Genomic DNA, 144,179 nt, shown 5'->3' on the forward strand with positions numbered 1-144,179 from the left:
GGAAACACTGAGAGCGTGTTGCTTTTTCTTTCTACCCGCAATAAAAAAAAATAAAAAAGAGAAAGGGATATAATATTTATCTTAACCCGCTCACTTTTCTTTTATCAAACTCAAGGCCTAACAGCCATCAGTCACTCTGACGGGATAAACACATTACAGCCGGCTCTACAGAAACCTGCAGGCAATAAAAAAGAAATCTGGAGTTAAAGAAGCTTTAAAGAGGATGCAGGTCACTGCTTCTCCTTTTGGGAAACATTCAAGCTGCCCTACACTGTAAAAACACAAAATAAGACCAAGTGTTTTTGTCTAACTGGTGGAAGAATTTTATATTTTATTATCATTTATTTGATAATAAAATATCAAATATTTTATTATCAAAATAATAAATTATTATTATTTTATTGTATAAAATATAATTATTTTATATTATCATCCATTCATTTACCTTTGTATTTACATTTTTATGGTGTGCCTTGAGTGTTTTGAAGTGTTTGCAGAAACTCTGGAAGCTCCTGCTGAGGAGTGAAGAGGAGGACACCATGAACGAGACGTTCCAGCATTCATTATCCAGAAGAAGTGCAAACTCATAGCCTTATGAAATATGCTTTTGAAGATTGTATAAATGAGTTGTGTTCATGTGAGTGTGCAGCTGTGTTTTGCTCCCCCCCTTCAGGCTGCAGACCGTCTGTAACTGGGTTGTTCCTAATTCTAATAAAAGCAGGAAGAGACTCAGCTGAAGCCTCAGAGCTTCAGGCTGAAATCTGTAACTGAGCTTCACCGTTTTCTCCCTGCAGGTAAAACTAAAGTTCTCTTCTTTGTGTATTTGTTCAGGTAATTTAGACCTAACATTAACTTCCAGGGCAATGTGCATTAAATACCATAAAACTAACTCAGTAAGTAATTCATTATTATTGATTGAAGAAGTACTTGATTAACTGCCAATTATTTCATATATAGTAAGATTTTTTTTCCATGTTACAAGTGAAATAATCCAGAACTTTTCCATCAATATTAAAGATTTATTTTTACTTAAAACAAATTCCTGTATCTTACTGAAAAGTTGCTTGTACATTAGTTTAAGTATAATAAGATATTTGCACTGGAATCTAGATAAAATACTTGGTATATCTTTGTATTGTAAACAATTACTGTTTTACAAATTTGCTTTAGATACACTTCAAAAACACATCTTGAGGTAAGACAAAAATAACTTAAAAGTACATTTTTAGCAAAATATAGAAGATTGTTTTCTTTAATATTGAGGAAAAGTGGCAGATTATTTCAAAAAAATGCGCTGCATGATGAAAATGTAAAACAAAATAAAACATTTAAAGAAGCAAAACGACGTTTGAGTTAAAAGTCCTTGATGCCACCCGTTACAGAAGCTGATTGAATTTTTAATCTGGACTTCAGGGTTTCTTCATTTCACTGGCATTGAACTTCATTAGCATTATTCTTTGCTTTTTCCAACAACTTCCTGCAATGCCTCAAATGGAAAGTAGTTCAAAACATGTCTGAAATTATAAATTATGAATATAAAAATCTAAAAGTAAAGGATTTAATCCGGTAAATGGTGGAAACTGCAGATCCAGTTGCTCTTATCTGCGTCTGTCTGTAAAAATTCGACCTGAGTTTCAGATGTGGTGATGAAACAGAGGCCCAACAGGCGTGCAGATGGAAATCCTGTCATGTGCAGAAGTGATTTTTATTTGTAGCTTCCACTGCGGCAGGAATAGCAGTTCAGGGTGAAGTTGATGTGGTGTCAAATAAAAGAAGCATTTGCTGCAGTGAACAGTTTCAGTTGTTCACTGCAGTTTAAAAATAATGCATCAATACACTAATGCTCATGTGCACAAGCTGAATCGATTTGCATCATTAGAGCAGCATTTAATTAAGAGATACGCAACGCTTTGATTAAGCAGCATTATCCAAATCCCAATTATTGGATTATCTGGGTTATTCCACAACTACAGACATTCAGATTTTGTTAGAAAGCTAATAAAAACAGCTGCCAAAGAGGATAAATCATATGAAATTGTGATAAAGCCTGTTGCTCACAAATAAAATATGTTCGTCAAACATTGTGCACACATAAAACATGCTTTACAAATTGGCTTAGAGTACAAAATGATCTCTTCTTGTATATAAAACAGCCTCTCTGACCTCATGTACAAAACAACAGCTACATGGTAGTTTACATGAAATGACGCAGTTTCCCTCCCCGACAGCAGGTGGAGCCATTGAGACATTTGAGATTTATTCAGTCAAAGAAACTCATAATAGTTAGCCAGAACATGTTGGGCTATTGTGTGCTATTTGTCCCATTTTTGGGATTAAAATGAGACAAATCGATTTGGAGGACAAGTCTGACCTGATTTATTTTTTGTTTTTGTTACGACGGCGAACAAAGTTGGAGAGGATTACAGTTTTAAATATGGATGGGATTAAATCTCAGCCTCAGATAATGTTAAAAAATTATGTAGCTCTTTAAGGATCAAATAACTGATTAAAAAGTCAAAGTTTAGACATCTGTGTTTTTTTTCCAGATTCTGTTTAGAGCTGACACGGTTGCTAGGCAACAGGACTGATAGGACGTCAATGGATGTCCTCGGTGAAATTTTCATCAATATCGTGAAATTATTTACTTAAAATGTTGCTAATAAGTTACTCATAAGTTACGTTTCTCTTAACTTAAGTGTACTAAGTTACTTGCACTAGAAACTAGACAAAAATTACTTGGTAAAATTTGGTGTTTTTGCAGTGAAGCAAGTGGTGATTTTTGGGAGTAAGGGACCCCAAAATGGTAGTCTGCTTGGGACCCAAAAAGGCTTGGGTCATCCCTGTCCGCAATGTTTCTGAACAGTTTTTGACATTTTATTTGTTTGCAATGTTTTGCAGGAAATTATATCCATATAATTGTTAGTAAATCTCCTAATATTCTGTCTTGATTGTTTTTTTATGAATAATACATCACAGCTTTTACCACAAAAGGTTTGAGCGAACTGCTGGGCCACAGCTGGAAAGATCTCAGTCAGGGGATTAGCCGCTTCTCTCCTCGTCTAATTGAATTTCACCCCAACAGGAACCTGTGGCAGCCAGCCCAAGGTTAACACAGTGTTGATATTGCCCTCCAACTCACCACAGGCCCTTCGTATGAATTATTCAGGAGTTCAGTCGGAGCTGAAAAGAGACCAGACCAAAGGAGATAACCTCAGCCATTCAGATCATCAAGTCGTTGTAAATAAAACATCTTTTAAAGTCAGCTTTAGGCTTTCGTTGGGTTGGTCGGGGCGCTCTGAGGCTTATGGGCGACATCTTATGAATGATATCAGTTCCAGTCCGGACAGGTTTGTGCTGTCGGGGTTCTGGTTCGCCCGTGTTTAGAGATCATTGTCGTGATCCCATCAGTTTCAGCCTCACACAGACTGAGAGGCAGATGATGAAAATGTCGCTGCTCTATCCAAAATGATGGAGCTCATTGTTTCCTCGTCCTCCACGATGCAGTACAGTCTCACCGTCAGGAGCGCCGATTGGGTTTTATGCTGTAAATAAAACTGAGCGCAGTAAAACTAATAACACAAAACAGCAGCACTTTTCTTCAGAAGTATTCCATGTTTTCTCACAATGCAATGACAAACATCAGTTTGTTTTGTTGGGATTTTATGTGATAAAGTCAAAACAAAATGATGTTTTCAATCTTTTTTACACAAATCAGAAATCTATAGCGTGTGAAGATCATTTCGTTTCAGCCATCTTTACTCTGATAAAAGTTACTTGAACTCTTTTAATTTCCCTCTTGGATCAATAAAGTATTTTTGAACAGCAAATTCAATAAAAAAATAATTAACTTCAATAACTTGTATAATCTAGTCTCATTGTGGATGTTTGTGCTGTGAAGGATCTCCAGTAGCAGTCAGTGTTACGGTTAATCTGAAACGCCTCTGACTAAAGGCTGACTGAAGTTAGCAAATGTACCCAGTAGCTAATAGATGAAAGCATCAGCTGTTAGCAAGCACAGCTAATCCACCTCATTTGTTTTAGCCACTTGTCTTTAAAGGGGCAGTTACTTTGTTACCTTCAGTGGCTTTACAAATACACTGCAAACAGAACCACAAAGAAATTTGATTTTCCACTCCAGAACCTCTGAATAGACCTTGCCAGGGAGGCTTAAGAGTGTGACCCCCCTATAATTGGAGCACACCCTCCGGTCCCCCTTTTTGAACAGGGGGACCACCACCCCAGTCTGCCAATCCAGGGGAACTGCCCCCGATGTCCATGCGATATTACAGAGTCGCGTTAACCAACACAACTCTACACATCCAGAGCCTTAAGGAACTCCAGGCGGATCTCATCCACCCCCGGGGCCCTGCCACCGAGGAGCTTTTTGACCACCTCGGCGACCTCGACCCCAGAGATTGGAGAGCCCAACCCAGAGTCCCCAGGCTCAGCTTCCACAATAGAAGGCATGTCGGTGGGATTGAGGAGGTCTTCAAAGTATTCTGCCCACCGGCCCACAACATCCCGAGTTGAGGTCAGCAGCACACCATCCCCACTGTAGACAGTGTTGGTGCTGAACTGCTTCCCCCTCCTGAGACGCCGGATGGTGGACCAGAATCGCCTAGAAGTCGTACGGAAGTCTTTCTCCATGGCCTCTCCAAACTCCTCCCACGCCCGAGTTTTTGCCTCAGCAACCATCCGAGCCGCATGCCGCCTCGCCCGCCGGTACCCATCAGCTGCTTCCGGAGTCCCACAGGCCAAAAAGGCCCAATAGGACTCCTTCTTCAGCCTGACGGCTTCCCATGAAACTACGACAAAGTCAATTATCGAACTGTGGCCTAGGGAGTCCTGGTGCCAAGTGCACATATGGACTCGCTTATGCTTGAACATGGTGTTTGTTATGGACAATCCATGACGAGCACAGAAGTCCAACAACAGAACGAACTATGTCCAGCCCCTCTCAAAGAGACTGGTTCCAGAACCAGAACCATGCGTCCAGGTGAGACCGACTATTTCTAGCCGGAACCTCTCAGCCTCACACACACTAGCTCCGGTTCCTTCCCCACCAGAGAGGTGACATTCCACGTCCCAAGAGCTTCTGCAACCAAGGATCGGACTGCCAGGGCCCCCTCCCTCGGCCGCCACCCATCACACATTGCACCCGACCCCTTTGGCCCCTCTCTTTCAGGTGGTGGGCCCATGGGAGGGGGGGCCCCATGTTTCCTCTTAGGGCTGAGCCCGGCCGGGCTCCATGGGTAAAATCCCGGCCACCAGACGCTCGCCTCCAGAGTGGGGACCTGGTGACCTGCGTCCAGGCGAGGGAACACCAAGTCCAATGTTTCTGTTCATCATCGGGGTCTTCAGGCTGCACTTTGGTCCCTCACCTGGACCTGTCTGCCTTAGTGACCCCACCAGGGGCATGAAGCCCCAGACAGCAGAGCTCCCAGGATCATTGGGGCCCTCAAACCCCCACACCATAAGGTGGCAGCCCAAGGTGTCATGAAATGCAGGTGAATGGTGGTGAGGGAAAATGCAGTAGGCTCAGGATGAGATGAGAAATTATGGTTTAATAAAGTAAATCCAGAAAATAACTCAGTCCAATATAATCCACATATTCTGGGCCCCACGGCTGAGCAGGAACCAGGACTCGACACCGGTAGCAACCGGTTAAACCAAGGATGAGACTGACAGAGCACACAGACGACAGCTGGACAAAGACCCGACCAGGAACATGAGACACACCTGGGAAACAATCAATGACAACACAGAGACTGAGATACAGGAAACTTGAAATAAATACACAGATCAACACAGAAAAACCTAAATCCTCACACAAGGAGAGGATTTTATGTTTTATGTTTAAAACATAAAAATCTTTATTATGTGTTAATTATCCAAAGCTGCTGCAAGCTAGCACCAGCATCACCCATGAAAGCTACCTGAACTGAAAATGTCATTTCTCTGCTGCCAGACATAGAAGAGGTAATAAAATAACAATAATAATAATAATAATAATAATAATAATAATAATAATAATAATAATAATAATAATAATAATAATAATTGATCCATCCATTTTCTGTTCACACTTTGTCCCTAATGGGGTCGGGAGGAGCTGCTGCCTCTCCAGCTACGTTCCAGGTGAGAGGCGGGGTCATGGGGTCACCCCGGACAGGTCACCAGTCTGTCGCTGGGCAACACAGAGACACACAGGACACACACACACTCACACCTAGGGAGAATTTAGAGAGACCAATTAACCTGACAGTCATGTTTTTGGACTGTGGGAGGAAGCCGGAGAACCCGGAGAGAACCCACCATGCACAGGGAGAACATGCAAACTCCATGCAGAAAGACCCCGGGCCGGGAATCGAACCCAAGACCTTCTTGCTGCAAGAAAACAGTGCTACCAACTGCACCACTGTGCAGCCAATAATAATAATAAATAATAAAAAAAATAAATAAAAAATAATAATAATAATAATAAGAATAATAATAATAATAATGGAGGACACATTGAAAGCTCTGCTCTCAGTAACACTGAGGGGTGAATGCAGATCATAGCATCTGGTAACGATAAAAAAAAGAAATAATTATGTAGATTTTTAGAGCCCCTTGCCAGAAAAAAAAATGTACGTACTGCCCTTCGTAGAAAGCTTAATGGAAGGAAAAAGTGTAGTAGGGAAAGGTGTCAAAGCAAAACAAATAATTGCAGCCTTTAGTGGACTATCGAACAAAATGCATTAGAAAATTTGGGGGAAGTTAAGAAGGTCAGAGGCTGAGGTCTAACCTGGACCCGAACCTGAACCTGAACCCGAACCTGAAACTGAACCCGAACCCGAAACTGAACTCGAACCCGAAACTGAACCTGAACCCGAACCTGAACACACAGATGAATCGTAAATATGGGATGAAAATGTTGCCATTCTGAAACAGAGACATTGGAAGCATCTGGTCGTTGCTCTTTTTGGTTAACTGTAATCTATAATGGACCAAAATTACAACAAATAAAGAAATTTAATAAAAATGTTGTTTAACTTTTTTATTTTTTTTGTATTTGTATTAGCATTTGTTTTATTTAATATCTTTTCATTGTTTATTTTTTGATTTCTTGACATCGGAGACATTTGCCATATTCATTCTGTGCCTCCATGTTGGAAGCGAAGCAGTTTAGTTGTGCTAGCTTGACTTTGAAAATTGTAACAAGTAGTGGTGCTGCAGAACTCGGTGTGTTTCGGTTCAGGTAAAGAGAGAAAAGGTTACCCACAAATCAACTCTCTCATCACTTTACGGTTTCCAACAATGGCAGCAGCCATCAGCAGGAAGAAATCCCTAGAAATATAGATTTTACTGTAGAAATATGGTGAACCAGCATGATGTGAACCTAAGCATATTGCACATCATGTACATGTTGGGGGAGTACGAAGGTTTTTTTCTCTCAGCTTATCCTAAAGATCAGTTTTGCTTTGTGACAAATCTGCACAAAATAAGAAGCAACACAGAAGAATGAAGCATCATAAGAAAATGTTTAATGTTTGTGCTGCTGATTCTTCTTGGTGATTTTCTGTGATTTTCTTCCTCTAATCCAGGGGTATCAAACTCCAGTCCTCGAGGGCCGCAGTCCTGCAGTTTTTAGATGTGCCACAGGTACAAAACACTGTAATGAAATGTCTTAATTACCTCCACCTTGTGTAGATCAGTTCTCCAGAGCCTTAATTATTCTATTCAGGTGGTGCAGCAGAGGCACATCTAAAAGTTGCAGGACTGTGGCCCTCCAGGACTGGAGTTTGACACCCCTGCTAATCACTTCTGCAGAAAAGGATAGAACCGACAAAGGGACCAAAATGGACCTGTAGTGAATAGACTGAAAATGAAAAGAGGATGAGACAAGAAGGAAAATGGCTGTTCCTGAACAATGACAGGAAGTGATGGCAAAGAAAAAGTGTGGAGGAAAGAAAGAAAGAAAGAAAGGAAGAAAAAGAAATGAGGAAGTAAAGGAATGAAGTGAATGCAGAGAGTTTAATGGAAGTTTGTTTAGAGAAAAAACAGACAAACTTCAGTCCAGAGAGGAAAATCTTTTTGGTGGGACAGAAAAAAAACATGTGAGCAGCAAAGTGGATTATTACAGTTTACAATTTAAATATTTTAGTGAGTATTTTATGTTTTATCTGTGACAGACTGGCGACCTGTCCAGGGTGACCCCGCCTCTCGCCCGGAACATTAGCTGGGGATTGGCACCAGCAACCCTCCCAACCCCATTAGGGACAAAGGGTGAATAGAAAATGGATGGATGGATGGATTTTATGTGGCATTCAGCAAGAAGGTTCTGGGTTCAAATCCCATGCTGCAATGCAAAAACACAGAATCTTAACAGAATCTATTTCTAGTGCAAATATTTTAGTGCACTTAAAATACAACAAAATTAACTAGTAAGAATCTTTTCAGCAAGATGTCGGAGTTTGTTTTAGATCGATGATTCCTCAATGCTACAAAAATGTACTAAATCCAGTGAGAGTATTTTATTTACAACCTGGGAAAAATGAAATCATTAAAATAATCTGCCAGTGAATCCAGTATTTTCTCACCAATATTAAGGAATTATTAACTTGATAAAAAGCTCATATTACACGTGAGATCATTTCTTCACAACCTCCACTCTTCTAGAAAATAAAACCCAGATATGCCAATAATTAATTAAACTGAATCTGGTTTGCAGCTATTGGAACCAAAACTCTGCAAAAAAAGAAATGAAAACATTAAATTTAGTTGAATGGCTTGTTTCCAAAATAAACCAATATTGATGCAGCCAAAAAAAACCCTCATCCTAAATACAACACCTTCTTTAAGGTGTTGTATTTACACTTAGAAATGTGAACGTCTTACGTTTTTATTATGTTTTGTTGGTAAAATTACTGAAATAAATGATCAATAATCAATCAAAATGCTGGAACCGATATATTTTATCTATATTAAATAATTATTGACGTAAAACAAGCTCTTATATTTGGTTGAAAATATATTTATGAGTTAGTTTAATCTTATTTCAAGTGTAGAAAGATATTTGCACTGAAAACTAGATCAATATATTTTGCAGTGTAAAAAAAACATGGCTGCCCAGCTGAATGACAAGAGAAACCCTTAATACAAACTTTAAAGACTGTGAGCAGTTGGATTATCCTAGTTTAAAATATTATTAAATCTTTGCAGGCAAAATTGCTTTGACATAAATGACAGTTAAATGTCAGTTTGAGACCCAAAGGAACCGCAGTTTTGCAAAAAGTCCCACTTACTGTCAAAATGCTCCCAATTATAACGAGCAGCGTCTGAGCAGCGCTGCTTTGGTGGCTTTAACGTCGATACCAGCGGCTCGTGTGGGAACCAAGGAACTGGTCCAGGCCAGACGAAACGATTCGTTTCTGCTCATCAGCTCCTCCTGGTTCCATCGGCGTCTGGGTCAGAAACCAAGACGTCGCTTGAACTGATGATTAAGAACAAACAGGAAAATGTGTGTTTTTGAAGAATTCACTTGTTAGTTTTTAAAATTAAAAGAATTTATTTTTCCGCGGTTGTCGGATTGGAACCAAGCTTATAATAGTAGTAGTTTAGTTTTGTCTAATTCAGTTGGATGTAACTATTTGTTAAGAATGACTTTGCTAACTTATAGTAATTATTATTATCTAAATACTTCTTGTTAGTGTGTTATATTGATAATGTAACAATGCTAGTCATCATCAGCTGGCAGCTTTTTGCCCTCCAGAAGGGAGATGGAGGCAGGATCTTTCAGACATGATGTATTTATTTCTTTCAGCTAACAAAACGTTTTTTAGTTTCAGTTTTGATTATTTTGTTAGTTTTAGTTTCTTAATTGGAGCAGCGAGTCGCATCAGTGACACAGACGGGGAACAAAAGTACGTCAGTAGTTTGATTTTCCTTTCTACAAATTGTAACAGACAACAGAAGAGATCAGCAGCAAGAAATAAAATGCTAATGGACTCTACAAAATCAGTGATTTCCTTTCTCAGGTTGATGAGCTTTGACGGGAATGAAAAGCTGCTGATTGACACCAAATCTAATTGAAATCACAGTAAAGTTAAATGGTCTCCCCTTGTTGCCTCATGCAACACGCTTCCCTTGTCAAGCTCAATAAAAGCAAACAGTCACTGAGGAAACTTTGAACACGATGCGGTGAGGAAAGCAAACGTTGCTCAGGTCTCATATGCTGTCCATACTTTTAAATGAATTCCTTTCATTAAACACATCATTACAGCCTGGTTATAGATATGAGAAGGTCTCACAATGTTTAAAGCCACCAATCAGAGGATCCAAAGTGATGGATTATTCAACTAGTTAACTAAAACTAAACTAAACTTTAATGGCATTTTGCCATTTTTTTTCAAAATTCATTTTTGAAAGGGAACCTGATATTCAAATCTAGCATGTTTTTATACTTTCATCTGGATTTCTACTACTGCTAAAAACAGCAGAAACTTTTTATAAACCTCTGGAGTGTTGTGTGCTGCCTCGTTACCTAGCAACCCTGCCAAGCTCACCCTGTTACCTAGCAACCCATAAGGATAGCACTATCCTTATGGATAGTAATTACTATCCATTACTCAGTAATTACTTCAATAATGATTATTTGTCATTTAGATGGAGCACACAGAATGGACGTTATATTAATTTAAATATTACAGATATGACAGCGTATTAGGGCCAACAGAAAAACTGATCAATTCTGCCAAAAACTCAAACATTTTACTGCAATTATTTCTGAGCTTCAAAGATAAAAAAAAATTGCTGGAAATAGTTAGATTTTGAGATTAATCTCAAAGATTTTAGAAAAAAAACGGGGAAACTTCTGAGTTTGAAAAGTCGGCAATTTACTAAAAAAAAAACAAATTCTGAAATTTTGAGATTAATCAGAATTTGTCATGTGGTGTGGTGGTGGAATCGGTGAGGGAAACGCAACAGACCCAGAAGAGATGTAGATGATGAGTTTAATCTTGACAATAATCCAGAAACACAGTCCAAAACACCTGGCAGCACTGCTGAGCACAGGTTTATGCTCATCACAGGTAGCAACAGGAAACATCAATGGACAAACTGACATACGCAGAACTGACGCCAAAATGAGACGAGGACCCGACAAAGACATGGAGACACAGGTGACACTAAATACACATGAGGTAATCAGGGAACAAGACACACCTGGGAACTAATCAAAGGGATAGACAGGACAACACGGAGACTCAGACACACAGGAAACTAGAAATAAACACACAGGAAAACATGGAACCTGACAGAATTGGGAAAAAGGGGGGAAAGTGGGAATTTCCTTGTTTCAAATATTTAAAATATTCAACTTTAAAAATTTTCAGGGTTTCAAAAGTGAAAAATGTAAGAAATTTGAAGTTTTTCTTTCTGTTTTTAAAGAAAATTTATGACTTTTCAAATGTGAACATTTTTGGAGTTTTTAGTAAATTTTGGGTGGAAATGTAATATTTTTATGATTTTCCTCTCTACCATGGCTCTAGTATGCTTTACATGCGTATTGTGTGAAAGGTTCCTGTCACGTTGTACAGAAACCAAACGTGTTTTTGTAGCCAGCAGCAAACATTTGTCTTCATTCTGGATCATTTTGTGTCAAAACTCTCAGAATTTGAATAAACCAGATCGTAACACAAACTGTAGGAGCAAAAAGACAGGAAATCAAATGTTACTGGGTGTCCATATCAGTCCAACTTGTTCTTTCTTTTCAGTATCCATTAAAATCTGTTTTTTCATCGAACTGCAATGGAAAATTTTTTTATCAGCCTTTGTGGAGGGAGTATCATTATTCTTCATCAATGTTTCAGCAGAGAATATCGGCAGCCAGATGCCCTGCAGGGTTTAGCCTGTATGAAAACTGAAATGCTTTATATGTACAGCTTTCTTACAGAATCATAATATTTGATTTACAAGAAAAGAGAGCATGTTCAAAAGGCTTCCTTCCCCACAGTGTTCAATAATAATATACACAGATTTTATATCATGCAACCCGGAGGCCTGAATCGCTGCGATGGAAGCATTTAAACAAACAACATGAATCAGATAAAGAAAAATAAAGTCTTTCTGTGCAGTGAACACAAAGAAACTCCTCAGTGCAGTTGTGTGAAATAATAAATAAAATTAAAATCAAAATCCCTTAAGTTCAAAAGTAAAATTAAATTTTCTAAATAAGTAAGTTTTTGGTAGCATTTCATTCGCTGTCCCAATCATATTACAGGAGACTCAGAAAAAACCTTTTCAGTTTCACACAGAATAAATTATTTTCTTAATTCTAAATCAATTTCTTAAAAAACAAAAACAGAAAATATATTTCTTTACATATTTAAAGCAAATAAACTAATGTGCTGTCAGTGTTTTGACTTGTAGGGCTATCCGCTAATCCGCTATTAGCAGAGCTAATCTTATGTTTAGCACTTAGCCATAGTGTCGTGAAGCGTGATGGTGAGGTGGTGAGGCAGCAAACGGAAACCCAGGGTGTAGTGAAAAGTGAAGTTTAATGATGAATTAGGGCACAAACACAATCCCAACAAAGTCCAAACTCCAGGCAGCACGGCAGAGCGAAAACCTGGGCTCTTCACCGGTAGCAACTGGTTAACAGTGGACGAGACGGACTGGGACTCTACCAAAGCAGCATCAGAAGAGTGTCCTTTTAGGAGCCCGAGGTGTGGCGAAAACAGGAAGTAGTGTTTTTAGTTTTGGAATATATATATTCCACAGGCCATATATATATATATATATATATATATATATTAAGTGATTTGTGTAAAAACAACAATTACAGCAACACGATGAGACAAGACAATTGACTCAGAATAAATTAATTGCAAAATCATTAAGTTCAGAGTTCTTTTCCTTAGCTCGCCATCTTCAGATCCTGATGAGGATCTGATCCAACAGGAAAAAAAAAAACCCGACCTTATTAAGAGAGTGGGTATGCTTAGCCACAATCAGCTGTGCCAGAATCCCGGTGACATCCAGGTAACAACGCCAATAATTCAGGCAATCAAATCAGTGGGCTTAAAGATTTTGATGACTCCGTGAGGAAGACGTATGGAAGTAAATATGTGCCGTCAGAATTTGAATAAAAAATACCTCTGAAATTTGAATGTTGTATATTAGTGCTTACTTTTTCAGTATTAAAATAAATTCAGAATATATTTTTAACCTAAAAAAAAATTCAATGTCATTATTTTTGCAGTAAAAAAAAATTCGGTGTAAATTTTTTTACATGGTTGCAATTTTCAGTTATTAAAAAAATTCACATTCCTATTTCAAAGTGATCAAATTTTCAATATACATATTTTTCACAGTTTAAATTTTCAGTGTTAAAAAATTCAGCATATAAAAAATTCAACTTTCAAAATTCGTTGTGCTCAAATTCGCCGTCTCAAATTCAGCGTCTAAAAATTCGCTGTCTCAAATTCAGCGTCTAAAAATTCGCTGTAAAAATGGCCAAGGTTACTTCAGGTCACAGACATTAGCAATGGATGTCCGAGTCCAACATCCACCTAATCACGTGACACAACCGTCATATTGAAGAAATACCAGCATCACCCAGGCTGGCGACCATGGAGGCGAACGCAAACCCAACGGTGAGTTTAATGCTTTCATATTTCTATAGTATATTTTATTTTGTGCATGAAGTTTGATACATTATCTTAAAGCCTGATTTAAAACACGGTTTGGGCCGTTGTTAATCTTACAAATTGTAGATTTATTTGTGTTTTATATAGTTTCTATAATTTTAATGAGAGAAGAGCACAGTAGGATTGCCATCCCTTTCGTAAAATACGGAATCGCCCCGTAACGAGACGCGATTTGTTCGGTATTTCTGTATGTCCGACAAGTAACGCCTATCACATGCATATAAACATTTAGTGTAACAATAATTACAAAAATAAAACACAAGACATGTTAAGCTCAGCTAATGTGGCGGAGCTAGTAAGGACCCCAGAACGCTTTGGACCATTGATGATGTCACGGTTGCCTAGAAACACTAGGGTGCAAAAGAGGGTTAGCAGTCGTGGTGAGCCGCTCTCAACCTTCTTTTAAAACGTCCTCAACCGATACTCTACCATGTCCTAGCAAAGATACAGGAGAGGGAGGACACACATGCCAGGCTGAACAGTGTCAGTGGGGATGAATGCTAGCAATTGTAAAAAAAAAATTAAGAGGGAAACTGAAGAAATTATACTGTCTCTTTATTCTTTAAAACTTATGGTACTGCAGTTTTAGTTTCTCTAGTGAAATAGAATGACACTTTCCATCTGCTAGATCCTTATTTTAATTTCTGAAAGGTGGGAACCCTACAGCACAGAGCTTTCCTGAGTAAAAGTGATCATTCTCATGAAGTGTAAATTTCTTTTAACTAATCCTTTTTCAACTGCTACTTTGTCTTTTATATATTTTGTGACTACAGGGTAGTCAGGATGCTATTGTTGAATCTGCAAGCCACTTACTTAATTTACTAACTGAAAGACCACGGAGTGGAGGAAGAGGAGACATGATGAAATTCTGGACTGGATGGGAAAATCTGCCAGCAAGTCTGTCTGTGGAGATTGTTCGTGGAAACTACACCACATGCTACAAAACACTAAGAATTCCTTGTCACTACTGGAATTACAACTCTTTCAGTGAGGATTTTGTAGCATGCATTTCCTCTACGCAGTCTGGCTTTGGCTTGCTTTGAGTGATTGACCTGTTAAAAAAAATAAATAAATAAAAAACAATCTACATTTAAGCTGTAGCAGTTCTTTGTTTGTGAATCAGTTTGTTAAAACAAAACAGTTTTGTTGAAATGTAGAATCAATTCAATTTTCTGATTTTTGTCAGATCACAAGTTCGATACATATGTTTAAATGTGATCATATGTATTACTCATTAGAGCGACAACATTGCTGTTACTCTAATTTCTCTAGTTTTGTCAAATTCAAAACTAGAGGAACTAGAATAACACAATGTTCAGAGTAGATATTTCATTTCTCTGAGTCAGTACTGTTTGTACAGGCAGTTTTAAATATGAAACTGAAATTGTTTTTTTATGCAAAATTTTATTGAATGTACTTAGATGAGTTCATATATGCTTTAGGTATTAGAAAATAAACAACATAAGACAAAACTTTTTCTGATTCTTATAATTCAAGTAATGTAAAGCACTACAACAATGTACAAATGTACCTAATGGGTTCCTTTTGAGTAAAGAAGAAAAAAAAAATTACAAATTTTGAACATTTTGTTCTCTGACATGTCTACCATAAAAGCACTAAAATTCACCTCTGTGGTAACATGATCAGCATTTTGCTTTACATTTCATAAATGGTGAATTTTAAACTGGCACGAAGCGTATTGAGCGCTATCACGTTATAACGTCATATGTATCTTATTAAAATGTGATAGTTATCTTGTTAAAACGTGATTGCCTTCTGGTGATTTTGGTTGCTTGGTTACAAACAGCCGTTTGCCGTTATTCAGCTATTGTTATTAAATAAAAATCTGAACATAAAATGTTCAGCAAATACATCTGAGCCTCCGTTATAATCTTTATAACCTCTGTCAAGGCACCGTGGGGTTCAGGAATTGGATGATGTGTACGACCAAGAACCCAGAGCAGGTTAGGAGTCATGTTGCTTCAGTTGGAAGTGGGTGATTGTCCCAGCCACTGCAGAAAGTATCCAGATCATCCTGCAGACATGGCAGGAAGACATAATGGCAACAGAAGAGGAGTGCTTCATTTGAAATGTCCAGGTATCCCTCTTCTTTAAGGTAGTGTAGCACGTCATAATAGATGCACGTTACAGCCATCCACAGATCTCTCCACAGTCGCTCAGTCCTTCAATTATGGAGTAATAAACGATTAAAAACTGCCCTTCAAATCTCGTCATATTGAAGACCACACAAAGCTAATGTTACTATAGACATTCAAAAGCATCACATATTGAAACATTTCATTTGTACAAACCTTTGATTGTGCACACTCTTCACAGATATAAAACTGCTTCTTCCTGCTCCAAACGATCACGGTGTATCAAAAATATGATTCAGCAAAAGTTCCTTGAAAAAGAAAAAAACATTAAAAAATTGCCAGTAAAATAAAAAGTATTTTGACATCAGTAGGTCAGCATTGAGAAGTCACAGTAATCTAAATTAAATTATGATATTTAATCTAAAATAAGTTAACAGATGTACTTACAAGCATATATTTTCTTGAAAATTAGTTAAAATCAACTGAAAAAACAAAGGCGGTTGTTTATAGTGTTGCTAGGTAACAGAACGAGGTTTTAGGCAAAGTAAAAAGAATGTAAATTAATATTGTATATCAACAATTGTCAGATAAGAGAAGCAGTATTTTGGATGATGTTGTAATGAAGTCACCTGAACAATACGGTAGCTGAACAGAATGGGGTTGTGGTTATAATTAATGTCGGAAAGTGTTCACAGCCCCTCTTTGAAGCACACAAGGCAGCCATATTAGCGGTAGCATCTCCTGAAAAATTACGACTTTACTAAGACTGCCTGTCTCAGTCTCACCTAAGACAACATACAAACAACCCAGAATGTCGCCACCCATCAGTTCTCTTTAAAGATTCTAGACTTGACCCAAGTGGTATTTCTTTTTGAAATAAAACTGGGGAAATTGGACGTGGGACAGCGGGGAGGGGCTGGGGGTGCTAGGAGGTAGCAAGATGTAATATGCACTACACGGTGTAAGATTAACAACGGCCCAACCCGTGTTTTAAATCAGGCTTTAAGATAATGTATCAAACTTCATGCACAAAATAAAATATACTATAGAAATATGAAAGCATTAAACTCACCGTTGGGTTTGCGTTCGCCTCCATGGTCGCCAGCCTGGGTGATGCTGGTATTTCTTCAATATGACGGTTGTGTCACGTGATTAGGTGGATGTTGGACTCGGACATCCATTGCTAATGTCTGTGACCTGAAGTAACCTTGGCCATTTTTACAGCGAATTTTTAGACGCTGAATTTGAGACAGCGAATTTTTAGACGCTGAATTTGAGACGGCGAATTTGAGCACAACGAATTTTGAAAAGTTGAATTTTTTATATGCTGAATTTTTTAACACTGAAAATTTAAACTGTGAAAAATATGTATATTGAAAATTTGATCACTTTGAAATAGGAATGTGAATTTTTTTAATAACTGAAAATTGCAACCATGTAAAAAAATTTACACCGAATTTTTTTTTACTGCAAAAATAATGACATTGAATTTTTTTTTAGGTTAAAAATATATTCTGAATTTATTTTAATACTGAAAAAGTAAGCACTAATATACAACATTCAAATTTCAGAGGTATTTTTTATTCAAATTCTGACGGCACATATTTACTTCCATAAAGACGCCAACAACAAGCCACAACCACAGTGGAAACAGGTGAGGATCTTTAAACTACGCGCTGGAGGCGTGGCTTTAAATAAGCTAGCGGAGGTTGGGGCAAACAGGAAGTGGGCCCGCAAAAATAAAAGTCCATTACTAATTGCAGGTTACAATAACCAAAGAATTTCGGCACAAACTGTCAGAAACCGTCTCAGGGAAGCTCAACTGCATGTTCGTCATCCTCATCGGGGTCTTAACCTGACTCCAGATCGTCGCCGTAACAGACTTGCGTGGAAAAATGCTCACATTCGATGGCGTCTGGCACGTTGGAGAGGTGTTCTCTTCACCGATGAATCTCGGTTTACATTGTTCAGGGCGGATGGCAGACAGCGTGTGTGGTGTCGTGTGGGTGAGCGCTTTGCTGATGCCAATGTTGTGGATCAAGTGGCCCATGGTGGTGGTGGGGTTATGGTATGGGCAGGCATCTGTTATGGACGAAGAACACAGGTGCATTTTATTGATGGCATTTTGAATGTACAGAGATACCATGATGAGATCCTGAGGCCCATTGTTGTGCCATACATCCATGAACATCACCTCATGTTTCAGCAAGATAATGCACGGCCCCATGTTGCAAGGATCTGAACACAATTCTTGGAAGCTGAAAATGTCCCAGTTCTTGCATGGCCAGCATACTCACCGGACATGTCACCCATTGAGCATGTTTGGGATGTGCTTGACCGGCGTATAATATCCAGGAACTTTGCACAGCCATTGAAGAGGAGTGGACCAACATTCCACAGGCCACAATTGACAATCTGATAAACTCTATGCGAAGAAGATGTGTTGCACTGCATGAGGCAAATGGAGGTCACACCAGCTACTGACTGGTTCTGAGTCCCCAGGCCCCAAATAAAGCAAAAAAAAGCACATTTCAGTGGCCTTTTATTGTAGGCAGTATAAGGTACACCTGTACACTAATCGTGATGTCAGATCAGCATCTTGGTGTGGCACACCTATGAGGTGGGATGGATTATCTCAGCAAAGCAGAAGTGCTCACTATCAAACATTTAGACAGATTTGTGGACAACATTAAAGAAATGGTAATATTGTTTATCTGGAATTAATTTTAGATCTTTGAGTCCATCTCATGAAAAATGGGAGCAAAAACAAAAGTGTTGCGTTTATATTTTTGTTGAGTGAATATTTTAATTGAGAGCTGTGCTGGGACAAATTAAATTCCCCTATAGGGGATCAATAATGGATTATCTCACCTTATCTTATTTTGAAAACCATTTCCTCTTCTCATGTTCTCTCTCTCCTTTTCCCCCAATAATTTTATTTAAATCAAGAAACAATCAAAACAGAAGAAAACAAATATGAGAACAGAAAGATAGAACATGTAAATTATGTTCAAATTAAAGGGCAGATATAATTTAAGCAGCTAAACTTGAAAACCTGGAATCTTGGAGGTGTGAATATGATATGTACTGTAAATAAAAAAAAAATCAAATCAAATTTTATTTGTATAGCACATTTCAGCATCAAGGCATTTCAAAGTGCTTTACATCAAATCAAACACAGAAACACAATGAAACATAGAATCAACAATAAAAACACAACATCAAGTCAGATTCCGTCAATAAATTTATAATTGATTATGTTTCTAATAAAATCCTAATCAGGTTGGTTTTTAGTCCAGATTTAAAGGAAGTCAGTGTTTCAGCTGTTTTACAGTTTTCTGGAAGTTTGTTCCAGATTTGTGGTGCATAGATGCTGAATGCTGCTTCTCCTCGTTTGGTTCTGGTTCTGGGGATGCAGAGCAGAACCAGAACCAGAACCAGAACCTAAGAGGTTCTGGAAGGTTGATACAACAGCAGCAGATCTTTAATGTATTGTGGTGCTAAACCATTCAGTGATTTATAAACTAACAACAGGATTTTAAAGTCTATTCTTTGAGCTACAGGGAGCCAGTGGAGAGACTTTAAAACTGGTGTTATGTGCTCTGTCTTCCTGGTTTTAGTCAGGACTCCAGCAGCAGCATTCTGGATCAGCTGCAGCTGTTTGATTGATTTATTGGACAGACCTGTGAAGACACCGTTACAATAATCAATACGACTGAAGATAAACGCATGGATGAGTTTCTGTAGATCTGGCTGAGACATTAGTCCTTTAATCCTGGAAATGTTCTTCAGGTGATAGAAGGCCGACTTTGTGACTGTCTTTATGTGGCTCTGAAAGTTCAGGTCAGAGTCCATCACTACTCCCAGGTTTCGGGCTGATCGCTGGTTTTTAGTTGTAATAACTGAAGCTGTGCACTGACTCTAGATCTATAACTCTAGATCTACAACTCTAGATCTATAACTCTAGATCTATAGCTTTAGATCTATAACTCTAGATCTATAGCTTTAGATCTATAACTCTAGATCTAGAGCTCTGGACCTATAGCTCTAGATCTGCAACTCTAGATCTGCAACTCTAGATCTATAACTCTAGATCTATAACTCTAGATCGTTCCTCTTTAGGTCCAAAAATAATAACTTCAGTTTTGTTTTTGTTCAGCTGGAGGAAGCTTTGGCACATCCACACATTTGTCCGTCCTAAGCATCTGTTCAGTGATTGGATGGGGTCAAAGGTCACCTGGTGACATCATAATGTAGAGCTGTGTGTCATCTGCATAGTTATGGTAGCTGATATTATTTCCTGTTATAACCTGAGCCAGTGGGAGCATATAGATATTGAATAAGAGGGTCCTAGGATTGAACCTTGGGGTACCCCACATGTGACCTTTGACCTCTTTGAAGAGAAGTTTCCAATTGAAACAAAGAAATCCCTGTTCTTTATGTACGATTCAAACCAGTTAATCTCTGGACCGGAGAGTCCGACCCAACTCTCCAGTCCATTCAGTAATATGTCCTGGTCAACACTGAGGTCCAACAGAACCAGAACCAGAACCAGCACTGTGGTTCTCCCACAGTCCGTATTTATATGGATGTCATTGAACACTTTGACTAGGCCACTCTCTGTGCTGTGGTAACCATGGAAACCAGACTGGAAGGAGTCAAAGCAGTTGGTTATTGGAAGCTGTTTAACTGTTTAAACAGCTTTTTCAATAACTTTGCTGATGAATGGGAGGTCAGAGGTCAGAGGTCGGCCTGTAATTCTGCAGTAGTGATTTGTCTAGATTGTTATTTTTTATCAGTGGTTTGATTACTGCTGTTTTCAAAGCCTGGGGGAAAACGCCTGATGAGAAACGATGAGTTACTATTTGGATCAGATCAGTAACAACAACAGGCAGAACTTTCTTGTTGTTCTAGAGTTATAGATCTAGAACATCCAGACAGCAAGAACTGGAGCTGAGTTGACTTATAATTTCCTCTAGGGTTTTATAATTAAATAGTTGAAATTGGGTCATTTTTCCTTTATTTGTTTTGTTTGGTTCAGTGTTGGTTCTGACTTTATAGTGGATGTGCAGATTAATCCTCTGATTTTTTGAATTTTCTCTAAAAAGAGAAAATTTAAATACTATTAATAAAGTTTTAGCTTTAGAGGAATTATTTTTATGATCAGTGTTTTAGGATTAGCAAACTTTTTAGCTAGCAGTGCCCAAATCTAAAACTCAACATAAATGGTTCATTTTTCACAAATAAACCTTTTAATGTGAACAAGTTGTGAAAATGATGTAAGACTTAAAATAGATCATGATACAATAAAAACTTCTCATGAATGAAGAACGGATCTCTGATGAAAAAGGCCTTTTCCCATCTTTTCTTCCTGAGGTGTGAAATCTAGAACGCGACATCGACTCACTGTACTTGTTACATACATCATCACAGAATGATTGCACAGTTTTCAGAGACGTGAAAAGACTGGCAATAAAACATGTTAGAGTTATTTTCAGCCAGAGAAAAACACAAAGCTGAAGTTTTGCCAGAGTGAAAGAAAGTGACAAACTGGGAGTCGTCAGATAAAATGTGAAACAGCTTGAGGACAGAATTAGAAATAGAAGAAGGGCCGACATCCTGCACCTTTTAGTCTCTGCCTGGTTTAACACACCTGGATCCAATGATGCATCATTAGAAGAACACCAACATGATGAAAAGGTTGTTGGTACCAGCAGGGAGAGAATAAAACGTTCAGGATGCAATCGGACCTCCAGGACCCACTTGGACCCCCTGATCAGACGCATTGAGTTCGACAGCAGCGCAGATTCCTCAGCATCAGCCAGCAAAGCTATAAATCATCTGGGAGACAAAGAAAATCCTAATCCTAATCCTCCACTGATGGAAGCAGGTTTTCCTAAATACCAGAGGAACTCTAGTAAAAGCTGCAACACTTCAAGTAAAAGGGAAAAGCAGCCAAAAAATTACTGGAGTAAAAAGTTTACTGAAGGACTGATCAAATGGTCTTTCATTTAATATTTAAAAATTACATAATCAAATGTGCCAAAATATAACGCTGAGTGGAAACTTTGGTATTTTAAAGATGAAAATGACAATAATTCATAAAAGTAACTAAAAATGACATTAAAATGTTTCCAAATTTGTTTCTTTGAATAAAAAAACTTCTGAAACTTTAACAGGAACTGCAGGTGAGTCTGTCTGCTGAATTCTTGTTTGTTTTCCATTCAGTGGGGAGAAAAATCAGAAATTTAAAATACTTCTTAATATAATTACTCGAGTAAAAGTAAAAAGTACAGGGTGGTAAAAATACTCCTTTTCAAAAAAAGTTACCAAAGTAACTGAAATAGAGTCAGAGTAGCTGATCACTATACTGATAAATAGAAGAAGATTATTTAAAATATACGTATCATAAAATATGCTGTGAAAGATGATTGATTGTTTTTTAAAAACATTTTAGCATCAAAAAAGTTTTTGAACAGTAGTGATACTAGCTGGGTTTCCATTCATTATATAATTGAGCAATTTGACATTTTGAAAATAATTACACTAAAAGAAATGCACCAAATCTGGAAAATGTTTTTAGATTAAATAGTTTTGGTGTTTTAGGATAAAGTTTTGTTTTTTTTGGTCCAAATTGGTTAATTTTGTAAAACCAATTTGCAAAATTAATTAATTTTCTTATGATGAATTAAGAAAAACAATTAATACATGAATAAGTTTGACGACAAATTATTATAAGCATCACTTCCTGTCGTCTTCTTTGTCGTTTCTGCCAGTAGTAACATCCAGTTGGTGGTCACATGAATATTGTGGTGCAAAAAAAGTGTTTCCATAGAGCAAACTAATTTTTGTAATTCCAATTTGCACAATTCTATGGTTAATAGAAACTTGGCTAAACAAAAAGAACAAGAAGAAAACGACAGGAAGTGGATGAAGGACGATGTTTTTTAAGGATTTAAACAAACTTGTGACCTTAATTGCATTTCTTATTTAAATAAAACGCTGCGATTGTAAATTTATCTATTTGTTTTTTTCACATTAGTGGAATATTGATAAAGTTTTGCAAACATTTCTAATGGAAATACAGTTAGCAGCATAAAACTATTTTCATTGTGGTTTTATGAAAATAACCCAGTTTTGATATGCCAAATATAACATCCTACAGAACCAAAACTAGTTTTATTTCAAAACTTTCATTTCTTTTAGAATTTGCGTTTCATTAAACATATTTATTCTCAAAATGTCAAAATGCTAAATTATATGACAAATGGAAACCAGCTAGTATTTACAGTGTTCTGGAGATGCTTTTGTTATGCTAACATATTTAAAAAATAATAAATAAACAACCAATCATCTTTCACAGCTTATTTTAGAGTAATGAAGTTATTGTTGTAATTTGGATTATTTATTACTAATTCTTTGTTTTCGGTTTCTTCTGTTTTATGGTTAGAAAACTTTTGGATTTGTCTGTTTTTCTACAATTGGGTCCTAAATTATGTGCATCCCGACAGATACAAAGTTTTTTCAGCAGCTTTCTGAATAATACTCCATCATTTAATACTTTTCTTTTGCTGCAAACTATTTGAAATGAATAAATGTGTTCATGCAGAGTTTGAATTTATTTAGCATTCTTTAAAGTCCCCATCAGGTCAGACGTTCACTTAACAGCAGAGTTGATGAAATGCAGCTACATGCAAAGATTGTCTTGCAAATGTTAATTAGACACAAGATCAAAAACCTTCATGAGTCATTTTTTTTTTGCATAATCATGGTGGTTATGGTCCTTCTTACTAAGGGTAATAATCCAAATATTACTGCAAAAATGTACAACATACAATAGTCTCTATGTTGAGGACTGGACTTTGTTTTGAGTGAAGAAAATCTACGATAAACTGTAAATTCATTTCTTATTAAGGTAATAAATCATTTTCAACACATTCCCAGTGATTTGTTGGACACTGATTTCTCAATTATGTGAAATATCTTCAGATTATCACACAGAAACCTGAAACAATCTTCAGTTGCTCTGTGTTGGATAGTTTAGATAAATGAACATCCATAAAACATTAAACGTTGTTCTGTGTGTTCAGAATGATGTTTAATGAAAATAAAAACAAAATCTTTTACTTTTCTGTTCATTTCTAATTCAAAGGTTGTTCATGTCTGAGAAATGAATAAAATGTTTTTATTCAAAAAAAATATTTCTGTATATTAAAGAGCTTTAAATCCCCTTTTACAGAAGAAACTGTTTATCTGAGTTCATTCTCCATGTTCTTAAATATAGCTTTGGATAAGATTTGAGATTTGAATTAATCTGGATTTGATTGTATTCAGAGAGTGAAAAAAACCTTTTCATTTAACTATTTGAGACTTTTATTTATGTTTATTTCAAAATCAGACTACTTTATGTAACATTTTATGTACTGCAGTCTATGCAACTTTGCAAAAACAGAAAATCTTACCAAGTATTTTTGCCTAGTTTCTGGTGCAAACACCATAGTTCACAAAAATGAGACAAAACAAGCTCCTATTTCTTGCTGAAAAGTTACTTATCAATTTGTTTAAAGTAAATAATTCCTTAATATTGACAAAAAAGTATTTTAAACTATAACAAGACAATTTTCCCATTTTATATCTGGAATAATCTGTTAAGGAAATAGTATTTTATTTTAATCAATATTAAGGAAAAACCAAAGCAAACGTTCTGGAGCTCCGCTTGGGTTGCTAGGCAACAGGCTGCTGACTAGGGTTGCTAGGCAACGGCCCAGCGAATGTGACTCAACAGGTTACAAATGAAATAATCTGCCAGTGGAACTAGTAGCTCTGTTAACTGATATGAATAAATTATTGACGGAAAATATTTTCAACACACGTTTATACATAAATAACTGATTTGTTAAGTTTTGCTTATTTCCATTTTTTGTCTCTATCACGTTTTCTGCTTGTCTGGTTTTTGTTCTTTTTGAATTTGTGATACAGAAAGTTGTTCACAATACAATAGCAGACTGTAATATTTGTTAAAAACCCAATAAAGTTTAGAAATAAATAGTCTATTATATAATATGACAATTATATTCTCATTATATCATTTTATATGATAAGATGCTTAATCCTATTGTACTATTACTTGAGGAGGGCAGAAATTGTAGTTAAAATTTAGTGAATTAAAATAAAATGTAGCCAAAACTTTACTCAAGTAAGATAATGAAACCTCATAAAATAACAGAAGTAAAATAATTTGAGTAGGATTTCAATAATATCTAAACCTCAGGAAAACTTTGGGGATAATCCCTCATATTTTAATTATGCAGTGGGATTAAGACCGTCTGATGACTAACCTCGCTGCCTTCCTCTTGGCATCACCATTCCAGGCAGGTTCTCCTAATCTGCACAATTACTGTTTATGGGTTTCACTACAGCTGCATTCCTCCAAGCTGCTCTCACTTTTCACTTATTCTGAAACAGATAATTGGTCCCTCTGTGGCCAAAACCCAGTCATGTACTCTCTATATATGCACAGAACGGATCTGCGTGGCCATGGTTACGGAGAGGAGGAAACGCCGTTTGGGCACACGTACATCAGTAAAAGCATAAATCCTTCAATCCGAATCCCTCTGAGTGCAAATCCAGCTGGTTTCGGAGCTCATCTCTGAGTTTGTCCCTGTTTTTGAATGTAAAACTTCAAAACTGTTCACCTGGAGTCCAGCAGGTTCTCTGAATTTATTCTAATAAAAGAGGAAACCAAGTAAATAAAATAAAATAAATAACCCTAAACAAGCTACAGACCAATAACTCCCAATAAGCAGTTAGCAGTTGTAAAATTAAAAACAGCTAAAATGCACATTAATAATAATAATAACAGGTAAAAGATCAAACAAAAAATGCTGTATATAATTAAATTTATCTAAAATATACTTGTAAAGAAAACACAGAGCTGATCCTGATACACAGTTACCGACGGCAACAGAAGAAAGGGGGAGGAGCTGTAGGTTGCTGGTTGCTATGGTGACCACCAACCGAAGTGAATTTGTTAATAAAAGTCTGAAGAAGCAACTTCTTAACTAAACACAAATAAATTCAAAGTATAAATGAACAGATTTTGACAAACTTCACATCTATAATATTGTTAGGATAAAAAATGCTGCAGCATGTTGATGGTTTGACTTTAATTAAAGATCATATTCTTCATTCTTCTACATCATCAAATCACCGCTGCGTTATTTTTACAAAACATGATCCATTGTTTGCTCCAGTCGGATTCTTTGATGAATATTGACACAAAAGATTGGAGGTCTGACTCCAGGAAGAGCAGGACGGTTTGCTGCTCTACAAACGGCAGCACTGCGCCACAAACGCAGCAGAAACATCAGTTCTTTGTTAGAGGGAAAGGAAATGATTTGTTTTCTAGATTTATGCTCTTTTTGGACTACCTTAGTAATTTACTGCACTGCAAAAACACTAAATATTACCAAGTAACTTGAGTTCAGTTTCTACTTCAAATACTGATATTTGTGAGTTTCTTTGGCAGATTATTTCACTTGACAAGAGATTTTTCCATGTTATAAGTGAAATAATCTGCCAGAGGAACTAGAACTTTTCATCAATATTCAGGAATTATTTACTACAACAAGCTCCTACACTTTGCTAGACAGAAGTTACTTTAGTCTTATTTCAAGTACACAAAGATTTTTACACTAGAAACTGAACCAAAACTACGGGGTTAGATTTTGTGTTTTTGCAGTGTTGAAATAGTTTATGCTAATCTCAACAGTTCTAGATAACTAATGCTCAAAACTAAAATGGTTTAGAAATTAAAACAGCATCAATAGTAAAATGAAAAGAGTAAAACATTTCATAGCCTTTTCCAAAAAAAGTAAAAAAATATAGAAAACAATCATTTTTTTCACATTAGAAGTGAAACTAGTATGTTTTTGTCAATATTAAGGAATTATTTACTTAAAATAATCTCCAATATGTTGCAGAAAGTTACTTGTAAGTTAAATTTGTGTCCCCTAGAAACTAAAAATACTCTGTTAGATTTTATGTTTTTACAGTGCAGCACCAGAAAATGACGAGCTGGATGTTTCTGTCAGCTCTGCTGCTTCACTTCAAACTCAAAATCTGTTTAATCTGAGTTTAATCTGTTTAATCTGGCGTCAGTGTAAAATAAAGACTACCAGCTTCTGACATTATAATGCAAAAATGATATAAAATACTCTTTGGATTAATGTTTAAAGAGGAACGTTGACATGTCTGTTGAAATAAATGTGTCTTACCAGAATACTGGATCTTTTTTTTCTCCGTCTATTGAAATATTCCTGCCTGTTCCTGAACTTCCACGTCTCTCCACCGCTGGCTGATCATTTAGAAGTCAAGCTAAAAGGTTTTATAAAACATTTTAGCTTCATTGATGCACAAATTTAATGTAGCTGCTAAAAGCACACAGCAAGCTGAAAGAAACGACCATTACAGTTCAGAAATGGAGCTAATTTATGGTAAATTCTTCAGCTCATCCTGTTTGACGTTATTTCAATTATTCTGACTAGTTTGCACAATTTTTGCAACGATTTAGATTTATGTAACTAAAGTGGCTCTCAGAGTAAAAGTCTAAATAAAGAATCAGTAATTAATCATTGGACAGTTTATGAACGATGCAACAAAACATTATTTTAGTAATTAGGATTATTCTGAGAATAGGATTTAAAAATTTTGCAGATTTCTTATTTCCCCACTTAAACTTATTTTGTACAAAATTAGAAAGCATTTCTTTAAAATAAAAAAATTAACATTTTTGAATGTTTGGTCATCTGTGGCAAAGGACGCATGTGCAGATCTAAAAATATGTTATCAATTAATTTATACAAATAACTTTGATTAATCATGATAATCGTTTAAATGACAGGTTGAGCTCCTCAAATTCAAATTTAAAAGTGATTTATTGATCCCAAAAGGGAATAAATAAATAATACTAATAATTAATATGTCACTTTTTACAAGGGTAGGTTGAAGGGTTAAGTGTCCAAATGGTGCTGAATTATTCCTGTATTTTCTTATTTTATGTTATTCAACTCATTCTAATCAAGATTTACTGTTTTAGACGCATTAATGCAAAAATATTAAAGTTTTTATGTGTCATAATTCCTTAAAGTCATTGACAAACCCAAGAGAAAAAAAATAGATTGTTAAATTAATTGTAAATAAACAGCTCAGTATTTTTTCTTTTCCTGATTTGATTTGATATTAGAAACTTGGATTCTGTATAAAAACTGATTTTTGATAAATACAGCAAACATTTAATATGTTGCAACAATAAAGTCATTTTTTTCATCTAACAGCTAAAAAGAATCTCAGCTTTGGAAAATTGTGAACTTTTAGGAAAGAAAATAAATCACTTTTCTACTGAACTTTTTATTTTGTCATAATAACATGAAACGTGACAGAAAAAAAGCAGAAAGAATCATAAAAATTTGAGGCAATTCTGATTAATATTTTTAAATGTTTCTCACCTAAAACCAAACATGTAGTGGAAATATACGAGAGCTTTGAAGAATTATTCCTGAATTGTCTTGAGAATCTCATGGCAGCGTCATCATTTGAAAATGCAGCGTGTTATTAATATTCATGAATCCTGACCAGGCAAATAAACTGATCATTACTAAAAGCGCAGGACAAACACTCAGGACTGCTGCGTTTCACATTTAATCTCTATTTTCCATTGAATCTCTATTTTCCATTTAATCTCTATTTTCCATTTAATCTCTATTTTCCATTTAATCTCTATTTTCCATTTAATCTCTATTTTCCATTGAATCTCTATTTTCCATTGAATCTCTATTTTCCATTGAATCTCTATTTTCCCTGCAGGTTTCTCATCTCGTCTGTCTCTCCTTCAGGTTTCGCTGTTAACACAAATCACTAACCTGCTGCTTTGAGCTGCCAATTGAAGCTGCTTAAGAAGAAAACCGGGAATATTATTATTTATTCAATAATCCCATTTGCGTCTGGAAGATATAAAAAAGAGATTTCACATAAATAAAAATAGGATAAAACATAAGAATTTTTCAAAAATATCTGTCTAAGGGTCTTTGAAAATTTCTTATATCTTAAAGATTTTCCCCAAAAAGTTTCAAACTAAAATGTCAGTTTAGATCAATTATTAATTTAATCTGCAGGAAAACAAAGAATGTTTGAAATATAAAGCACACATTTGTTGAAAAAAGAGCAATGTGAAATTATTAAAATTCATACAAGGTGAAATGGTGCAACAAAACAAGAGACAATTTAAAAGAGTCAGAAATTATTATTGAAACATTATAATTTGTCATAAATTTAGTTTTGGACACAGCTGGGGATTGGAACCAGCGACCCTCCCGACCCCATTAGGGACGAAGGGTGTTCAGAAAATGGATGGATGGATGGAAATTTAGTTTGGAAACAAACCATCTTTGCTTCAAAAATGACTTTTCAAAATCGGTTCTCTCATTTCATCGCGTGTTTGAGGTTTTAGTGCCTAAATGATTCAAACCTCTGAATGAAAAGGTTTTGAAAAACATAAAAACATAGAGTTATGCAAGATGTAATCAAATGATGTCACAGTTTGTCATTTAGACAAAATGATCAGGAAACAATAAAAATGTGTTGTTTCCCGATTTGCCACATGAGGGCGCTGTTACACTAACATACATAAAGACGTAATTGCTTTGATAAATCAGAGAAGATCTGCGACGTTTCAATGACGTTGCGCTGATATATAGAAAGTTTTCACAAAGCAGAAGCATTCACTTCAATTTGAGCTGCCTTAAAGCCTTTCCTCCTCTTAACGGAACCATCTGATGGAACCCAAACGGAACCATCTGATGGAACCCAAACGGAACCATCTGGTTCCATCCCCTCAGCCAGATACTGGACCTGACATTTTCACTTTTGTCTGCTTTGTATCGCTTTGACATTTCACAAAAATAAAAAATAAAACAGCATGATACTGATGGCTCAAGCACGCAGATGAGACGGAATAACTGATCCAAATCGCAAGCCGCTGTTTCCATGGCAACGTCAGTGTTGACAACACAGTGGAAAGGGGAAGTTTGTTGTTGTTGTTTTATGGCTCTTTATTCTGAATTTTCATAAGAGAAAAAAAGTTAAATCAAAGAATCTTCTCTTTTTAGATTTTTTAAAATCAGTTAGAGAAAATCATATTATTCTCAGCCGAGTTTAAATGTGTTTAAATGCCATTTTTATGATTAATTTATTCAAATCTTGAGCAACATTTCAGTGTGAGCATTTTGAAAATTTTATCAAGGAACAAATGAGAGATCAGATTTGTTTTCTGATGAGTTTTGAAAGCTGTAGAAAATCTCTCAATACAGTAAAACTATTTAAAGAGAAATTAATGTGATATTGATTCAGATTTCCAATTAAATATAGCAAATAATTTTTAAAGTTACTTTATTTATGTATCTTTTTATGTACGGCACTATACACAATGAGAGGAGCCATTGTAAAACAATAAATAAAATAAAAATAGATGTACTGAAGGAATTTGCTATTGCTGTCAGTATGAATTATAAAAAATGTTTTTGCTTTTTTTATTTATTTTTGTCTCAACTGTGGTGACAGTTTAACATGCGGCAGATAATTAGTGAAAATAAAAAAATAAAAACTACCTTCTGTTTCTTCTGCCAGTGAAATTTAGAAAGAACCAATCAGAGCCAGGAGGCGGGTCTTACTGCTGTCAATCACTCGGCTGTCACCCCTTTGCTCTCGGCTAAGCTGCAGCTAGCATAGCCGATTGTGAATGCTAAAGCTAGTTAGCATAGCCACCGATGGCAGGGATAAGCGGTTTTCCTGTAACGGTAAGTTTTTTCTCTGGTATCAGCAAGTTGAGCAGTGAGTACATGAGAATGATTGACAGCGCTAGGACCCGCCTGCTGGTTCTGATTGGTTGCTTTTGGTCCATTTCTTCAGACAGCAGCAGATGGATCTTTTCACAGATTACCTCATATTATACTGTTAAAACATGCTGATATTTTTAACAAATGTAAAAAATAAATATTTTTTATTAAAGTTACAAACTGCAGCTTTAAGTTCTGTAAGAAACATATTGCTGAACAGTATGGGAGAAAATACCAAAAATAACAATAATATAAAATAAAATCCAAAATAAACTTTTTTCTTTTTTTTTTTTTATTGAAAGAAACGGAGTTGGAAAATTTTCATTTTGTTATTTTTCATAACTTAAATAAATTATTGTCATTTCCATCTGTAGAATACAAAAATTTCCACTCATCTTTAGATTTTGGTCCGTCCGATTGTGTAATTTTGAAATATTAAACGATAATCTGATCAGTTATTTGAGTAGACTTTTTACCAAATACTTTTTTACTTTTTTTACTCAAACATACTTTATGCTTGAGTGCAATTTTTTTGGGAAACGCTGAGATTTATTTTTGTCTTTTAAAGTAAAACCGACTTGGACAAACTGTAGCTTAAGTTTTGTCTCGTATGATTAAGGACAAGATTGATCACAGAGGAACCGTTCTGCATGTGGTTAATTAATAGAGGAGTCGCCCAAAGCTGTAATTAACGGTTCCACTGGTTGAATCTAAAACAGGATTATTGTGAAACAATCGCTGAGCAGCAGCACTTTCTGCACAGGTTCATTCCATCCTCTCTAATCTCGCTCTCCATCATCTCTGCCGTCTGATTGCACCTTTTAGGATTTTATTCAAGAGGAAGGAGCAGGTTTACTCAGTGATGCCTTTTGAAATATGTGCTTTACTTTCCAGAATGCTTGGCTGGATACTCTGCTTTAGCTCAGACCTGACAAATAAAGTTTTGTGCCCAATCAAGAAGCAAAAGGTTAATAAAATACTGACATATAAAATAAACATGTGAATTAGTAGCTCATATTCATATTTAATCAGGTTGGTTTAGTTTTTTCCTCTTAATTCTTGAAATCATAATTTGGAAACTGCTTGTAAACTAAATATCTAGATCCAAACTAAATATTAATTTTCCAAGATTGCTAAGTAAATATTAAGTTTGAAGCCTTTGGTAATTATTTAGCTTGAAACTGTGACTTTTATAAATATGCTAATGAGTTTTTCTTCTATGAAAAGCTAAATAACCCAAGTTATTGTAGTAAATTAAAAAAAGCTAAAACAGACTTATATTATTTTGAGGCACCACTAACCTGTTTGAGAAGCTTTAAAATCACATATTTATATATTGAACTGTTTCACTTTTTCAGTGCATATTCCTTTTTTAATGATCAATTATAGTTTGCTTTAAAATGAAAAATATATGAAACATTGTTGCATATGAATAAACCCATGAAAAGTTATTTGATCTTGTGCATAATTAGTCATATTTTTAAATTTCCAGCAACTTTCACTATCCTGTGAGCTTCATATCACAGCTGGCATCTGGACACACAAACATCTGCTTGAGCTTCTCCTTTGCATCCAATCAGCAGGGCACAGATGCTGCTCGTCAGGCGCGTCACTCTCACAGACGGTTTCTCTTCAAATGGACATTTTCTGCTTCGTGATAAGCTTGTTAAACCTCGTCGTTCCAAAGCATTACTGGCAGAACGGCCGACAATAAAAACGACCATGTGGCACCAATCAATGCTTGGCTGCTTTGGTTCCCTTCTGCAAACAAACCAGATTTCACGTGGTTTGCTTCCGTCAATATTCCTGACCTGAATACCGTGCTGTGCTTCCACACCACCATGTCAATACACAGATTCATTACAGGCGGTGAACAGCTGCTGATCTATAAGGCTATTTTCAGAAAGAAGAACGCAGAAGTGAATGAGAGAGGCAATGAGTTGTTTCACTATCAGATGCTGACCTCCTTGTGATTTCATTGTGCGCCGTGTTGCGGCAGCAAAAGTGTGTCACCCTGCAACAGCTTGGGCGCACTGTCGGACGCCAGAGCAACTGGGGCGGACAATTAAAGTTGGGCAAAGCCAGAAGACAGGAAACCATTGGACGGGGTCTGGCATGGTTAAATTGCTTGTGTCTATTTCAGACGATGGTCTCAGGCTCCAGTCTGTGCAGAAAGGATCACAAAAGACTTTTCAAAGTAAGAGAAGGAAGGTGATAAATATGGCCACCTTGAGGCGACAACCAAGATCCAGAACAGGTTCGACTCGACAAGATCGTGGATCGTGCTCTTCCACTGCGTCTTGTCCAGTCTTCTCTGGAGCCTACAGTGACCAGGAGGACGAGAGTCCGCTGCGCCGTCAGTCCTCCCCAGTCCTACAGGGCTCTCTTTCCAGTCTCCGTAGCGCCACCAGTCCAAGTTCAAAAGGCTCCTTCCCTAACCTTCAAGGATCGGTTCCATGTCTACAAAGTTCTTTGCCAAGTCTTCAAGGATCTTTGCTTAGCCTCCAAGGCTCGCTACCCAACCTTAGGAGATCGGTTTCTCAGCTAAAGAGGCGGTCGCTGGGCAGTCTGGAGAACGCCAGTCCCAATGAGTGGACAGGAAGTCTCCAAAGTTGCAATGGTAGTTCAAGTGACGAAGATGGCAGCTGGGATACTAATAGCTGGAGCTCAGGGGCCACCTGCCTCTTACGGACGCCCATCAGTCAAGAAAGGAGACAAGTTTCGAGAGAATTGGACAGTAAAAGTTGCCCTGCTGACCAGACGTCTTCTAGCACCAAATCTGAGGACGAAATAATTTACCAGAACATTGTTTTCTCGTGTAAAGCCGAAAACAAACCCAAATCCACTATGGCAAGGGTTGTGCAACAAAAAGACACCTCTTCATGCCCAAGTCAGAACGCCTCTACACTTTTGTCACCTCTGCAAGATGACAAGGCAGCGGACAGGCGTAAGTTCTCCCAGTTTTTGAACGAAGTGACCTGCAGGGTGTTGAAAACTAACGGCGAGTCTCCTCAACAACCGCCCACGCCTCTTCATAGTGACAAACTTCTGCCAACGCCAGCAGAAGCTCGGCTGCCCTTTTACCCCAACCCAATGAAACCTCCGCCACTATCCACATCAGCCACAAACTTGTGGTACAGCCCTACCAGCTGCAACCTGGAAACCATCAGGGAATACGACTCCAAAGACCTGAAAACCTCCATCCACCAATGGAACAAGACACTTCCTAGCTGCAAAATCTTGGAGCCTGAGGAAGTGCTAAGGAAATTAAAGAGTAAAAGTCTCTCCAAACCAGAGCAACATGTAGAGATATGTACAAAGATCCAGACGCAGCCGACCACTGGGAGGTTTTATCTGGAGACGGACATTGACAGAGTGAGGCGGCTGGATGAGCTTGTCGCTAATGGCACCCTGGGGAGAGAAAAGAGCCTAAACAGTTTGGAGAAAGGAAAGGAGAGGGGAAACCGGATTCCATGGGAGAGAAATGGAGGGTTGGGATCAGAGAAAGACATGAAGGAAAGAGATAAGAGAAAAGAATACCCATGGGAGCGAGATCGAGGAGGAGAGAAAAGCAGACCAAGTGATAAAGAGAGAGAAAAACTTTTCTGGGAGCAAAACCAAAAGGCAGAAAGAAGGAGAGAAAAGGACAAGAAAGCAGGATTTCCAAGTTCTGAACAGCGTCTGTGTCAGCCATGTCCTGTTTTCAGCTGGCCAGAAGGATTTCCTAGAGTCTCCTACAGATCTACGTCACTGCCCAGGCCTGTGAACATCTCTGTGAGTACATCCACACAGCCGAACGTTGATCGATTGGTTTAAGGCATCAGCGACTTCTGTCTGATGTTGACACGTTTTAGTCAAGTTCAATCAAATTCATTGGCAAAAAGGCAACTCAAAATGCTTTGCATCATAAAAACGTCAGAGGTGGGCAGAGTACACAAAATTATACTCAAGTAAGAGTAAAAAAGTATTTGGTGAAAAGTTTAATCAAGTACTGAAAAACTGATCAAATTCTATTTAAAAATGACATAATGGCTGCGACAGACTGGCGACCTGTTCAGGTGACCCCGCCTTCACCTGGAACGTAGCAGGAGAGGAACCAGCAACCCAACCGACCCCAGCAGGGGGCCGGGGTGGACAGAAAACGGACGGATGGATGGAATAACATAATCAGAGCAAAATATAAAGTTCAGTGGAAATGTTGGTATTTTAACCACAATAATTCATGTAAGTAACAAAATATATTAATAAACTTATAAAACTTTAACAGAAACTGCAGGTGAATTTTTGGTAAAACTTGTTTGTTTCTCATTCAGTGGATAGAAAACCCAGAAATTTTACTCTAGAGATACTTCAAAACAAAATTACTGAAAAAAGTAAAACGTGTAGCAGAGTAAAAATATTCCTAAAGGTAAAGTTACAAAGTAAGTAGTTGAGTAGAATTAACTAGTTGCTATCCAATTATCCATTACAATTAGTCCAAATCATCAATACACATCACATGTATTGATCAGTGCTAATATTACTAATCAAAGGCAGTTCTGATCAGGTGGAGTTTTGATCTGGATTTAAAGGAGCTTGGCGTTTCGGCTGTTTTGCAGTTGAGTTGGGGGCGTGGCCAGCAGGATTTAAAGTGACAGAGGCCCTAAAAACGCTGATTCTGAAAGAAGCTCAGGAGTAAAATCTAATCATCTAGGAATGATTTTGAGCAAAAACAATTAAATCAACATATTTAGTATAACTTATAAACCTGTCCTAATCTGTTCAAGAAAGCTAAAGACGAACTTTAGGATCTGTTTTTCATAAGGTAGAAAATCAGCAGAGGAATCAAATCATTGGACAAGCACACCACACCTTTCAGATTTTTATAATTAAAACATTTTGTAAAACATTACAATTAGCTAATGAAATACATCATAGTGAGCTCTATGCATGGTACGAGATATTAGTAATGCTAAAGTAACAAACTACATTTAACAGAAGTGATCACTAGATCTATCACTGTAGAGCAACAAGCTGTAGATCTAGATCTATCACTCTAGAGCAGGGGTGTCAAACTCCAGTCCTCGAGGGCCGCTGTCCTGCAACTTTTAGATGTGCCTCCGCTGCACCACACCTGAATAGAATAATTAGGTCATTAAGGCTCTGAACTACTGATCTACACAAGGAGGAGGTAATTAAGCCATTTCATTCCAGTGTTTTGTACCTGTGGCACATCTAAAAGCTGCAGGACAGCGGCCCTCCAGGACTGGAGTTTGACACCCCTGCTCTAGAGCAACAAGCTCTAGATTTCCTGTTAGCTGATTGCTAACAAGTATCGTTGTTAGCTTGGCAGAAACTCAGTCCGACTCTATTGGCTCCACGCTGAATGAAGCCAAACGTCGGATGCATCACAGAGGGGAAGTAACTAGTTACATTTACTCAATTACTTTTACTTGAGTAACTTTATTATGAGGTAATTTTACTACTTAAGTAAAATCTCTGGATTTTCTACCCTAAATGAAAAACAAACATGTTTTACAATAAAATCCCCAAAAAGAAAAGATAAATCCACTGACCACAGATCGTCCAGAAACCTTTACACACATTTAGTTTTCTAACTCCACTGAAGTTTATTTCACACTTCGAGTTGCAACAGAACAAACTACAACCATCTTTACAGTGAAACACTTTTGTGTAACATCCATCCATCCATTTTCTAATCACCCTTTGTCCCTAATGGGGTCGGGAGGGTTGCTGGTGCCAATCCCCAGCTAACGTTCCGGGCGAGAGGCGGGTTCACCCTGGACAGGTCGCCAGTCTGTCGCAGCTTTTGTGTAATAGTTTTTGTCTTATCATTCATCCACACCGCTTCCTGCAATAGCCCTGCGCTCCTCCTAGGGGGCGCGCCCCACACTTTGGGAACCACTGAATGAACCAGAAATTCACCAGAAACAGAGTCAGCGGAGGTTTTCCTTAAAGTTTCTGAAGTTTTTTATTGAAAGAAACTGATTGGGAAAAATTTTATTTTTTGTTACTTTCATCATTTCCACCCCTAAAATACCAACATTTAACTTTATACTTTGGTCCGTCTGATGATGTAATTTTTAGATCTGATCATTTGAACATTCACTCAGTACTTGAGTAGACTTTTTACCAAATACTTTTGTACTCTTACTTGAGTAATTTCTTGGACAGCTACTTTTTACTTGAGTTAAAAGATGAAAATATGTTGAAGTGCTACTCTTACAGCGTTTGGGTTCTCTGTCCTCCACATGGTGGAATAATATCGCTTACAAAGCTTTATAAACCAGCGGTGTCCAAAGTGTGGCCCTGGGGCCGTTTCTGGCTCTTGGATTGATTTTGTATGGCCCCAAGTTGCAATTCAAAACTGATTAAAATTTGGCTCATAGATGAGATGGAGACTTTTAGTTTGTAATCAGGGTTAAAATTGTTAACATAATTTACTTACACAGGAAAATGGATGTATGATGGATGGATGGATGATGGATGGATGATGGATGGATGATGGATGCATGGATGATGGATGATGGATGATGGATGGATGGATGGATGGATGGATGGATGGATGATGGATGGATGTATGATGGATGGATGGATGATGGATGATGGATGGATGATGGATGGATGATGGATGGATGATAGATGGAGGATGGATGGATGATGGATGGATGGATGATGGATGGATGATAGATGGAGGATGGATGGATGGATGATGGATGGATGATGGATGGATGATGGATGGATGGATGATGGATGGATGATAGATGGAGGATGGATGGATGGATGATGGATGGATGATGGATGGATGATGGATGGATGGATGATGGATGGATGATGGATGGATGATGGATGGATGATAGATGGAGGATGGATGGATGATGGATGATGGATGGATGATGGATGGATGATTGATGGATGATGGATGGATGGATGATGGATGGATGATGGATGGATGGATGATGGATGATGGATGGATGATGGATGGATGATAGATGGAGGATGGATGGATGGATGATAGATGGAGGATGGATGGATGGATGATGGATGGATGATGGATGGATGATGGATGGATGGATGATGGATGGATGATGGATGGATGATAGATGGATGATGGATGGATGGATGATAGATGGAGGATGGATGGATGATGGATGGATGATGGATGGATGATGGATGGATGGATGATGGATGGATGATGGATGGATGATAGATGGAGGATGGATGGATGGATGATGGATGGATGGATGGATGATGGATGGATGATGGATGGATGATGGATGGATGATGGATGGATGGATGATGGATGGATGATAGATGGAGGATGGATGGATGGATGATAGATGGATGATGGATGGATGGATGATGGATGGATGATGGATGGATGATGGATGGATGGATGATGGATGGATGATGGATGGATGATGGATGGATGGATGATGGATGGATGATAGATGGATGATGGATGGATGGATGATGGATGGATGATAGATGGATGATGGATGGGTGGATGATGGATGGATGATGGATGGATGATGGATGGATGGATGATGGATGGATGATGGATGGAGGATGGATGGATGGATGATGGATGGATGATGGATGGATGGATGGATGATGGATGGATGATGGATGGATGATGGATGGATGATAGATGGATGATGGATGGATGATGGATGGATGATGGATGGATGGATGATGGATGGATGATAGATGGATGATGGATGAATGGATGATGGATGGAGGATGGATGGATGGATGATGGATGGATGATGGATGGATGGATGATGGATGGATGATGGATGGATGGATGGATGGATGGATGGATGGATGATGGATGGATGATGGATGATGGATGATGGATGGATGGATGATGGATGGATGATGGATGGATGATGGATGGATGATGGATGGATGGATGATGGATGGATGATGGATGGATGATGGATGGATGGATGATGGATGGATGATGGATGGATGATAGATGGATGGATGGATGATAGATGGAGGATGGATGGATGGATGATGGATGGATGGATGATGGATGAATGGATGATGGATGGATGGATGATGGATGGATGGATGATGGATGGATGATGGATGGATGATGGATGGATGGATGATGGGTGGATGATAGATGGATGATGGATGGATGATGGATGGATGATGGATGGATGGATGATGGATGGATGATGGATGGATGATGGATGGATGATGGATGGATGATGGATGGATGGATGATGGATGGATGATGGATGGATGATGGATGGATGGATGATGGATGGATGATGGATGGATGATGGATGGATGATGGATGGATGGATGATGGATGGATGATGGATGCATGAATCAAGGATGGATGATGGATGGATGATGGATGGATGGTTGATGGATGGATGATGGATGGATGATGGATGGATGGATGATGGGTGGATGATTGATGGATGATGGATGGATGATGGATGGATGATGGATGGATGGATGATGGATGGATGATGGATGGATGATGGATGGATGATAGATGGATGATGGATGGATGGATGATGGATGGATGATGGATGATGGATGGGTGGATGATGGATGGATGATGGATGGATGATGGATGGATGGATGATGGATGGATGATGGATGGATGGATGGATGGATGGATGATGGATGGATGGATGGATGGATGGATGATGGATGGATGGATGATGGATGGATGATTGGATGGATGATGGATGGATGGATGGATTGATGGATGGATGGATGGATGGATGATTGGATGGATGATGGATGGATGATAGATGATAGATGGATGGATGGATGGATGGATGATGGATGGATGATGGATGGATGGATGGATTGATGGATGGATGGATGGATGGATGGATGATGGATGGATGATGGATGGATGATGGATGGGTGGATGATGGATGGATGATGGATGGATGGATGATGGATGGATGATGGATGGGTGGATGATGGATGGATGATGGATGGATGGATGATGGATGGATGATGGATGGATGATGGATGGATGGATGATGGATGGATGATGGATGGATGATAGATGGATGGATGGATGATAGATGGAGGATGGATGGATGGATGATGGATGGATGGATGATGGATGAATGGATGATGGATGGATGGATGATGGATGGATGGATGATGGATGGATGATGGATGGATGATGGATGGATGGATGATGGGTGGATGATAGATGGATGATGGATGGATGATGGATGGATGATGGATGGATGGATGATGGATGGATGATGGATGGATGATGGATGGATGATGGATGGATGATGGATGGATGGATGATGGATGGATGATGGATGGATGATGGATGGATGGATGATGGATGGATGATGGATGGATGATGGATGGATGATGGATGGATGGATGATGGATGGATGATGGATGGATGGATGATGGGTGGATGATAGATGGATGATGGATGGATGATGGATGGATGGATGGATGATGGATGGATGATGGATGGATGATGGATGGATGATGGATGGATGATGGATGGATGGATGATGGGTGGATGATAGATGGATGATGGATGGATGATGGATGGATGATGGATGGATGGATGATGGATGGATGATTTCTCTGCCGTCTCATTCAGTGACTGTATGACTCATCCTGCTGCATCATTCACTGAGTTTCTTTCTCCCACTCAGCTGCTCAGATTCACACACACACACATACACACACACTCAGTAACACGTTCACACACACACACACACACCCACACACACACACACACACACACACTCAGTAACACGTTCACACACACACACACACACACACACACCCACACACACACACACTCAGTAACACGTTCACACACACCTGCATCTTTCCCCACAAACAGAAATATCATTCTTAAGCTGATTCTGCACCAGAAATATCAAATATTTTTGCCTTTTCTCGTCTTTAAGTGTCTCTTTCCTGCATAATTCCTGGTTGCTGCATTCATGCTGCTGCTGCTCTGAATCAGGACAAAACTTCACAACACACGGCTAATAAATATGTGATTCATTGACACTTTATAAATCAATTTATTATGCATTAATTAAGGAGAAAGTTTCGTGAGCCAAATCTGCCATCATGCTAAAAATTTAGCATTTACAAATATTGTGGCTATGTGTCACAATATGCACATAATCTGCTAATTTAGCAGACTTTAATCTAGCATAGATTATATGCTAATCTTTTTAGCATATAATCTCCTTCTCCCCTTTATTTAACTCATAATAAACAGTTATTAATAGCGATGGACGGTATATCAGCACCAGCACCGGTACCGGCCGATATTTGTCATATTTTAAAGTTTCGGTTTGGTAAATAAAACTGTGTGAATAATCAAATTATTTTTATCTTGTTGCCTTCTGGTATATATCAAAAGTGATGAAATATATATAATATTGGTAATCAACTATAAGAGCAATATTAAAATTGGATATCGACCCAAATTTTCTGATCGGTGCATCCTCAGTTATTAATGATTTTTAAAGCATTCATAGATTAATCTTTAAGTATTTATTAGCTATATGATGGTAAAAATAAGCATAAATGTAACTTTGGGTCAGTGAATCTGCATCGTGTCCGGGTCATTTGTTTACCTTTTCACTTATTTTGCTTTCATTTCTTTGTTTTTCTGTGTTTCCCATAAGTCAATAAATCCTAATCAATCAGCGTTGGGTAATTTCTCTCTAACCCCACCTGCAGTACAGCAGGAACATCTTTTCTTCTGCTCTGTTCCCTCCCTCTTCCGTACAGAGAGTGTAAAATACTGGATTATTTGAGAGCCTTTAAATGGCAGATAAATCATTTCATCCAGTTTTCTCCTCCTCCTCCTCCCAGGAATCTGATGGAGAGATGCGGCACGACAAGAGGTAAGCCACTTCCACTTTTACCTCCACCCTCCTCCCTCCATCGCTCCTCCTCCTCCTCTTCCTCCTCCATTCAGTTGGCGGCTCTACCCCTCTCTCCGTTTTCTCCTCTCCGCTGAGTCTCCAGTCAGAATTGGAGGAGCCTTTTTTCCTGAATGCAATAAGCTCGAGGAGGGATCCACAGACATGATTTTTGTGATCTTATCTTTCCGAAAATGAGGCGAAAAGCTGCTAAGCGGTAAGATCTGTGATCCGGACACGACCGAGTGTAGCTGCTGTGTCACATAACGATTGTTTTCAAGCGCCGTGCTTCTGCCGTCCATGTGTTGCATCGTCACAGGGCGCCTGCAGAGACGCAAACGGTGCGCTACGATGACGGGAGAATGGGAGTAAAATGAATTTAACTGCAGCAAAAACAGCTGACAGTTTCTTTCACTTGCAGATATTCTGCGCTTATTTATTCAATTATTTATTATCTGTTGTCATTATGGTTTTATTAATTAGCTGCTGTATTGACGGGGAAGATGAAACCAGAGACAATTACAGCTGAACAAGCAAAAAATACTGAAAAAGTTCCTCACCTGCTGCAGACTGAATAAATATTTAGTTTAAAACTGTGGCAGTACTAAATGGATCAGAGCTAAATATTTAGTAACTAGATATTTAGTTTGTAAGAGAAATATTTAACTTGATAGCTATTTAGATTGTAAACAAAATGTTCAGCTTGCTAATTAAATATTTAGTTTGAAATTGTGGCATTTATGTATAAATGAGAGCTAAATATTTAGTTTGGTAAGGAGCTATTTAGTTGTATGTCTGTATTACAGCAAATCTGAAGAAGCCTCTGACTGAAGACACTCTGTTTTCCCATCAAAGTTTTGTGACAAACTGTAAAAAAGCTTAAATGGTTTTACCAGAAAATCAGGTAAAGTAGCTTATTGTGACATTAAATCCTTGGATTAAACTTCCACAAATGTTTTACCTACTTTATTAAAACCGTCAACACCTTTAAGACATCACAAATCCACGATTTGAGAAAACTGCTTCCAGAGTCTTTGTTTATCTGCCTGCGGGCTTTGACTAGGCCAGGGCGCAGCAGATGCTGTGTGAAGTCTCCCTCCAGGTTGGCCTGCAGCTCTTTACCTCCTCCTGCCTAATTATTTCCAAGACAGGAAGATCAGAGATTTACGCAGGAACCATTTCTGAAACAAGTTTCTGGAGAAAACTCCAGAGATTTTGGACGTTTTTGTTTCTTTTCTTCAGCGTGTCAGAGAGAAAGTGGTGCTTGAATTTTTTTTAATTATTTTTATTTTGACTTGTTGCTTCGTTGCTCCAGCAACTGTTTAGGATTATCGTTATTGTAAAAGTTACAGAGTAATTCCTATACTTAGAATGTTTGAGCTCAAATCTAACTAAACAGATTTAGGTCTGAAATTTAGTTTCTAAACTAAATATTTAGTTTTAAAATTAAATCTTTAGTCTGGAAACTAAAAATTTAATTAAGAAGATAATTAGTTCCCAAATAAATATTTAATTTGAAGCTGATATTTAGTTTTCAAACTTAATATTTAGTTCCAAAATACTTATTTTCCAACCTAAATATTTCTCTTGTGTCTAAATATTTAGCTACGAAGGTAAATCTTATATATTTTAAATATTCAGCTAAATATTTAACTCAATATTTAATTACAGGGTTGTAGCTAAATATTTAGTTCCTAGTGAAATATTTATTATCCAAGCTGAGCATTGAATTTCCAAACTAAATATTTAGTGTTGACTTCCTGTCATGTTGCTGGTGTCAGCGGGTCGGTTCTGAACTGGAAGGACACTTTGGGTCGGTTTAGAACCAATCAGAACCAAAACAGATACAATCTTAATAAAAACCAAAGTTTTAAAGAATATGATTAGTGAATTTAGAGTTTCATAAAGTTGCCATATTTTTACCCTTTAAGTTACTGTAAACTAGAACCGTGTTGTCATGGCAACAACCCAGTCCTTTGAACTTCTTTTTCAGATATTTCAAAAACAGAAACTGATTTGCTCCCACTTTGACTTTAAAGCACAAACATACAGTGAGTTGTTGTCTCTTCTTTTACTGCAGTTTTAAGGTTCTGAAAGGCTGAAGAGCTGCGGCGCTAACAGGAAGAGCTAACACAAAGAGCTAACACAAAGAGCTAACAGGAAGCTAACACAAAGAGCTAACAGGAAGAGCTAACACAAAGAGTTAACAGGAAGAGCTAACAGAAAGAGCTAAAAGAAAGCTAACACGAAGAGCTAACACAAAGAGCTAACAGGAAGAGCTAACACAAAGAGCTAACAGGAAGAGCTAACACAAAGAGCTAACAGAAAGAGCTAACAGAAAGAGCTAACACAAAGAGCTAACAGGAAGAGCTAACACAAAGAGCTAACACAAAGAGCTAACAGAAAGAGCTAACACAAAGAGCTAACAGGAAGAGCTAACACAAAGAGCTAACACAAAGAGCTGACAGGAAGAGCTAACACAAAGAGCTGACAGGAAGCTAACACGAAGAGCTAACAGGAAGAGCTAACACAAAGAGCTAACAGGAAGAGCTAACACAAAGAGCTAACAGGAAGAGCTAACACAAAGAGCTAACACAAAGAGCTAACACAAAGAGCTAACAGGAAGCTAACACGAAGAGCTAACAGGAAGAGCTAACACAAAGAGCTAACAGGAAGAGCTAACACAAAGAGCTAACAGGAAGAGCTAACACAAAGAGCTAACAGGAAGAGCTAACACAAAGAGCTAACAGGAAGAGCTAACACAAAGAGCTAACAGGAAGAGCTAACACGAAGAGCTAACAGATCAAAAATCAAAAAAGATGCTTCATCAGCACTTCCTCTGATTAAACATTTCAGGAAGAGGCTGTTATTATGACAAACATTGAATTCATTGAGTTTGTTTTCTGATCTTAACTTGACCTGATGAATAAACGCGGTTAGAAATATTTACTTTTATTTAATTGTGACTTTTGAAGGGTTTTAGAGGGTTTGCTAGTTTTTATTAGTTAAATCTGATTTTGTTTCAGCTCAGTTTTAGTAGTTATAGGAGTTGTTTTAGTTTTACATACTTTGGTTCATCTTCAGGTGGAGAATTCAAAAAGGTCAAAGAATTATCTATTATTATCTATTGACTGATTACTCAACAGAAGATACAATTTTCAAAAAATGTATTGAATTATTGTTTGGCTGCTGATTAGTTTAAAGATTTCAGAAAAACGCAATGAATAAATGAATGAACACAAAATGAATGTCCTGCCGTCGGTATAAAAGCTGCACATCCAGACTTTGTCCAAAAATGATTTTAAAATCAACTAGAAGGTTTTATTTGCTGTGATATTTGGACATGAATTTAACGTTGTCCTGTTTATCAGACCCTTTAGTTTCTCTGTTTTTCTTTCTTCCAAAGTGTTGATGTTGCCCATCAGTTGCACTAGTTGCCGCAAGGCAGCAAATCTGGTTGATCAATCAGCGTCGTTGCTCCGGTGATTTAATCTCTAGTTCTGTTTTTCTGACATGGACGGGAGACAAACGTGTTTCTGCAGGGAGACCCGTTTTGTTTCCACTCATGTAAAGCAGCTGCAGCTCTAACCGATGTTTCCGTCCCCAGAGACCCAAATGCACCCAGAAGGGTTGCTGGGTAAAAACCCACCGCCTGCTTTGCCTCTGGTGCAAACATTGCTGCTGTGCATGTGCAGAAACTAAAAGAAAACTATTTAAAGGTCCATTATTATGCTGGGAACAACATTTATCCTTTATCGTGATAAATTTCTTATCAAGATAAGAATTGAGATTTATTTATTATTGCCACAATAAATTCAAATGAATGCTGTTCAAAAGCTTCCAAAACTGTCAAGATTTACACTTTAACCATTTTCTCCAGTGTATGTTCAATAAAAACATGAATAAATATCAGTAAATCTGAAAATACAAACACTTTGTTGTGTGGCTGGTGTCCTAAAGAGAACCCAAAATGTTATTCAAGTAAAAGTAAAAAAGTATTTGGTGAAAAGTTTACTGAGTAACGGATCAAATGATCAATCATTTCTTTTTTTAAAAAGGACCCAGATATAAAGTTAAGTTAGAACTTTAATATTTTAAGGACCAAAATGAAAATAATTCACATAAGTAACAAAATATAACAAAATTGGGCAAAATTATTTTTTTTTTCAAATCAGTTTCTTTCAATAAAAAAACTTATAAAACTTTAACAAAAACAGCGTCTGTGTCTGGTGAATTTTTGTTTAAAAATATTTGTTTTTCATCCAGTTGGTAGAAAATTCAGAATTTTCACTCAAGTAAAAGTCAAAATATTGATAATACAATTAGTCAAGTAAATGTAAAAAGTACACTAAAGTAGAAATACTCCTAAATCACGTCCAGTTTTCTACTGTTCCTACAGGAAATGCACAGATATTATGAGTAGCGTAACATGGTTAGCTAGCAGAGTTAGCAGCGGTTAGCTAATGCTAAACGACAAATCATGTTCCTGCTGAACACCAAACAGAACATTTAAGCAGTTATTAGGATTTAGTTGTTTTGATAAAAATGCAACCATATTCATTCTCAGATTTGTTCCCTTCACAATAGTGAGTGTTGCTGGTGGATAACTAAATGATTATGACTTGATCATAAACTTTCATTTTGTTGTTACATTTTCATGATCAAAATGTGAAAGTTTTCTTTAATTACAGCCAAATAAATGATTGCACCCAACAAAAACTCAGCTCCAGTTTCCTTCTTGCAGAGATCAGATGTTTAACTCTTTCCTAATGAAGCTGATGTTTTGGAGCTGCCAGTTCAGAGAAGATATTTCTGTGGTCATTAAAGTTTAAAGCCCTTACTTGGCCTCTCGTATGTTGCAGGTAGCAGCTCCCATCCTGCAGCTTGTTCCCAGTAAATCAACACGCCAACGTTTCCCCCTGGTAGAAGGGAAACATGTTGGCTGCTAGAGATCTTTATGAGTTTTCTCTGGCTGCTAGAAGGAGAGGCCATTATTGAGAAACAAGAGCAAAAGCAGAGTTTGTGTTATTTTAACCATCTCATTTTAACAGTGTTTCAGGCATTTTTTGTAGCCGCTGTAGAGCATGCTGTCTAATAACCGTGACAAGTTCAAAGGCATTTCAGATTAATGGCTTTACTCAGACTTTCATCTGAACTACACACTGTGTAGGAATGCTGACCAAAGAGAATAAGGATTGATTTTCAAATCTTTTGCTGTCAAAATTTGTCCCATTTGCCAAAACAACCCCTCAACAAAATAATCTGATTGTGTCAATTAAAGGTGACCTATTGTACTTCTCTGAACAGGTTAGGATGAATCTTGGATAATGAAGCCACGGCAACCCCAACTCAATGTTTACACTCGCTCTTGAAAATGGCAGCAAACCAATGTGCAATTATACAACCACACACCTTCAACAAGCAGAAGGAGAGCCTCCTGCACAACCTACAGAACTGCAGCAAGTGGTTTCTGGATGATAGGTTAGCAACAAACCAGCGCATGCAATGGAAAACCAGCTGACCAAATGTGCTGAAACTCAGCTTTGGTTGCAAGGTTACAGGCGGAAGTCAGATTTGGTTGCTAGGTAACAGGCGGAACTAGGCCTGTCACGATAGCAAATTTTGCTGAGCGATTAATTGTCTCAAAAACTATTGCGATAGACGATAATATTGTTTGAAGACCCTTTTTACTCTGATTTAATGGAAATGACATAATAATTCATGTGATTTCCTGCCAAAGATAGATACACTTTATTTTCAAAAGAACATTTAACACTGGAACTGATCAAATAAACAACCAAAAACTAAAATAAAATGGATTCTCAGTCTCCATTAAGAAAAATGTACTTGAATAAAAACACCAAAGTGTAAATAAATACTGGATTCAACCAAAAGAGTTCAGATTATAAAGTCTGTAAACCATATTGTCCTTCAGTAATCATTAGATTTAAATAGAGAAGATGGAACATCGACTACCTGATGCAATAGTTCACACTACACGTTAGTTCACTCCTACATTTTCCCCTGAAGACAATCTGAGAACGTTGATGTTCTCAGATTGTCTCTTGTGGTTTCATAACCGATCATCCTGTAGTGTGTGGTGTGTTACGGTAGATCGTTGTGGCGCTCCGATCTAAATCAGGGGTTTTCCCCACTGGGAGCTTAACGCAGCCTGTTGAATGTGACAGGTAGCCAATCAGAAAGCCGGATTCTCCTCCTGCTTTCTGAGGGGAAATTACAGAGGGGAATCCCAAACAGCTGACACGGAGCAACCCGAAGTCCAGCGGACATTGGAGATGATATGTGGAAACAACATTAATGTTTATAAAACATTTGGTGTAAAGAATATAGAAATGATGAGGGGAGGAGTTGGAGCCAAATTGGTACCAGTTGATGAACCCGGTAACTTTTCAGCTGTTCTTCGTTAACGTGACATAAAAAGGTTCTAATGATTTTCATTCAGTCAGGACGTTACGCTGACACTAGAGACACATGCACTGCAGGTAGATTGTAGTAAAGCATTGATTAATGCCTGGTTTTAAAATGACTTCACTGGACTTGGAGCCATTATTTTGTGCCCATTGTTGGACACCACACGGCCCAATGGAACCCGATGGAACCCGATGGAACCCGATGGAACCCGATGGAACCGTTCTACCTAGGATTTCTGTCGGCTAATGTGTGATCTCTCAGGTTTTGAAAATGGGCCGACAATCGGCCGACAGCTCTAAGATGGTGTAGTGTGAACTGGACATTAAACTGAGGAAATGAGGAAGGGAGGGTCAGTGGAGAGCAGCGGAGTTGAACCTTTTTTCATTCAGTGTCATCAACAGAAAGAGAAAAAGGCTGGAAGAGACGATAATTAAAATGACCTTGATAGTTTTAATTTATCGTACGATTAATTGATTTATCGTTTATCAAAACAGGCCTGGGTGGAACTCGGCTTTGGTTGCTAGGTAACAGGCGGAACTCAGCTTTGGTTGCTAGGTAACAGGCGGAACTCAGCTTTGGTTGCTAGGTAACAGGCGGAACTCGGCTTTGGTTGCTAGGTAACAGGCGGAACTCAGCTTTGGTTGCTAGGTAACAGGCGGAACTCGGCTTTGGTTGCTAGGTAACAGGCGGAACTCAGCTTTGGTTGCTAGGTAACAGGCGGAACTCAGCTTTGGTTGCTAAGTAACAGGCGGAACTCAGCTTTGGTTGCTAGGACAGCCTGGGCTTCATTTGGGTTGCTACATTCTGGAGATTTTTTAACCTCGTTATTTTCCAGAGACTAAACAATATTAAGTTATTGCCATAAAACTGTCTAGCTGTTCATTTTTGTATTCTTTTTAAGGCTTGGGCTATTTTTAGAAGCAGCAGAGACTCAAACGGACCTGCAAAAATTTTCAAACTGTGAATTTTGCATAATAGATGCATTAAAGCCCTCACTGTACCCAGCAGGATAGCAGTAATTGTTTGCATATGAGCATACAACAATTCAGGAACTATTCTTGTCCCTTTTTGTGCTCCTTTTCTGCTCCTAGTAGATAAGAAAACAAGCATAGCACCAATATTAACCACGCTTCCAGAAACAGCCACAGCTGAGAGGCAATTAAAAACAGTAAGAGTAGTCCTGGCATTAGAAGTGGCAGCCAGAAACAAAGCCTATATCATGGCCTATTGTTGAACTGCTAGCCTGTCCGCTCTGATAAAACATGAATAAAACCATTTCTCACAACACCGGTTCAATATTAAAAGCCATGAAATGTGGCAAAATGTTTTTGTGAGTGTCCCTTTCCAACCGTTGGCGTTTCAAGACAGAGATCCTCCTTAGTGAGATGAGAGGTCTTGTTAAAAGTGAAATAATCTGCCAGTTAACCCATTAAACAAACACTCAAAGATCACCTAACTTGAAATTGGCCCTATAGTAACACAGAATCTTACAATACATTTTTAATCAGTGTAATAATCTCACCCTGATTAAAAATAAAACGTTTACATCTGCACCTGTGATAGACAGGCCACATTTTTATCATGCTTGATCTGCAGTTGGGGGTCTGCAGAAAAATGGCTCCAAGGGCCACAAATGGCCCCCAGGCCGCCCTTTGGACACCCTGCAATAAAGGGAGATTAAAAACAATCATGTAAGTATTCCTGGTGTCTTTTCTTTCCATTGGTATCTTCAGCTTTACTTAATATCCCTTATTATTTTTAAACAGGTTCCTTTGGTGAGCCAACTGCAGGAATTACAGAAATTAAACCGTCGTTTCCATGCCGCACCTTGCAGACCACAGTTTGAGAAATTCTCCTTTAAAATCTTCAATAAATCTGTATTAGCTACAAATCTCAGAAAATAGGAGCAAATCAAACTTTTTATGCCGCTAAAGCTATAAAATCATGAGCTAGCCTCTTGATGATGACATAACCTTTTTATAACAATCTTCACAGCAGCTTTGAGAAATTATGTTTTTAGTTTATCAAACTGTTAAATTATAGAAGATCTGTGGCCTTCAGTTTGTTCTGTTCATTTTTGACACCCATTGTGGAGCAGAGCTGCTTGCAATCCTCTTAACTAAAGTGGATTTTATCCATTTGACAGAGTTATTGTTCATTTGGACATTTTATCTCAGGGAATTGCTCGGAAATCTGTGTTTTTGCACCGATAGCTGTAAGTCTCAGCAAATCTGATTTAATAAAGAGAGAAGTGCAGCTTATAATTGCAAGAGACAGGTTATTAAGTTCTCACAGCGTGGGGGATCCCAGCTCAACCCCAGGAGATTCATTGTAGTGTGTAAAAGAAATGAATGCAACTGCTCAGACTCTTCCAGCACAACATGTTGATTTTGACTTTATTTAGATAGAATTGAAGATCTGCCAACACAAAGAAATTATGAGCTACCCTTATGCTAAGTGGTTTTCCACTTTACTCAAGATTAGCCGCTTAGCTTTTAGATATTCCCATGTTTTTTTAGCTCATGCTCTCCACTGAGTTTGTCTTGTGCATCAACGTCTACGGCTGCTGTGAAAGAGAGCTGCAAGCCATCCACTTAAGAAAAATGATTATTATCCATTTGAAGGAAGTTTTTCCTTCATTGTCTCACTTTGCACCACTCACAAATGCAACGAGCCTCAATCTGGCCTTAATGAAGAGAGATGTTCACCTGGTTATTACCTTTTTACAGTGGAGGAGATCCAAGTTCAAGTACCAGCACCGCTTCTGCAAAGCGCAGAGTCAACTAATGCTACCAGCCAGATGATGACACAGCAACATTATGACCATAAATGCATTGAAAACAAGAATATCTCTAAAATTAGTTTTTTTAAAATGGATGTTTCTCTAGTGAAATTTTGCTTGTTTTATACTTTTGGACAGTTATGATGTGGAACCATGTGTGTGTGTTGTTTTTTAAGAACTTTAAACAGCTGAATTAGCATCTCAAAGTCTTAAATTACTCCTGAACTGCGACCCTAAATTAAAAGGAAATTAAGAGCAAGGCTTCATGGATTCAAAGGGCAGAGAAAGAAGCAGGCAGTTCTAACCACCAAGTATCAAATCCCCAACTCCAGCATCTCTCTAATAACAAACAAATAGATTTAAAACGTAGCGGCAAAAACAAACCAGGTGGATCAGCAGGAATATCGTCATTTCTGCTGCCTGGAAATGTTGCTGTTAGCATGTCATGTTAGCATCTTCAGTCAGAGGCTTCTTGAGGTTTGTTGCGAGACTGACTGCACATCCACAATGACTCTTTGAAGAAACAAAAATGATGAGTTAAATAACATTTATCTCCCTTTTGGATGGTATTGTTGAATTGAATTGAAGACAAACTGTCGTATTGCAAAAGCCAGAGTCCCCAAGGATTGTACTCGAGTCAAAGCAGCAATTCTTCAGCATATTTTCATGTTGGAGCAAGAAAATACTCAAGTAAGAGTAAAAAAAAGTATTTGGTAACAAGTCTACTCAATTACTGAGTAACTGATCAAATTATCACTCATTTAACATTTAAAAATGACATCATCAACCGACCAAAATATAAAGTGAAGAAGAAACTTTGGTATTTTAAGGACTAAAATGACAATAATTCATATATGTAACAAAAAATAACAAAATCTGGGATTTTTCTGAATCAGTTTTTTTCAATAAAAGATTTATGACAAATTTAACGGAAACTGCAGCTGAAATGTTACTGAAGAAAGAGTCGAGAAATACTTCACGATAAATGACTCAAGTGAAGGTAATTCAGTAAATGCAACTAGAGATGACCTTAAAGATTTGGGAAATGACATCACGTTATCACACTATATGTTCATTTATTTGCTTTTATGCATTTTTAGTTATTGAATTTTTTTTAAATATAAAAGAAGTATATCTTTAAAAATGATCTGTAAGTATTTCTCATAACTAAAACAGATGCTCTACATTTGGAGGAGCTTTTTTCTCTCTCTGCAAACATCACGTCGCCTTGCGAATGCATGTTTGCACCGACAGCAACAAGTCTGGCTAGACAGAGAGAGACGTGCACCTCAAGTGACAAGTTATTAGGTTCCTACGATGTGGGAGATCCAAGTTCAAGCAGAGGAAGCAGAAACCCACATGCATTAATCATAACTGATTTATTGAGAAATAACCCCACAGGGAACTGCGGTTTGCTGCTGCTGCATTAAAACCCTCACAGCAACACAAATCGTTTAGCAATTCATTTCACAAGTGAACACAAGACAAAAATATTACATTTAGTTTTCATATCTTTTGTACAGGTGATTAAAGATGTTAGAAAATAAATTAAAATCTTTCATAGAAAGTGCAAATTTCAACATCATCTATTTTTTTTATTTGCTGAGTTTATGCAATCGATCCTCCAGCTCCAATCCGTCATACTCTGCAGACTCATGTTCTGAATGCAGATAAAATCAGTTTTTCTCTGCAAAGAATAAAATGTGCTGCTGAGTCTGTGAGACTTCAAAGCTGTTTTTCTCTGCTCTCTTGCCAGGGTCATCACAGATAGCCGGCAACTATCTGGCTCCCCAGGCAAGACTTAAAGCTTTGACTATTGGTATGCGGTTAGAATTCAAACCTCGGCTCAGCATTCAGTTGAGCAGCAACAGCAGCAGACGTTACAGCCGCACACACATGCAAGCTGAGGCAGAGCAAAAACTATGAAAAAGATATATATTGGCAAAACAGCCCTGAAAAGCCAGAGAAATGGATGCAAACATCCAAAAAGAAGGTAAGAAAAATCAGCTTGGACCGTCGTTTTAAACTTTAAACACTGTTCATCTGCACATCTTCTATTATCCACCATCTGCTTCCAGTTAAACAAACAGATAAACCATTAATCTGATTATGGTGCTTTCTCTAACTGAACAAGTGAGGAATCTAATGAAGTTAGGGTCATAAAGAGTGGTGCCCCTAAAAGGATGAATAATAAACCCTAACCTGACAGGCAAAGCTAACATGTGAAGCTAACAGGCAACGCTAACATGTGATGCTAATAGGTGAAGCTAACCGTACCTCTTAGTTGGCTGTGCAGAAACTGAGATGTTGTGACTCAAATATCCGTCAGTTCAGCTAAAATTTCAGTTAGTGTGTTTTTATTGCAAATTCTTCCATTTTTCTTCCATTTCACCATCTAGCTAAAAGTAGAAGCCCAGAAAGCTTCTGTTTTACACTTCTAGACCTATTTGTGACTCACCAGTGGTCTGTGGCAAAAATCCGGTCCTTTACATTTTGAGATTGGATTAGGCCGATGTGTAATGAAATTCACCGCTACACCAACGGCAGACTGGGAGATGTTCATGTCGCCTCACTCTGAATGGAACATTTTTAATATTCTTCCTACACCCATCTCCTCCTTCACTTCTCTCTAAACCCAAACTGAGTTACATTTCATCTCTACTTCACTCCCTCTGCCTTTCTTTGCCGTTTTCCCTCTGCTGTGACGATGAAATTCTCCTAACCGCCCCCTAACATCTGTTCAGCTCTTTCCATGACCACAAGGACGACCTTCGCAAGCGCCTGTCGTACACCACACACAAACTAGAGATGGTAGAGACAGAGTTCGACTCCACCCGGCAGTACCTGGAGACGGAGCTGCGGCGCGCTCAGGAGGAGCTGGAGAAATTCACAGAGAAGCTGCGCAGGTGTGTGTGTGTGTGTGTGCTAACTAAATCATTATGTGTTATGTCAAATTACTGCTTGGTAGCACAAACAACATGCTTCACAATTTCTAAACAAAATGTGTTTGTTCTGCACATTTACATGAAATGTTTCCTCTGACACCAGTACAGTTTGAGAACGGGTTCCAGAGTGCACTGGTTCTGAAATGTACCGTTGTCTGGTAAACAGAGTAAATGGATCTTTTCTGTCAGGGAATCTCTAGCAAAACATGGCTGCTTCCTAAACCACAGAAGAAGAAACTTCTGACAATGCTGCTGTTACTACAGTTCATGTTCCCCCATCAGATTCGGTTCCCTCAGCGTCTCTTCACCGCTCCGCGCCGCCCAGGTGGCAAAATACAAAAATACACACCGGGTCGTTCAGCGCTCTTATCTAGAGAACTACCTGATGGGGGAACGGTACCGGATGGGGGAACGGTACGTGATGGGGGAACGGTACCGGATGGGGGAACGGTACCGGATGGGGAACGGTACTTACAGTTACAGGAAAACTGTTTATCAGCCGTTGTCAGTGGCTATACTAGCAAGTCTGAGAAGTCATAACATGCCACTCTAGCTACAGCAAAGAGAAGATGAGTGGTGATTGACAGCACTAAGACCCGCCTCCTGGCTGATAGGTATTTCTTAAACCTACATAAAAAGAGAACCACAGACAACGTTTATGAGTTTTCAACCAAGCGTCTGCAGAAGAAGACACAGCAAACCACTTCTCCAAGGTGTTTACCATGTGTTCTGACTCCCTTTTTATTAAGCAGGAGGAAAGAAAGGAGTTGGGAATGAAATGTGGGAGAGTGGTAAATTAAAAGAAGGGGGCTATTCTGAAACAAGGAAGAACTTCATTCTACACACTCACAGTTTAAGGAGTTTACCAAGATAAGAAGCAGCTGCAGCTTCAAGGTTTAGGGAAAAAGCAAGTTTTGTCTTTCACACGGTTTAACAAATTCTTCCTGTCTGGGGTGTGAATACTAAACCTTTAAATGAAAAGCAAACTGGTAACTACTTATGTAAGAATGATAACAAAACATAATTATTCTAACACTGGCTCTGATTGGTTGTTTTTAGTTAGCGCTGGAAGAAGGCAGAGAAGCTTGATTTTTTTAATCGATTATCTCTCATACCTTAATGTCACAACATAGTGACAATTTAGACAAATGTGTAAAACTTTTCTGTTTTGTGTCCATAGTTTAAAAAGAAAATGTATTAAATATTAATAATAATTCACATCTTCAAGCAAGTCGCTATCAATGTTCTTAGGCCTTATTTTAATCATGACATATATTTTATTTTTACCATTGGGACGTGACCAAGAGCCATTCTGGTGCAAAACATGCCAATCAAAAATAATTAAATCATCATAAAGACTCCATGCAATAATTTAGAAGAGGTTTAAAAACACCAGTTATGATTTTCATTTAAACTGTTTTTAAATCAGTTTCAATGATTTTTGCTAATTATTCCATAACCAACGAGCAGCATAAGAAAAAAACTTTAATATTTTTTATTTCACTCCTGACTGGAGACATGTTTCCCAAGGCAGCTTTTCAAATAAACAAAGATTTTTGCCACAAGAGCAAAGCAAAAAGTTGAGCATAAATATGAAATCAGAGCAAAAATCAAATCTGAGAGGAGGTTGTTGCAGCTTTACAGGACACGACGTGGCATAATTTAGCTTATTAAATTAATGTTAATACTCTTCTCAGTCTTATAATTAATCAAATTAATCAGCTTAATTTGATTATTAATCACATTGAAGCATTTCTTCTCGCTTTACAGATTTCTTCTGTTTTTGCCACGGATGTTTGAACAATCTAGGACTTAAACATGTAATAATTACATAAAAGATTTTACTGATTACTGTTTTTAAAGTTTTCACAAAATAAGCTAATAGTTAAAATAGATAATTTGTTAAAATTCTTTGATTTCTAATTTGAAGAAGCTTTTAGGAAAAGCAGCTAAATTAGATGAAACGTCAAACTTTAGAGTTAAATAAAACAAATGAAAAGGGAAGATGAATTGAAAAAATGTATTTTTCCACCAATGTGTTAGTATCTCATTTAAATTTGTAGAATTTAATGCCTTTAAAAGATTTATGTGACGTTTAATGGGGGCCTATTAATTCACATTTTGTATTTCTTGAACTTCCGTCAGGGAATCTACTGCTTCTAAAAACCCACCAAGACAGTTTTTGGTGATAAGTTAAGAGAAAATGAGCTGTTTCAAAAACCTCCAGAATGTAAAGTCACAAATAAGCAGGAACTCCCCGTTACCTAGCAACCAGCAGAGTTCCACCTGTTACCTAGCAACCTGAATTGAGTTCAGCTGGTTTCACTGCTTAGTTCAGTGTTTTGTTGTTGACTCTCGATTCAGAAACCACTTGCTGCATTCTTGCTGGTTGTGCAGGAGGCTCTACTTCTGCTTTTCAAAGATGTTTGGTTGTATAATTGCGCATCTGTTTGCAGCCATCTTCAGATACGAGTGTAAGCACTGATTTGGTGGGCATGGCCAGCAGCTTATTTGGATTTAAAGTGACAGATCCCTAAAACAGGCAGGCAGAACTGAACAGACTAAAATCTCATTATCCAAGATTAATTTTGTACAAAAACATGTTAAAGTTAAAAACATGTTTTGTATCTGTCCTAACCTGTTCAGGGAGGCATAACAGGTCACCTGTAACCTTTGAGTTTATTTACCAGCTTGGTAAATAACCTTCAGAGCAGCAAGATTAAAAGCACCAGGATGGTGAAATAGTTTAATGTTTTCTGCAGCCACAGTAAAAATCAAAGCCATGAATCTGCTCTCTCAACAAACGTTCCCATTTTGGCAAAGAAAAAGGGGGAACGCAGATAAAAGCTGTATAAAAAATGTTCAGTCCCTATTAATTATTGACTTTTAAACTCGAGAAGGGTTCTGATCAGCTGATCTCAGTCGCCGCCCTCAGCATCGTCTCTGAAGACGGCAGATTTTATTTCCCCTCTTTCTGCTGGCTTCACTTTGTTATGTCCAATTATAATCCTTATTTTGCCTCTCGTACCTCGAAGTTTTATGGCTTGTTTTGTTTATGGTCTCCTGCGCCCACACTCCCCAGATCTGTCTGGTTAATGGAGCAATAAACGGCAGTTTATAAAACACAGGAGTTAATATTATAATATGTGCTGAATAAAAGTAGTAAAAGAAATGCTTCGACTGAAATTATTGATCCTCAGAAGTTTAATAGGAATACTGAAAGCAAGCCAGGGAGAAAAAAGGCTGCACAAAAAGCAGAAAACAAAATCTTTGACTTTTTACTCACTTAAATGTGGTTGTAACTGATAGATGTGGGCAGATAGAATCTCCTGTAGCTGTCTGTGTTACAGCAGATCAAAAAAAGGCTCTGATTTGTAGCATTCAAATCTCCTAAAGCCAAAATTTGGGTTGAGTATCTTGAACCTTTGCATAATAATCTCCAGAGGTTTAAAACATTATACTAAAGTGATGCATGGATGACATTAACAAGCTTTAAAAAAAACAACTATATCACATAGAAGTTGTGACTAAATAGTTGGAATTATGAAAATAAACGTTGTTAATGGAAAGACGCAAATTTAGGAAAACATTTTTTTTGCGCTTTATGAAATCAAAATTACTTTATTTCGCAAAACGGAAACAGTTTTTTCACATCACACAATTCATGTGATCAATAACTACTACAGTTACTACTGGCAGAAACGCCAAAACAGACGGCAGGAAGTAGTTGGAGGGTTATACCTCGTTTTTTAATGACTTAATTTTTTTCACATGTAATTCTTATTGTGTTTCTCTTTTAAGGAAACGCTGAAGTTGCAAAATTGCGTTTTTTTATTTTCAACAATATTGCCAACATTTGCAATAGAAGTCCAGAAATCTGATGACCACATTTTTACTCACTGATCCGTCATCAGCTGTTTAGAAGATACAAATATTTTTTTTCCTAGTCAGTGAATGCACCATACCTATCAAGTTGCACTAATGGAAGGTAGATATTATCTTTATCAGTAGCAGAACAGAAAATAAAAAAGCTTTCAAGCAACATTTTCTGTTGCTGAGAGAAAATTTCAAAATCACCCAAAAAATGTCTCAGGGGAAGATGATTATCATTATTTTATATAATTCTTTTTAGAAATGTTTTAGTTCTCATTTTTCTTGTTGTTTATTGATTTCTTTTTAGGATCCAAAGTAGTTACTCGTCTCTTCAGAGGATCAACCAGGATTTAGAGGACAAGATGTGCAGAACGGTAGGAAAACCTGATATTTTATAATATAAATCTCACCTTATTTAACTTTAGAAAACATTTCTGTCAGAAGGTGTAATCAAAGTCTATTGATTATGTATTTCATAGATTGGTTTTGACTTTCTCTTCTTGTCCAGCTTCTCGGTTTTTACATAAAAACATTTCACTGTTGCTTTTTAATGCCTTCATATCTGAAATGTTCCCCTTCATAAATAACATACATTATTTTTGATTTAATGTGGTGAATTTTATTCAGATAGAATATAAATAGAAATTTGTAAAGAAAAGTGCATCGGAAATTTATGTTTTCTCAAGAAAATACCTCAATATTAAGCCATTGTGAATGTGTGTTGTATTGTAATTTTGGCGCATCAAACATATCTATCTGCTTTAGGCTGGAGTTACTTCAGTCAAAACATAAAATTGTCCAGGAAACCAGGAAAGTGTTAGTTTCTGTTTTACAGCAGCTTTTCTTTCCTGATGTTTCATGACTTTTACGCTCACAGATTTAGCATATCTGCTGCTACATCACCACATTTTGTCTCTAAACTGTGTGAAAATCCCAGTAAATCATCAGTTTATAATGATTCACATTTAGACGCCCAACTCTGCCATGTGATTGGCTGGTTTTCTGCTTGTAATAAAAGCATAAAGTGGACAATAAAGCTGCAACCAGTGACAACAAAAAGGTTGTGGATGTCAGGTCTTTAATGGAGCTGCCACTGGTTTTGATTAAAATACACAAATTTGATTTGTTATTGTTATTGTTTGGCAAGTTTGACCTCAGGTCACATCAAGACGTTGCTAGGCAGATTTAAAGGGACAGTGCAACATTTTGGGTTCTGACTGGTTCAAGGTCAAGTTACATTTTCTTTTTAATTGGGACAAGATGTATTAATGAGCATTTACACATACTCTAATCCTACTCTACTTCAGTTATTGTGTAGAAATTTGGGGCAATAATTACAAAAGTACAGAACAAAAAGAGCAATAGGTTTGTAGAAGTTGATAACTGCTTGTCTAAGTGAAAATAATTGGGAATTAGAACATTTTTAATCAAATTTTCAGGGTTCCATCAAAGACCAAAACTGCAACATTTGTAACATTTTCAGCTGCTGCAGTTCGCTGTCATGCTGAGTCAAACCAACCAAACCAATTGAAAAGCTGTTCCCCTCCTCAACTGTGGGGGCGCTGCACCAAGAACTATGGAAGGAATTGACACAAAAACCTCTGAAGAAGACATGATCGCAACTTCCTTCTTTACAAAATGTGACAAAAAAATCTAGTAATTTTATATTTTATTGGTTGTAGGATTTCTCTTGACCATAACCCTAATTTTAGTCTAGTTTCTAGTATAAATATCTTGCTGCACTTGATATTACACCAGAATTACTCGGTAAGAGTTTATGTTTTTGCAGTGTTCTCCCGCAACCAGTAGACTAGATGTTCGTTATCTCTGGGAGGAAAACTGGAGAAAATCCATGTATGCATTCGGAGAAAATGTGAACTCAAGAAATAAAAGCCCCAACTAACATTTGTTTAAACTGCTAACTTTTGTTGCTAAATCCACAGAGGTGGGCAGAGATCCCAAACTTTGGACTCAAGTCAGAGCAGAACTACTTCAACTTATTTTTACTCAAGTAAAAAATAGCCAAGAAATGACTCAATTAAGAGTAAAAAGGTTTTGGTAAAACTTCTACTCAAGTGTTGAGTAACAGATCTAATTATCAATCATTTAATATTTAAAAATTACATCATCAAACAGACCAAAATAGAAAGTGGAATTTTTGGTATTCTAAGTGTGAGAGAAACCAAATTTATTGTTTATTAATTTATGTGTATTATAGTTCCCAGGTACTCCACCCAATTGATTTCTTTATTACAATGAGTTCATTCTTCATTCTAGTTTGTTCATTCCTTCAGAACTTGGTTTTGTGTCTGTCTCCACCTTGATCTTTGGTTCTCATATTTCCTACATGTCATTGAATGTGACTTTTACTCGTGTTCCTGCCACCGAGTGTGACAGGATGAGATTTTGTGTTAAGGTAAATAAAACCTATTTTCTTCTTTGCAAAGTCCCTTCCAGATGCCATCTGTGCCTGATCCCTGTAACATGAGGACGAAAATGACAATAATTCATATAAATATTTAAAAATTAACAACACTTTTCAAATAAACAAAAACTGCAGGTGTGTCTGGTGAATTTTTTGATTTAAACATGTTTGTTTTTCATCCAGTAGGTAGAAAATCCAGAAGTTAAAAGTAAACAGAAGATTTTTTCCAACTGTTACTCAGGTAATTGAGTAAATGTAACTTGTTACTATCTCCCACAACTCGTACTCATCTTTAATTCAATAAGAAAGCTACCAGTCATGTTTGTATGAAGGTGCAACATCACATAAAAAAAATCTCTCTCAGTTTTCAGATTTGCTCAGACGAGTTTGTCTAGCCCTGTATACTTCGCTATTGTTCTCACACTTTAATCAATGACCCTATTAAATCTTTTCATCTGCGACTCTTTAGAAAAATCTAAAATGCCGACCAGGATTTTAAAAACTGCTGAGGTAAAAAGAAAAATCTAATGAGGATAAATACAAGCACTTCACATTCTCACATAATACAGAGATTATAATAAATTATATACTCTAACAATAAATCAACATCTTTTCTGGATAACATCTAAGAGATTAGAAACCCGCTAAAATCAATTCAGCTCACCTGTTCAGCCGCAGAAACACACTCATCTCTCTCTCTCAGCAATTACACGATCAAAGGTGGCTTCGTGAAATCGATGTCTGAAGTAATTGGTCTCAGCTGCTGTGCAACCTTGTTAGCAAACTGAGAGAGTTAGCAGTTCAGCTCCCTGATCAGAGCAGGTGAAGCGATTTTCAGCTGTTTTCCTCCAAATTTTAAGCTTTGGACTCCCTGCATGTTATTGTTTACGACTGGAAATTTCGCGCATGCGTCCAACGCTGTAGGGCAAAAAAGGACGATTCTTTTAATTGAGATCCATTATATTCGCTCTGGCGCAGTAGAACGGTTCCGTTCGCTAAATGAAACCTGGAGATGTATGTAATATTAATTTAGTCCAGTGCGCCACAGCAAAGGGAAAAATAACCTAGAAAAATCACTATAGAACAACTGAAACCCTCTATTTTCTCGCTTTCTGTGTCGGCTAAGCAGCTACACGCAGACTCGCTGCCATAGCAACAGACAACAACTTCACTTTATGTATCAAGGTTCAACACCAATAAAGAAAACACTTAAACAATATTCAGCCCGTTACAGTTTTGTGCTTTTAGGCTCGGTGTTTATTTTTGCAATTATCAGTAAGTAATCGCTATGTTAGCTTAGCTGCCGCTGCTAGCAGCTAAGCTAACACAGGCGCTTGATTAGCCCGTTTAAACACCCGGTCTACTGGTGATCGGTCAGAGTTCATAGGTCGCCTGGTTTCATTTTTTAACCGAAACACTGAATTTCTCATCACATCTACATGTTATGGTTGTCGTAGTCAAGCTAGCATAACTACTACGTTCCTTTGTTTTTCTTAGTTAAATGTTTTTCCTGATATTGCCATCTAGTTCTCATAGATGGAGCAGTGCTAGCCACAGGTTTGTACATACCGCGGTTCCCACATGTGCAGCTGCACTCAGGAATCTCATGTATAAATGTATGTGTAGATTATCTGTGTCATACAATAATATAATAGTAATTTTAGTGAACCCTGTTTTTAGTACAGTGAGATTTTTCTCAAGATTGTGGAAACATTGGCGTCATCATTTATTTGTGGCTCAGTGACTGTCATATTATTCTCTGTCTGTTTTTCTTTTTCTTTATCATTTGTGTTTACTATGGACCTCTTTTGTGTCTGGAATAAAGATTGATTGATTGATTGATAGAGTAGCAAAGCACCACGTCCCTTTTCCTTTCATATATCAGGCATACATTTAAGATTTAGCGTGTAATATTGACAATAGAAAATAGACAATGGTAGTCATTGTCAGCAAGTAGTCATAACTTTTTTGAAAATTTAATTTGTGAGAAAAACAAAACTTTAATGAGAAAGTGAAAACTGATTTCCACAAAAATAATTACATTTAGGTCCAAATTTATGCAATCAACCTACCAGATTGAGGTCTGGGCTTTAACTAGGCCACTCCAGAACCTTCACGTTGTTGTTTTCAAGCCATTTCATTCCAACTGGACACTGGAAACGAAATATCCTGTCAGATTTACTGCATTCATTTTACCTTCACTTATTTGATGTTATTTATTCGTCAATATATATATATTTTTTTTTAGATAAATCAGTTTTCACTTTAACATTGAAAGGCTTTTGGTACTATTTAAATAAAAATAAATAATTTGTGGAACCAAATAAATGGCTAGATATATTTAGTGTGCATTATACAAAATATTTGGTTTTGTAAAAAATATATTTTCACATAAAAGTTGAAAAGCTTTTTTATGGATTTTGTTGCTTTTCTTACATTTTTTTCAGTAGAAAATCTGCCATTTCTAATTATCTATGTCTCAAAGTGCAGCTGTGTAATATTTATTGCTTTGTTTAATATGAATAGACTGAAAGCTTACATAATTTTCTTTTCATTTTTTATCACAACACTCCTCATGGATCACTGTGTTCTGGTGATGTGAAGATGATTTTGACTTTTCAAACAGATTATGTGCTGAGCTGAAGTCATTCATACCAGGAGACAGTGGCCTGTGAGATTTATTTCTATTTTTTACAGGGTTTGTCATATCTTTTGATGTCATATCATGCAGTGACATTTTAAGGTTAGGAACATTCGCCGTTTTTAGAAAAGAGCCCCAGAAGCCAAATAAAATCCGACATTTTGTCAAAAGATCTGATGGGTCAGAAGTGCAGAGGTCAATTGAAAGTAAAAGCAACAAATAAATTTTATTCATAAAGAGCAAAGTGAGAAATGAGAAGAAGTGACAAAATGTCTGCAGCAATGACTGAGAAAATCATCCCAGCTTTGATTGGAATGAGAGTAAAATGCATAAATTATTATTTCTTCATAGAATCACCAAGCTTTAAAAAATCTAGTTTTAGTGATTTCTTGTTGTAACATCTAGAAATTTGGAGCCTCTCTTTTCAGACACTGTTTATGCATGAATAAATTTACATTCCTGTTGCGTTATGATCTGCTGTGTCCAAAATATATTCAGCTTCCACTTAAGAAAATGTAAAAATAAACAGAACACAGACTGTATAAACAAGAAAATATGAAAAGTGAAGGCTTTAATGTTTAATTTTACACAAACAATTTATAATTAATACCATGTTGGAGCTTTTTTTTTTCTCCTATTCATGGTGTAGCAGCTCCCCAGCACTTGAATCAATCAGCCAGTCTCGACGGGTGAATTTGGCATTTTATTTTTCTTCTATGGGTGATTCAGATCCACTATGATCACATCGGTCACCGTGGAAATTAAACATATACAAATATTAGAATACAAACATAAACTTACAATACAAACAACAAAACAAAACGTACCTCGCTGCTTTCACTGGAGAACACCAAGTGTTGATTCCTTCATGCCAAACATTTTGACAGTTCAAGTCCTTCATTAACACAATAATTGAACCAGCTTTATAAGGCCCGCCCTCATTAACTACGGCAGCCCGTAAGGTACATACAAAAAAAAACATTACAGTGTAAATACCATTAAACAAACAAAATATAAACCAACAACAACGCCAATCAAAACAGACAAGCATCCATAAACAATCTGCAACATTCTTAATTTAGAAAATTCACTTCAAATAATTTACAATAAATAGTTTACAAATATAAATTATTTAGACAATTTATTTTAAATGGTTCACTATTCATTACACATGGCAATCTGTCGCAGTGTTGGTCAAAATGTGTTTTTACAAAATATATTCAAAAACTAACATTATGAAAGCCATAAGTTGGTGACAGAATAATGCTTAAAACGTTACGAAAATGCAGAACTTATAAACACTTTTTAAACATTACCTAAACTCTTTTAAGACAACAAAAAATCAGATACTTCATTTTTATTCTACATTTAAAATACTAAATTATGTTTGAAAAAAGTCTGACGCATTTTGTAAAAAGGTTTATTTGAATGATGAATTTATTGTGAAATATTTCTAGAGTATAATTACATACAGTTTAATTGTTTGATGTCAGATCTTTGTTCTTTTTATGTTTTTAAGGCAAAACTTGCCCTTAATACTTTATCTAAATGATCATTTTTATATGTTGTCTGTCTGATTATATTTTTACAAGTTAAATCAGATTAGTCCGTTCTCAAAAAGCCTTTTACCAAATCTACTCTTACTTGAACAATTTTTTTAGATTACTAGTTTATAGAAGGAAAAACAAATTATTTGACCCAAAATGATCTATATTTTATTTTTATTATTTGTTTTTTAATTGCACTGAAAACAGATTTAAAGTTTGTAAGTAACAATATGTGTTCTCCTGCTGCTGAATACATGTTTGCAATTTTCTTTAAAACCAACTTCATTCAGTTAAAATGACACTTTTCTTGTGAGTCTGGAGGAAATCGAAGCCTCTGCAGGTTGTAATCACAATCAGAGCTTCAGTTCATAAACATCTGCATTCATAAAGATTAAAATTACACCTCTGTGCAGAGTTTGGAGAAATGTCAGAATAAAGATCATCAGTCTGATTTCCTGCTAAACATGGCAGATTTTTATGCTGCCAGCCGGAGACGTTTTTCTTCTTTCTGCCTTAAATGCTTGGCAGGTTTTTCAGCAAACGTTTGGCTGATGAGGATCAAAAGGGAGCGATCCTCCCAGCGTCAGTAAACTTACTGTACAGAACAGCGCAGGGAGTCGAACGCTCCCACTGGGAACGTCTGGAAGTGTTTGGGATGAGCCGAATTAAATTTAAGGGCATAAATGGGAAGCTAAAGATACAAAATATGTTGGAAAAACGGTAAAAGCTTTAATATTTGCTAAAGGAAGTGTTACTTCCAGAAAACTGTAAAACAGCTGAAACACTGACTTCCTTTAAATCTCAACTAAAAACCAACCTGATTAGGATTTTATTAGAAATGTAATCAATTATAAATTTATTGATGGAACCTGAATTAATGTTGTGTTTTGATTATTGATTCTATGTTTCATTGTGTTTCTGTGTTTGATTTGATGTAAAGCTCTTTGAAATGCCTTGATGCTGAAATGTGCTATACTAATAAAATTTGATTGATTGATTGATTGATTGATTGATTGATTGATTGTTACAACCATTCAGATAAAGAAAAACAAAGTCAAAGCAACATAAATAGTAACAGAAAATGAAAACACATCTACTAACTTGTCCATTCACAAGAAAAGAAAATGTGAAAGAACTTTTTAGTTTTTTGTTGAGTATAGCTGAGTATACCCTAACCATTTTTTTATCAGATAGCTGTAGCTATCAGAACATCGGTCCAAATACCTAAACAGATTGAACAAAAAGAAACAGAAAATCTGACCAATGAATTTGAATTAACATGTTGAGTCATATCCCAAGGGCGCTGTGCCGTTTCCTAGCAACCCCAGCTGAGCCTGGAATGTTACCTAGCAACCCAAGCGGTGCTCCAGCACATTTGGTCGGCTTCTATTTTTCACTTTTTGCTTTGTTGTTGACTTACTATTCGAAAGCCACCACCAAAAAAGTAATTTTGGTCTATTGCAAATATTTTAGCACATTTGAGGTGTAGCGTCCAACAACCTACAAATAACTTTTCAGCTTGTTTTAAGTAAATGATTCCTTAAAATTGCTGAAAAAGTACTTGCTCCACTGGCAGATTATTTCACTTATAACAAGACATTTTTCCTATATTGTAAATTAAAGTGTAATAAAATAGTTGCACTAGAAACCAGACTAAGAATTACTACGATTTCCTGTTTTGCAGTGCATTTTTGGAAGCTGAGTTCAATCCAAAGTTTTTCCAGTAAAATTCGATGCTACATAAATGTGATATTGCAGGTTTTTCTCCCTCCTCCTCCCTTTTGTTCTCCTCGCTGCTGTTTGCAGATCTGGTTTCTCCAGGCCACTCCAGGGTATTGTTGGTGTTTTGATTTGAAAATCCTCTTTAACAAGGTCAGAAATCTGCTTTGTTCCTTTTTCCTCTGAAATAAAAGCATGTTTAAAATGGAGTAGTGAGTTCTGCTCTCCTCTGTGAACCAGCTTGTTCTGTAATTGCCCCTCTTGGGACTCGGGCTTCATTTATTGCCCAGTGAGGAGGCAGAATCAGCCGCAGAATAAGTGAAACAATTGAAGGAATCTTAGAAAACAAACTTCTTCTTTTGTTTTTCGTCCTGTTACGTCCACAAATCTGTCCAGTCAAAGTTCTTCAAGTTGGTTTTATAGAGGTTTTAATCCACTCAGTTTCAAAGTAGAAGTTACAATCAAAAGAATGAAGCAAGGCTTTGGTTCGTTAAAGCGCCATGTGGTGACTAAACAAATCCCTTTTCACCCACTGGGTCAATTGCTTGTCCAGATTTGCATATTTGTTTTCCTAGATTGTGTCGTCTTTCATGTTTGAAGCCATGAGAGACGACACAGAAATATTTTAATAAATATCTCTTCCTGATAATATTACTAGATAATATCACTAGATAATATTACTAGATAATATCGCTAGATAATATCGCTAGATAATATCACTGGATAATATCGCTGGATAATATTACTAGATAATATCGCTGGATAATATCACTAGATAATATTAATAGATAATATCGCTAGATAATATTACTAGATAATATTACTAGATAATATCGCTAGATAATATTACTAGGTAATATTAATAGATAATATTACTGGATAATATCGCTGGATAATATTACTAGATAATATCGCTGGATAATATTACTAGATAATATTACTAGATAATATCGCTAGATAATATTACTAGATAATATTACTAGATAATATCGCTGGATAATATTACTAGATAATATCACTAGATAATATCGCTGGATAATATCACTAGATAATATTACTAGATAATATTACTGGATAATATCGCTGGATAATATTACTAGATAATATTACTAGATAATATCGCTAGATAATATTACTAGATAATATTACTAGATAATATCGCTGGATAATATTACTAGATAATATTACTAGATAATATTACTAGATAATATCGCTAGATAATATTACTAGATAATATTACTAGATAATATCGCTAGATAATATTACTAGATAATATTAATAGATAATATTACTGGATAATATCGCTGGATAATATTACTGGATAATATCGCTGGATAATATTACTAGATAATATTACTAGATAATATCGCTAGATAATATTACTAGATAATATTACTAGATAATATCGCTGGATAATATTACTAGATAATATTACTAGATAATATTACTAGATAATATCGCTAGATAATATTACTAGATAATATTACTAGATAATATCGCTAGATAATATTACTAGATAATATTAATAGATAATATTACTGGATAATATCGCTGGATAATATTACTAGATAATATCGCTGGATAATATTACTAGATAATATTACTAGATAATATCGCTAGATAATATTACTAGATAATATTACTAGATAATATCGCTGGATAATATTACTAGATAATATCACTAGATAATATCGCTGGATAATATCACTAGATAATATTACTAGATAATATCACTGGATAATATCACTAGATAATATTACTAGATAATATCGCTGGATAATATTACTAGATAATATCACTAGATAATATTACTAGATAATATTACTAGATAATATCGCTGGATAATATTACTAGATAATATTACTAGATAATATTACTAGATAATATCGCTAGATAATATTACTAGATAATATTACTAGATAATATCGCTGGATAATATCACTAGATAATATTACTAGATAATATCACTGGATAATATCACTAGATAATATTACTAGATAATATTAAGAATTTGAAGCCTGCTCAGACTGTCCTTTGTTCCTACCTGAAGTCAGCATGCTGTTTCTCTGGGATTATACACAGTAGGATTGTCACATTTTCAGCAAAATATATTCAAATGTTTACTTAAATGTGCAGTGGCATGTATTTTTCAGGCACATAATTCAATTTTGTAGCACATTTAAGTAATTATATTACCTTCAAATATGATTTTGTAATTGCGCCTCTGTCTTTCTGCTCTTTCTGAAACTCCGCCTTCAGGAAGTCGTCACAACACGGCGCCTCTATTGACCCTCTATTAACTGTGGTTCTGATTTATTTTCCAAACATTTAAAAACAAAAATCAGTGAACTCTACCAGAAAACTAAAAATTAGTTATCGTTTAGGGTTTTTGCAGGATAATGATGTAAAAACTGCATAATCAGATGGACCAAAATATAAATTGAAGTGGAAAGTTTGGTATTTTAAGGACCAAAATGGCAATAGGTAAAAAAAGTAACAAAAAATATGTTTCTAAATCAATAAAAAAAACTTATGCAAGTTTTAACAGAAACTGCAGGTGAGTCTGGTGGATTTTTGGTTAAAACATGATTGTTTTTCATTCAGTGGGTAGAAACTCAAGTTTTACTCAAGTGAGAGTAGAAATACTTTATAATTACTCAAGTAAAAGTAAGAAGTACAAAACTGATTTACAAGCAGCTTTTCAGCAAGAAATAGGAGCTTGATGGAAGTAAATAAAACCTTAAAATCGATTAAAAAGTTCTAGTTATGAGTGAAATAATCTGCAAGACATTTTAATTTATGAGAAAAATCTGGCAGATTATTTCACTTATAACTAGAACTTTTTCCTCAGTTTTAATTACATGTTTTACATTTTTTGTTTTACTTGAAACAAACTTACTAAAAGGTTTGTCTTATAGTTGATTTATAGCAAATTATTAAACACTTAATCAAACCAAACTGAAATCTTATCTGGGAATCAAACTGGTAATATGGAAATAATGATTTTTATAATAAAATGTACCAAAACGTTAAAACTTTAGAAAGGAAAAACGCTTTATTTCAGTGTTTCAATGATTTTCAGGTGCAAAATAAAGAGCCAATAATTGCGCCGATCCGTTTTTGGAGATCTCTGCTGTTAATCTCTGCTGTTACTCAAATGCTGTCCAACAGTAATGGCTGAAAACCCAGTAAGAGTTTCATTTGTGCTGTTATTTTCTCCTACTCCCGCTGCGCCTGGTTCTGGTTCTGACTGATCCGATATCAGCGCTGCCAAATGTGATCTTTTCTTCATGAAGTCGTGTTGGAAACGTCACTTCCAGACACTTTCATCTTCTCGTTTTTCTTTTGCTTCTTATGGTTTTTAACGTGACTTTGGCGTCATTGTTCTCATTATCTCAACTCTTTTCACCTATAGAGTTGTCCAAAGTGCGGTCTGAGGGCCTTTTGTGGCCCTTTGACTGTTTTTTGCGGCCGCCAACTGCAATTCAAAAATATGCAGATGGAGACTTTTAATTTGTAATCAGGATAAAAATTATTACCAGCATAATTTTTTTACAAAGAAAAATGTAAAGTACAACAAAAACTATTTGTGTTTTTCGAACCAAGAGACTTTCACTGAAAAATCAACTTTGATTTTTAGTAAAATCAGCAAATTTCAGAAATTTTATGAAATTGTAATGTCAGACATTTTCTTTAAAAAAAGGAAATTTGACAGACAAAAAATCCAAGTTCTAGATATAAGAAATTTTCTACAAAAAGGCATAAAAACTTCTGAATTTTAAATTAAAATTTTTTAAAAGAAAATTTTCAAGAAAATTTCAGACTTTTTGATATTTACTTCTTTTTTTTGTCAACATTTCCTCTAAAACAGAGCCGTAAAAATTGCTTTCAAGTTTTGTATCCTTATAAATATATTTGTTTTCGACCTGCAATAAGTTTTTTATTTCATTTTTTCTCTTTTGCATGACATAAGTTGGCCTGTGCTCAGTTTAATCTTCTTTTAATTAAGTCGTGCTGAAAACGTCGTTTTCAGATTGACGTCACACTTTTGCTTTTCTTGCCCTCTTATCGTTTTAACATGACTTGTTTTATTATCTCAACTCTTTGCTTTACATCTTCCCAACGTTCTTCTACTATCTACTGACTCATTCCTGTTTTTTTTCTGCTTTTGTCTCCAACTTCTCCTCTGCTGTGCTTCGTCCGTCTGCAGTCTCAGCACCATGAGGAGGAAAAGCGAGCGCTCAGCCGGGAAATCATTGTTCTCAACAATCACCTGATGGAGGCAAAGATCACCATCAATAAACTCAGAGAGGACAATGTGAGTTCGTGCCTCCCAGGAACTGATTTGAGTTTTCTGAATGAAACATTTTCCACAAATTAAAAACCCACCCAAAGCGTTTTTTAGGAGGGGACAGATCTGCGTTTTCTTTGCTTGGTCAGTGATTTTTTTGGAAGCAGAAATGACAACTCTTCAAAAATCTGCTTCCTCCGTCTAACTATTGATGCTTCAAGTCGTCGCCACTGTATTTCTGCAGCATCCTGGATATTTGTGCTTCCAGGTGCCACAGCAGATAGAGGAATTACCTCTGAGCCACTGGGTGTTTTATAGTGATTATACAGAAATCAATGAGCTTCCTCGCGGTGGGGAAAAGTCAGAGTCTGATGCTCAGCTCAAGGGCACATGGCAATCTAGTGCCTAGCTTCTTTGAAGTGATTTTACTGGCTCTAAGTTTGGTTGGGTCTTTTTTCCTTCCTCTTCCTCCTCTACGGCCTTATTAGCACTTCTGAGGTCCATAGCACTTTGCCAGTTCCCCTCGATCCGTCTGAGCCAGCAGTTAGGCAGACATTTCCTCCAGAGAGAGTGAGACGTGCAAAACTTTGACTCCTAGATTGCTTCTGGTTTATGTTTTGTCAAACTTGATGCTTTAAATGGGACCTTTTATGTAAAATTCACATTTTGCCTGTTTTTATTCTTCCATTTGGGTCTTAACTGCGTCTAAAAATAAAATCATCCGATTAGCTAATGGCTTTTTGGTGTCTGGAAAACGAGCCGTTTCACAAACCTCCTGATTGGTAGGTCACGCTTTGCCGTTACCTAGCAACCAAACTGGAGCTTCAGCACGATTGGTCAGCTGGTTTTAACGCTCTACACTTCAAAAACACAAAATCTCACAAAGCATTTTTGGTCTAGTTTTTAGTGCAAATATTTGAAATAAGACAACTAACTTATAAGTGGATTTTTAACAATTTATAGGAGCTTGTTTTGAGTAAATATTTCCTTAATATTGGTGAAAAAGTTGTAGTTTCACTGGCAGATGATTTCACTTACAAGGGAAATTGTTTTGCTATAAGTGAAATAATCGGCCAATGGAAGAACAAGACAGTTTTTAAACCTCTGTATCCTAGTGGAAGAATAAAATTTAGGAGCTTTATCAAGCTCCTATATCTTGTTGAAAAGTTACTTGTGAGTTAGTTTTGTCTTATTTCAAATATTTACACTAGAAATTATACCAAAATTACTTTGTTTTTGCAGTGTAATATTGGTTAATATTGTTGCTGTGGTTGTTTTCTTCTCTACTAGCAGCAGGAAAGCAGCACAAAAAAAGACAGGAATAGTTCCTGGATTTTTATATCCTCAAATGGAAACAAATGCTCCTTTAAAAGGGACCTAATTTCAAAATTCACATTTTAAAATTTTTTCTTTTTTTTTATTAATTTTTTTACATCCATTGGGTCTCTGCTGCTTCTAAAAGCAACCCAAGTGCTTGAAAAAACAACCAGATGTTTTTTTGGTGTCTGGAAAATGAGCTGTCAAAAAACCTCCGGAATGGAATGTCACAAATCAGCAGGAGATCCCCGTTACCTAGCAACCCCAGCTAAGCCCAAACTGTTACCTAACAACCCAAGCAGATCTCCAGCACATTTGGTCAGCTGGCTTTACGGCTGTACAATGGCTGCTGGAAAAGACAAGCGTTTTTTGCTATTGACTCGCCATCCACAAGCCACTTGCTACATTCTTGTTGGTTGTGCAGGAGGCTTCACTTCTGCTTTTCAAAGACATATGGGTGTAAAATTGTGCATCTGTTTGGATGAGTGTAAATGTTGAGTTGGTGAATCAGTAAATTTAAACTATTATTCCAACTATAATTGACTTTAAATAATTTTAATGCTGATAATCCAACAAATGACACAGATTACTGGATTAAAACCGTTATAATTCCAGGTAATTTATCTATTTATAGAAAGAATCAACACGTAAGATTGAACTGTGTAAGGATTGTGAAGAAAAAAATCCTAATTAAACAATGTAAAATGTAACAGTTGATTCCTGCAAATGTTTGTTTAAAAATGTAAAGTTTGCTTTTGAATAGTAAATATGGTCAGAGCTGGTCTGAAACTGAAGCCCTCGGGAGGCTGCAGAGTTACAAGAACTGACCTTTTTAAAGCGAACAGACCCACCAGCACAGAAACAAAGCTGTGAAAAATCACACGCATGAGCAAAGGCAGAGGAAACCACAGAAACCTTCATTATCGTTTGGGAAATATTAATTAAAACCCCCCAAACATCAAGATTTCATGAGACGGCGCGCAGAAGGAGGGATGGTTTTCTCTTGCTGTCTGTTCTGGAGGGCGCAGATAAGTGAAAGTGCTGCTTTAAATGCTTTAACAAGATTAGCAGAGTCTGCTCTGCATAGATAGGAGACGTTCATATTAAAAACTGGAGATGGTTTTAACAGCCTGCAAACCGCTAATGTCAGACGAGCTAAAAAATATGACAGCATAACAATAAATCCACTATTTTCAGCTGGATTTGATTTGATTTTTCAGAAATGAAGGAACAAGTTTAGTGTTGGCTTTTACGCACATAATAAATATTTAAATGTTTTAAAGTCTGGGTGATTCAATGCTGGTCTGTTTCATCCATTACCAAACCAGGTTAAATGTGTTGGAGTCACTTTTCAGCTCCCTGAAATGATCCCTCAGCATGATGCTGTCACCACCGCATTGCAGAAACACTAAATCCTGCCAATTACTTTTGGTCTAGTTTCTAATGCAAATATTTTATTCCACTTCAAATAAAACAAAACTAACTTTTCACCAAGATACAGGATCTTGATTTACATGAACATCAGCAGATTATTTTCTTAAAATAAGACATTTTAAGAATGTCTTAAAAATTAACTTAAAATTACTTTTAAGTTAATTTGTCTTATTTCAAGTGTAATAAAATATGTGGTATTTTTGCAGTGTACTTTGTACGTTATTATGGCTGTTGGTTTTGAAGGAGCAACAAACTAAAAATAATTATTTGTATTTTGAAATGCAGAGTAGCATTAAAATGCCATTTTATTTGAACAGTTTGAAAATGAGAGCAGCTGAGAAACAAGAGCAGTAAACAAGTTGGATAATTTTTATTTCCCCAACTGAGGCAGCAACAGAAAGAGAAGAATCACAAGTATAAGAAACATTTCCTCTGGTTCTCCATGTTTAATAACATTTAGTTTGTATTATTTTATGGTATTTATTTATGGTTTTGTTGCTGAAAATACTAGTAAGAAAAGCAGATTTAGAAAAAATAACATATTCTGCTTTTGAAGATTGGAGACAACGGAAAAAAAACTGAATTCTGACTTTAGTCTCAAATTTCTGACTTTTTCTTCTAAAGATTAAAGTCAGAACTCTGCAAGACTGATTTAACTTGCAATTGTTGACGGATCCCTTTCCTATAGAAATCAGACTAAAACATGGCAACACGGGTCGTGCCGCGGTGGCGTAGGGGACAGAGCGGCCCACGTTTGGAGACCTTGAGTCCTTGTTGCGGGTTCGATTCCCGGACTGTCGATGTTCGCCGCATGTCTTCCTCCCTTTCCTGTCAGCTTCCTTCCATTTAAGGGACTCTAGAGACCACAAAATCCCCTGGAGGGGTAAAAGAATATGGATATATATTTATTTTTTATTGAGCAAAACATCTTCATACGTTTTTTGCAGAAGAAAATTTGATGGCGGTATGTAAATTTCTGATTTGCACTGATGAAGATGAAGTTATTTTGTAGATTTCTAGTTATTCGATGCTTGTTACCATGGCTATAAACCAATTTGCTTTCCAGAACTTGAACATGTGAGCTAATATTCAGATTTCCATCAGAAAATGTTGAAGAACTTGATGAGAATCAGGATTTTCAAGGATCTTTTGTCTCTTCCAGGACCTGTACAGGAAAGACTGCAACCTGGCCGCCCAGCTGCTGCAGTGCTCCAAGTCTCACTACAGAGCTCACAAATCATCTGAGGTGAGCAAATATGCATCAAAACAAGGCAGACGGACTTTAACTGTGAAAAACTTCTAAAACATACAAAATGTTCTCCATGTGGATCAGCAGCTTCTAATCAGTCTGGAGTTGTTTCTGTGATAAAGAGAGAGCTGCTGCACCAAATTGAAACCTTGATGAGTGGATTTCACAAAGAGACGGAGCAGCGGCGCTCTTGGCCTCTTCAGTCAGACTGACGGAGGTCTGCTGTCTGAAGAGGCGTCTGCATAATGAATCAGCAAATAAAGGGCTGATTACAGACAGCGGCTGATGACCAGGACATTAAAACAGAAGCAAAGAGGAAAGTTGGAAACTGTCTGGCTTTCAATTTCTAGTTTCTCATGCAAACATCTTAGTACAGTTGAAATGAGACAAAACTCATTTAGAAGTAGAAAAGATTTGGGGCTGGTTTTAAGTCAAGATTGCCAGATTATTTCACTTATTTCATGGTAAAAGTGAAATATTCTGTTTTAGTTCATATTAAGGAATTATTTTCCAAAAACAACAAAACGTATATCTTGTTGAAAATGTACTTGTAGGTTAGTTACATCTACTGAATTACTTGAGTAGCTTTTTATTTAAAATGTATTTTAAGGGGTTTTTCAATGGAAGACATCCAAAATAAATAAAACCACAGAAACACCAAACAAAATAAATTCTGAAGTCTCTATAAACAAAAAGAGCCAGTTGGGACCAAAACTTCAGACTGAAGAGTTTTATAATCCAGGTTTTGGTAGAAAGAGAGGAAACGACTAATCGTCCAAAAGGAAATTATTGAGCTTGTTTTAATTTATTGTGCCATTTATTGATTTATTGCTTATTGCGACAGACTTAACCAACATAAATTAGTACATAAGAGGAATTACACCCTGTTTTCATTGTTTTTAAAACTACAAATCTGACAAAGTGTTTCCCTGATCAAAACCTTTTTTCATGTTTTTCTGCAGTTCTAACTGCAAACGTCTCATCTACAGATGGAAACGTTTGCTTACTTTTCTTTACAAAAACTCTCAATCTGGATGTTAATGATCTGTAAGCATAAAACTTTCCAGGTCCTTAATCCAGTGACCCACTCTGTGTCCGATCTCTGGTTATTGACGTGGGAAGATCCAGATTTTCAGTGGAACTATTGACTAATCAGTTTTCTTTAAAAATAACAAAATGGATCAATCAGTTTATGGTTTCCTGTTCCATTCTGGTTGGAATAACGATGCAGTACTTTGTGATTGTTAATTAAGATGTGATTTAGATAGGACACAATGCTGAGTTAGCTCTCTTGCAAAGCAAACTCCACATTTTCATACGTTGCTTGTTCAAAGCCTCACCTACTTTCCATCTCTGCTCCCTGTGGGAGAGTCAATAGCTGCTAAAAATAGCTCCAACTTTAAAAATGCAGCTTATTTCATGGAAGCACAAGCGTCTATTTCTTAACAAAGCCAAGAAAGTTTTTTTTAAAACCCAGCTGGAGACTTAGACCACAGTTTAATTTAAAAATGACTTGGTCCCTGAGGAACCGATTTCTGAGGTTTTTGATGGTAGACAGAAGAAAGAGACACTGAGAAAAAACAAAGGGAGGAGCAGTGAAGGCGTCTCGGTTGAGAAGGCAACGAAGCTACAGAGAAAAGACGAAAGGATAAAAAAGAGGGGAAGAAGAAAGAGGTTGGTGTGGCAGCAAAAGTTTCTGATCAATTGATCGGCTCCAAAGAACCAGCAGGTTTTTTCTAATAAGCACAAAGTTTAAAGAAACAATTAGAAAAGTCTTGGCCTGTTAGGCAGAACGACCTTTTAATTGAAACATTGCTAGATGTGTTTCCATTAACACAAATTGGACAAATTGGAGTTACAAAAATAAACTTGCTTAATGAAAACACTGTAAGTTTGAAAAAAGAAAGTCAAGTGGAAGACGGCAAGAAGTCGTAGGAAGACGATTTAAAAAAAAAATCTTATTGCATGAACAAACTGTGCAGGGAGGGGCGGGGCAACGGGACGGACCTTCTTGGTTGGGCGAGGAACCCGAATAACTGCTTGCAGTTCTAGTTTTGATTGTGTTCCTTACATTTTTTTACATATTTGTTGAAACTCTCAGGATATTGTGACAGTTTGGTACGAGACAAAGTTCCTCTACCTTCACCCAGTACTCCCAGTGCTGACTAGAAATGAGCAATCAGAGCCCAGAGGCAGTTCTTAGTGATGTCAATCACAATCTTGTACAGCGCTGCCCACTTTTCCCCATGAACAAAGCCTGTTGTGAATGCTCATGCTACTTAGCGTAGCCACCAATGACAGGATATAAACTGATTTCCTGTAAAAGTAAGTTTTTTCTCCGCCATAGCACATTTAGCAGCATGTACATGAGATTGAGTGACAACACTGAGACTCTCCTCCTGGTTCTGATTGATTATTTTTGGTTGGGAATGGTCTATTTCTTTTAATGGCAATAATAGCAAATGGAGCCGGTGGAGGAGATTGATATTTTCACAGATTATCTGACTCAAATGACATGGTGACAGTTTTAACAAATATGTAAAAAAACAAATATTCTTTATAAAACTTACAGCAGCTTTAATGGAAACACTGTTTTTTGACATTAGTGAAATATCAACAAAGTTTTTGGCATATTTGTAAAGGGAACGCAGCTAATAAAACAAGTACAAGAAAAAAGTGAAGATACAAGTTTGTGGAAAAGACAACAAACCTCAGGAGTTACAACTACGTATATCAAAACACTGAATCTAAATTTTAAACCCAATTTTCTTTGTCTTCTCTTCCTTAGCTGCCGCTGGACTTCCAGGAACGCATCAGCTCCTACATGGAGAAACATAGCCGGGGTAGAGGAGCCACCATAGCAATGTGTCACCCTAACTACCCTGAAGAAGTGCCCACAGCCGTAATTGCCAAGGTCCTGGAAAAGCCTGAACCTGGAAGAGATTCCCCTGTAACATGCCCTGAAAGCTCCCACATTCTGGATGGTGACTTTCTAATAGGAACAGGAAGCAACGAACACCTGAACCGCCGCATTTCGTACAAGACATCGGACCTGTACTGCAGCGATACCGCCCTGTATTGTCCTGAGCGATGGCAAGACACAGAACGCAGGCAAAGCGTTGACCTCCATGGCACTGCCCTGCTTCAGCTGCATGCTCAGACCTCCTTAGACAGTAACCCAGATGATGATCCTTTCCAGTCCGGCAGCTTCTCCCACCATGACCCCCCAGCGTCTTTCCACCAGCATGACGAGTTTGGCACTGGCAGCTTCCCGGCCTCGAGTTCATACTCCAGCTTCAGCCTCGCATCGGATGAGAAGGGAGCAGTTAGCGGAGGCTGTGGGCGCGCTGCCAGCAGCACCTTATCCTCGTCCCACCAGGGTCTTTACATAGATTGGCGAGATGGTGGCAGTGGGGACTATGAGCGCAAGAGCTTGTCTTCGTATGACAAAGAAGTTCCCGGGTTCTCCAAGTCGCACAGCATTCAGCATATGGTGACTACTAGGAGTCCCCAGAAGGGTACGTCACCGTCGTACACAAGGACAGCTTCGTGCTTCAGTGAACCATACCACTCCAGTTCCCCTCGCCTCGCCTCGTCCCGCAGCATGGGGTCTACAACCGGACTGGGCCAGGCTCAAGGTGGAGCTTCGGATAGCAGAAATGACGTACCTGAGGATGACTTGAGTGTCCGCTGGAAACAGCTCAGCGTGGAGGACATCCACACTTTCTCGTCTTATCGCAACATTGCAGGGCGGATCTCACCATACAGCTTCTCTGAGCGACAGTTTGCAATGGGCCCTTCCAGTAAACTCAAAGAGTCTCTCTACAGCAGCTTCCAAGAAGGAGATGACGTCTTCCACAGCCACATGCTTGACCAGTGTTTTTCTATTGGCTCCCTTTCACCCAGCCACAATCCGAAACCCAAGGAGCATCGCAAGTCAGAGAAAACCTCTGTGCTGTACCGAGCCAAGAATGACAGTCAAGACTCCGAGGGAAGTCTGTTCCTCTCAGTAAGCTCTAAAGACAAGGAAAGCAGTGGGGCCGCAACAACTGCGAACAGTGCAAAGAAGGACTACGTAAACCTGAGCGTGGACAGCTCGGCCGAGTCCTTACACCACAGCTCACTGGAAGCCTCGAGTCTTCAGCACTACCCGGCACCAAGGCCAACGATCCGTCCTCGCCCGAGTTCCAGTTCCGCTCTCAGCGTAGGCCCCGCACTCCCAAAGAAGACTTCTCCAAGGTACCAAAAATTTGGGAGCACAGGATTGACAAGGAAGGACAGCTTGACCAAGGCGCAGCTCTACGGTACGCTCTTGAACTGAGTGTGGAAGGGAGCTTCAGTTTATGCATGCCAATGATGATGAGTCCATACTGTATTGCACCGTATGTCCCCCCTAAAGCAAACACATTTGTGTGATAAGGTGTTAAGCTGTTGTCCCTTTTTGTATCTTAGCCAAGACACGCTTCATGCAGTCTCTAACATGTTTTCTATTGTGCATCTTGATACACTGTAGCAACCAGATATACCAGCTGTAAAAAGTTTTATTCGTAATTTCTTTTCCAGGAAAGGCCACCAGTATGCTGCTAGCACAGTGAGGAGCTAAACACCAACTTCTGTTTAAAGGGCATATGCCACCGAGAATATTATCAAAAACTCTCATTCATAACACTAAAACTGGCACAAATCAGAGAGGAACCGTAACTTCTGCTTCCTTGATGTGCAGAGGCATGATCTGCATGCTACAACTGTGCAAGCCTCACTTTTCTCCACATACTTAATATTTTGCTGGGGAGAGGTTACCTACACTGCAGTAGTAACGCTTTCTGTCATGCTACTTGAGGTATTTGAGTTTTTAAGATAATACTGCACATATGGAAGTTAAAATACTTGTAAACAACCAAACAGCAGCTTCAGACACTCTCCTCCCTCCTTCATTTGGTTCAGACATGAAGAAAAGTACAAAAAGAAAGAAAGTGATCTGCAGACATCAGCAGATGTTTTTTTAATAAAACATTAATGAATTAATTCTGATTGGTCAGTGGTGGTTTTCCAACAGAGGAGACTGTTTTAAAGGGTGACAAGCAGTCCGTTGATTTATTTATGTTTCATACTTTATGCCTTTTATGGTGATAATGGACAACATGTGTCTGGGAGTGTCTTATTTAATCATGTTAGCAAGAGATCCATGGTGTGTTGTACACTGTGCTGACTGTAAGCTGTTAAAAATCTTTATTTTGTCATAAACAAATAATGCATGTTTCATTAAACAAAAAGAAAAGCTGAATTAGTTTGCACAGGAATATTATCAGAAAGTACAATAAGTATTTTTTTTAAGTGTGCTTTATTTGGCATTTAATTTTTCTACATAAAAAAACCATTTATTCTTCAAGCTACATTTAAAACTTGAATACTGAGATAATTAATTAATTGTGTTATATGTGAATAAATAGATGATAGGATAAAAATAAAGTTAAAAATGCACTTGTGAAACAATTTATCGATTCATTAGAAATAACTATAAAATGCAGTGGAAACAAGAAACGTAGGTACACTGAAGAAAAAAATGTATCTGTTTAATAACAATGTGACATTAAGTCAGGCTAAAGCATTCCTGTTTTGTGTCAGAAATACCAGTGATTTCTAAAATAATATATTTTTTGTACTCAGTTTATCTTAGAACAGTGGAAAGAACATTTCTGTCCATTTGCTAAGAGCAGAGCTCATTTTTTGTTCAGCTAACTCTGAAGACATTTAGCGCACTTAGCTTTCCCTACATGGATTTAATTGAATTTATAAAGTGGCAATTTGTTGTAACATGTTACAACAAAAAAACATGCATTGAGTTTAGCACTTTACCATTAGCATCTCCAAAATACCTTTAGCATTCATGGATCTTGTATATATAATTAGCGCTTTAGAGTTAGCGCATCTAACTTTTTCATTAGCAGTACAACAGCCTGGAATTGAGGAAACAATAAATGATTTTTGATATTTTGTTAAGACCTAAAACAGGGAAAGTTTAGTCTGATTTGAAGCCAGAGAGTGAGAATAAAATGGTTTTGTTATGCAGTGTGTATTAATTTTTGCTGTTAGCTGCAAACAAAACAAATAATAGCACAGTAGGAGTATAGATATAAGCTGCAGGAGTCTGATTTTATACAGCTGGAGTTTTTCATATTTTTATATCAAAATTAAATGTTGAATTTGGTGGCTGTATGGCACAGTAGTTAAACCAGGACACTTTGCCTTAACCTCTTTCACTGGACAAGCAGAATGGTTTCCTATACTGACTCCACAATGCTGTGTACATACTGTATAACTGAGCTTCTGCCTCTCGATGTAAACAACATCTTTCATGCATTTCTTCTTCCTGTCTGCAAGAACACAATGCAGATTTTTCAAGGATCAAACCTGTTTCAAACAGAAGACGAGTTTATCTGAAATATTTCTTCTGTGCTGGTTTAACATCCAACGCTGTAGCCCACTGTAAGCCAAAGTAAAAGTGCAGCTACATTAACGTTTCAGTCGATTCCTGTACTGAGAGACTCGTCCAGATTTTTTCTGTCAAACCAGTAAAAAGATGAAGTGAAAAAAGAACTGGTTGAGTCTTCAACCATAGAGTCACTGTGTTGCTTTAAACCAGCATGCCCAGTTAGGCTAAACACTGTGAGAAAAACAAACAGATGCAGTATAAACTTAAACAGATGGGCATGTTGTCCTGTTGGTAGGTTCAAAAAAGGTCAAATAAATAATAAGAAGCTAAATATAATATGGTTTCTTTAAAAAGAAGAGCTGTAGACAGATTCTTTTGCTGTTCAGTTTAATATTAAAGTTTGTAAAATGACAAGGTTGATGTAAGGAACGCCGACAGACACGTTGCTACTGACATGCACTCAGCTTCACCCTTGATTTGTGATGGACGGATTTTATTTTGGATGCCTCTACCTCCTTAATTCACAGAGATCTGAGAACTGATTCAAACCATCAGAGATGTTTTAAAGATTTTGTACGAGTCTGAAACACAGAAATCCTTCCAAACTAGAGAGAAACATAAAGAGCAAGATGATGGAAACACGAAGGACTGCACAGAGGGGATGATATTTTTGTTGTTGACACAATGTACAAAAGCAGATATTACATATATATATATAATAACTGTTACACCTATATGACTATTTTTATCTAGTTTTAGTTGATGTTATATTTATTGAGCATTTTGACCCTGAATGATGATAAGACTGAAGCGGTTCTGTTCTGTCCGACCTGCAGGCCGGTTCTGGGACCTGCAGGCCCGTCGTCTAAATGTCAACATGTCTGTTTGTCTGATGCATGGTTATATATGTTTTCTGGATGTTTATTTACTTAATAAAGATGAGTGTTTGGAAAAAGGTCATTATTTCACATGGTTTATCCTTTAATGTACATTTCCATTTCAAGAAAAAGTTAACCCCCCCAAAAAATGATTACATTTAGTTTACTGTGTGAAAACAGAATGTGAGAGGAAAATAATTAGTTTGATGAGTAAAACATTTCTCTTTATCTTTTATTTTACAGAAAAGGCATGAGATTAAGTTAGACCAATGATCTGCATCCATTTTATAACATCCAAATTATTTTAGGAGGTAATAATCCACTCAAATACTCCAACAATCTTTCTGTAGGTGGTTCTACGATGATGCATTCATGACATCGTGGGCAGAAAAAGAGAAAAAGGAGGAAATTTATGCCACAAAAACTGAAAATGTCAGATGACTCTCAAAAGGTTTCAAGAAAAACTTGGACATATTTGAATTTCAAAAGTCAAATATATCCAAATAAAGCCAAATTATTTTTAAATCTTTGGAGCTCAGAAATGTTCTTGTTTTTTTTCTGGAAAATGTGTTAGATTAATATAAAACTTAATCTAATATATCTCTGTTATTTTAGCAAATTTTTATGTTTTCAAACTAAGAAATTTCCAAGTTTGATTCTGAAATAATTCTGATATTAATTTGTTTTTTTCTCACAAATTTTCGACTTTTGGAGCTCAGAAATGTTCTTGTTTTTTCCAGAAAATTTCTTAGATTATTCTTACAATTTGAGTTTTTTGATGTAAATGTACTCCTCCTCCTTTCAGCCCCAGGACACCGTCGTACTATTTCTGTCTTTGCACACATTTAGAGGGAATCTGTGCATCTTCTTCCAGTTCAGTGCCAGATCTTGATTTCACCTGCCCAGTCACAAGTGGCCGCCGTGGCAGGAAGCACAGGATGCGGCGAAACGCACACGCATGGCTGGCTGTGCGCCTGGATGGCATGCAAAGCGCGAGTGCTTTGATAGTCGTAGAAGTGGGCCGAACCGGTGGAGCTGCCCGAGGCCAAGATGGCTCCATCCAGGGAAAAGCCACAGCGGACAGCATAACCCTCCACCTGCAACCACATTCATGTCATAAAGAATCAAACTTCCACCCAAAGCTGCTTTTAAAATCAGCAAGTTAGAAAAAAGTCTATTTTTTTATATTTCTTGAGTTAATTATTGGAATTATCTTGATTATATTATTAGATTAGTTTTTTATTTCAGTTGTTTTTTTTACCATAAAGCTGATTAAATTGGCTTTAAAGTCTGAGCTTCTTTTGAAGCTTTAGAAGATGGAAATATTTACAATTTAAAAGGAAAATAGATCCAATCTACTTGTGATATTTCTACTGCTTGTTTGAAACTTTTGTGTTTTAACAATGAAAAATATGAAATATTTAGCAAGCCTTTGATTGGTAGGACTGAGTATGAGAGTGTTACACGTTAAGGAAAAATTATAAAAATAAAAGAAACTATAAGAAAAAAGTCAGAAAATTACAATAAAGAAAATATTTCAAGAATAAAGTCACAAAATTACTTATTCTCATAGTATTATGGCTTTGTTCTTGAAATATTGCAACTTTATTCTCATAATTAATTTTTTTTTTTTAGTATGGCCCTGGATTTTATTTAGTAAAATCACAGTAAAATAGGACTGACATAAAAGCATGCCACACTTTTCAGAATAAGCTCATACCCATGACTGTGTCCTTTCTGTTCACAGTCATGTTTATTTGTGCTGAACTGTCACCGTTTGCAGGAATTTGTCCTGCTGAATACAAGCTGAGGAATTTCCTGACCTTATGTCCATCGAATCGTCGCCTCTTGTTCATTTTGAAGGGCGTCTGTGAGGAGAACAGCGCCACGTAGTTCCCGTTGGTTTGGGCCACAAACGACTCCTCCAGCGGGTGGAGAGCCAAGCTTGGACACGTGTATCGCTCCTGTTGGGAAAAAGGAGTTCCTCTAGCAGAAATTCAACACAAACAACTGAAATACATTTACTCTACAATTCGAAACAATTTGTTCAGATTCAGTGAGTTTAAGCCTGAATCTGCCAGACGTAGCCAAATTTCACAGTATTTCTACTTGTGCTTACGTGGTAGATCTGGTTAGAGATCTTGGCTGTGCTGCGGTAATCCCAGGCGATCAGCGTCCGGTCGGCGGAGTCCCGGCTGACGCAGTCAGAGCTCGTTATGAAATCCGTCCCACCGCCAAGAAACAGGATGTCCAAAGTCTGCTGGACGGCCGCTTTGTAGGTTTTTACCACCTTCAGATGAAAACACGTGTACATATTAAAACATGACTGTAACTGAAAGTATTACTAAAATATCTTCAGTTATAAATGCATAGAGGTTATATTTAAATAAAATCTTTCCTGTTTTAGGCAATAAATAACAAGCCCAATAAATTTATTGTTTCTCTCTTTTTACAGAGACTTTATCATTAATTTCATTTGTTGTTTTGTTCATTTATTTCCATAGGTGGGCAAACTACCCAAAAACTACTCAATTGGAAAAGGTAGCACTACTTCAACTTATTTTTACTCAAGTAAAAGTTTAAAAGAGCCGTCCAAGAAATTATTCAACAAGAGTAAAAATGCATTAGGCAAAAAGTACTGATCAAATTATCAATCATTTAATATGTAAAAATTACATCATCAGATGAAATACTAAAAATGGAACTATTGGTATTTTAAGGACCAAAATGACAATAATTCAGACAGGTAGCAAAAAATAACAATAAAATGTTTCCAAATCAGTTTATTTCCATTAAAAACTTATAAAACTTAAAAAAAAAAAAGCTGCAGGTCTGTGTCTGTTTATGGTGAATTTTTTGATTAAAACTATAGCTAGTTATTTAAAATGTCTTTCAGTTCCAGTGGTAAATGTTTTAAATGGTCATTAGAATTTAAAGTTAAAACTAAAAAGTGATAACTGTATTTAATTGGTCAACTTAAGCAGCTCCTTAAGGCCTCCACACCACCAGGGGGTGCTAGCTTATTAAGCTAATAAATATTATGCATGCTTAAAATAATATTAAGTAGTACAAACTAAATGCTATTACACATGACAAAACAATTTCTGCATTATGTTTTTTATAGTTGTTGCACAAATAATGGCTAATCTCTTCATAGTTCATAATTTTTTAGTTTGTAACTCCTGTAAGGTTGAAATCAATAGCTGTAATAACACTGGTAGTTTTTACAAATGATGCTAATGATAGCAGATATATAGAGTAGCTTAGGAATTACAAGGCATTTGATGTTAGCATGTTGGTATAGGGGGCCCCAAATAGAAATCTGCTTAGGGCCTCAAAAAGGATTGGGCCGGCTCTGAGTGTAACTTTCCCAAAGAAGCCAAGAGCAGAAATGGATATTTCAGAGTTTTTCCTCAAATACTAGACAGAGAGACGCTTTGTCTCCCACTCTGCAGATCTCTGACAGACACCACGTTAAACATTAAACATCAAGTTAGGAGGGTGAGAAAATGTAGGCAAGTACGGCTTGTTTGCAAAGTTTGATCCCTGAACAAACCAGGGATCAACTTTGGACCGTTGTCCAGAGTTGACCTCACACTTCCTCAGTCGGAGCACCAAGCGCAAAGATGGAGTCAAATCTGAGGCCATCTGTCTGACAGCTGAGGCGTGACAGAAACCGGGACAAAAATCACAAACAAAACACTTTGGAGAGACTTAAACTTTTCTGCACATATTTACAACTAATTTAAAAGGGAAATCAGTTCTTCTGGGTGAAAGTTTACACATGTCTGTGTCAAATAGATGCATGGTTCTACAATCGTACATCTTTGAAAAACAGAAGTGGAGCCTCCCGCACAACCAATAAGAATTCCGTAAGAGGTTTCTGGATGGAACGTTAACAACAAAACACTTTTTGTCTTTTCCAGCAGCCATTGTACATTGACCATCCTCTTCATGAGACGGTCTTGAGAAAACAGAGTATCTTCAGTCAGAGGCTTCTTCAGATTTGCTGTAAAATAGACTGCTACAAGAAATCTTTCCAGCTAAAAGCCATCACAATCTTCAATAACTATTCAAAGAATCTGAATTAATGAGCTACATTTAACTTCCCTTTGGAATTAACACACTATTCTTGAATTTGAATTTGAATACAGCGGTAAAACCAGCCGAGCAAAAGTACTGGTACTCAGCTTGGGTTGCTAGGTAATGGGCGGAATTCCACTGGGGTTGCTAGGTAACGGCGCAGTGACTTAACATTCCGGAGATTTTCGAAACAGCAAATTTTCCAGACACTTAAAAAACATAAACTTATTGCCAAAAGATGTGTTTGAGAAATAATTTCAAAGAGTTGGGATTTTTTTTAAGAACCAGCAGAAACCCAAATGGAAGTACAAGAACATCCAAAATGTGAATTTTGCATAATAGCTCCACAAATTTGATCCAAATCAGTTAAATGAAAAGCTAAATAATACTCATATCTATATATACATTTATGTGAAACAGTTACAAAAAGCAGGGGGGGCTTTTTCTTACTGGGGAAGAATACTTAATTATTCTGGTTTAACAGGTCTTATCTCAGTCGGAGGCGCCGCTCTCCTCTTCTGCTCCTGTCAGAGAGGCTTGACGTAACACAGGAGGGCCTCCGGAGTCCATCTGCCTTCAGACTAAAGGTTGACTGGCTGAGCCTCTGGGCCGACTGGATTTGATCCGTCGGGGTAGTTTTACTCCACAGAACAGCAGCTGAAGCCTGAAAGGCTCTGCAGCTTTAGCGGCCTGTTTTCAGGGAGGACTGTGCTACGCTCTGTTTGCAGCTCATATTGACGCCCGCTGGCAGCAGCATTTCCGCTGCGTTAAACCTAAAATCCCTGCTAGGAGCCGAGTCGGGTTGCTCAGGGAAGAAATTCCATGCAAACATATAGATTCAGAGGAAGTGAGCAGGATTATCATATAAAACAACCCATTAGATTTAAAAGAAACGTCAGGTTGCAGCTTCACATGAACAATTTAGGAGAATTAAAACTGTTAGTTATACAGAGTAGTACTACTTCAACTAGGGACGCACCGATACAAAATCTGGGCTGATATCCAATATGAATATTTCTGTTATGGTTGATAACTCATATTTACCGATATTATATTGTTTCAACACATTTGGAAAACCCCAACTAGGAACAAACAAAAATAAATATCAGTTGTTCATATTAGCCCAGTTTTATTTTTCAGACCGATGCTGATACTGACGTTGATGGTGACGATATATCGTACATTAAGAACTTACATTTACTTGAGTAACTGTTTTGAAAATATTTGCTTTTAGGAGTGTTTTTACTACGCTGTACTTTTTGCTTTTACTTGAGTGATTATATTATGAAGTATTTCTGCTCTTACTGCAGTAAAATTTATGGGTTTTCTAACCACTGAATGAAAAATAGAAATGTTTTAACCAGAAATTCACCAGAAACACACCTGCAGTTTTTGTTAAAGTTTCATAAGTTTTATCGTGAAAGAAACTGACTTGGAAAAAGATTATTCTGCTTGGTTTGGTTATTTTATATTATGTCTAGGAATGATTATCATTCTCATCCTTAAAATATCAAAATTCTTACTTAAATTTACATTTTGGTCTGTCTGATGATGTAATTTTTACATATTAAATGATTGGTAATTTGATCAGTTACTCAGTAGAGTAGACTTTTTACTAAATACTTTTTTACTCTTACTTGAGTAGAAAAATGCTGAAGTAGTATTAATCTTACTGTTGTACAACACCATGCACCTCTGATTTTTATCCATTTTGGGGAAAGATTATATTAACACAACATCAGACATTAATGTAAATACCAATGATGCATCATTTTACTATGAATAATTATTATTATTATTATTTTTTTTTTCAAAATTAAACTGATCTACATTCAAATCCAACCCTATTTTTCTAAAGTGAGACATGTTCAAGGCAACAACAGATATGCTGTCTTCTAAAGTCCAAATAAAATGTGTGTGCTTATAAGTTTGTGATAAGAATTTGGAAAAGTTAAAGTGTAGTGAAAACTTTTGCTAAATTAGACGAAGACAAAGGGAGATGAAGGTTTAACCTTGCAGCAGCGGGAGTCCCAGGCTTTCACCCCCGAACTGTGACCTCCACACAGGAAAACGTCTGGGCTGCCGGGGTGAAGAACCACACACATCACCTTAAACTGGTTATCCACTTTCACTGTCAGCTGCCCTGCAAACAATACAAATCCCAGTTAAAACCTATTTTTACAACTGAAAATCACGAAAGGTAACATAATAGATTTAATCAGTTTGACCCTGGCGTATGTGAATAAAGTACTTCTATTCTATTCTATATTTATGGTTAGGAAATGCTAGGATTTAAACGTTGAGAAATGATTGGCAAGATTCGCTTTGAGTTGGAGATTTAAAAAAAACAAACAAAAGGTGATCACTGGCAATTTGTTATTTTATCAATTGGTGCTTAAAACTTAATTTAGACCCAAAAGTACAGCTGGTATTTCCATAAGAGTTAGAATAATAAAAAATATGTTATGTAATTCTAAAAATGATATCAAGTGGGTTTTCAAAAACATTACTGAATAGTGCATTTGTATTGGGATCAAGAGCGTGGAGCTCACCAGAGCTGGGTACTAACTAGTTACTTTTAATCAATTACATTTACTTGAGCAAGTTTTTTCAAAGTATTTTTATTATGCTGTACTTTTTACTTTTACTTGAGTAATTTTATTAGGAGGTATTGCTACTCCTACTTTTAACCAAAACATTCACCAGACAAAGACACAATAAATCCTTAATATTGTTCCATTGGCAGATTATTTCACTAATAGTTTGGGGGGAAATGCCTTGTTAAAAGTGAAATAATCTGTCAGTGGAACAAGTATTTTTTCCGTCAATATTAAGGAATTACTGACTTAAAACAAGCTGCTAGATCTTTCTGAAAAGTTACTTTTGAATTAGTTTTCTCTAATTTCAAGTGTAACATAATATTTGCATTAGAAACTAGACAAATATACTTCATAAGATTTTGTGTTTTTGCAGTGAAAGTAAACGATGTTGGTGTTATCTGTGTCTAAGATGATGAAGAAGTTGATCATTTTGAAAGAGAAAACCACGTAAAAGAAAAATCCAGTTTTGGCTGGAGGCTGTTTAATCTATGTTGACTTAGGAATAAAATTAAAACAAGAGCAGAGAGGAGCTTAAGTATAATTAGTTGTGACAGAGTGGGACCAAAAGTGAGTTTTCAGAGAAAACATGAGACCAGAGTATGAGAATGAATTCAAAAGGTTGCTCAGGGCTCAGTGGCGCTTCATTAATTCATCCAACAAGCGACATAGACCCACTGTAAGCCCTCAACACACACACACTAGTTTGGTCCAAAATGGGACTGAGCGGGTCTGAACCAAAGTTTTAACAGGCTCTTTCATCAGCTCCACACGTCACATTTAATTGGCTTACCCGCAGCAAAGATCCCTAACAAAGATTTGAAACTCATGTTTGGAGCGTTTACCTCGTAATAAATGGGGCATCCTCATGTTTTAATTAGGCTAAATTAATTAGCTGTCTCAGAATGACGGATAAGCTAACGGGGCGATCCATTTGGGATAATGTTCATGTTCAGCTGACATGGCTTTATATCTGATGACATATGGAGTGGCTGCAAGGCCCTCAGGGCAGCGAGTCCTGATTAATCCACTGAAGCAGTCGTTCTCAAACTGTGGTCCATGGGGCCGTTTAGTTGCCGTGACATGAGCTCCATGTGTGACGTGTAAAGCTAGCATACCAAAGGACTACGTAATCCGGTGGACTAGTTCGATTAGGACCAAAGTCGCAACATTTGTTACATTTTCAGCTGCTACAGTTTGCTTTCACACTGCAATCTGTCAAACGATCCAAGCTAATTGGAAAAGCCGTCCCTCTCCTCGCCTGTGGAAAAAAAACAAAGGTCTCTGAAGAGGACCAGCACAACTTTCTTTTTCACAAAATGTAAACTAATTCAGAGTGGTATCAGGATTGCTCCATTGATGCACATTACTGTTTTAGACATCGCCCATTAGCCGCTAATGCTAGCGACGCGCCTACAGGCGACCATTACTGTGGGTCACTGAGTCATGTCCACAAAACCAGATTGTTCTAATGTGGAATGAGCAGGAATCTGTCACAAAAATGGCTGTAGCGTTCATATTTCTAACACAATTTCTATCAAATTTGGCTTAAATTAAAGCTGAGAAAATGGTTGATGTTTCAACATGTAAAATATGTATTTTCTCTGGATATAAATCTATAAATAATTTGGTTTCTGTCATGCAAGAAAGCACTAAGCAAATTTCTCTTTTATTTTGGTCAATAATTCAATTTTAGATTGATTGTTAAAATTAAAAATTGTTAAAATTAGATCGTTAAAATTTAACAAACCATGGCTCCTGTCCTTTATGAAATATTTCATCCCAGCTGATGATAACTACTCTAGTTATCAGTTATCATGATAACTACTCTTTAATGAAGGTTTAAAAATTACAGAGCGCCACAGCAAAGACAAAATAAACTTATAAACAGGAAAAAAAACAGCTTTCAATCCTTTACAACCTGCTTTTCCTCGCTCTCTGTCGGCTTTACTCTACATGCAGACCTGTTGCCATGGCTACCGACAACACCTCCGCTAACCCGCAGAGCAATGAGTAAAATAATGACCAGAAGGCCCTGAGCTGTAGTCAGCGTTCTCCAGTCCGCTTACATTCACACTTCATTCAAACCGCAGCAGAGTTTCCTTCTACCGAACCAAGACTTGGTGAACCAGAGTTTGCTTTTCTAGTCTGCATTACAGTTCGATTGCGCATTCACATCTCCCCAAACAAACTGACTCTCTAGACAGACAAACTAGAGTTCAAATAAGCAGACTAAACAGGGCTGATGTGAATGCATCCCAAGATAATAATGAATAAGTGGCTTAAGACCGAAGCTGAAGATACCGGTGAAAAGCAAACAACACCAGAAATACAAATTCACATTTGTAGGGATATTTTAAGGTTTCTCAGGTGAGTTGCAGAACTTTTGTTTTGTAGAACTCTAGTACGACAGTAGGCCGGCTGTGCTGAGTGGGATATGATGGCCACTAGGCAGTGAGCAGCTCTGACTAATTCCTTCCCAACCCCTAAAATAGAACAATTTTAAGTAATTCAGAGATTTATAAACTAACAGAATTATTTTAAAGTCGATTCTTTGAGTATAAGGACTTTAGAACTGGGGCTAAGCTCCATCTTCCTGGTTTTAGTGAGAACACCAGCAGCAGCATTCTGGATCAGCTGCAGCTGGAGGATTTTTTAGGCAGAACCTGTGAAGACGCTGTTGCAGTATTCAATGTGACTAAAGATAAATGAATAGATGAGTTTCTCTAGATCTTCTGGGGTCATTAGTGTCAAGAAAGGATGGTGTGGAGGTGGTGAGGCAGGATGCTGTAGACCCAGGCTGTAATAAATAAATGATTTTAATGATGAATGTCCAGAATAACACAGTCCAACATAGTCCAAATCCACCGGGCAGCACGGCTGAGCGGAAGCCGTAGCAACCAGTTGCACGAAGGACTGGACGACGAACTGGGCACACAGACGACAGAGACACGACGCTAAATGAGACGACAGCTAGACAAGGACCCGACGAGGAACAAAGAACACAGGTGGGGTTAAATACAAGGAGGGTAATCAAGGAACGAGACACACCTGGGAACAATCAAGGGGAAAACAGGACAACACGGAGACTCAGACACAGAAAAGCTCAAAATAAACACAGAGAAAACCTCAGATCGTGACAATTAGTCTATTAGTCATGACAAATTGCCCCAGAAGTTACTGCAATAAACGATAATGTTGTTTTGAGACCATTTTGAAGTAATTTAATGGTGATGGCATAATAATGCAAGAACAGATTATCAAAGATCAATTAACTTTAAATTCTAAAACATTTTCAATATCCAAAATAATTAAACAAAACAACAGAAACAGCAAATAAAAGGAATCAGGAAGTCTGCAAACAAAATTGCCCTTCAAAATAAGGGTTAGTTGAGACCAAAGCAGAAGACTTTTGTAATCCAGTTATTGGTAGAAAAAAAGACAGAAAAGAGAAAAATGATAAATCATGCAGATGGAAATTATTAAGTTTGTTTTACTTTATCATACAATTAATTGATTTATTGCTTATTTTGATTAACAAGCTTCTATCGACTAACCCAAACTACCCTGTTATATTTTAAAGCTAGAAATGTTCTTCATGTGATAGAAGACCAACTTTATAGCTGTCTTTATGTGTCTGTTTCTCTTCACTGTTCAAAATGGGAAAGATAAGAGGACATGGCTAGACAAAACTTGCCCATATCTCCATCCAGAGCAATAATTGAAAACACAACCATAGCAATGTTCAGTCTCCATAGCAACCATTTAAAATAAAGCTTCTCTAAATGATTGTAGCAAACATGCCAATAACTGTAGAGAGAAAAATTCAAAAAGACACAATGCAAATAAAACACATGGAGGGATTTTAAGGATGTTGCTCATTTTTCCTCTTTTCAAATCAAAATCAAATCAAACTTTATGTGTATAGCACATTTCAGCATCAAGGCATTTCAAAGTGCTTTACATCAAATCAAACACAAAAACACAATGCAACATAGAATCAATAATCAAAACACAACATCAAGTCAGATTCCATCAATAAATTTATAATTGATTATGTTTCTAATAAAACTCTAAACAAGTGGGTTTTTAGTCCAGATTTAAAGGAAGTCAGTGTTTCAGCTGTTTTACAGTTTTCTGGAAGTTTGTTCCAGATTTTTGGTGCATAGATGCTGAATGCCGCTTCTCCTCGTTTGGTTCTGGTTCTGGGGATGCAGAGCAGAACCAGAACCAGAACCTGAGAGGTTCTGGAAGGTTGATACAACAGCAGCAGATCTTTAATGTATTGTGGTGCTAAACCATTCAGTGATTTATAAACTAACAACAGTATTTTAAAGTCTATTCTTTGAGCTACAGGGAGCCAGTGGAGGGACTTTAAAACTGGTGTTATGTGCTCTATCTTCCTGGTTTTAGTGAGAATGCGAAATCTGTCAAGACGCCGTTACAGTAATCTATACGACTGAAGATATGTAATCAATACAACTTTTCATTTATGATCAAGTTTACAGTGTCAGCGACTTCATTTCAGCCCTTTCACATTAAAGTGCGATGAAGTCATGAAGGAACCGGGCTGCGTTCCCAACTCCCACATTAATATGCAACTAAACTGAACTCCCTTCATCTCGCGCTGCCATAGGAACGCGGCCTTATTGCCCTTTCCAAGAAGCACTCGCTTGCAGGATTCTCACTCCTGGAAACAATAGAGTTATAATTAATTTCTAATATGAAAGAATAATGGTAGTGGGAGGAATAAAAAAAATGTTATAAAAGAAAAAGGCTTTCATAGGATTATGCATGAGAGGCTTTTGGATGTGTGGCATTTCTTTAGCAGCTCCTTTGAAGCCACTTTGACAGTGGCGATCAAATAAGCCTTTGTCTGTTTATGGTTGTGGTTAGCGCCGTTCCAGTGTAAGGTCACGGTAGCTGCCCCCCTGGTGATGTATCCATTATTGATTCCCTTCCTGGAGCTGCCTGCGTGTTTAATGGGCTGGCCAAGCAATTATCCGTAGGCCTTATTGACAGAATCGACAGAAGCTCGGAAAGAGGAAGTGCAGCCATGTGCTGACCCTAAAGATGCAGATATTATGGTGGCTTTATTTTTATTTTTAGTCTGGGCCGCCTTCTGTAAGCTTGAAAAATAAATCACAGTTTGTAAAAGTTTGATCTTTGATTGATCCAACGGACTTAGAGAAAAGTGGACTTTTTATTTTTTTAGATAGCAAAACCATGTTGCTGATCTTCTTTTTTCAGATTCTTTGTCATCATAAATATGTATTTATTTCCAGTTAACACACTAAGATGTGTGTCTGTCTTGCTAAATTCCACTTTTATCATTTTTGGTTGAACTCGAGCGATCAAAAAAATATTTATTTGAGGACAAACTTAGCTTCTGACAACTGAACTATAACATGTTGCTTGTAGCACTGCAAAAACAAAATCTTACCAAGTAATTTTGGTTGAGTTTCTAGAGCAAATATCTGAGTACACTTTAACACTATGTTACAAATAAAATTTCAGCAAGATATTGGAGCTTGTTTTCAGTGAATAATTCCTTAAAATTGCAGAAAAAGTACTAGTTCCATTGGAAGATTATTTTCACTTATAACGAGATAATTTCCATATTATTAGAGACATAATCTGCCAAAGGACTTCTAGTTTTCATTTACTTTTGGGCTTGATTGCATAAATTTGATCTAATTTTAATAAGAACATGAGTTAGATCACTTTGTTTCAAGATGGTTGCTACATTTAGCCAAGTTTAAGAAAGAATAAAAGCTGATTTGGATGCAGCAAAGTTGGTTTTCAGTAAAAGTCTCTTGGTTTTACCGTTTGTTAAAACTTGATTATAAAAACATCAATACTTGGTGTTGTACTTTACATTTTCCTGTGTAAGAAAATTATGTTGGCAACAATTTTGACCCAGATTCCAAATTAAAAGTCTCCATCTGCATCTGCGGGCCAAATTTGTTTCATTTTTGGAGTGCAGCTGGGGGCCGCACAAAATCAGCCCAAAGGCCACAAATGAACCCAGGGTTGCACTTTGGACACCCTTGTACAAAAGTAAAGTGAAATTTGTTTTGCAGTTGGTGTTTTGACTGTTGGCTCCATCTTTTTGTTGTTGCAAATATTGGCCTTGTACAAAACTATTTTGTCTTGCAAGAGGCAGGAAAAAAGCTGGAAAAGGAAAATGAAAAGAGGTGACAGAGTGATGTCTACTTTAGGTAAGATACTGGTCAACAGAACAAAGACGTTAAGAAGTAAAACACATTTGAAAATGGGCCAAAAGCATAATTCATAACCATTTTTTGGAGGGAGCAGTAGAGCACTAAAAACGTGCACTTTGGTTTTGATGTGGAAAAGCAGAAGTAACCCTCAGCATCAGCGAGTTTTGTTTTCTTATTCTGTCTGAAACACAGTGTGGAGAAAGTTCTGTTAGGTCAGCACTAAAACATGTCTGGATTAACCGGACCATCAAGTGGACAGAACTCTGTAGGGTCAGAAAATAAAACATCCTCCTGAAGCTTGAAATAGTTCCAGAGCTGTAATTCCTTTTGATAAATATGTGACCATTTTAGTTTGGCAATCTTATACATGTGAAGTTGGTCAACATTTGTTTATTCTTTGAATTTATTTTATCTAGTCAAGAAGTTGTTTCTTCAGGTGTATTAAGTTGTCTCATGCTGCTCTTAACAGTTAGTGGTTGCCATAGCGTTGGTGGTCACCATAGCAACCAGTAGCAGACAGCTCCTCCCCTTTTTTGTTCTGTTGCTATTCTGTCACTGTGATACCTACCAGGTCAGCTTTGTGTTTTCTTTACAAGTATTATATTTTGAGGTATATTTTAGACAAATTTAATGATATGCAGTGTTTCATGAGTAATTTCGTTATGTTTTTATATGTTTTTAACTGTTATAATTATTAATGTTGTGCATTTAACATAGCTAACTGCTGCTAACTGCTCGTTGTTGCTTTTTTAGTTTGTTTAGTGTTATTTATTGTATTTTATTTAATGTAATGTAAAGGGCAGAAAAGCTGCTGAACTGATGTTAACCACCAACTTGATTTCCTCTGTTGTTCGAATAAATTCAGTGAACCTGAGTGTGTCTGTCGTGAAGTAAACCTACTGAACAAAGAAGGATTACACATTAAAACTCGAGAAATATCTACAAAAACTAGCCTTGAATTCTGTAAAAACTGGATGGATTTTCTGACGTTCTCCTGGACAAAACATTTAATCAGTTCCCATTTATTCTTTTATTCTTACAGATTAAACAGTGAGAGAAATAAAATCCCTGTGGGCAAGGAGGCGTAAAATGCATGAGTACACATGTTCTCAATGCACAAAGTGCCGACCTTTGTGTGAATGTGGCCACTGCTGGGCTCCACACGATCAAACGAAAGAGACTTAAAGGCACTTAAAACGAATCGAGGGCACAAATTGGAGGCAATTGATTTCTTGTACGGTTCTGTAGCTTTAACAGAGCTACATTTTAAGAGAAGTTCGCCACATTTCTTTCACTGAACTTGAAAAAAAGCCTTTAAAATTTGACTATATAGCCCAACTTCAAATGATTTGCTAAGATTTTCTTTCAGTAAGAGCTTCAGAGCTTCAGAGTGAGAAAAGCTGTTCTGCAACTCAAGAGAATGATATTCACGTCAGATGCAAATTACAAGACAAACTGTTGAGAAGAAACACAAGGACTGCAGGAGGTACAGCTGCCAATGTGCTTTGTTGTCCCAAAACGCCAGCAGTGCGGTTGGAAAGTGTTTAATAAAAGCAGCCAAGAAACAGGATTTCTGTTAAGTCAATACAGACTGGAGAAATATACACAGGGCTGTGAAAAAGTGGTTTTACTCACTGACAGGTTTTTCTTTCTTTTGCTGTTTTTGTTGAAGCTGATTGTTTCAGGTCACAAAACGCTAAAATCTGACAGTGTCGTGACATGGTGGACTTATTTATGATGTAGTAAAGTTTGTTGCAGTCTCTAGTTTCTGAGTTTCTCATTTGTAGTTTTCTGCTTTGTTTTGGTCAGTATGATCATCACTGTCTGAAGTTTCAGTCTTCCTCCTGTTGATAATCCGACACACAGATGACGCAAAACAAAGCAGTTCTCATGTGGTCATTTCTAAATTTTCCTCATAATATAGTTTGTGAAGTGCAGCTGGAAAGCTGAAATACTTGGTCACAATGTTAGGACACCCTATTGGTTGGCATTTGCAAAGCAGCCGTTCCAAGGGCACCAAAGAGAAAATAAACTACCCTGCAGCTTTATTACTGTCTTAGCGCGATTTCTTTTCTTGCTTTTTCTTTGCTTTTAACCGCCAGTGTTAAAAACTAAGATAAAAAATACAAAACCAAGCTTAAGGTCTAATAAAGTCTAATTGTCCTTACAGTACTACATCCATCCATCCATCCATCCATCCATCCATCCATCCATCGTATGGTCACCCTTGTCCCTAATGGGGTCAGGAGGGTTGCTGGTTCCTCTCCAGCTACGTTCCAGGTGAGAGGCGGGGTCACGGGGTCACCCTGGACAGGTCACCAGTCTGTCGCAGGGCAACACAGAGACACACAACCATTCACACACACACTCACACCTAGGGAGAATTTAGAGACCAATTAACCTGACAGTCATGTTTTTGGACTGTGGGAGGAAGCCGGAGAACCCGGAGAGAACCCACCATGCACAGGGAGAACATGCAGACTCCATGCAGAAAGATCCCGGGCCGGGAATCGAACCCAGGACCTTCTTGCTGCAAGGCAACAGCTCTACCAACTGCACCACTGTGCAGCCCTATAACAATAGTTATAGTATAGTTACAGTTATAAACTATTTTAGAGGCTGTGTCGAGTGTTTTCATTTTAGCTATTCCAAAGTGCTTATGATATCATCATCTCTGCTTCCCCACATTGGGATTAAACGACTTAAGAAGAAAGTAAAATCGCTCTTATTATTCTGGTAATTAGGAAATATTTATATACCAGTGGGCAGCACACTTCTCCCAATAAGCTGAAAGCTGAGAATTGTTTTTCAGTGTTGTTTCGCGTTCTGACTAAAACCAGGAAGATAGAGCACATAACACCAGTTTTAAAGTCTCTCCACTGGCTCCCTGTAGCTCAAAGAATAGACTTTAAAATACTGTTGTTAGTTTATAAATCACTGAATGGTTTATCACCACAATACATTAAAGATCTGCTGCTGTTGTATCAACCTTCCAGAACCTCTCAGGTTCTGGTTCTGGTTCTGGTCTGCATCCCCAGAACCAGAACCAAACGAGGAGAAGCAGCATTCAGCATCTATGCACCAAAAATCTGTAACAAACTTCCAGAAAACTGTAAAACAGCTGAAACACTGACTTCCTTTAAATCTGGACTAAAAACCAACCTGATTAGGATTTTATTAGAAACATAATCAATTATAAATTTATTGATGGAACCTGAATTAATGTTGTGTTTGGATTATTGATTTTATGCTTCATTGTGTTTCTGTGTTTGATTTGATGTAAAGCTCTTTGAAATGCCTTGATGCTGAAATGTGGCATACTAATAAAATTGATTGATTAATTGATTGATTGATTTAGGGCTTTTGCTAACTTTGAAAACATTTATCACACCTAGCTTCCACTAAATTACAGATAAATCCTAAAGCATTAGTTTACTTGGCTGTTTTGCAAAGGTTTTGTTGAATAAAGTTAAATATCTGTGAGGAAGTTTTGGTTATCGACTATTAAGAACTCTTCTAGTTGTTAGATGATTTTATTCATGCTCTTATTTTGACGACCGTTTACAACGCAGCAGTTGCGTTTCCTCTCCTCGTTCCAAAAACTTTATTTAAAACAAAAAATACAGAGGAACATGGACAGCAGATAACAAAACATGAATACAATATCTATGGGAAGTGTATATCATTTTGACATAAATTATCATTTCGAAGTGAAATTGGTGCTCGAGGGTTGTAGTCTTTATAATCTGAACGCTACATACCTCTTGACATTTATCAAAGCCTAATAAAGACCTGAAAATAAATCCAGTGTTTCATTTAAAGCGAGAAGTGGTGCGACTCACCTGTCTCCACATCAGTGATCACAGCCGTGTTGTCAAATGAGCCGGTGAGGATCTGTCGCCCACAGGGGGTCCAGCAGGCGTCACGCACGGCTCCCGAGTGGCAGGTGTAAAGCCTAAGGCATCGTCCACTTTCTGCTCCATCCCACACCTGTCAGACAGGGACACGGGCCAAAGTCACAAATAAACCCACACTCCTCCAGCAAAAGGCTTTTTTCCCTTTCTAGTTTTAGGATTATGAAAAACGTCACGTTATCTGTGCTTGAGAAAAACATTCAACTTTCAAAAATCAACATGCACTTATTAAAAAAAGAAAATCCAATTTCTTTAACTAATTTGATTTTCAAAGCAGAACTCATCAAAGGGAGATATCTCCTCCTAACTTGAAACGAACCTTAACAAACACAGTTAACATAGACGTGAAGTGGAGAGTTAAAAAACAGAACATTTGATATTTAATTTGTGCTTTGTTGCAAACTTCAATAAAAAAATGAGCCAGTAACCAGTCCTCAATCCAACATTTTATATCATAAATATGCATAACAAAGCTACTAACATCAAGGTATAACAATGCTAAATTTACATTTTTGACAGGAGGTTTCTCTTGGTGGTTTCCTACACCAGGAGTGCCAGGTTTTCAATTTTGGCCATATATCAGTATCATAAATGTTCTTAAAGGGCTGACTGTGCTTGAATTACTGATAAAACCCATTTACAAACAATAAAAATATTAATAAAGAGCATAAATAACACACATAAATAAGGCTACGTTCACACTGCAGCCCAAAGTAACCCAATTCCGATTTTTTTTGTCAAGTCAGATTTTTTTTGGTGCAGTCGTTCACATTTCCAAATGTGTATGTGAACTACAAACAACTTGAAAGTCTCCCACACGCGCAGTAGAGGGCGCAATAACGTCTCACATAGAGAGCATGCTCAGTGTTTGCGGAAGTAAACATGGATGCTAACGGTGGAGCCGCAACGATTTTGGAGTTGTCCAATCGGATCCAGCACATTAACAACTTAATCCTCAGTACAGTCCGCCATGGTTGCTGCTTTTCTTCACTATTGCACATATCGGGGTGCAGAAGAGCGATATGTGCAATATCGCTCTTCTGCACGATATTGCAGAAGAGCAATATCGTGCTCAGGGTTGAATGCGACCAGATTCATATCACAAATAGATCGGATATGTATCGGATTTCCAAGTGATCTGGGTCCCACTCGAAAAAAACAAAACACTTATGTTGTTCAGACTGCTATGAGGAGATAAGATACATCTCCCATTGCGGCTAAAATAAATAAATGAATAAAAAATCGGTCTCACTTCGGGCTGCAGTGTGAACGTAGCATAAATACAGGAGCTGTTAATCATTTGTTGTCACTTCTGAAAAGGGTCATCTGGTGAACATGCTGATCAATGTTTTTTTCCTCTCCCATCTTGAAATCCATCGGGTGGCCCGGTCCAGAGGTGAGGTTTTGCATTAATGACGGGAATATTTTTTCCTTCCCCGGTTTTACCAGGCAGCAGAGGAACTTTGAAGATCCGCCTCAGTATGGCTGATCCCTCTTTGCCTCGCTCCGCGCTTCATTATTTAGCAGCATATGAAACTGGGAGTAGAGCTGTGCCGCTGCTCCCAGAGGAGACAGAGAGACGGATGGATCAGGGGAGAGGGACATTTTAATCCAGCAAGTAAAACAAGCAGAATCCCAGCAAGTAACAGAGATGGGAGGAGAGTTGTACTTTTAATTGCAGCGTGTTAAATCTGGGAGCGATCCGACTTTTAGGGAAGCTGCTGTTCATTCAGTAGGATGTGGTGTGTGTGTGTGTGCGCGTGTGTGTGTGTGTGTGTGTGTGTGCGCGCGCGTGTGTGTGTGAGGTTTGGCTTAGAGAAACACTGCCATCTCTAGGCAGCAGGAGAATCTGAGAAAATATAGAGAACATTTTAACAAAGAAAGCTCACATACTGAGGGCATCTGAACGTTTCTGTCAGATGGGATAAGAAAATAAAAATATATCGAAGTCAAGTAAATAAAGTTATGATGCAGTATTAGTGATTCCTAAAGAAATAAAATTACAAGAAGGAAGTCGTACAAGAATAAAGTCATAGTATTACTGGAATAAACTCAGAATTACAACTTTATTCTCAAAATTCTGAGTATTTTCATATTGTTTCAACTTTTTTCTCATATTATTTTGATTTCATTCTCTTCATTTTAGAATCTTATTCTAATATTATTTCGGTTTTATTCTCATATTATTACTACTTTATTTTCATTATTTTCTGACTTTTTTCTTGTATTATTTCAACTTTATTTTTGTAATTTTATGACTGTATTCTTATATTATTTCGACATTATTCTCATATTATCATGATTTTATCATATTATGAATCTTTTTCCTTGTATTATTTTGACTTTATTCTCGTAATATTATGACTTTATTCTCAAATTATTATGACTTTTTTTCTCTTAAGAGTTTATTCATGTAAGATTATGACTTTGCTCCCAAAATATTCTAAATAAAATAAAATATTTATTTATTTATTCATATTTTATTAGTATTGCCCTAATATTCCATCATGTAAAGTAGTTCAAGATTTTTATTTTTTATTTTATTTTATTATTTTGGTAGGAAAGGTGAAGTTAAACTTGAAAAAGATTCTGCATGTTTTCTGTGTTACAATTTATACATCTACCCATATATATTTATAGATACATAGATATAGAAATATATGGTTGGGTGAACAAAATCCTGCCCAAGATCAGTAGCTGTTAGCAAACAGCTGTCGGCGGATGTTTAGTGCCAGTGGGTGGCGCAGGTCGCTACAATCAATAGTAGCCACACAGGCACACCCAATAGAATGAAACAAACGCACCCAGTACAACACTTTCATTCTATTCGCTGAGAGGTTGCCAGGCGACTGTGCCAAAAGGCAGTTCTATGTTTCGTAAGCGATTGGAGAGTCCCAGCAGAAACTAAGTGTGGACGCGTTACAAGGTTTGAGAAGAAAGACATAAAGTTCTGCTTTCAAAATGAAAACATAAGCAAAAGTATTAAAAGTTTTGAGAACAAAAGACATGAAATCTTGTTTTCAGACTGAAAATATGTGCTCTTGGATTATAGCAGGAAAATTCTTCCATACACAAAAAGGCCCCGAGCCGAACAAAATAGTCACAAAAGTTTGCGTTGAAAATATTATGAATAATCAAAAACAATCAGACTAAACTAAATTGATAATGCGGTTATCAGCCTACACCCCCAGTAGCCATGGCAACAACAGATGAAAAGAAAAAAGAAAACTCTGACACACAGGAGGGAGGAAGCATGAAGGATGTCAGCAGCACAGAGAGGACAGTGAAGACTTTGTTGATTACATCCCGGTGCTCTATTCTCTTCCTGAAGAATGGAAAACAAAGGCTGGAGTTGGAGCGGTAATACATAGAGCGCATCGCGGATGTCAATGATGGAACAATAATGTGTGACAAGATGGCATAAATCAACAGAGTAAACACTCCTGCATAAGAAGTTTGAATTTATCATGATTACCTGCAATTTTCAGCCTTACAGTGAAGTGCTACTAAATAACTGACAACCCTGAAAACATTCTTCAGCCCTGAATGCTGAATTAGTGTTTTGAAAGGAAATTTAAATTAGCATGTTCTATAAAAATTTGAAGTATTACTGAAAATAAAGACACTTGCTAATGAATGACTACAGAAACCATTTCGATTCAATCAAATCAGTTCCCAAGTTGTGACTTTTGTTGGTACCCTTTGAACTTTAATGTGTTTAAGGCTTCTTTATTCTTACTCTTCATCCTTCCACTTATAAAAAAATAAGGATTATCACATTGATTCCAGTTAACACCAAAACATTTTATGTTGTTACTCTTTCAATCAAACTTTTTGTCACATGAGCCCAACAAATATAATTTTTAAAAACTAAAAATTACAACAACAAAAAAAATCAGGATTTTTGTTTTTACTTAACCTACTCAATTAAACAAATAACGTAACACAAGACTAAGTCAACTCAGCTCCAGTTCTTGCTGTCTGGATGTTCTAGATCAGGGGTTTTCAAAGTATGAAAGGGTGAGCCCCCCTCCAAGGAGCACAATGCCTGCTAGACGTGATTCCAGTTACCATGACAACAGAAGAAAATCAGAAAGCTGCCAAAAGATTACCATTTTGTGCTCCATGTAAGATTTTTGTAAGTTTGTTGTTTTAAGTTTGATAATTCCTTAATATTGGTGATTATTCGCAGATAAATTCACTAATAGAAAGCTTTTTCCACATGATAGGGATGCACTGATATGAAAATTTTGACCAATATCGATATTCAATGTTAACATTGCTGATATTTCCAATATTTACCAATATTATATATAATTCACTACCATTTCAACACATTTAGAGAATAAAATACCAGAAAACAAACTGCAACAAGATAACGATAAATATTGGTTGTTTATATCGGCCCAGTTTTATTTTAACCGATGTTAAAAAAAATGACAAATATCGGCCAATACCGATATATCATGCAACTCTACCTCATTTTATAAGTAAAATAAGCTGCTAATGGAAGAAGTTTTTTGTTTTAAAAAAAAAAAAAATCAATATTAAGGAAGTATTGACTTAAAACAAACTCCTTTATTTTGCTAAAAAGTTACCTGAAAGTTAGTTTGGCCTTATTTTAAGTGTACAAATAGGAAACATTAGATTTAGATTACTTGGTAAGATACAGCGTTTTTGCAGTGTGACCTTGGCTAGTGAGAACATCCATAGTATTTCAGCAGAGACAGGAACTACAAGAGATTTCTGGAAAAAATAAGCATGCTAACCTCCTATTTTAGTCTTCATTCAGTACACTCATAATACAATAGAGAAGAGCAGCTAATTATTGCACAGAAACAAGTGTTTCCCTCCATCCATCCTCTGCCAGTCTCCACCATCTGCTGCAAGCAGCTCCCTCTCCAGGTGCCAGGCTCGGTGCTAGGGCCATATCTCTTCCACTTGTATGATTATGCAAATGAAATCATTCATATTTAAATTATTAATTAGTCTGAGATCTCAAAGGATGTTAGCGTGGCGCACAATTTCACAGACACTGGCAGAGAAATGTTTGGGGGCTGGCAGGCAGATAGCTGCGTTGCTTGACCTTTACAATTGTGCGAAGAGGGATTGTTTTCCAGGTGTGAAATAATGAAAAAGACAGGAAGGGAGACGGAGAGACAAAGAAGAAATGAAAAGGGAGAGAGAGGCAGGAAAATCCCGTGGGTTCTGACACACATTCAGCTGACAGAGACGGACATGATTCTGAAACGGCTGGTTGTTGTGGTGAACGTTTGAATTCGTGCAGCAGAGCAGGTATCGGGTTTCAGGCTGAACATGCTCTGATAGGTGAGTCTTTTACCTATCTTTTAAAAAAAATAACTGACATTACTCTGACAAGAAAGGACTTCAGGATGCACTTACTAAGTATTTTAGTTTTTAATGTAAATATGTCTCTACACTTAAAAGAAGACAGGATTAACCAGTAAGTAACTTTTCAGCAATATATAAAAGCTTGTTTTACGTCAATAATTACTTAATGTTGATAGAAAATACTAGTTCTATTGCTAGATTATTTCACATATAGCATTTCATATTATAAATGAAAAATTCCACCAGTGGAACTAGTAGTAATTTTAACCAACACTAAGGAATTAAACAAGCTTCTATATCTTGCTCAAAAGTTGCTTGTTAGTCAGTTTTGTCTTATTTTAAGTGTACTAAGATATTTTCACTGGAAACTCGACAAAAAAATTGTTTAAATTTTGCCTTCAAAATTCAACTATACTGATCCCAAAGGGAAATTAAATGTTGTAACTCATAAAGATTTGGTTAATGATAACATTACCCAAACCACAAATTTCAGTAATTACATTCAAACTAGTCAAACTCAATTTCTCAGAAAATAATCCTAAATAATAACAAATTAAAATTGATTTTAAACACAGAAATAGTATAATTACGGTAAAGCTGAACAATATTGCAATATCATGAAATAAGGGTGTTATGTCTGTATCAATAATGTTTTATTAGTTTTTCTGTATTAAGTATTTGGAATACTTTCCTGTTTTATCCATAGTTTACACACCACAATGTTTTTTAATTTCTTTTTTTATTTCTAAGCAATTATGAGGAATGGAGGCAAAACCAGAAACTGCTGCTGCCAAGTAGCTCAACAGGCTGTTGCTAGGTAACCAAAGAATGAGTGAGTTGCTAGGTAACCAAAGACTGAGAACATTATTTGATTCCACCAACGTTGCTTAGCTAGAGAGAGGTTGAGCCATACACATAATAAAAGAATAGGTGCCTCCAGGACCACTCTTGCCTACTGTCGCCGACGTGACATAGTGCCGCCATCTTGGAGTGGTGTTAGCTAGTGCTGTCCGTCTTCCGCTCGACCTCCAGGGCTTGGTTGCGGGTCCATTGGCCTCCGGAGCCTCGTCGTGGGTTTCATCGGCCTCCTGGTTCCTGTTCCGCCGCTGGCAGGTACTTGCTCCACTGCCAGTGTCGCTAGTCCCATCGACCTCCCAGCCAGGCTCAGGAGGTCACCTTGGAGGTCAACAGGACCTGCGACAAGGCTCCGCTGCCAGCCTCCCCCAAGGTTTCTACTCTTCCATCGGCGTCCTCCTAGGCTGCTGCTCCGCCGGGGTCCTCCTCAGATTCTTTTGGTGTTCCTAAGTTGTTTCCATTTAATTCTGCCTTATTTTCCACATCTGTTCTTCATTGGTGATTCTAATTATGTTTATTTCTTGCTTCTAGTTATTTTTGTTTGTTCTAATTATGTTCTTTTAGTCTACTTACTCCTTTGTGTTTGTATTTTGGTTATTTCCCCTTGTATAATTTTCCCCACTTTCCTTTGACACTTTCTCTATCCCTTCTCAGTCTATTTCCACTCCCTCCACCCACTGTCCACTGTTTTGATTTTGTCCAGCCCAGGTCTTGCACAGTGGTGCACTTGGTAGCACTGTTGCCTTGCAACAAGAAGATCCTGGGTTCGATTCCCAACCCTGAGTCTTTCTGCATGGAGCAGAAAAGTGGTATAGAGTGGTGAGATCTTTCCAGGTTAACACAGAAAACAGATCATAATGGCCTGAGAGATGTAAGTGATCTTGCATTTTGATTTACTGATGATTAAATATATATATATATATATATATATATATATATATATATATATATATATATATATATATATTCTTCCATTTTCATTACTTATTGATTATTAAAAATGTATTCTTGTATTTTGGTTTATTAATGATTATAAAAATTTGGATGTTGTCACCAACTGTGTGTGTAACGTGATTTCTGTGCTGAGCAACGGCAGAGAACAGATTGGAGGTGAGGCAGGCAGTTCTCTGGCCTCATGGCAGGGGGCGCTCATGAGCCCAGACATTGTCACTCCACAACTGCAGAGTAAGAGACAGTAACAGCGAGCTAGCCATGGAGCTAGCCATACAGTAAAGTGATGCGATATATTTATAGTCTTGTCCCTTACCACAGAAATCACTTATTAATAATCGCAAAATAAACATTAAGCCTAAAACCAAACTACTGCAACAGACTGGATGCTCTGCTCTTTGTGTGGGAAATATCTGAGTGTTTTTATGTGGCGTTGTTGTCAGTTGCTACGGCAACGAGTCTGCGCGTATCTGCGCCGATACAGAGAGCGAGAAAGAAGTGGTTTTGAGTTGTATTTTAATGTTTTTCCCTTTACTGTGGAGCACGAAATTAATAATATCTACATGTCCAAGTTTAATTGAGTTAAAGGAGTTATTTTACAGCGGCAGCGCCCCTATGGATGAAATGTAAAATAATTCTCTTTTTTCCCCTCCAACTTCTCCGCATACGGGGAATTTCCTCGTGTAAACAATAACATGCAAGGGTTTATATTTGTAAATATGATTATGTTTAAGTCAGTGCCTCACCATCTATGAACCTCACTGCACGTCACTGCTAAGAGGATAAGACTGGAGCCTCACTGAGAGCTGTTCTTTGTTCTTGTAATGCTCTGCGTACACTGTACCTATAGCTGTCATTATTTTATTTAATTATATACATTGATATTTATTTAATTAGCAAATAAATAAAACACAAGAATGAAAGAGCACGCATTTGATTGTTTTCATTCCAAGTGGTTGCTGTAATGTCTGCCATGATAAAGCGTTGTGCTGCCTGGCTTCATGTAGTGAGGCTGAGAACAGTCATGGTGAGCGCCTTGTGCTTGGTTACTTCTTGCTTGTTGCTCTTTGGTCAGTGTTCATAGTTCAGGTTGTTTACCGTCAGGGCATTGCCTCAATTGCTGTTTCATGGTGCAGTCGGTGGTAATTTCTGACATGAATGATATGGGCAAATGCCCAGGACGTTATCTTTTTAGATGAGCAGAATAAAGGAGTTTTTCTGCTTTTAATATTGGTGAAATTTATTTCATCTCTAAGTATTTAATATTTAGGTGTTTTTATGGGAATGTGAATCTTTCAGATCAATTTGATTGGCAATTTTGATCATATTTCACATTTTAATGTGTCATGTGGCACGGGGCGCTGGTCTTGGTCTTCACTACAACATTGTCCACGAAAATTGATTCATATGACTGCTTTACCTTCTTTGCATTTCTGCAATTGCTGCAGAAGCCGGTTAATCACCTGTTCATTTAACCCAGATGTGCAGCAGCAGGAAAACACCTAAAATATGCAGGACAATGGGCCCTGAGGACCAGAGGTGGGGACCACTGATCTAATATATAGAATATTGACTATTTTCTCAGATTTATTATCTGTTGATATTGATCAAGTGTCTATCGCGATATGTATTGTTAGCCCTAAATTATGGTCAACTTAATCATGGTAAAGACTGCTGACTCACCAATTATAAGCCACAATAAAAAAAAAAAACACATTACAAAAAAAGATAATTATTGGAAAAAATGTGATAGAAACAAGCATAACAGCAGCCTTGAGATGATCATGAAGGAAAGTCCATTCAAGAGTTTTGGACAGATTCATAAGGTGAAGACACCACAGGAATACAAATCTAATATATGTTACTTATGTTCAGCCACTCCTGAAACAGAAATAAAGTCATCTACCTTGAAATGAAAGTAATGTTTGCATCTCCAGAAGAGGATGAGAGACACGAGAACCAACAACCCAGATGAGCGGAAGATCCTTTTTAAGGTTACTCAGTATAATTCCTAATAATAAAAAACAAATTAAGGTAGATCTATGGGCTATGCAAAACATTTTTATTATATATTTTGCACAAAATCATTCTTAAATAATGAGACTGTAGTTCTGCTCAGTTCCGCCTGTTTCCAGCTATTTTCACTTTTGAATTTAAATGATGATTTGGGGGGCGTGGCCAGCAGCAGCTTATTTGGATTTAAAGTGACAAATGCGCAATTATACAACTGTAGATCTTTAAAAAACTGAAATGGAGCCTCCTGCACAACTACCAAGAATGGAGCAAGTGGTTTCTGGTTGGCAAGTCAACAACAAAACACTTTCTGTCTTTTCCAGCCACTCTGCAGCGCATACAGCAGTAAAACCAGGTGACCAAATGTGCTGGAGCTCTGCCTGGGTTGCTGGGTAACAGACTAGGATCAGCTGGGGTTGCTAGGTAACGGTGCAGCGGAATGTGGAATGTGACCCAAACTTCAGGAGGTTTTTAAATAAACTAAATTTTGCGTTATATTTACCTGTAAGTCATGATTAAAATAAACAGTTGAAATATAGAATTCTGTGTATAAAAAATTTATATGATTTTTTTTTAAAAACAAAACTTTTTTCATTCAAAAATTATACCAAAGTAAAAGTAGCACTATTTCAACATAATTTTACTCAAGTAAAAGTAAAAAGTAACCATCCAAGAAACTACTCAAGTTAGAGTAAAAAACTATTTGGCAAAAAGTCCAAGTACTGAGTAACTGATATAAAAATCAGTCATTAAATATTTCAAAATTACACCAGACTCAACAAAAACATGTTTGTTCCTCATTCAGTGGGTAGACGATCAAGACATTTTACTCAAGTAAGACTAGCAATACTTAATAAAACTACTGAAGTAAAAGTAAAAATTATAGCATTGTAAAAGTTGATTTTTCATCCCCCCAAAAAATGGAAATAAATAAATATTTTGATGCAAAGTGCAAAATAAAAATGTTGCTCAGAATAAAGCAGGCCAAAAAAATGCATCATAATTTAAATTCCAGTAAATAACATTCAGCTTTGAAGGCTGTTTAAATAACAGAGGCCAGTCCGGTGGGTTCTGGCTAAAGGTTCGGTGTTTCATGGCCGTCCATCCTAAATGTCATCAATTCAGCAGTAAGTGGGGGCTGTCATTACCTTAAAGGTCTTGTCCATGGAGGCGGACAGCAGCAGGTGGCTAACGTGAGGCAAGGGGCACCACTGCACCGTGTTGGCTGCCCCCTGGTGGCCTTCCAGGCTCATTAAAAGCTTCCTGGGCGTCCCGGATGATTTGGGTTTTTCACCAAGGTAAGGCTTCACTTTTGGTGAAACATCAAAGAGAACTGGATCTTTCCTGGTTGGATTCTCCAAACTATGTTCTGGGTGATTCTCAGGGCATTTTGTTTCCTCTGACTGTCTTTGTCTCTTTGGGATGTACGGTCTGACACCAGGGAGAGAAGATGGCCGCCTTTTAGCGGGATTTGAACCATCGGCGACACTTTTTGAGAAAGTGAGACAAGCAGATCTGTCTTTAAAATGTTTCCCTTCGTTTCTGCTATGGTACTTCCTATCCCAGTGTGGTATCTTTGGGTAAACATACAACAAAGAAGAGCTACTTTGTCCTAAAACTGTTTCTGAACCTGCAGGTCTGGGCTTTACATTGACACTATTAAATCCAGACGGGTCTGATTGTTCTTCCTCCGTCTGATTGCAGGACTCATCCTCTGAGTCATCATAGGTCACCAATGAAGACATCTTCACCTGACTGAAAATAAGAAAACAAATATAGTTTCATTAATTCATCTATGGTCCACAAGCGGCATCTAGTGGCCAATTCAAAATCTACAACAACAAACAGATAAAATCAGAGAAAGAAACAAGAGAATGTTTAATAGTCAGCAGGCCTGTCATAATAACAAATGTTACTGGACAATAAATTTTCCCAGAAGTTACTGTGATAAATTATAATATTGTTGTTTTGATACCATTTTCAAGTAACTTAATGCTAGTGGCATAATAATGCAAGAACACGTTCTTAAAGATCAATAAACTTTAAATTCTACGGAATATTTAACACTATAACCAGAAGACATTTAAAATGTTTAAAATAAATTAAAAAACAACAAATAAAATTAGTTATGAAGTGTTTGTAAACAAGACTGTCCTTAAAATGAAGGACTAGATGAGACCAAAGCACCAGACTGAGGAGTTTTGTCATCCAGTTTTTGGCAGAAAGAAATCACGCAAATGGAAATTATTGTGTTTGTTTTAAGTTATCATCCTATTCATTGAATTATTGCTTAAAGCAGCAGGCTTAGGAATAATCAGTTTTAGCAAAAATCAATTTTGACCCAATTTTTGGTGCAACTAGAAATCTCTCCAACAATAAATGTAACTGTGGAATTTATTTTAAATATACCTAATTCTTCTACATTAAACAGTTACTATAAACCTTTCATAATGAGTCCAGTACTTACTGTTTCTAAATTTTATTAGATTTCCTAAAATATTACATGATGTAACAGTTGAAGTATAATATAAGAATTTCACAAATCTCACAAATAATGTTCTGGAAAGTGTTACGTTAAAATTTGTTGTCACCCCACCTAACTATGATGCTACAAAATAAAATAAAGCTCAGGCATTTTAAGTTTTTTGTCACTTCAATACTTGAAAAGCTGGAGTCAGATTTAACTGGAAGATTGCTGAAGCTAAGTACAAATGCACGCCACACTTCTCATTTTTTTTATTGGAAAATAAATGTTTTAAAACCACGTTCCATTTTATGTTGTAGTTGATGATCGAATATTTTCTCACTAATAACCAAACCAGTTTTTTTTTGTTTTTTGCTTTAGCCTATGTGTTGTCATTTCCCCCCGACACGTTTGCTAATAATCAATGAAAATATCACATTTAGAATTTTGCTTGTAGGTGCATATTTCTCTTGGTCTATGCCATAAATCACAATGAAATGAAATTAATTTAAGTTTGTAGCTGAAAGGTTACAAATATATATACTTAGTATAAATAAATTTGGCACTCTGTGCTTGTTATATACTAGCAATGTCTGTCTCAATGCCTTTCATGTTTATTAGCCAGCAGCTAGCAGATATAGCTAACGTTCATAGTTGTCCTTTCTAGTTTATGAGCTAATAATACAAAATAAAAGCAGTTTAATAATTGCACTCCATTGTTGTACCTGAACTTTGGAAAACTCCTTAATTTCTCTTCGTAGTGTTCACATTAGATTGCTTTGTTCAACATCCGGCAAAATAATGTCAGTGAGAGAATTTCAGAATAAACGCATCGCTTCGTTTTGTTCCGATGGGGAAATCGTCTTTCTACGTTTAAAAGCTTTTATTTTAAAAACATTGGGTAGGAACCAGGAACAGGCACGTCCTGCTCATTGAAATCATAATTTCTGAAATATCTTTAGTATTTTTTTTGTTATGAACGAAATAGCATGGATGTTTTATACTGTCCTTATAACATTTATATGAGTTAGACTAAATTTCTTGACTGCGCGGATTCGTGATGATCGGAACCTTTCGAACACGGCGCGTTTGAACGGGGAAGAAGTAGATCCGGACACCGGGCTCTTTACAGGCTGATGCAATTTGAAAGAGGGAGCTGTCAGCTTAACGGTATAATAGAACAGAAAAATAACCGGATATTTCTTATAAGTCTTTAAGCTCAATAGTTTTTTAAAATTATTGAACACATCAGCTCTCTCTTTTTTTTTCCATTTTGATGCAGAATATTAGCAACGATTAGCCAGATTTACCAAGCTAGCTCTGATAAATGCTCACATATGGACACCTTCTGTGCTACGGAAGGAGGAAATATAGACATGTCAGAGCTTTAAATCTGTTTTATTTTTCTGTTTAAAGACTGATTGTTCTATTTGTTTAAATTTTTTAAATTATACCAGTGTGAAGGAGATGACAGACTGTCAAGGAGACGTGGAAGGAGCCAGCACTCCCATGGAGCTTTATGAGAAACTCAGCGAACAAGGGGAAAAAGTGAGGTCCCTGAAGTCAGCCAAAGCTGATAAAGTAAGGCACATTTCCAACAAAAATAAAAGAATAAAACTAATTATGTTCCTGCTTAGGAAAGTTCATCAACAACATTAAATAATTATTTCCAAAAAGGGGATCTATTCTGTCTCATCATTTAATATATCGACATGGTGTTTATATAGCGTTTCTATATAAAACATATTTGGGAGTGAGTCATCAGTCTGCTCCATAATTTTTGCAACTTCCATTTTTAAAGCTGGATTTATCCACCTTAAATTTATAGTGCGCTGATATATTTGTACTGTAAAAATGGACTGAAAAGAACTGAAAACTCAACTCTGGAAAATGTAGAATTTGGACATGAACAACCTGTAGGAAAACTAGATTTTTATTTTTTTTATCAGTAACAGAAGTTTAAAAAGTCAATGTGATTTTTAAATTATCTCTTGCCTTGTTTCTAGACAATGAAGGAAACAGGTTATTTAAAAATATTTTTTATATTTACTATCTTATCTTTCAGTGATAAACAAATGTCCATCATTTCATTATAATATAAAAGATTACATAATTTTTATATACATTACTAATCTGGAGACAGTAAAAATTAAGAGAAAAAAGCAATATAGATAATCTTACTTAGTTTTATTTTTTGCCTAATAGATGATATTGTTGTTTTTTTTCCCCCCTCTTTTATTTATTTTTCTGCAGGCTGAGGTTGATGCTGCTGTCCAGCTGCTACTGAAGCTGAAAATGGACTACAAACAGATGACTGGGCAGGACTACAAAGCAGGATGTCCACCGTCAGTGAACGATGCTGCGCCGAACAACGGCCCGGCAGCAGATGGCGCCGGTGAGGACGACACAGTGGATCCATGGACCGTCTCAACCACCAATGCCAAGGGAGTCGATTATGACAAATTAATAGGTGAGAGTCCAGTTAGCTTCAAGTCTGAGGGGAGGGATAATCCATTATGGCGGATTGATAAACATTGCTTTCTCTTATTTTTTTATTTTTTAGTGAGGTTTGGGAGCAGTAAAATCGACCAGGAGCTGGTGGATAGAATAGAGAAGGTTTGTGGACAGAAGCCCCATCGCTTCCTACGAAGAGGAGTTTTTTTCTCACACAGGTGTTTGTTCTTCCAATTAATAACTGACATATTATTCATATTAATATAAAACCTTTCACATTTTTCACATATTTTAGTGCATAATTTAGCATAATTTTTCACATCTTTTGGAAATAAAAATTATTTCTGATTGTTTTCAGCTCCCTCACTGCAAAAACAAAATCTCACCAAGCAGTTTTGGTCTAGTTTACTGTGCAAACATCTTAGTATACTTAAGATAAGACAAAACCAACTTATGAGTAACTTTTCAGGAAGATATCAGAGCTTTAAGTCAGTGATTGCTTAACATTGATGAAAAAATACTAGTTCCATTGGCAGATTATTTCACTTATAACTGGGGAAAAATGTGTTTTTTTTAATGTATCATATTCTATCCATGGAACTAAAACAATTTCCAGCAATTTTAAGGAATTATTGACTTAAAACAAGCTCCTATAACTTGTTTAAAAGTTACTTATAAGTTAGTTTTGTCTTATTGTCAGTGTACTAAGATATTTGTGCAATAAACTAGACCAAAATACTTGGTCTAGTTTATTGCATATTCACTAACTTTCACTGCAGGTGCAGCTGGTAGAAAAAATTTATCACAATAAATGATAAACAATATAATAAACACAATTTTTTGTGTCCCCGTTTGCCTTGTAACCAACTGAAACAGGACTATTTATTTCTTTTTCTTGGTCTTCCTGTTGTTTTCTGATGTTCCTAACATCTTTTTTACTGTAACTTCACATATTTATTGCGATAAAATCAGACACAATTAGACTTTATTGCTGTGGATTTTATGCAATGAAACCGATCCAAGAAGCTTCAACACAAATGCTTGGCACACTTTTTACGTTTTGTGTGCTGCAAAGCATTTCATTTCCCTCTTTGCGCTACTTTGTGTAGATAACATAAAATCACAGTGAAATATTATTGGATACAGAGGAATAAACTTAATTTTTCTCCCTTTGCTTTGCAGAGATATGCATCAGGTACTGGACGCGTACGAGAAGCACAAGTCCTTCTACTTGTACACTGGCAGAGGGCCGTCCTCAGAGGCCATGCATGTTGGTCACCTCATCCCTTTTATCTTCACCAAGTGAGTTCTGTTTCCCTGCATATGTACGTCACTACTACACCGTAGATTTAAACGCTGACCAAAAGATGCAGTTCTGACTATCAGAATGAAGCAAATTGCACTGAACTCCTGGTTCCAGATGGCTCCAGGACGTGTTCGACATCCCGCTGGTGATCCAGCTGACAGATGATGAGAAGTACCTGTGGAAGGACCTGACTGTTGAAGAATGCCACCGCTTTGCCATGGAAAACGCCAAGGACATTATCGCCTGTGGCTTTGACATCAACAAGACCTTTATCTTCTCTGACCTCGACTACATGGGGTAAAACCAAACTGGAGACTAAAGAGAGAACACTGTGAAATTAGAGTGTTTTTTTATAGTGTTGTTTGTTTTTCACTTTAGTTCCTCCCCTGAGTTCTACCGAAATGTGGTGAGGATCCAGAAGCATGTGACGTTTAACCAGGTTAAAGGCATCTTTGGCTTTACGGACAGTGACTGCATCGGTAAGCGGTTGAAAACAGTGAAATGAGTCTTAAATATATACTAATTCAACCTGTTTAGATTAACTTGAGAATAGATTTCAGTCTCCAGATAAGGTAATCTTTTAAGAGTCTCATATTTTCCCAGTATATGTTTGAACAGTTATTGTGTTTTGTTCTCCATCCAGGAAAGATCAGCTTCCCAGCCATCCAGGCTGCGCCATCCTTCAGTAACTCCTTCCCTCATGTGTTCGGAAACAGAAAAGACATACAGTGCCTCATCCCCTGTGCCATTGATCAGGTCAGAACCACAAGATGGAGGAAGGAATGCAGCGATATGTCTATTGTACAAAATAATTAGTTTTTCTGTCTGTCACACAGGATCCCTACTTCAGGATGACCCGCGATGTTGCTCCGAGGATCGGTTACCCGAAACCAGCCCTGCTGCACTCCACCTTCTTCCCTGCCCTGCAGGGGGCGCAGACGAAGATGAGCGCTAGCGACGCTAACTCCTCCATATTCCTCACTGACACGCCGAAGCAGATCAAGAACAAGGTGATTTAGGTTGTCTGTTATCAGACAGCCTGTTGAAAAATCTGTTCCCCTCCTGGCCTGTGGGGGCTCTGCATCAAGAAGCACTGAAGAAGACACTGAGCGCAACTTCCTTTCTTTCAAAATCTAAACAAAAACGGATTTCTTTTTTGTTTTTAGTAAAAGACATAAAAATTTCTCCTGCTAGCACTAAGCTAACATGTTTGTTTTGGTTGTATTTACCCAGAATTCCCTGCGTTTTAGTCCAATTCCTGCTTTTGGAGCTTTCTCCTATGTTCTTGCATTCAAACCGCACCAGAGTTCACTTTACCAATGATACAAATTTCTTTATTAGACTTTTCATTTTAAGTCAGGGTAAAAATATTACTGACATAATTTTCCTGCAATGGAAAATGTTAAGTACAACACAAAGTACTACAACTTTTACAATAAAACTTTTATAATAAGTAGAACCATGTTAATCTAGACTTGTACTGAGAAGTCGACTTTGCTGTACCCAAATCTGCTTTTATTTCTTTTATTAAACTTTTGTAAATATAGCAATAATTTTGAAAGAAAGTGACACAAACCAAGCCTAAAATAACTGGATCAGCGATTGGATCAAAAGACAAAAATATTACTACTTTATTTGCTTAATCTTAGTTTGTTTTCCTTATTTTCTTGGCCTGCAAAAAGTAGAACCACTTTACTTTTTTCAGAGTTTGATTGTGCATTCTCACTTCCTTGAACTAATCAGACTTTCTAAACAAACTGACTGAAGTTTGATTAAAGCAGACTACAAAGGGCTGGTGTGAATGCCTGCTTAATCAGATTAGATTTACATTGCCAACTTCCCTCACCTCTAATTATTCCCTACAGATTAACAAACACGCGTTTTCTGGAGGGAAGGACACGGTGGAGGAACACAGGAAGTACGGAGGGAACGCAGACGTAGACGTCTCCTTCATGTATTTGACTTTCTTCCTCGAGGACGATGAGCAGCTGGAGAAAATCAGACTGGTGAAGAAGAAAACAGACTTGTTCTTTCTTTTTTTAATCCATCGTTCATCTAATCCCACTCATCTTCGTCTCTTTGCAGGACTACACGAGCGGCGCTCTGCTAACAGGCGAACTGAAGAAGATATTGATTGAGACTCTGCAGCCGATGATTGCGCAGCATCAAGAGAGACGTGAACAAGTCACAGATGAATTAGTGAAGCAGTTCATGACACTCAGGCCTTTAAATTTTAACTTGTAGCTCACAGAACCGTGTTTGTTGTGCTCTGCTTTTTTTTTTTTCCTCCATTTGAAGTCGTCTATAACTCGAGGAAACAGAGAAGCTGCTCATTCTGTAGCAAATGCACATATTGTTGTTCAGGAGTGAAAGTGAAAGGCATGTTTTTTGAATCCTGCTTAAAGACAAACAAAAATCATCCGTTTCATAAGTCTTGTGTGGAAATTTAACTTCTCACATCCGTGAATGCAACCCTGTAAATGGGACGACTTTATCACACTAATACTTTCACAGTTTGAGCCACCAACACTCTGTTCCAAAAACAAAACGACGTTATTGTGGTTACTTTTTGGGCTTTTAATGATGCATTTTTTATGGTTTTTCAGAGTTGAACATCATGCAGCGCATAACTGAAATAAATTTTAAGAAAACAGAATTGGGTGTACTGATAAAGCCAATGTTATACTCTTGGAAAAAATGGTTGCATTAATATAAATCAAATGGTTAGGCACAAAAAAAATCTAATGGATTGAGGCTTTGTTTCCAAAAGCTTCATGTTATTCATTCCATGCATTTAAAACACAGTTATGATGTTTCTTTATATCAAAGTACTGTTCCTATTGAAGGAATATGAATCTTTGGTGTCCAAAGTGCAAACTGACTCTCACCCTGAATTAAAATATAAATCAAAAAATGATACAACTTTTTTCCATGAAGCAGGACAAAAGAATTTGAAAACTATTTGCTTTCATTTTAATACTGCAAACATGCAAAATCATTTCTTGGGTTTTGGATCAATGGTGAATAACATCTGTGTCCTATAAAAAAACCAAAAGAAAATCTGATGACTATATTTGCTTGATTTTGACTCAATATCTTTGACCCATGTTACAAAAAGTTTGGACACAAGATATTCCAGCTATTCTGTACAATTCTCCACCACATGCAAGACCCTTTGATGGTGTACGTGGACAACTGTAGATGGTTTTAAAAAAAATTGACATTTCTGAGTTTGAAAAATTGAAAATTTTTATTTTGAGAGCAACCTCATAAATTTTCTTAAATAAAACCCCCCAAAATTTTCCAAGGTTTTATGGTGGACATTCAGTCCTTTTTATCTACAATGGCTAACCCTTTAGCATAATGCTACCATTGTTGCAGTGTTGTTGGGCTTATTAAGTCTGACACTCATTAATCTTTCTTATAAGACCATAAACTTCTGTCTAGAAGGCATTTTGGTTTCTCCAAATTGGTGAAGCTTGAATCTTTATTTCCATTTTGTTCCTGTTTGTTTTTCTGGAGGGGACGAAGGTTTGGTCATGTTGCAGTGATGGCGATACGGCAGGATTGTTTGGTGATTAAATGAAGCAGAGAAGCAGTGTCAGCTGAGTGTCACTGTCGAGACCCTGGGGAAATGAATGGTACAAGAAAATATTTGCTTTTATTTTATAGCTCATGGGTGGCCCGGCCCTTCATAATGCCGCCCTGGGTAACTGCCCATATCGAAAACCAGGTGAAGTAAGTCAAACTTTACTTTTAAAGCAAATTATAAATCATAAAAGCAGGTTTTTTTAATCACATAAAGTTGAATGAGTGGTGGTTTGGTCAGAAAGGTGTAAATAAATGCATAAAATAAAAAATAAAAATAGTTATCACATATCCAGCCAGAAGGATAATTGTGAGAAAACAAGGAAGGTTATCTGCATTTATAAGTGTATGTATATTTCTTTTTTTTCCCCTCCACGGGGTCTTTTTATGGGCTCTAGTGTCCCTTATACAACAGTAAGCTGACAGGAAAGGCGGAAGCAGTGGGGGGAAGACATGCGGCAAATGTCGTCGGGTCCGGGAATTGAACCCGCGACGGCCATGTCGAGGACTCAAGGCCTCCAAACGTGGGGCGCCCTAACCTCTACGCCACCGCAGCACGCCTGCATGTATATTTCTTAACCTGTGTTGATTAGAGAATTAAAACGTGCAGCTAATTCTTGTTTTAAAAAATTTTTTTTTTTTTTGTTTCATTATCATCCAACCCTGGAGAAAAATATTCAAATGCATCATTAAAAAGTCCAAATTAACTGCATTTATGTTCATGAGTGAGTTTTGATATAGCTATTTAATTCTTCAAACACTGTATTTTGGTGCCATGCCTTGACAAATAAAGACTTGATGATGTCCAGATCTAAAACTAATGAATGTAAAAAGGAGAAAAAATAAAAAACAAAATAAAGGATTAAATAAAACAAAGATTTGTGTTTTAACAAGCAGATCCAGCAAAATGAGTTAAATTAACCTGCATACACAATGTTTATAATCCAAACAAAATCAAACCACATAATGTACAGAGCTGGTCAGAAAATGTTCTTTTTACATACAAGTTACCTTTTGCTGGGGTTGCTAGGTAACGGTCGGGCTTTGCTGGGGTTGCTAGGTAACGGGCAGAGACTGCTTATTTGTGACATTACATTCTTATGGTTTCTGAAATGGCTGATTTTCAAAACACCAAAAAACAACTTATTTTCAAACAATTTGCTGGATGTTTTTTTAAGGATTTAAGACCCAAATGAAAGAATAAAAACATGCAAAAAATGAATTTTGTATAATAGGTCACTGTTAAGATCAGTATTATTGCTAAATTACATCAGGAACAGTTACAATTGAAAGGAGCATATTTAATTTGTTTCTGCACAAAATTTCAATTTGAGTTTCAAAAGCAGATGTTCAAACACCAGGATAAGGTTTGAGTTTTGATATAACTATTTAATTCTAAAATAATTTATATTCCTGTCAGGTTTAAACTACCTAGAACATCAAAATACAAGACACAAAGAGGAAAGACAAGAGAGTGAGATTGTTTTTACTGGTGAGAACGGACAGAGACGTACTGCAGTTACAATCTCTACCCGCTCAGAACGTCCTGCCGACTCCTCTATTGAAACAGACGTCCCTTTTTACATGCACTTTGCAGCTCTGAAGGAAGCAAAAGGCAGGAAACAAAACACATGAAGCTGCAATGTAAGTTATGGTTTAACATCACGGCTAATTAGCACCACTATGCTATAAGCTATCTTGTTCTAAACACAAAAGGTCAGCTCTCTTCATCCATCCATCAGCTGTCTGATTTGACCAAGCTGACGCTGGCTGACTGCATCCTTCAGCAGAGCTCCCTTCAACATACTGAGAAACAGTTAAGGCTATTCGACATTCATGATGCATGAACAAAAGAAGCAAATGTTTGATAACATAATAGTACATACAATTTCTCTAACAATTCCTTATAAAAGCAGGTTTAGCTCTACATTTTGTTGTAAAAAAAAGAACTTAAATTAAAATAGCTCTTATGAAACATCACATAAATAAATCACAGATTACTGTGCATCTCAGCACTGTAAAAACTATAACCCATCTTATAGAGTCCTTCTGTTTTTGCTTTTTTGTCACATCTAAATGTTTTCAATAGATGTAATTTGGTTTATTTTGTATCTGTTCTTGAATTTCTGTAGATTTGGACATGATAAATTAATCTTTTATATGTTGGGAGACCAGTTAAGTTAAAGTCAACTAGTCGATTCTACAGGCAGTGACTAAGCCAAGGGGAGTGCTTCTCATATACTCCTGCATGATGAGTGATGAATCACAGGTTTGCCGAGAGTCAGGGGCGACGCCCTCCAAGGTGTACAGCCTCTTGTCACCATCTGGTGGAGGAAGGTGGAAGCAGCAGGTAAACAGAGAAATAACACAGAGAAAACCAAAACTCCAGTTCCCAACAGAGACATAAAAAATAATGATTATCCTGCTATGTAAATGGTAATTAAAGGAAACTAAATGCTGCAGGCGCTGTCCTCGCTTGGTTTCCGTAGAAACGGACCCAGCTGCTGGGAGCCGCCGGCCTCTGACTCTTATTTGTTGAAATGAGGGAGACAAAGGAAGAGAATCTGCCACTTAGCATGTAATCAATTAACTTGAATTAATTTAATGGAAACAGTTATCAAAGTGATTAGAGACCACCTCCATGTTGAAACCTCTGCAGCTTTAAATGGGGATGTGAGAAGTAATGAATAGGCATCGCAGGAAAAGAGCTGCATCAGTTTTACTTTCTCATCATCATAGATGAGTTTAGAGGAGGAACAAACTAAATGTTCACTGATTGGTTTCCTCAGTAAAACAGCAGAGAAACTTTAAAGTATTTACATAGACGTGTGCTGCCATCTAGTGATGGTTTCTGTATAAACAGAAATAAAAGGAAGAAAGTGGGGCATCATTTTTCTGATTATTATTATGATTTTAATCTGTGCTCTCTAATGCAATTCTTTATAAACAGAAATATTGCATCAAATAAATCAAAACATGTGCTTGAGCTGCAGAACACCTTTCACTGTCATCATCATATCTATGAATGAAACATCACAAAGCAGTTCTTACTAGTCCATAATTTCCAAGTTCTGCATTAAAAATCTGCTTGTAAAAAAATCAGACAGACGTATTTCATCTTTCATTGACAATAATCTGTATTCTGAGAGAACAGCATGGATATTCCAAAGAGAGAAAAAAATCAAATGTGACATTTTGTTTAACTCCTACACTTTCTGAAACTAGTTTCTGTCCATTTGTGTTTAGATTTGTTCTTTCACTAATCATGTGGGAAGTTCAGAAAGTCTCATAAATATTTCGATCTGAAGCATTAAACTACATCTGATAGTCACAAACTCTCAGAAGAAAATAGTTTTATGCACTTTGATTCCCCTTCCTCTCCTCATACGAAATAGGTTCTGCCTGATTGAACCATTTTGTGTTTCTGTCCCAAAGAGCCGGGCTGGGATTGGAAACAATACATAACTAATCAACATCCTTTTCTACAACAGTAACCTTAAGCCTCTATGGAAGCAGCAGAAAATAGATTTCAGGTTAAACAGTGAATATTGTTCTTGACAACATTTAGACTCAGAATTTTTTTTTAAATTTCTCTTAGTTACTGATAGACAACTTCTTCAGACAGATTGATAACTCAATAATCATACAGTGATTTATGGCTATTTTTATAACAGGTTTTCAATACAAAACTAAACAAATTAAAATAAAAGTAACTAAATGCTGTAGAAATGTTTCTGACATCAGTCTGTCTCACACCTATAACAACCTTATTACCCATTTGTAGCCACCAAAAGCATCATTTAAACCCAGCTTTTTTATTCAGACATCAAAGGAAAACAGTTTATCTGATATTCAGATTATCTTCTTGTCAACTGAGCTTCAATCTGGATCAATGTCACAGATCATCTTTTTTTTAACCTTTTATTGAAACTAAGCTTCAGTCTGATGGAAGTGAACAAGCATCACTAAGTGGCTAAAGCTGTTTTTGAGTCCCCCCTCCTCCTTGTGCTAGACTTTATTGCTTTGCGCTCAACAAGATGACAACATTAATCTCAAAAAGTGAGACTGACAGTTCATTTCACAAATCAATATTTACAATTTACTTCTTTCACAGTTTATTCTTGGAAAGGGCTCCACATTGTCCACCTCCCAAATAAGCTGATCATATCTCCATCGTCCCTGGAATCTTTCAGCTGCTCCATTAATCACAGCTGCTGACAGCCGGACCTTCCCTGTGTTGGGTACCGGGGTTTTTTGGTTCTTCTTTGTGGGTTCTTTTTCTCCTGCTGTTTTACTGTTTACCCACCAGAGGGCGCCAGAGACCACCGCCTTGGTTAGGTGTGTCCACACTGCAGCACACCTGAGTTGCATCAGCTCATCATGCAGGAGTATATGAGAAGCAGACTTTCAGCACTTCATCGCCTGAGTGTTTTGCCAGTCATGGTGCTTTCCGTGACTTCCTGAGAAGACTCTGTTATGGTTTCTTTGATATCCTTTCCTCGTGATGCCGTGGCTTATACCCACTGGTTGCCCGAGCTCCTCTGTCACCCTCTAGCCTGAGAGAACAAGATAGTAAAGACTAAGGCAGTGCACTAACTTAATAGGAATATTGAGGCTTTTATTTTCAAATTTTCAGTAAGCTTCATTTTAAATGGCCACACTAATCCAATGTGTATCAGTGGTTGGGTTAAATCAGTTCTATAATGCTCAAAACAGCAGGTAGTTCTAAATGCCAGCTTCACAAGTCAGTCGCTGCCCTTCCTTATGCATTTCGATGGCAAGCCCAATCGTTCTTGTTTATTATGCAAAAACACCATTCTGACAGACAAGTTTATTCCAGAGATTATTATTATTGCAGAGATTGTCTATTTTATTAATCTCATTTGAACAGGTCATGTCAGTAATTTGTAAAGTAAAATTTCCCCTGCAAATCACCTACTATATTTTAGTAATGGAACACAAAGAGGCATTTCTGTGATTTGGACAGAAATGGCTGGGATCTGATACACAGTTATGTGTTTCTTTCCTGAGCAGTTTTATTTGGTTTTGGTATACAGGCTGTAGGAAGAGCATTGAAAACCATTTGATTCCTATGTTAGGGTTAAACCTAAATTAAGAAATTTTATGCACAGGGCCTACAGCCATCAGCCCCCAAATTCCAAAATCCACCCATCATTCAACAATCCCAGGGGTGATTTAGTCCCAAGTCTGGTCATCAAAGTTTTAGCAACCCTCTTTCTGTGACACATGGTCCAGGAAGGATTGTGCTCCAGAACCATTACTCTTCTGGAGTCCCAAATATGTACAATAAAATGTTTAGTAAGTAAAATATGTGGTTTCCTTACTTTGTGCAAGACATTCTGTGTGCGCAAAGTGAGTATGGCCAGCAAAGTATTTACTGTATCACCCTCAAACCTTACTTTGCAAATCTAAGACATTATTAAATAAACACCATTTTGGGTAGGGTTAGGGTTAGGGTTAGGGTTAGGGTTAGGGTTAGGGTTAGGGTTAGGGTTAGGGTTAGGGTTAGGGTTAGGGTTAGGATAAGGGATAAAAGCCAGAAAAGTCGAGTGCTCAAGCTCAATAACTCAAAAAGTAAAGGAGTGAGGGGGACCATGGGGTTAGTGCGAGTTTCCCGGGTGGCATGTGTTTCCCGTGTTATTTGACGCCGGCATGTCACTTTATGTTCCCTAGGGGCAGGGAAAGTAAAAAGCGCAACGCCGGTATACCCGTGAACGGGCCATTCGGGAGCCCTTAGTGCCATTCTGGAGGCGCGGCATGTGCGAAATCCACGGATGGCGCTGGGAAGGAGGGGGCTGGGTGCGTGGTGCCGCGTTAATGGGTGCCACATGGCTATCAAGCGAGTGTTTGAGTGTTAGGGCACGTGGTGGGGACATGTCCGGGCGTGTCGCCATGATGGGGTGCCACATGGCTATCAGCGGTGTTTGAGGTGTTAGGGCACGTGGTGGGGACATGTCGGGCGTGTCCGCCATGATGCCGTGCACACGGGGGTGCCACATGGCTATCAAGCGAGTGTTTGAGCGTTAGAGCACGCGTGGTGGGGACATGTCGGGCGTGTCGGCTATGATGCTGCCCGTGCACTGCAGGGTGCCACATGGCTATCAAGCGAGTGTTTGAGCGTTAGGGCACGTGGTGGGTGTATGTCGTGTGTGTCGTGTGTGTGTGTGTGTATGCCATGGCCCTTTGTGGCAGTATCAAGTTTGGTCTTTAGGGTGTGTGTGTGTGTGTGTGTGTGTGTGTGTGTGTGTGTGTGTGTGTGTGTGTGTGTGTGTGTGTGTGTGTGTGGGGTAAAAGAGCCCCATGTTGTGCCCTGGTTTCTCTAGTTCTAGTCTGGGGTTGAGATCTTCTCTCGGTCCAGTGTTCCTGGCCTGGTTCATTCATGTACATGTTTCCACTCAATATGTGTGTGTGTGTGTGTGTGTGTGTTTGTGTGTGTGTGTGTGTGTGTGTGTGTGTGTGTGTGTGTGTGTGTCGGGTAAAAGAGCCCCATGTTGTGCCCTGGTTTCTCTGTAGTTCAAGTCTGGGGTTGAGATCTGCTCTCGGTCCAGTGTTCCTGGCCTGGTTCATTCATGTACATGTTTCCACTCAATATATGTGTGTGTGTGTGTGTGTGTGTGTGTGTGTGTGTGTGTGTGTGTGTGTGGGCCTGTGTGGTGCTCTGAACCTGGGGCAAAGAGCCCCATGTTGAGCCCTGGATGTCTGTGGTTCAAGTCTGGGGTTGAGATCTGCTCTCGCTCCAGTGTTCCTGGCCTGTTCATTCATGTACATGTTTCCACTGTGTGTGTGTGTGTGTGTGTGTGTGTGTGTGTGTGTGTGTGTGTGTGTGTCGGGTAAAGAGCACCATGTTGTGCCCTGTTTCTCTGTAGTTCAAGTCTGGGGTTGAGATCTGCTCTCGTCCAGTGTTCCTGGCCTGGTTCATTCATGTACATGTTTCCACTCAATATATGTGTGTGTGTGTGTGTGTGTGTGCAGAGGCTCAGCTCTGGGCCCCTGGTGCTCTATTCCTCGGCAAGAGAGCCCCATGTTGAGCCCTGGATGTCTGTAGGTCAAGCCTGGGGTTGAGATCTGTCTCGCCTCCAGTGTTCCTGGCCCTGTTTATTTATGTAGTGTTCCTGGCCCTGTTTATTTATGTACATGTTTCCACTGAAAATGTGTGTGTGTGTACCAGAGGGGGCCTCTGGTGCTCTGAACCTGGGCAAAAGAGCCCCATGTTGTGCCCTTGTTTCTCTGTAGTTCGAGTCTGGGGTTGAGATCTGCTCGGTCCAGTGTTCCTGGCCTGGTTCATTCATGTACATGTTTCCACTCAATATGTGTGTGTCTGTGTGTGTGTGTGTCTGTGGCGAGCACCAGAGGCTGCTGGAGCTGGCCTCCTAGCTCCCCGAGCTGGGCCTTGCCACAGGGCGCAGGGCCGCTTGTCCCTTTGTGGCAGGGGTTAAAAGGGCCCGTGTGGTGCCCCTGTTCTCGGAGGTGGCGTCGGGCTCGTCAGTCGGGTTCCCGGAGCCTCCTATTCCTCCGGAGGTGGGTGGGGAGGTCAGGCGCCCCTAGCTGCCGCCAGAGCCTTGCCACGAGGCACGCGTCGAGCTTCTCCTTTGTGGCACAGCCCTAACCTGCTTATGGGTTAAAAGAGCTCCGTGAGGCGCCTGTGTGTGTGGAGGTCGGGCGTGGGGTGAGTGTGTTGTGTGTGTGTGTGTGTGTGTGTGTGTGTGTGTGTGTGTGTGTGTCAGGGCGCCCCCATGTTGTGCCAGAGCCTTGCCAAGTCTAGGGGTTGAGATCTGGTCGCCCAGTGTTCTCCTTTTGTCATTCATCAAGTTTCCTCAAGTTTAGGTGTGTGTGTGTGTGTGTGTGTGTGTGTGTGTGTGTGTGTGTGTGTGTGTGTGTGTGTGTGTGTGTGTGTGTGTGTGTGTGTCTGTGTGGGTAAAGAGCCCCATGTTGTGCACTGGTTGTCTGTAGGTCAAGTCTGGGGTTGAGATCTGGTCTCGGTCCAGTGTTCCTGGCCTGGTTCATTCATGTACATGTTTCCACTCAATATGTGTGTGTGTGTGTGTGTGTGTGTGTGTGTGTGTGTGTGTGTGTGTGTGTGTGTGTGTGTGTGTCGGGTAAAAGAGCCCCATGTTGTGCACTGGTTGTCTGTAGGTCAAGTCTGGGGTTGAGATCTGGTCTCGCTCCAGTGTTCCTGGCCTGGTTCATTCATGTACATGTTTCCACTCAATATGTGTGTGTGTGTGTGTGTGTGTGTGTGTGTGTGTGTGTGTGTGTGTGTGTGTGTGTGTGTCGGGTAAAAGAGCCCCATGTTGTGCCCTGGTTTCTCTGTAGTTCAAGTCTGGGGTTGAGATCTGCTCTCGGTCCAGTGTTCCTGGCCTGGTTCATTCATGTACATGTTTCCACTCAATATGTGTGAGTGTGTGTGTGTGTGTGTGTGTGTGTGAGCCAGAGGCCCGCTGTGTGGCCTCTGGTGTGTCTGAACCTGGGCAAAAGAGCCCCATGTTGTGCCCTGGTTTCTCTGTAGTTCAAGTCTGGGGTTGAGATCTGCTCTCGGTCCAGTGTTCCTGGCCTGGTTCATTCATGTACATGTTTCCACTCAATATATGTGTGTGTGTGTGTGTGTGTGTGTGTGTGTGTGTGTGTGTGTGTGTGTGTGTGTGTGTGTGTCGGGTAAAAGAGCACCATGTTGTGCCCCTGTTTCTCTGTAGTTCAAGTCTGGGGTTGAGATCTGCTCTCGCTCCAGTGTTCCTGGCCTGGTTCATTCATGTACATGTTTCCACTCAATATATGTGTGTGTGTGTGTGTGTGTGTGTGTGTGTGTGTGTGTGTGTGTCTCTCCCGAGCACCAGAGGCCCGCTTTGCGGGCCCCTGGTGCTCTATTCTGGCAAGAGAGCCCCATGTTGAGCCCTGGATGTCTGTAGGTCAAGCCTGGGGTTGAGATCTGGTCTCCCAGTGTTCCTGGCCCTGTTTATTTATGTACATGTTTCCACTGAAAATGTGAGCACCAGAGGCTATTCGGCAAGAGAGCCCCTTGTTGTGCCCTGGATGTCTGTAGTTCAAGCCTGGGGTTGAGATCTGGTCTCGCTCCAGTGTTCCTGGCCCTGTTTATTTATGTACATGTTTCCACTGAAAATGTGTGTGTGTGTGGCACCAGAGGGGGCCTCTGGTGCTCTGAACCTGGGCAAAAGAGCCCCATGTTGTGCCCTTGTTTCTCTGTAGTTCGAGTCTGGGGTTGAGATCTGCTCTCGGTCCAGTGTTCCTGGCCTGGTTCATTCATGTACATGTTTCCACTCAATATGTGTGTGTCTGTGTGTGTGTGTCTGTCGAGCACCAGAGGTGGCCTCCTAGCTCCCGCTGGGCCTGCCACGAGGGCGTGTGCCGCTGGTCCTATGTGGCTGGGGTTAAAAGTGCTCCGTGTGGTGCCCCGGTTCTGCGGAGGTCGGGCGTCGGGGTCTAGTCGGGTTCCCCGGAGCCTCCTATTCCTCCGGAGGTGGGTGGGGGAGGTCAGCGCGCCCCCTAGCTGCCGCCAGAGCCTTGCCACGAGGGCACGTGCGCAGCCTCCTTGTGGCAGCCCTAACCCGTTTGTGGTTAAAAGAGCTCCGTGAGGCGCCCGTTTCTTGGAGGTCGGGCGTTGGGGCCGAGTCGGGTTCCCGGAGCCTCCTATTCCTCCGGAGGTGGGTGGGGAGTGTCAGGGCGCCTAGCTGCCGCCAGAGTGCCACGAGGGCATGTGCGCCGTGGCTCCTTTGTGGCAAGGGCCGGCGGGTCAAGCTTTGGGGTCAAGTTTAGGGTGTGTGTGTGTGTGTGTGTGTGTGTGTGTGTGTGTGTGTGTGTGTGTGTGTGTGTGTGTGTGTCGGGTAAAAGAGCACCATGTTGTGCCCCTGTTTCTCTGTAGTTCAAGTCTGGGGTTGAGATCTGCTCTCGCTCCAGTGTTCCTGGCCTGGTTCATTCATGTACATGTTTCCACTCAATATGTGTGTGTGTGTGTGTGTGTGTGTGTGTGTGTGTGTGTGTGTGTGTGTGTGTGTGTGTGTGTGTGTGTGTGTGTGTGTGTCTCTCCCCTGGTGCTCTATTCCCGGGCAAGAGAGCCCCATGTTGAGCCCTGGATGTCTGTAGGTCAAGCCTGGGGTTGAGATCTGGTCTCGCTCCAGTGTTCCTGGCCCTGTTTATTTATGTACATGTTTCCACTGAAAATGTGTGTGTGTGTGTGTCTCTCCCGAGCACCAGAGGCCCGCTCCGCGGGCCTCTGGTGCTCTGTTCCCGGGCAAAAGAGCCCCATGTTGTGCCCTGGTTTCTCTGTAGGTCAAGCCTGGGGTTGAGATCTGGTCTCGCTCCAGTGTTCCTGGCCCTGTTTATTTATGTACATGTTTCCACTGAAAATGTGTGTGTGTGTGTGTCTCTGAGCACCAGAGGCCCGCTTTGCGGGCCTCTGGTGCTCTGTTCCCGGGCAAAAGAGCCCCATGTTGTGCCCTGGTTTCTCTGTAGGTCAAGCCTGGGGTTGAGATCTGGTCTCGCTCCAGTGTTCCTGGCCCTGTTTATTTATGTACATGTTTCCACTGAAAATGTGTGTGTGTGTGTGTGTCTCTCCCGAGCACCAGAGGCCCGCTTTGGGCCCTGGTGCTCTGTTCCCGGGCAAAAGAGCCCCATGTTGTGCCCTGGTTTCTCTGTAGGTCAAGCCTGGGGTTGAGATCTGGTCTCGCTCCAGTGTTCCTGGCCCTGTTTATTTATGTACATGTTTCCACTGAAAATGTGTGTGTGTGTGTGTCTCTCCCGAGCACCAGAGGCCCGCTCCACGGGCCTCTGGTGCTCTGAACCTGGGCAAAAGAGCCCCATGTTGTGCCCTGGTTTCTCTGTGGTCAAGCCTGGGGTTGAGATCTGCTCTCGGTCCAGTGTTCCTGGCCTGGTTCATTCATGTACATGTTTCCACTCAATATGTGTGTGTGTGTGTGTGTGTGTGTGCACCAGAGGCACCAGCCCGCTGGCCTCTGGTGCTCTGAACCTGGGCAAAGAGCCCCATGTTGTGCCCTTGTTTCTCTGTAGTTCGAGTCTGGGGTTGAGATCTGCCTCGGTTCCAGTGTTCCTGGCCTGGTCATTCATGTACATGTTTCCACTCAATATGTGTGTGTGTCTGTGTGTGTGTGTGTCTGTGGCGAGCACCAGAGCCTAGCTCCTAGCGGCCAGAGCCTTGCCACGAGGGCGCACCTGCGCCGCTTGTCAGTTCCCTTGTGGCTGGGGTTAAAAGTGCTCCGTGTGGTGCCCCGGTTCTGCGGAGGTCGGGCGTTGGGGTCGAGTCGGGTTCCCCGGAGCCTCCTATTTCTCCGGAGGTGGGAGGGGGAGGTCAGCGCGCCCCCTAGCTGCGGCCAGAGCCTTGCCACGAGGGCACCTGCGCCGCTTCTCCTTTGTGGCAGGTCCCTAACGCGATTGCGTGTTAAAAGAGCGCCGTGTGTGTGTGCGTGTGTGCGTGTGTCTCCGTGTGTGTGTGTGTGCGTGTCGGGGTCAAGTCGGGTTCCCCTTGAGCCTCCTATTTCTCCGGAGGTGTGTGTGAGGGAGGTGTGTGTGTGTGTCTGTGTGTGTGTGTGTGGGTCAAGCCTGGGGTTGAGATCTGGTCTCGCTCCAGTGTTCCTGGCCTTGTTCATTTATGTACATGTTTCCACTCAATATGTGTGTGTGTGTGTGTGTGTGTGTGTGTGTGTGTGTGTGTGTGTGTGTGTGTTCCCGGGCAAAAGAGCCCCATGTTGTGCCCCGGTTCTCTGGAGGTCAAGTGTTGATAAAGTGAAAGTTTGAGGTCGCGAGCACCTGATGGCTCTGGAGAACAATGGGTTCCGATTCATGAGTGCACCTGTTGGTGCTGGAGAACAATGGGTTCCGATTTATCTTGCCCCCCCCCCCCTGAAAAGAACTAAAAGTTGTCTCCGGCAGCGGTTTCAGTAGCCTACTGGTATCTCCCCAGGAACGGGATCATCCACACGCAGCAGTGCATGCAGTCATTTTCCAACTGACAACTGGTGTGTGGACCCGCAAAGGAGAACCAGTTCCGATAGTCTAGCGGGTCGTCGACAGACAGCCCGGCCTCTGACTCAGATGGATGTGAGTGCTGCGGCCGATGCTTCGGAGTTCAGCTGCAGAGTGGCACAGCTCTCGGCACCGCAACACCGAAGGACTCCAGTAGCTCAGCGATAAGTCAGTGCCCCACGTGGGATTCGACCCGCTTCCCTCTAGCGCGGTAGGAGAGCACCTTAGCCACTGAGCCGCCGGCCGGAGCCGTGCACATACATGGGCTGACGGTGCTTATATGTGATGGGAGGGAGGCAGGGAGAAAGAAAAGGAAAGGGAAAGCAAAAGAGAACCCTAACCTAACCTAAGCGGCAAAACCGTTAGTGAAACGGTTAGTAGCCCAGAGTAAGCCGAGCACTGTGGCAGGCGGGACTCTTGCCCAGGAACTCCCTCACGGCACCGCCAGGCTACTAGAACCGAGCACAGTGCTTATGACGGACGAATGACTTTGTCCCGAGTGAGCACAGTGCGCTGCCACCACTATTTAGGGCATTTAGGGTCTCGGGTGGGTCGGTGGTGGCTTGGTGGGTGCGTGGGTGGGTGGGTTGTGCGCTGTGCCCTGTGCCCTGTGCGCTGTGCCCTGTGCCCTGCCATTCCGGCCTGTCGGGCGGGGTGTCCCCTGTGGCAGCGGAGCGCCACGTGGTCATGGGCTTGCCATTTCGGACACCCTAACCTGGTGTCCTCTGCGGCAGAGCGCGCCACGTGGTCAGGGTGGCTGTTGTGGGTGTGGGGCCTGCCATTCCGGACACCCTAACCGGGTGTCCCCTGTGTCAGCGAGCGCCACGTGGTCAGGGTGGTTGGTGTGGGGGATGGGCTTGCCATTCGGGACGCCGGGTTGTCCCCTGTGTCAGCGGAGCGCCACGTGGTCAGGCTGTTGTGGGTGTGGGCCTGCCATTTGGACACCCTAACCGGGTGTCCCCTGTGTCAGCGAGCGCCACGTGGTCAGGGTGGCTGTGGGGCCTGCCATTTCGGCCCGTCGGGCGGGTTGTCCCCTGTGGCATGAAGAGAAAAGAAAAGAAAAGAAAAGAAAAGAAAAGAAAAGAAAAGAAAAGAAAAGAAAATAAAAGAAAACGTGGCAGCCGAGGCTGGATTCGAACAAGGTATCTCCCGTTTACAGGGTGAGGTTCCTATCCACTCGGCTACCACGGGTGTATATCGACGGTGCTCATAGTGCTCATGTCTCCGCCGCTGTCATTGGAGACTGTTGGCAAGTTCTCCATGCCATGCCATGCCAGGCCTTTTCTGCTTGGCGTTGCGCAGGGGATGGGTAAGGGGGCAGTGCACTGAGCGACTGGGTCCTGCAATGTCTTCAGCTGCTGCTGCTGTCTTCACTTTCTGCTGTTCCCACCGCTAGACTGCTGGAAGCGTTTTTCCGACACTATCGGGCGGGCGGGCGGGCACGCGGGCACGCAGGCAGGAGGCAGGAGGCAGGAAAGGCTCCTTGCTGGGCTTAGGCTTGAGTTTCTGCTGTTAACCCCTCCAATCTCCAATAGTGTAAAAAAACTACACTAGACTACTGGAAGCGTTTTCCAAGCAGACAATCGACAACAATTTGTTCCCCAAATTGTTGTCGATGCCTGCTGCGTGCTTCTGGTGCTGAACTGTTCCACTAGACGTCTGGAACCAACCCTTAAAAAGTAAGTGCCTGCCTTGCATTGAGGCGTTTTTATAGATCTGAGAGTGTACAGAAGATCAGCCTGCATCCGTGCTTCCACAGGAACGAACCGCTAGACTACTCGAGCCGCGGTTTCCCCTACGACAATGTCTGGCAGCAGCCATTCTTCTTCTTTCTCAAAGCTTTGCTCCCAAAGCCGCCGCTTGCTTTTCCCACAATTTGTGGCATTCTTCTTCTTCTCCTCCTTCACTGGAGGTTCCTTCGTAGGTGGCCTTGAGTTTCTGCTGTTAACCCCCTAACCCAATGTCCAAAGGTCGGTCGGTCGGTCGGTCGGTCGGTCGGTCGGTCGGTCGGCCAACTGCTAGGCTACTTGAACCGTCCTTCAAACCATATCTGTCATTGGGGACTGTTGGCAAGTTGTCCCAAATGTCCGTGAGCGGCTCCTGGAGCCTCCTTTTTCACCTTCTCCTGCTGCTCCCGGCGGGCCGCCCGGCCGCCCGCCCGCCGGCCGACTGCTAGGCTACTTGAACCGTCCTTCAAACCATATCTGTCATTGGGGACAGTTGGCAAGTTGTCCCAAATGGCTGTCACCCCGCACATCTGTCATTGGGGACAGTTGGCAAGTTGTCCCAAATGGCTGTCACCGGCTCCTGGAGCCTTCTTCTTCACCTCCTCCTCCTCCTCCTCCTCCTCCTCCTCCTCCTCCCCCCCCTCCTCCTCTTCCTCCTCCAGCTAAAAAAAACAACAAAAACCACCACAAAAAGAGAAAAAAACCGCAAAACGGTGAGTAACCCAGAGGAAACCGACCACAGTCGCAGGCGGGATTCGTGCCCAGGAACTCCCGAACCGCGATGCAGTCATGAAACCACTAGGCTACTGGAACCGTACCTGTGTCTGTGCTCATAGTGCTTAGGACTTCGTCGCTGCCATTCCGGCCTGTCGGGCGGGGTGTCCCCTGTGGCAGCTCCGCTGCCACGTGCTCATGGTGGCTGTGTGGGGGATGGGCTTGCCATTCGGGACGCCGGGTTGTCCCCTGTGTCAGCGGAGCGCCACGTGCTCAGGCTGGCTGTGTGGGGGATGGGCGTGCCATTTCGCCACCCTAACTGGTGTCCCCTGTGTCAGCGGCGCCACGTGGTCAGGGTGGGTGGTGTGGGGATGGCTTGCCATTCGAGCGCGCGGGTTGTCCCCTGTGTCAGCGCCAGCGCCAGGCTGGCTGTGTGGGGATGGGCGTCCACCCTAACCGGGTGTCCCCTGTGTCAGCGAGCGCCACGTGGTCAGGCTGGCTGTGTGGGGATGGGCGTGTTCCCACCCGCTTATGTCAGCAGAGTCTGTGTTGCGCGGGCGCCACGCCTCCGTGGGTGGTGTGCGGATGGGCTGCCATTCACGCCGGGTGTCCCCCGGAGCCTCCTGGTCATCTCCGCTGGGTGGTGAGGGATGCCTAACCGCTGCCAGGCTGGCTGTGTGGGTGTGGCGCCTGCCATTTCGGCCCGTCGGGCGGGGTGTCCCCTGTGGCAGCAGAGCGGAGGGGAGGGTGTCTATGTCTATGTTTCCCATTACGCAGTCAAATCCGTTGTGACCTCGTCTCCGATGAGGTGTCTGGGAGTGGCCCACTTTGTTGATGACATGTCTAGTGCTGATGCCCGGTGCCAATGATATGTCTCTGGTGCTGGCTGGCTGGCTGGCTGGCTGGCTGGCCCTGGTTGTCTGTCTGTAGGTTCTCTGGAGGTCGTGTGTGTGTTGTTGTGATAAAGTGAAAGTCTGAGGTCCCGAGCCTATTCCCGGCCGGGGGGGAGGGGGCGGGGCCAAAGGGTCTATTCCCAGGTGAAGGAGCTCCATGAGAGCACCTGTTGGGCCTGGAGAACAATGGGCTTTTTTTGTCACACAAGGCCAACCGTTTCCGATAGTCTAGTGGTTGAAAAGCGAGCCTTTGACAAAGTTGGATGTTACTGCCGATGCTGCCAAATTCAACTGCATAGTAGCACCCGTGTTTCTACACCGAAACACTGAACGATTCCAGTAGCTTAATGGTAAGTCGGTGCCCCCCCCCCACACACACTCAACGTGTGTGTGTGTGTGTGTGTCTGTCTGTCTGTGTGTGTCTCTGTGTGTGTGTCTCAGACATTTGTGATGTGGCTATGGAGATGATCTTTGAATGAGTAGAGTACCAATGTCTTGGTCCGGGAGGGTTCTGAATTTCCCCTCATTTATCTCCCCCCCCCCCTAAAATAAACTAAAAGTTGTCTCCGGCAGCGGTTTCAGTAGTCTAGTGATCTGGCTGCAGAAACAGAGACCCTATGGACCCGTCAGCCTGCCTTATATGACAATCTCCTCCTCGCATTTCAACGGAAGGAGAACCGGATCCGGTAGCCTAGTGTTTCACAGCTGACAGTTGCCCATTCACTGTCCTCGACTCAATTGGCTTTTGACGTACGGCTCAAGTATGTACGCCTCCAAGTAGCTCAGCGATAAGTGAGTGCCCCACGTGGGATTCGACCCGCTTCCCTCTAGCGCAGTAGGAGACCACCTTAGCCACTGAGCCGCCGGCCGGAGCCATGCACATACATGTGCTGACAGTGCTTATATGTGATGTCCCCTGTGGCAGCAGAGAGGAGCGCCACGTGCTCAGGCTGGCTGTGTGGGTGTGGGGCCTGCCATTTCGGCCGTCGGGCGGGTTGTCCCCTGTGGCAGCGGAGCGCCACGTGGTCACGGGCTTGCCATTCCGGCCACCCTAACGGGTGTCCTCTGCGGCAGAGCGCCGCCCCCTGGTCAGGGTGGGTGCTGTGGGGGAGGGGCGTGCCATTCAGGACACCCGGCGGGTTGTCCCCTGTGTCAGCGAGCGCCGCCACGTGGTCAGGGTGGGTGCTGTGGGGGAGGGGCTTGCCATCCCGGCCACCCTAACCTGGTGTCCTCTGCGGCAGAGCCGCCATCCGCACACACCACGCACGTGCGCATGCGCGTGGTGGGATGGATGGCACTGGACACCCTGCCGGTTGTCCCCCGTGGCAGAGAGGAGCGCCACGTGCTCAGGCTGGCTGTGTGGGGGATGGGCGTGCCATTTCGGCCTGTCGGTCGGTTTGTCCCCTGTTGCAGCGGACAGCGCGGAAGACGTCTCCGGAGCGCTGGGCTGGGTGGGGGTTGGGCTCGCTACCAAGGGTGTCTACGTTTACCATTATGCAGTCAACGTCCTCCATCGTTTCCTCTTTCTTTCCCGAGGAGGTTTCTGGGACTGGCCCGGTGCCAATAATGTGTGGGGTGCTAGCCTGTTCCACTAGACGTCTGGAACCCTTAAAAAGTGCCTGCCTGCCTGCCTGCCTGCCGCCTGCCTGCCCGCTGCCTGCCTGCGTGCCTGCCTGCCCTCCTGCCCTGCCTGCGTGCCAGCCTGCCCGCCGGTCCGCCTGCCTGCGTGCCTGCCTGCCTGCCCTGCCTGCCTGCCTGCCTGCCTGCCTGCCTGCCTGCCTGCCTGCCCGCCTGCCTGCGTGCCTGCCCGCCTGCGTGCCTGCCTGCGTGCCCGCCTGCCCGCCGGCCTGCCCGCCGGCCCGCCTGCCTGCCTTCCTTCCATTGACGCTCCTTCCCACCACTGAACTGCTTGAACCGACCGTCTAACATCCGTTGTGAGCTCTTCGCCGAGGAGGTATCTGGGACTGGACAACTTTGTTAATAACATGTCTAGTGCTGGCCAATAAGAGTGTGTCTGGTGCTGGCCTGTTCCCCTAGACGTCTGGAACCCTTAAAAAGTGCAAGAATTGTTCCTGGCTGGCCTTGGTTATTTATGTACATGTTTCCACTCAAAGCGGAGACCCGTTGCCGCTCCTCCTTGACCAGAATCCCAATTGGAAAGGTCTTAGCAATCTGGCAGTAAAGTTTCCCGAGCTTTTCGGAAAACGTGGAGGTGAGACTTTTAGCAGTGCCCGAGTTGTTAAATTCAAGACTGAATCTGAGAGTGTACAGAAGGTCTGATCTGAGAGTGTACAGAAGGTGAGAGTGTACAGGAGCTGTGATCTGTGAGAGTGTACAGACGGTCTGCTTGCATCCGTGCTTCCACAGGAAGTAGATTTCCACTAGAATACCGTAGCCGCTGACCTCCTCCCACCATTGCCTCGGAGCAATCCTTGTGCACACACACACACACACCTTCTGCCACCGGCTCCTGCAATCTTCTGCTTCAGCTTCACTTTCTGCTGTGGTTCCCACCCACTAGACTACTCGAAGCGTTGTTTTTCAAACAATGTCTGGCAGGCTGCTGCATCTTCTTCTTCTTCAGTGGAGGAGGTTTCCTAAGCTTCAGTTTCTGCTGTTCCCACCACTAGACTGCTGGAAGCGTTGTTTTTCAAACAATGTCTGGCAGGCTGCTGCCTCTCTTCTTCTTCTTCAGGGGAGGTTTCCTAAGCTTCAGTTTCTGCTGTTCCCACCACTAGACTGCTGGAAGCGTTGTTTTTCCAAACAATGTCTGGCAGGCTGCTGCATCTTCTTCTTCTTGAGGGAGCTTTCCTAAGCTTCAGTTTCTGCTGTTCCCACCACTAGACTGCTCCGTTGTTTTCAAATGTCTGGCAGCCCTGAATGTCTTCTTCTTGATCCTGCTATGACGCCTAGTTTAGCTGTTCTGCCATTAGGTTCCTGTCCCTGATTGCACTGTAGTAAGCCATTGGGGTTGCTTTGGGAGGCAAAGACCAAGCCCTTTACTTTTTCTGCGTTTACGCAGGGGATGGGGAGTCCAGCCAGCCAGCCAGCCAGCCAGCCAGCCAGCCAGCCAGCCAGCCAGCCAGCCGCTGGGTCCTGCAATCTTTTTCTGCCATCGGGGAGACCCTAACCCAAACCCCGGGTGGCCGCCATCGGGGAATGGGTTCCGGGTGTCCCTAATTGCGCTCACCTGATTCGCTGCCATCGGGGAAACCCTAACCCCGTTCCCGGGTTGCTGCAATATGAATAGGTTCCGGTGTCCCTAATTGCACTTACCTGATTCGCTGCCATCGGGAGACCCTAACCCGTTCCCTGGTTGCTGCCATATGGGAATAGGTTCCGGGTGTCCAGGCCCACTCATAGAGTTCAGGCTGGCTGCTCACCCATAACTGTCATTGGGGAGTGTTAGCAAGTCAAAATGGCTCAGTCAGCGGATCCTGTAGCTTTCTGCTTTTGCCGCCGCCGCTGCAGCCTTCTTCCTTAGCCTTCCTCCTTAGCTTCAGTTCCTGCTGAAGCTCCTGGAGCCTTGCTCCCACCACTGGTCTACTCGAACCGTTTCTCTAGCAATATCCGGTGCTAATAATATGCCTGGTGCTGTCTTGTTTCCCACATTGCTGTTGTTAATTGATCTGGGTGCTGGCTTGGTCAACAAGCCCTTTTCAGCTCCTGCAGCTACTGCTGCGCCCGCCCGCCGGCCAACTGCTAGGCTACTTGAACCGCTGCTCCAAATGGCTGTGACAGGCTCCTAGAGCCTTCTTCCTCACCTCCTCCAGCTGCGCCCGCCCGCCAGCCCGCTGCTAGGCTACTTGAACCGTTGTTCAAACAATATCTGTCATTCGGGCCTGTTAGCAGGTTCTCCCGAATGGCTGTGACCGGCTCCTGGAGTGTTCTCTTTCAACTCCTGCTGTTCCTGCTGCGCCGGCCGCTGCTAGGCTACTTGAAGCGTTCTCCCAGATTGCTCCTTGAGCCTTCTTCTTCACCACCACCATCCGCCCGCTGCTAGGCTACTTGAACCGCTGTTCCAAATGGCTGTGACCGGCTCCTAAAGCCTTCTTCTGCACCACCTCCAGCTGGGCCCACCCGCCCGCCCGCCCGCCCGCCCGCTGCTAGGCTAGTTGAACCGTTGTTCAAACAGTATCTGTCATTCGGGCGTGTTAGCAAGATTCTCCCGAATGGCTGCGACAGCTCCTGCTGCAGCCGTCCCTTACTTAGGACCTAAATCCCTACCTACCATGGTGAATGACGCCGAAACTGCGTTTTAGGGTGCAAAGTTGTCCCGTAAGGCAACCCCCCCCGCAGAGCACGGGGAGCTTGAGAAGCCGCCCGCCTCGCCTCGTTATTCCTCCCGGCAGGGACGGACGCAGGCATTCGCCCAAAGAGGCACGGCAAGCCCCCTTTTAGCCCCTGTGAATGTCGTGTCCGTTAGGACCTAAATCCCATTGTGATTGACGCCGGGATGGCATACAACATGTCATTTGGGACTTCTGCAGCGGTATCCCACAAAGCAATGGCCCTCCCCAGAGCAGGGGGGCAGCCCCCTGCCTGGTCCTGTTCATCCTTCCCGGCGGGGCAGGGTCCGAAGACTTCGCCCACTGCAGGAGCGGAAACCCCTTTAGCCCCTTTGAATGTCCTTTCCCTTAGGATGCCATGGTGAATGACGCGCCGAAACTGCGATTTAGGGTGCAAAGTTGTCCCGTAAGGCAACCCCCCCCGCAGAGCACGGGGGGCTTCGGAGAACGCCGCGCCTCGCCTCGTTTATTCCTCCCGGCGTGTGGGACGGACCGGGCGCACATTCGGCCCAACCGAGGCGCGGCAAGCCCCTTTAGCCCCTGTGAATGTCGTGTCCGTTGGGCCTAAATCCCACTGTGATTGGCCGGGATGGCATACAACAGTCATTTGGGACTTCTGCAGCGGTGTCCCACAAAGCAATGGCCCTCCCCAGAGCAGGGGCTACCGCCCCTGCCTGGTCCTGTTCATCCTTCCCGGCGTGGGCAGGGTCCGAGCGCACACTTCGGCCCACTGCAGGAGCGGAAACCCCTTTAGCCCCTTTGAATGTCCTTTCCTTAGGATGCCATGGTGAATGACGCCGAACTGCGTTTTAGGGTGCAAAGTTGTCCTAGCAACCCCCCCAGAGCACGGGGGCTGGAGAACGCCCGCGCCTCGCCTGTTTATTCCTCGGCGTGTGACGGACCCAGCGCACATTGGCCAAACGAGCACGGCAAGCCCCTTTAGCCCCTGTGAATGTCGTGTCCGTTAGGCTAAATCCCACTGTGATTGGCCGGATGGCATACAACACGTCATTTGGGACTTCTGGCGGTGTCCCACAAAGCAATGGCCTCCCAGAGCAGGGGGCGGTAGCCCCCTGCCTGGTCCTGTTCATCCTTCCGGCGTGGGGCAGGGTCCCGCACTTCGGCCCACTGCAGGGGCGGAAACCCCCTTTAGCCCCTTTGTGAATGTCCTTTCCCTTAGGATCCCATGGAGAATGAGGCCGAAAAAATATGGATGAACTAATAAAACAGTAGAAAAAGAGTTAGCTGAGTTGAAAACATGGTTTGATTACAATAAGTTATTGTTGAATGAAGGAAAGATTAAAATTCCTGGTTTTCTCTGGTAATCGGAACTATAATAATGTAAAGTTATGCATAGATGGAGTTGAAATTGAAAGAGTTTATGAGAGAAAATCTTTAGGGATTATCATAGATGATAAACTTAGTTGGAAGCCTCACATAGGACATATTAGAAATAAGGTTGTTGCAAAAGTGTTGGAATACATACTGTTTAAAATAAAGATTTAATAAATGTTAAAGGCTTGCATGTTATATATTCCTCTTTGGTTATGCCTTATTTTTCTTATTGCTGATAAATCTGGGCAAATGCACGTGAAACAACTGTTGATATACTAGTTAAGTTGCAAAAAAAGCAAGCTACAAGGGTTATAAAGAAGGTCCTACTTTGCCACAGCGCTGAGTTAAGTGCTTTGTTAACGCTTGTTAATAGCTCCAGCCATAGAGGAGCCACTGCATGTCACATGACCTGATTGGCGTTTGAAGTGCAGGTGTAGCTTGTTAAGCTGCGCTCATTCGCAGGGACCTTGCAACGGAGGAGCAGCGTGGTTTTTCCCACAAGTATTGGCCCTTCACTCGACGGTAAGTTGTTTATAATCACTTAATAGCACTAAATGTGCCTTTTTTAGTAGAAAATGTGCCTGCCTGCTTCCTATCTGCAGTTATTTGCAGCCTATTGTTCCCGTTTTTTCACTTTTCCTGCATTGCACGAATTTCTAAGTTAATTTTAGACTGTCACTCGACGGAAAGTCGTTTTTAATGGCTTAATAGCACTAAAATGTCTCTATTTAGGCCTATTTTTAAGAGAACACGCAGCCAATTGGTCCGTTTTTCACTTTTCCTGCATTGCACGAATTTCTAAGTTAATTTTAGACTGTCACCGACGGAAAGTTGTTTTAATGGCTTAATAGCACTAAAATGTCTCTATTTAGGCCTATTTTTAAGAGAACACGTGCCTCGTGCTTCAAACTGTAGTTAATTGCAGCCAATTGGTGCCGTTTTTCACTTTTCCTGCATTGCACGAATTTCTAAGTTAATTTTAGACTTTCACTCGACGGAAAGTTGTTTTTTAATGGCTAATAGCACTAAAATGTTCTCTATTTAGGCCTATTTTGAGAACACGTGCCTCGTGCTTCAAACTGTAGTTAATTGCAGCCAATTGGTCCTGTTTTTCACTTTTCCTGCATTGCACGAATTTCTAAGTTAATTTTAGACTCTCACTGACGGAAAGTTGTTTTTAATCGCTTAATAGCACTAAAATGTCTCTATTTAGGCCCATTTTTAAGAGAACACGTGCCTGCTGCTTCCAAACTGTAGTTAATTGCAGCCAATTGGTGCGTTTCCTATATTTTCCTCTATTTTTTCTTTTCCTATATTTCATGCACTTAAGTGAATCTAGGAGTGATTTGCACTATTTTTACATTTCAAAGAATTTTTCTGTGCGCTGCCATGTCGGGCATCCGTTTCCTCTGTTCATTTCATTTCTTTTTTTAACTTTCTTTCTTTCTTATTTCTCTTTTATCATGTTATCCAAAGAAATGACCCCTCCCAAGGAGCCTGCCAAGTGCCCCCTTTGCCAAATCACCTATTCTTGCCTGGGCAGGCATTTGGTTGGCCGGCATGCCGTTAAAAACCCGGAGGAGCGGCGCATCCTGATTAATTATGGGAGCGGCAGGGTCAACTTCCGCCATCTTCCCTGCCCGGTCCCAGGATGCAACTTTTCGAAGACGCGCGTGGACCGGCACCTGTTGGTGGGGCACAGGGAGATGGAGGACGGCGCCATCCAGAAGATCATCGAGGATCTGAAAAAGAAGGTCACCGTGGATGCTCTAAGGGCGCTTAGGGCCTCCCACCCTACCCCCCCCATTATCTCCAACCTGGACATTGGCACTGACCACGAGGAGCTGATCCACGATTCCGCAGACGTGGTGGACTCCTCGTGTGCTCAGTGCCAGGCCTACCAGAAGGAGGTAGAGATCCTCAGAAAGCAGCTGCGGCTGAAGCAGCGGTGGGTGAAGCGGGCGAAGGCCAGGATCGCAGCATTGGAGCAGGTATGTACAATTCTTGAAGATCTTCAAAGACTGACCAGATTTGCTGCCACCTGATTTGCTGTTGCCACCTGATTTGCTGTTGCCACCTGATTTGCTGCAAGCTGGGAGACCCTAACCGGTTTCCCTGATGCCAGCTAGCTGCAAGCAGCTAGCTGTCATCCGGGAATAGGATCCGGGTCTCCTTAATTGCACTTATGTGATTTGCTGCAAGCTGGGAGACCCTAACGGTTTCCTGATGCCAGCTAGCTGCAAGCAGCTAGCTGTCATCCGGGAATAGGATCCGGGTCTCCTTAATTGCACTTATGTGATTTGCTGCAACCTGGGAGACCCTAACCGATTTCCCTGATGCCAGCTAGCTGCAAGCAGCTAGCTGTCATCCGGGAATAGGATCCGGGTCTCCTTAATTGCACTTATGTGATTTGCTGCAACCTGGGAGACCCTAACCGGTTTCCCTGATGCCAGCTAGCTGCAAGCAGCTAGCTGTCATCCGGAATAGGATCCGGTCTCCTTAATTGCACTTATGTGATTTGCTGCAACCTGGGAGACCCTAACCGGTTTCCCTGATGCCAGCTAGCTGCAAGCAGCTAGCTGTCATCCGAATAGGATCCGGTCTCCTTAATTGCACTTATGTGATTTGCTGCACCTGGGAGACCCTAACCGGTTTCCCTGATGCCAGCTAGCTGCAAGCAGCTAGCTGTCATCCGGGAATAGGATCCATGTTAATTGCCCTGTTTCTTTGCTGCAACCTGGGAGACCTAACGGTTTCCTGGCTGCCAGCTAGCAAAGCAGCTAGCTGTCATCCATTATACCTTAATTGATGTGATTGCTGCAACCTGGGAGACCCTAACGGTTTCCCTGATGCTGCAAGCAGCTAGCTGTCATCCGAATAGGATCCGGGTCTCCTTAATTACCTTATGTGATTTGTTGCAACCTGGGTGTCTCTGCCTGCTGCTGATGCCAGCTGCTGCTGCCTGCTGTCATCCGAATGGATCCGGATCTCCAAATGTGTTATGTGTGTGTGTGTGTGTGTGCTCGGTTCCTGATGCCAGTGCTGCAAGCTGCTAGCTGTCATATAAGCCATGCAAAAGAGTCTTCCATGTTGTGCTCTTTGTGCCATTTGTGCAAGTCTGGGAGATCTGCTCTCGTCTGATGTCCTGGCCTAGTCTTCATGAGAAGATCCATGTTTCCATCCAAATGTGTGTGTTATGTTTGATGTTTAATTTAATTTCCAATCTGATTTAATCTAATTTAATTTCTCCTGTCCTGGCCGGGCTGGCGCAGCAGGGGCAGGAGGATCCTGGAGGATCAAAAGAGTTCAGCCAGGGGTGCCCTCTGGGCTCTGTAGTTCTCTCGGGTCAAGTCGTTCGGTAAGCTGCATTTCCGTCCAAATCCGAAGTAATGTCACTGCTAGCTGCTACATATTTCTATTTTATAAGCCATGCAAGCTTTAAAATTCTTTAATGTATTCGAAACTTAGCTGATGTGCTGTCACCAGGAGACCCTAAACTCCATTCCTGGATGGCAGCCAGCTAGCTAGCTAACTAGCTGGCTGCCATTCTGGAATGGAGTTTAGGGTCTCCTCAGTGGCCCTTCCTGATGTGCTGTCACCAGGGAGACCCTAAACTCCATTCCTGGATGGCAGCCAGCCAGCTAGCTAGCTTGCTGGCTGCCATTCTGGAATGGAGTTTAGGGTCTCCTCAGTGGCCCTTCCCTGATGTGCTGTCACCAGGGAGACCCTAAACTCCATTCCTGGATGGCAGCCAGCGAGCTAGCTAGCTAGCTAGCTAGCTTGCTGGCAGTAAGTGCCACTTTTCACTTACTCTAGCTAGCTAGCTTGCTGGCAGTAAGTGCCACTTTTCACTTACTTATCTAGTCACTTACCTCGGTTCTTATTTGTATGTTTAGAGGCTTTCAACGAGAGGCCAACCCATCCAAACATGCGCCGGTTCTATGGCTACCTGAGTGCCTACCTGTCTAGCATTTACGGCCATAGAACCGGCGTGCTGACCAACATGAAGGTCGAGAGCTGGGCCGAGGCCGGGAGGACGCAAGTCCGTACCTCCGGCTTTGTGATCAATGTAAGTGTGTGTGTGTGTGATTTTTTTTTTTTTTTGTTGTTATTTTTTTTCCTCTTCAACTTATAGTTGAACACATCACGTTAGAGCCACCTGAGTCCCTGTCATTCAGTATAGTTCGCATGTCATCACCCTCTCCTTTTGCACTACAGGTGAAGGACCACAAGACCAACAAATCCTTGGGCCCAGCTTTACTTAACAATGGGCGAGTTTGCCTGGCTGGAGCTCTGGTCTGAGCTGCTGCGGGCAAACTGAATCTGCTCTTCAACGAGAATGGGCAGAAGATCAACAATATGCAGCAACACCTGCAGAACGCCTGGAGGAGATGGGCCTCGGCTTCCCCACCTTCACGGACTTCCGGACCTCTGTGGCCACCTATGTGAGTAGCGATGACTTTTCGCTTTTGGAAAAACTCCAAAATCACCACGAAACACCGAACAATTTCCTTTTCTCTCTCTTTCAAGGCACAGACGCCCTTTCTCCGGCTCCCGCCAGAAGGTCTCGAAGGCAATGTGCCATGGCGTGGTCACCGCCGACCGGTACTACGCCATGGCGCAGGACGCCGCTTCTCTGGCCGAGCTCCGGAGGAAGTTCGCCCAGGCGACGGACAGAGGTCCTTCAGCGTCAGGCTCTCTGGCGACCGTCGTCCGCTCCGAGTCCTCGGAGTCGGAGGGCGAAGGGAGCCTGCGCTGAAGAAGAGGGTAAGTGTCAAGCGTTGGCGTGAAACATTGTGCCACGGGACACGGCGTCCCCTTCGAGCGACTGTCATTCGGGAAGGGGCGCACTCACTTCCTTGAAAATGTTAATGCTGCCTGGCTGTATTATTTATTATTTCCATTTCATATTTCAGAGGCGGGACCTGAGTCCACCCAGGAGAAGTCGGCAGCAGCCAGTCCAGCAGCCAGTCCAGCAGCCAGTCCAGCAGCCAGTCCAGCAGCCAGTCCAGCAGCCAGTCCAGCAGCGAGGAGGGTCCGTCTCGTCCGCCCGGACGGGGCACTCTTCCTCCGCCCAGGAGCTGCCTTTGGCACAAGAGCTGCCCCTGTCCCAAGAGCTGCCGTTGGCCCAGGATCTTCCTTCCGCCCAGCAGGTGCCCTCTTCCTCCGCCCAGGAGCTCCCCTCTGCCCAGGAGCTCCCCTCTGCCCAAGAGCTCCCCTCTGCCCAGGAGCTGCCGTTCTCCCAGCAGGTGCCGTCTCCCTCCGGCCAGGAGCTGCCTTTGGCTGAAGAGCTTCCCTTGGCCCGAGAGCTGCTGTTTGAAGAAGAGCTGCCATCCGCCGAGCACGTGCCCCCTCCTCCCTAACGAGCTGCCCTTGGCCCAAGATCTGCCGCTGGCCCAAGATCTGCCGTCGCCCAGATCTGCCGCCCAGGAGGCGGCGGCCCTCCGCCCAGGAGCTGCTAGGAGCTGCCGTGCGCCCAGGAGGCGTCGTCCTCCTCCCAGGAGCTGCCGTGCGCCCAGCAGGGGCCGTCTTCCTCCGCCCTGGAGGTAACCCCCTTTTACCGCCGTAAAAGCCCTATTGCTAATTATAGGCTGCGACTGAGGGCAGAGCAACGTGCCGCCAAAGGCAAGAAAAAATAGTTATCTTTTAGTGTTTCCTTTTTTGTAAATAAATGTGTTCATTCGTTCTTTTTACTGTTTTATAAGTGTGTTTTTGATTTTGTAAATAGATGTTCATTCTTGTTTTTTTCCCTTTTTTAATAACTGTTTTATAAGTGTGTTTTTGAATTTGTAAATAGATGTTCATTCTTGTTTTTTCCTTTTTTAATAACTGTTTTATAAGTGTGTTTTTGAAT

At 39.6% G+C, this 144,179-nt stretch overlaps 3 protein-coding genes and 1 long non-coding RNA gene across 7 annotated transcripts; 2 read left to right on the top strand and 2 right to left on the bottom strand.

Moving 5' to 3' along the window:
* Nucleotides 1-5,544: 5,544 nt before the first annotated feature.
* LOC122846366 lies at nt 5,545-9,463 on the bottom strand. The gene is made up of 2 exons (XR_006373228.1): nt 9,288-9,463; nt 5,545-5,739 (listed from the first exon to the last, which is right to left on the bottom strand). It is a non-coding gene; the product is annotated as an uncharacterized LOC122846366 (long non-coding RNA).
* A 32,156-nt stretch (nt 9,464-41,619) lies between these two features.
* Nucleotides 41,620-78,897, top strand: LOC122846364 (brain-enriched guanylate kinase-associated protein-like). 4 transcript variants are annotated; one of them, XM_044143285.1, is made up of 8 exons: nt 41,625-41,805; nt 52,559-52,795; nt 53,566-53,708; nt 57,928-57,994; nt 70,163-70,270; nt 74,157-74,240; nt 77,032-78,547; nt 78,807-78,897. In XM_044143285.1, exons 2-8 carry the CDS (start codon nt 52,775-52,777, stop codon nt 78,836-78,838), a joined length of 1,971 nt encoding a protein of 656 aa, XP_043999220.1. In that variant the 5' UTR covers nt 41,625-41,805; nt 52,559-52,774; the 3' UTR covers nt 78,839-78,897. The 4 variants fall into 4 exon arrangements, with proteins under 4 accessions (XP_043999219.1, XP_043999220.1, XP_043999217.1 ...); XM_044143282.1 differs by having other exon boundaries at nt 41,626-41,805; nt 53,547-53,708; XM_044143284.1 differs by lacking the exon at nt 52,559-52,795 and having other exon boundaries at nt 41,620-41,805; nt 53,547-53,708.
* A 3,514-nt stretch (nt 78,898-82,411) lies between these two features.
* Nucleotides 82,412-110,806, bottom strand: wdr25 (WD repeat domain 25). The gene is made up of 7 exons (XM_044143286.1): nt 110,733-110,806; nt 108,692-109,298; nt 98,301-98,448; nt 87,650-87,780; nt 83,674-83,844; nt 83,378-83,518; nt 82,412-82,651 (listed from the first exon to the last, which is right to left on the bottom strand). Exons 2-7 carry the CDS (start codon nt 109,286-109,288, stop codon nt 82,430-82,432), a joined length of 1,410 nt encoding a protein of 469 aa, XP_043999221.1. The 5' UTR covers nt 109,289-109,298; nt 110,733-110,806; the 3' UTR covers nt 82,412-82,429.
* A 95-nt stretch (nt 110,807-110,901) lies between these two features.
* LOC122846361 (tryptophan--tRNA ligase, cytoplasmic) lies at nt 110,902-116,423 on the top strand. Its single transcript, XM_044143277.1, has 11 exons — nt 110,902-111,177; nt 111,465-111,588; nt 112,261-112,477; nt 112,571-112,679; nt 113,644-113,763; nt 113,882-114,064; nt 114,146-114,246; nt 114,411-114,523; nt 114,604-114,777; nt 115,633-115,773; nt 115,853-116,423. The coding sequence occupies exons 2-11, from the start codon at nt 111,475-111,477 to the stop codon at nt 116,009-116,011; spliced, it is 1,431 nt and encodes a 476-aa protein (XP_043999212.1). The 5' UTR covers nt 110,902-111,177; nt 111,465-111,474; the 3' UTR covers nt 116,012-116,423.
* The last annotated feature ends 27,756 nt before the right edge of the window (nt 116,424-144,179 follow it).

The sequence above is a fragment of the Gambusia affinis genome, linkage group LG16 (genome assembly GCF_019740435.1).
Source record: "Gambusia affinis linkage group LG16, SWU_Gaff_1.0, whole genome shotgun sequence".
NCBI lineage: Eukaryota > Metazoa > Chordata > Actinopteri > Cyprinodontiformes > Poeciliidae > Gambusia > Gambusia affinis.

Bases quoted from the DNA above. Each gene is read 5' to 3' on its own strand.
- LOC122846361 (XM_044143277.1), top strand. From the start codon at position 111,475: ATGACAGACTGTCAAGGAGACGTGGAAGGAGCCAGCACTCCCATGGAG. The intron at 114,247-114,410 runs GTAAGCGGTTGA...TTCTCCATCCAG, and splicing joins TACGGACAGTGACTGCATCG to GAAAGATCAGCTTCCCAGCC. The intron at 114,778-115,632 runs GTGATTTAGGTT...TATTCCCTACAG, and splicing joins CGAAGCAGATCAAGAACAAG to ATTAACAAACACGCGTTTTC.
- LOC122846364 (XM_044143282.1), top strand. From the start codon at position 52,725: ATGAAAAAGATATATATTGGCAAAACAGCCCTGAAAAGCCAGAGAAAT. The intron at 53,709-57,927 runs GTGTGTGTGTGT...ATTTCTTTTTAG, and splicing joins TTCACAGAGAAGCTGCGCAG to GATCCAAAGTAGTTACTCGT. The intron at 57,995-70,162 runs GTAGGAAAACCT...GTCCGTCTGCAG, and splicing joins AGGACAAGATGTGCAGAACG to TCTCAGCACCATGAGGAGGA.
- wdr25 (XM_044143286.1), bottom strand. From the start codon at position 109,288: ATGTCTTCATTGGTGACCTATGATGACTCAGAGGATGAGTCCTGCAAT. The intron at 98,449-108,691 runs GTAATGACAGCC...CCTGTCTGACAG, and splicing joins CCATGGACAAGACCTTTAAG to GTGTGGGATGGAGCAGAAAG. The intron at 83,845-87,649 runs GTTAAACCTTCA...TTTCATCTGAAG, and splicing joins GGGACTCCCGCTGCTGCAAG to GTGGTAAAAACCTACAAAGC.